At 38.9% G+C, this 144,179-nt stretch overlaps 1 non-coding gene across 1 annotated transcript; it reads right to left on the bottom strand.

The window, feature by feature from the left end:
• Positions 1–47,635: 47,635 nt before the first annotated feature.
• Positions 47,636–47,742, bottom strand: LOC121102659. The gene has a single exon (XR_005834776.1). It is a non-coding gene; the product is annotated as a U6 spliceosomal RNA (small nuclear RNA).
• Between the last annotated feature and the right edge of the window lie 96,437 nt (positions 47,743–144,179).

Here is a 144,179-nt window from a genome sequence, read left to right as displayed (position 1 = left end):
TCACTCAGGATGTGAGCAGGGCAGATGTATGGAAGAGCAAGTTACACAGCTTGATTGTTGAGCCTGAGAGGGGACAGGACGACAAAGGAAATGGCTGTCATAGGATGAGCAGTCTCCAATGTCATCGTTAGGGTTTGTACTCATTCAGCAGACATGTGGTTTTTAAACTTGGGAGGCTGAGTGTCAGGGCTCTGGACATCCTGTCTACACCTCAACTGCAGCGCCTTTGCTTTTTCTTTTCAGATGTGGCTTAGACAGTATTTTGAGATCCAAATCTCTGTTATTTTTCCTCTGTATTTCACTCTATTCAAATAGAAATTTGCTCTGTGCTCAATTACCTGTTTTGTTTTTCCATTCGTAGAGGCCAGGGGTTGGAATCATAAATTGCCCAGAAGTACCCAGCAGGTAATGCAAACAGGTAAGTGCATTGGGTGCAGGAAAATCAAGGAACAATGAGGTCTGTGGTAAATTGGAGAGCACTTACCTCCTTTAAAGGATTCAGATTCAAGCTTAAACAAACAAATACTGTGTAAGCCACACAAAGCCTATCTGGGGCTGTAGTTAACCCAAGTATTACCTGTTTATGACCTCAGGACTAAACTTTGGAAGAAATAGGTAAAGAAAGTGGCAAAAAATTAAAAGGTACAAAATTTGCAGGTATTCTAGAATGTGCTAAAGAAGCAAAGGAGAGATCACAGCTGTCACTTTCCATACCCTAAGGTGGGTGGGATTTGTCCACATGGGGGGGGGGCACCAAAAGGAGGGTTTAGAAGGTTCCTGAATTCCTCCTGTCTGGGCTGCCAAGGAAGTAATAAGACCTCAAGGCAATGGCTGTGCATGGACAGACATGATGTGGAAGCAGCAGAGAGCCTTTGCATTGAAAGGGGTCAGGTGGACAGGGACAGTGGAGCACTCAGAAGAAACTCCCTGGGACCCACACATGATTACAGACCAAAGAACCCCTCTATCCTCAAGTTGGCTCTGTGCTCAACCCTGGAAATATGGGGGAGGTGACAGTTTAGGCTAAAGTGGTTTTCTTGCTCCTAGAAAATTGAGGGACTAGGGCGCCAGGGTGGCTCAGTCAGTCAAGTGTCTGTCTTTGGCTCAGGTTATGATCTTGGGGTCCTGGGATCAAGCCCCAGTCAGGCTCCCTATTCAGTAAGGAGTGTGCTTCTCCCTCTCCCTATTTTCAGTTCTGTCAGTTTACCCCTACCAATTTATGAAGACTTGGGAATATTTGCCATCAGGCTATGCCAGTGGTTTCAACCAGGGATGATTTTGTCTCCCAGGGGACACCTGGCAATGTCTGGTTGTCACAGCTAGGGAATGCTACTGGCATCTTGGGCAGAGGCCATAGATGTGGCTAACCATTCTATGTGCTCAGATAGCCCTCCACCACAAAGAATTATCCAGCCTAAATGTCAGCTGTGCTGAGGTTGAGAAACTCCGGGCTTTGTGGAACAGTCTAAGAAAAACATTCCCATTACTGTATGAAACATATATCTTAAATCTGTGTAATGATGCATACTTTTCTAGAAAATGTTTGTTAGATTGGACAGTGAACTTTTTCAAGTCAACTGGTTTTTACCTCTGAATTTCTAGAACTCAGCGCATCATAGATGTTCGATAATTACTCAAGGAAAGATGAAACTATAGCTAGTATTTACTGAGCTCTTAGCATGTGTCTGGCACTTCTTTAATATCTGACTTCATAACAACTCAAAATTAGATACTATTTTTATCACTTCATTTTACAGATGAAAATAAGAAGATTGGAGAGAAAAGTCACTTTCTAGAAAGAAAAGGAGCCAGTACTGGGAACCTTACATAGCTGACTCTAATTTTTGTTTTATTTTCTATCACACAGCACCATATCTCTTTTAACATGGACCCAAATTGTGTTGGCCATAATCAAATTTCCAATTACCCAAATGCCAGAATAAATGCCTTTATAAGCTTCATAAACTACCCCCCCCCACTTTTTTTTGGTTTTGTTTATTGCCACTCTCTAAACTTGCTATTGCTATATGCACATTGAATTTATAAAGTACCATATTAGTCAGGAACATTCTATTTTTTTATAGCACAAACATTTCCAGATGCATTCCTGGGATTTATGCGTTAATATCACCAGTTGAATGGTGTGTTTCATATTTTCGGTAGATAAGAAATCCTTAAAGGGAGGCTTGATGATAACAGTGAGCAAAGATTGCCACTCCTCTCCCCATTTAAAAAAAATCCATTCTATTATTTGGGGGTGAAATGTAAACCAGCACATTTTCATTTCATTCCCTGCTTATATTGTTCTCTCAGTAACTTTTTTTAGGAGGGAAAAAAAAAGTTAACTGAGATGGGGAAAATTCAATAGCAACGTACAGTAGAGTCTGAAGAATGTATACTGTCACTTACCACCATTTGGCTGTCTGATGGTTGATTGCTTTCTGAAAGCTCTAAGAACAGGAGATCAATACGCTGCAAAAGTCTGTTTTAGCATTGTGGGAACTTTTACCACACTCGAGTGCTATCAGCAGGTGGCTAGAATAGACTAATCCTGCAAACAATTCATTAAAAAAAACCTTCCACATTTGCCACCACCTGGCCCCAATCTACCTTTCCCATCCTATCTTTTGTCCCCATCTACACTCCTACCTCATAATACCAAATATTATTGACTGAATATGCCCTAAATATTCACCCGCCGGGACGTTCAGATCTGTTGGTTTCGAGTGTCCTACTCTCTTAGGTGAAGACTAGTGGGTTGTTCAAAACCAAACTCAAACGTCATGTCACAGGTAAGGCTTCTCCTCAACCGCTTCTCTCTGACCAGTCCTCATTCATTCACTCACTCACTCACTCACTCACTCACTCACTCACTCACTCACCCACTTAACCAAGTTTTCCTGAGCTCTGTATCAGGTACTATTGAGAAAGTAGCAAATAATACAGAGATGGTTCCAGCCCTCATGGAGCTTACAGCTTAAGCAAATTCAGGAAAAATTAATTGCTGCCTTTCTTGGATTCCTACACTGTTGCTTTTCTGTCTACTTGTATTCTATTATGGCTTTGTTTATTATGGGCACACCTCTAAGCATCATGGGCAGTTTAACATCTTTTTCATCTTTTTGTTCCCGGGGTCACATTCAGTCCTTCCCACACATGAGACAATCAACTCGTGTGTAGGAGAGTCAGATTTTCTACGTGATACCTCAGAAAAACCCAGTAAGTGAATAAAAGACTCCCATGGCTTTAAGCAATTTCTTGATACCAATCTCTTCCTTCTCTCCAACTATTGTTCCAGATTTGTCGTAGAAAAATAAGGAAACAGAATTGTCCCTACAGGAACACATGGTTTCTTCTGGTTTTAACGCCCCAGGATTTAACCTCATTCATTCTGGATCTGTGCTATCCAATACATATGGCTGTTGAGCAACTGAAGTATGGCTAGTCTGAGTTGAGATATGCTGTCAATGAAATCCACTGGATATCTGAGAAATACTTTTGTGTTTATTACATATCAAATTGGTAATGTTTTAATCATATTGGTTTAAATAAACTATATTATTAAAATTAATTTTACTGGTTTCTTTTTACTTTTTTAAATGTGGCTATTGGAAAATTTTTAATTGCATATGTGGCTGGTAGTATACTTCTATTGCTATATATTTCTACCGGACATGCTGTTCTAGATTCTTGCTTTCCCAGTGTTCTGACCTGGAACAATTCCTTCTGAGGAACTCCCATATCCTCCTGGCATTTGAGGTGAAAGTCCTTCATGCTGGCATTTTTTATATCTAGTGTTTTACCCAGTACCTTGGTGTCCTAAAGTGTCATACTATCGATGCTGGCAAAACACAAGGATCTGGATTCTTGCCTTTGTTTTCCCCAAGACTGCTCCTGTCAGCTCTGCAAGGGCTTCCTTGTTGTCCTCTTGGAAATATCTGGACTTACATGATATCTGTCTCTTTCCCTGAAAGAAGCCTCAGCTTCTTCACCTAAACTTAATGGCAGAAGAGCTGCAGATGGGAGAGACCAGCTCCCTCCCAGGAAGGAAAATACAGCTTGATATTTGAATCAAGTATTTCCTCCATATTTATGTATTAATTAAATGAAAACTTAAAAACCCTGAACCATATTGGAGTCCATATCATGGGAAATGAAACTTGATTTTATTGTCCTTCTCATGGCCCAAAGGCATGGAAGGAAACCATGTTTTGTTACTGTCTCTTTCTCTTGCAATGCTACAGGATTTTTTGGAGACAGAATGTTTCAGTAAGCTTCACAAGGACACAGGCTTTCTTGAAAAATAAGGAAACATAATTGTCCATACACATCCACTCAGTGGGTAAATTTTAGTTTTGTGGACCCAGAGTGACTCAACCATTAAGCCCAGCCACTCATAACTTTCCCAGGATTTAAAATCTCAAGCCATGAGAATTCTACTTTTCTCCTGCAAAAGGATGGCATGAAGGGATCTCCTGTAGGATTACTTATTACACAAATGTCAGGGCTCTCAGGGGGTTCCAACTCAAGATGATGACATAGGAATTTCCTGAACTCACCTCCTCCCACAGATACACTGAGTCTACAGCTACAAAGGGTATAATTTCCTCTTCGGAACACCTAAATCTGGATGATTGATGAATATACATTGGGCTGAGAAGAAAACCACACTGAAGTGGGTAGGAGAAGCTGGGACACAATTTCACTGTTATAGATCTTCTGAGTACAGCAACCCACTACAAGGAGAAAACTCAAAACCTAGAGCACCTCCCCAAAGAGCAAAGGATTTGAATTCCACATGGTAACCTTACCTTTTAGGACCTGCGCTTGAGAGAAGACCCCCAAAACATCTAACTTTGGAAATGAATGGAAGTTGTGTCTTAAGACCTACAGGATTGTAGCAATCTGGGAGAGAGCTCCCAAAGGGTCATGTTCTTGGACTTACTCTCTCAAGGACCCAGCTCAGAGGTAGCAGATTGCACCCAGACTTGAAGTGAAGGAAGCTCACCTACTTATATTAAAGTCCCAGCTACAAGGGCAAACATCTAATTTAACACATACATTTAAGAGCCTTACTCAACACTCTCCAGGGGTGGAGACTAGCACTGTCCATCTTGGCACTCTCACTCTGCTTTGCTCCAGCTCACCAGTATCTCCAAAAATGAGAGTATATACTTGTTTGGTGCCCTAGTTTTTGCAACTGCTGCCCAAAGGACACTGCCAGATCACCTAACCAATGGAACTTATGCTTGTGGTCCTACAAGAATGTATATGTTTGCATACTTTTAAAAGTTGCTACTTGAGGGTCTGGCTACCAAATAGTCTGAATCTAGGTGCTAAGATCCTTCCTTGAGGGACACTAACAGATCTTGGCACATCCTCACCTACTGGAAGCTAGTAATAATATCATAGGCTGCTTGGACAAGCACAAAGAGTTGAGAGATGGCAACAGGTGGGGCAGGGTTAAATGACAAGGGTCTTCTCCTATGCAAGTCCACTCCTTCAAGACTGGGAGAGGTGATTGTTTTATCTACTGTATAGAGACCTACAAAGAGTCAAGCACAATGAAGGAATGGAGCATTTGTTCCAAATGAAAGAACAAGAAAAAATTTCAGAAAAAAAACCTTATTGGAATGGAGATGAGTAACTTATTTGATAAAGAATTCAAAATAATAGCCATAAAGATGCTCACTGAACTAGGGAGAAGAATGGGTGAACAGAGTAATAACTTCAACAAAGAGATGCAAAATACAAGAAAGTACCCAGTAAAAGTTACAGAGCTAAAGAATGCAATAAAGCAACTTAAAAATATACTAGAAGGGTTCAACAACAGACAGATGAAGCAGAAGAAGGAATCAGTTGACTTGAAAACAAAGCATTGGAACTCATCCAATCAGAGTAGCAAAAAGGAAAAAAGAATTTTGAAAAGGTGAAGATAGCTTAAGGGGCTTATGGGACAAGGTCAAACGGATTTATGTTCACATTATAGGGATCCCGGGGGGGGGGGGAGTCAGAAATCTTGTTTGAGGAAATAATAGGTGAAAACGTCCCTGATCTGGGGAAGGAAACAGACATCCAGATCCAGGAATCCCAGAGAGTTCCAAATAAGATGAAATTAAAGAGACCCGCACAAAGAGACATTATAATTTTTTTTTGAGAAGATAACTGCCAATTGTTATTTAATGTTGACTCTAAAATTTAGAGCATGATAAAGAGTTGGAGAATAAAAAGTAAGGAAAGATTATATATATATATGTGTGTATATATATATATATATCTCACATTATATTACAACAAAACAAATAAACAAAAAGAATAGCCTTCCTGTTCCATCCTATTCTAACAGTGAATTGGATGGTCAAAAGTTACAAACTTCGATTTATAAAATAAATAAGTCCTGAGGCTGTAATGTACAACACAGTGTCTACAATTAATAATACTGTATTGTATATTTGAAAATTGCTAAGAGAGTAGATGTTAAAAATTCTTATCACAAAGAAAAGAAAAAAACTTGTGATCATTTCACTATATATACATAGGACACATAATAATTAAAATGTCAAAAGTTAAAGGCAAGGAGAGAAAACTAAAAGAAGCAAGAGACAAACCACTTGTTCTGTACAAGGGAACCCTCCATTAGACTATCAGCAGATTTTACGGCAGAAACTTTATAAGCCAGGACAAAGTGGCATGATATATTCAAAGTGCTTAAAGGAAAACTCCAAACCAAGAATACCTAGCAAAGTTATTGTTCAAAATCGAAGGTGAGATAGTTTTCCAGACAAGCAAAAGCTAAAGGAATTCCTCACCACTAAATCAGTCTTACAAGAATGTTAGACGGTTTTCCTTAAGCAGAAAAGAGAGCCTACTAATTGGTAACAAGAAAATACATGAAGGAATAAATGTTACTGGAAAGGTACATATATAGTAAAGATAGTAAATTAATCTCTTATAAAATCAGAATGAAGATTAAAAGGCAAAAGTGGCACAGATAATTATGAATACAATAATTAGTTAATGGATATACAAGCAAAATGTGATATCCAAAATACAAAGCACAAAGCATGGGATGGGAAGTAAAAATGTTGAGCTTGACAATTGGGTCAAATGTTAAGTTACAAATTAAAATAAACTATTAGAGATATAAATTGTTACAGGTAAGGTTCATGGCAACCACAAAACAAAAACCTATAGCAAATACACAAACAAGAAAGAAAAAGTAATATCAAATCATCAAACCACAAAGTAATAAAGCAAGAGAAAATGAAAGGAACATAGCGAAAGAAAGAACCCGGACCGCTGTCTGACATTATACACAACTATTAACTCAAAATAGATTGAGGACTTACATGTAAGACCTGAAATTATAAAACTCCTAGAAGAAAGCAGAGGTAATCTCCTTGACTAAGGTCTTGGCAATTTTTTTTTGAATCTGACATCAGAAGCAGAAGCAACAAAAGCAAAAATACATAAGTGAAGCTCCACATTACTGAAAAGCTTCTGCACAGTGAAGGCAACCATCAACAAAATGAAAAGGCAACCTACTGCATGGAAGATAATATTTGCAAGTCTTATATCTTGTAAGGGGCTAATATCCAAAAACTATGAAGGACTTACATAACACAATAGCAAAAAACAAAAAATATGACAAAAAGTGGGCAGATCTGAACAGATATTTTCCCAAAGAAGACATCCGGCTGGCTAACAGACACATGAAAAGATGCTCAATGCCATTAATCATCAGAGAAATGCAAATCACAACCACAGTGAGATATCACTAGTCAAAATGGCTAGTATTAAAAAATAAGAAATAACAAGCGTAGGCCAGGATGCGGAGAAAAGGGAACCCTTGGGCACTGTTGGTGGGAATGTAAATTGGTGCAGCCACTGTGAAAAACACTATCGAGGTTCCTCAAAAAATTAAAAATAGAAATACCATGTGATCTAGCTCTTCCAACTTCTGGGTCTTTATCCAAATAAAATGCAAATATAACTTTAAAAGATTCATGCAACCCTGCGTTCATTGCAGAATTATTTAAATTGGCCAAGATATGGAAACAACCTAAGTGCCCATCAATGGATGAATGGATAAAGAAAATATTGTATATATAAACAGTGGAATATTGTTTAGCCATAAAAAAGAATGAAATCTTGCCATATGCAACAACATGAAACTTGAAGATATTTTGCTAAAAGAAATAAGCCAGACAAAGAGAAATGTATCATCTCTCTTAAATGTAGAATCGGAAAACAAAACGAAAACAGAGACTAAACTTGTAGAGAGCAGAGAACAGATTGGTAGTTGCCAGGGGAAGGGGGTGGGTGGTAGGAAAGATACATAAAGAGGGTACAGATATATTTTTAAATGTTTTTAAAAAGAAAAACAAACAAAACACAATCAATACGAAATATTTCCTTCCTTCACTACTCCACTCATCATGAGGTTGTACTGCACACAGACTGTCTTTATTAAAGCTTCTTGAATGAATCCTTTTGAAAATAGTGCTTAAAAAAAATCTTTTTTGTATTTCATATAATGTCAAATGATTGCGCATGGATGCTGGCCCTGCCCTTTTAATTCCTAATGCATAATACTATCAACAAGCTGGGTCCCCCCGCCTGCCCCTGCATTGTTGTTTATTCCATTTGCTTCCCTGGCAAATGTGACGGCTGTTATTTTCCTCAAATGAGTTTAAATTGTGAATTACATCAGTTCGTCACAGCCAAACCTCTTCTTGATTGCAGAATTCAAATGTCCCCCCTCTACATTAAAATGAAATTCATAAAATGCTGCCAACTGTTTTCCCAACTCTTCCAAAATGGAATATATCCAAAATGCTATGGAGCATTCTGATAGATTACACCACATTAAGAGACATAAACATTTAAAATCACTTACATCTTCTTTGCTGTTTGGGGGAAACTTTCACATTGAGTCATGGAGGTGGTGGGTGAGGATGAGCGTCTATCTGTTGATGGCTGTTTGTGTTCCTTTGAGGGTAAGGATGAGTTTTGCCAACTTTCAATAGTACACCACTGAGATTTCTGTTATTTGTGATCAGGTATTAGAAGCTGCTTTGCTTGTGAGTGAGGACAGAGGTGTTAGGGATGGCCATTTAAAAATATTAATGGTTTATTTTTTTAAAGCAGTTTCCTTCAGAGCAAAATTGAGAGGAAGACACTGAGATTTCCCATATACTCCTTGCCCCCACATATGTAAAGCCTTCCCCATGATCAACATCCCCACCAGAATGAAAGATCTGTTATATTTGTGAACCTGCATTGGCACATCGTAATCACCCAAAGTCCCTCCTTTATATCAGGGCGCATTCATGGTGTTGTACACTCTGTGGGTTTGGACAAATGTATAATGATATCTATGCATCCTTATGGTATCACACAGGGTAGTTTCACTGCCCTGAAAATCCTCTGTCCTCTGCCTATTCATCCTCCTACCACCCTCTCCCTTCCAGATGCTGATAACCACGAGTCGTTTTACTGTCTCAAAAATTTTGCTTTTTCCAGAATGTCATGTATTTGGCATTCTACAGTATGTAACTTTTTCAGATTGGGTTCTTTTACTTAGTCCCATGCATTTAAGTTTCCTCCGTGTTTTTCCCCCCGTAGTTTGATAGCTCAGGGTTTTGTTTTTGTTTTCATTTTGTTTTGTTTTTATCACACTGAATAATATTCCATTGTCTGGATGTTTCACAGTTTATTATCCATTCAGGTAGTGAAGGACATCTTGATTACTCCCCGTTTCAGCAACTATGAAAAAAAGGTGCTACAAACATCATGGTGTAGTTTTTGTACAGACATAAATTTTCAGCTCCTTTGGGTAAATATCAAGGAGCATGATTGCTAGATTGTATGGTGAGAGTTTGTTCACTTTGAGACTAACCCACCAAACTGTTTCCCAAAGGGGTGGTACCATTTTGCATTTCCGCTAACAATGTATAAGAGTTCCTGGGGCTCCACACCCTCATCAGCGTGTGGTGTTTTCAGTGTTCTGGATTTGGCCATTCTAATAGGTGTACAGTAGTACCTCACTGTTGTTTTAATTTGCGTTTCCCTGATGATATATAAAGTGAGAGAGTCATTTTTTTAAAGATTTTATTTATTCATTTGAATAAAGAGAGAGAGCACAGGCAGGCAGAGCAGCAGAGGGAGAGTGAGAAGCAGGATCCCCGCTGAGCAGGGAGCCCAATGCGGGGCTTGATCCCAGGGCCCTGGGATCATGACCTGAGCCAAAGGCAAACACTTGACTGACTGAGCCACCCAAGTGCCCGAGACAGTCATTTTAATAGCCATGTGATCTTGTGCTTTTTTTTTTTTTTAACTTCGGCATCCTTGTTTGTAAATTGCAAGTGACAATACATGTGCAGAAGAATGAAACTGGACCATTTTCTTATACCATACACAAAAATAAATTCAATATGGATGAAAGACCTAAACGTGAGACAGGAAACCATCAAAATCCTAGAGGAGAACACAGGCAGCAACCTCTTTGACATTGGCCGTAATAACTTCTTACTAGGCATGTCTCTGGAGGCCAGGAAAACAAAAGCAAAAATGAACTATTGGTAATTCATCACAATAAAATCTTCTGCACAGCGAAGGAAACAATCAACAAAACTAAAAGGCAACCTACAGAATGGGAGAAGATATTTGCAAATGATATATCTGATAAAGGGTTAGTATCCAAAATCTGTAAAGAACTTAACAAACTCAATACCGCCCCCCAAAAATGACCCAGTTAAGAAATGGATAGAAGACAAGAATAGACATTTTTCCAAAGAAGACATCAGGATGGCTAACAGACAAATGAAAAGATGCTCAACATCACTCATCATCAGGGAAATAAAAATCAAAACCACAATGAGATACCACCTCACACCTGTCAGAATGGCTAAAATGAACAACACAGGAAACAACAGATGTTGGCGAGGATGTGGAGAAAGGGGAACCCTCTTACACTGATGGTGGGAATGTAAGCTGGTGCAGCCACTCTGGAAAACAGTATGGAAGTTCCTCAAAAAGTTGAAAATAGAGCTACCCTACGACTCAGCGATTACACTACTATTTACCCAAAGGATACAAAAACACAGATTTGAAGGGGTACATGCACCCTAATGTTTATAGCAGCATTATCAACAATAGCCAAACTATGGAAAGAGCCCAAATGCCCATCGACTAATGAATGGATAAAGAAGAGGTGGTGTGTGTGTGTGTATGTGTGTATATATATAATGGAATATTATTCAGCCATAAAAACAATGAAATCTTGCCATTTGGAGCCAGAGAGGACATGGATGGAGCCAGAGAGTATTATGCTAAGTGAAATAAGTCAGTCAGAGGAAGACAAATACCCATATCATTCCACTCAAATGTGGAATTTAAGGAATAAAACAGATGAACATATAGGAAGGAAAAAAAAAGAGAGACGGAAGCAAACCATAAGAGACTCTTAGCCATAGAGAACAAACTGAGGGTTGATGAAAGGAGGTGGGTGGTGGGATGGGCAAAATGGGGGATGGGTATTAAGGAGGGCACATGTTATGATGACCACTGGGTGTTACATGTAAGTGATGGATTACTAAATTCTACTCCTGAAGTCAAAAATAAATAAATAAATAAACAAACAAATAAATAAATAAAATAAATTTAAAAACTGACAGTACATGGCTTGCTAGATTTAGGGGGCAACGATAAATAACGAATGTAAAGCATATCAATCAAACAGTCTCTCAACAATGAAACTATTGCGAGGATCCACAAAATGACAGTATCCAAGTGCCACACAAGCCAGGTCCCACGGCCTTTCGGATTTCATGAATTAAAAAAAATTTCAATTTTTTTTTTAAGATTTTATTTATTTATTTGACAGAGAGAGACAGCCAGCGAGAGAGGGAACACAAGCAGGGGGAGTGGGAGAGGAAGAAGCAGGCTCATAGCGGAGGAGCCTGATGTGGGACTCGATCCCAGAATGCTGGGATCACGCCCTGAGCCGAAGGCAGACGCTCAACGACTGTGCCACCCAGGCGCCCCTTCAATTTTTGTTTTGATGGAGCTGAAAGCAAGCTCACAAACTTTTATCTTGTTAAGTGAAGACAATGAAGAAGAACGCCAAGCCAACCATCAGTAACTCTCATCATTTCTTCTAGAAGAAATAAATTTTGCAACAATAAAAAAGGAAGGGCATAATCTAAGAAACACCACTATCCTTTAAATTAAATGAAGGCAGCTTTGTGAAAAAAGTCCTCACTTTTCATTTCACTTTCAATGGTAAACAAATTCATCCGAAGCAGGCACTGCTGGAGCTGATGAATCTTCAGGGAAGCCTGGAACCTCTTTCCGTGTTCATTGTCGTAAGCCATGTTTCTCTCCGGTGGCTGGGCTCCTCTTGTTTTCTGAATGATCGACCTGTCAGTCTTATTAGGGAAATATGATGACGGTGAGGCTTTTTCTTCCTCTACGGAGGTTGAGTTTAAATTCCCCTCTTAAGTGCATGCCTGTCAGGCTGTAGTGCTTTCTGATCTATTTTCAGTGGCTCTCCATCTGACCTGAAAACATGCACATGGTTGCTTGTTCACTGATGTTCCCATCTGTACAGATCTGCTTGTATTCTCAGATCCGCCACACTTTATTTTATCAACTTTTATTTTCTCTTCCCATTTTCAGAATATTGCATGTGAACTCCCTGAAAATATTATCATCTTTGGCTTTGTTTATGATTTTTTTTTTTTTTTTTTGGAAATGATGATGGCCACCGGTATTAATCTCTGCTCCATGTTTTGCAATGATTCTTTCCTTTATTTTTTGGGTGATAAGTGCTACAAAGTTGCACAATTGGTTTAACATATGTATCAACAGAAGAAGTGTGCGTCTGTAACCATGGAAAAACACATGGGATTGTCTCCTTAATAGTGGAATACTTGGAGGAAGACTGTCATATTGTTATAGGATTAGAATTCTGTACTAAAAGATAGGTTTTTTGATAATGTATAGACTAAGACCCTTAGTGTCAGGTAGGAAAATTAATATCTAAAGGGAGGAGAGATCTACCATTGGTCACATAGAGAGTAAGACCTTGGAAAAATGACTAAGAGCTATGTCGCAAAGGATATTATGTTAGTGATTGGGCCATTAAAAAATGTTTACTCTTCTGGAATTATTTAACTAGCATTGCACTTACAGGTTTGGGTTACGGCCCATCTACAATGTAAGTGTGATTGTCCTGAGACTTAAGGATTTACATGAAACTGGGATCAGTCATAGAACAGAGTCCAAAAGAGAAATAGCCCATCAAACATAAATGTTGAATTTGCACCCTGAAGCCAGTTTCTGGTTAAAGATTAAGCACGTACTGGCTCTTCGGTGCTTGGGGGAAGCAGTATCTGGTAATGACTAAAGGTCTGAACTTTGGTGCTAGAAGAAACAGAGCTTGAGCCTTGGTTCCAAAACTTATTATTTGCATGAATTTTAATAATTTGTTTCATCTGTTTAATCCTTAGTTTCTAATCTCTGAAATAATAATATTAACTTCAAGGTGTCACAACAGTTAATTCTGTGATAATAAACAAGTAGAATGTGAATATTTATTGGAGTAATGTTGTATCTAGGCTACATCTCTGAGAAATTTTTGCACAAACAGGATACTAACAGAGCTTTGTAAAATCAAAATTCGGTGATCAGATGACAATTACAGGGATAATTGTGTAAAAAGTGTGAACAGGATGAAATATAGAGTGGAACCATACAGGATGGTTTATGGCATCATATGTAATGGTATATGATATATGATGATATATAACAGGGTGTGGCAAACTATAATCCATGGGTCTGCTGCCTAGTTTTGTAAATAGGGTGTTTTTTAAAAAAGATTTTATTTATTTATTTGACAGAGAAAAAGAGGGAGAGAGAGAACAGAAGCAGGGGGAGCAGTAGGCAGAGGGAGAGGGAGAAGCAGGCTCTCTGCTGAGCAGAGAACTCAGCCTCGAACCCAGGCTTGAACCCAGGACCCTGGGATCATGACCTGAGGCGAAGGCAGATGCTTAACTGACTAAGCCACCCAGGTTCACTTTCTTATTTACTGGGAAGGCAGCAAGGCAACAAGCAGCCTTTATGTCCTTAGCATTCAGTGCAGTGCCCAGCTCAGTGTTCTGCACATACTAAGCAACCTACAAATTGTATAGTGTGTTTTTACTACCAATTTCCTTTAACTTTAGTAAAAATACAGAGAATAGGAAGGTGCCCAGAGTACCCTCTAACATGGGTTCTGTAAAGAACTAATTGCATTCCTAAAACCTGATTTGTGAAACCACTTTCCCAGCACTAACCTTGCTGGCTTAGCTCAGTGGTTCTCAAACTTGAGATGGCTGGATCCCACAACCCCCAGACTTCTGACTCAATAGATCCAGTGTGAGGGCTGAGAATTTGCTTTTCTACCAAGTCCCCAGGTGATGTCCATGCTGCATTTGAGGACTGCACATGTGGATTATGCACAGGCTGATTGGATTGCAATCTCTACAAGGCCCTGGATAGATGCCTTTTATTCATTGAAGTGTATTCGTCCTCTGTCACAGGGCCTCTGTCACTCGTCTTTACTCAGCACCCAATACATATTTGTCACATGGATGAATAAAAAGCTACTACCTGCTCTACAACCGTTAGGAACTCATGAATCCTGAGAAAGGACAGCCAACAGAGCCTGCTCGGAAGAGCTGAGATGTCAGCACAAGACAAATTTTACCTGGATTACATCTGGACACTCATCTGCTGTGTATCCCCAAGTCCTTCACAGATATATGAAAAAATCTATTGCAAATAAAAGTGGGCACTCACTTGCAATTTTCCTCTCCATGAATGCTGCTTTGTGAGCTAGACCAGGGGGTCAACAAACTTCTTCTGGAAGGACCAGACCATAAGTATTTCAGGCTTTGCAGGCAAAGAGGCAAAATTAAGACCATTATATAGGTACTTATACAACCATTTAAAGTGCAAAGAATCAAATGATTCTTAGTTTGAGGACCGTTGAAAGATGGGCAGCTGGCTGGATTTGGCCCCAGCGGCTATACTTTGTCAGTTCTTGAGTTAGACATAAAAGAAGATGGGAGGGAGATTGGGGTGGACAAAGGGTCTGAAGGGTAGGAAAAAGAAGTTAGAAAGGCAAAACCTAAATAGAAACCCATTTTATCCTTCTTAAGCCTGCTGTAACTGGCATCTGGTTGTTCGGTGTTGCAATAAACGTAACATTAGGTAGCCACTTTCTCGTTTAACTCAGTTGAGCTCATTATCTCAGTTACTGGTCTAAGTAATCTGATACAGCAAACAGCTCTGCTTCAAAGTATGTATGAAGAAAATGCACTCTCTACTTCGTTATCACAAATATAGCTGGTCCTTTACATCTCTTTGCAGTCTGCCATCACTGAGAAAGCTGCCTGGCGCATCCCAGAATCCATTACCCCTGGTGCATCATCCCACCTCGGAGCTTGCCTGTGCCTGGGTGCGTACGCTCACTACTGTTCACACATCCATGTTAGCCCTTCTCCCACCCACTCCCCTTCAGTGTCCTGAAAGCACGTAGTCGAGTCCAGCTAAAACACAGATGGCTGCCAGTCATTGTGAATCGTATCTAATGGGTGAGAAGCTTGGTTCCAAGGCTCTACCTTTGGTTGCATCAGTTTCTGCAAAGATTATTGGAAAACACAAAATCCTGCTTAGAACCCCTTGTGGTATGCTCTGAAGGACAGACTCTGTTACTTTGACTTTGTTGTTATTATTGACATCATTGCTGGTCGGTTTCCTGGGTAAGCAGACTCTGAGACAGAGATTAGTACGCGGGAAGTTTATTGGGTGCTGCTTGGGATCAATACCTGTTGAATAGTGAAAGAAACAGGATTGGCAAGAGAATAATTTCTAGAGGGGCTTAAGGGGTGAGCTGTCAGTAGCCAAACTTCTCAGCCACAGAAGGAATGAATACTTCAGTTTTATGTCTGGGAGGCACATCACAGTTTCCACCAAATATTTTTCCAATGTATTTTTTCCATAAAAATAAAATAAATGTTTATATATAGAAATATTAGATATTTCTTTTTTTTTCCTTTTTTCTTTTTTTTTTTTAAAGATTTTATTTATTCATTCGACAGAGATAGCCAGCGAGAGAGGGAACACAAGCAGGGGGAGTGAGAGAGGAAGAAGTAGGCTCATAGCGGAAGAGCCTGATGTGGGGCTCAATCCCATAACGCCGGGATCACGCCCTGAGCCGAAGGCAAATGCTTAACCGCTGTGCCACCCAGGCGCCCCAAAATATAAGATATTTCTATATCTCTCCCTAAGTGATAAGGGCATATTAAAAAAAAACATATACATAATACCATGATCATACTCAAGTTTATTAATAGTTCAGTTTCCAATTATCTGGTACATATCATATGACTATGTAACTATATAACACTATATATAACATTATATATAATATGTATCATATAACTGTATGTAACTATGTATGACATATCAGATAACTACATGAACTGTACATAATTGATTTATTTGCAATTTGTTTGATTTGGGGTTTAAGTAAGGTCCCTAAATTATAAACAATTGATAGCTCTTAAATCTCTTTTAATCTGTAATTTTTCCTTCATTTTTTTCTTGAAATTTATTCATTGAATAAATTTGGTAAACCTCTGTCCTACAGTTTCCCACAATAAACCTTCATTTAAGATAAGACTTCATGATTAGGAAAGTAATAAATGTACATTACAGATAATTTAGAAAATATAGAAAAGTATAAAGAAGAAAAAAAATTAACCTTCTTGAAAGCTCTGATAGATTAGCACTGCAAATATATGGATACATTTCTTTATAGCACTGTTTCTTAAAGTCTGTTCACTGGACACTGCTTCCACGCTGTGCCCCTCCAAAACAGGGTCATCTGCTCTATTAGTTTTCTACTGTTGCTGTAGCAAATTGCCACAAACTCAATGGTTTGAGACACCATCTATTTATTATCTCATAGCTCTTTCAAAAGTGCTTCTGATCATAAGTTCCATGGGTTGAGCTGGGTACTCTTCTTAGGGATTCACAAGATTGAAATTAAGGTGTTGGCTGGCTTAAAAAAAAAAAAGCTGATGTCTCTGAGGGGATGGAGTGGTGGGTGGGTGGGTGAGTGGTTGGGAAATCTCCTTCTAGACTCAGATTGTTGGGAGAAGAAAGTTCCATGTGGTTATAGGATGGAGGATCCTGTTTCCTTGTTGGCTCTCAGCTAAGGGGCATTCTCAGCTTTTAGGGGAAGGAGATAGAAGAGCTGTCTTGAAACACCTAATGGAGTGTACCACGAACGAAGTCTTACGCTGGTTTTGGAGAACACTGAAACAGCAATCCTTAAACTCTAGCTTTCATTAGCACCACCTGGGAAGATTCTCGGTGTAGATCTATCTGTAGGCTCTATCCACAGGAGATTCCAATTCAGTAGGGGGGGTAGGGATATGAAGTTGAATTTTAAACAAACTGCACAGCTGATTCTGATACATGAGTTTCAAGAAACTTATTCATACATTTATTTATACATTTATTCATCAGTGATTCATTGAACATCCACAATATACCAGGCACTGTAATAAGTATGGGGATACAGGAGTGAATAAAACAGACAAGCTTCCTGTCCTTAAGGGGCTTATATTCTAGAGAGGAAAGATAGACCCTGAATAAGTACATTAGGAAAACGTGTAGTGTGTCAGGTAGTGATGTAGAGAAAATAAAAAGCAGGAAGAGAGTGCCGGGGAGGGAGATGAAGCTGGTTTTCAAATAGGTGATGTTAAAGGAAACAGCTAAATGAAGGTAGAAGGAGAGCAAATCTTGTGGTTTTTCTGGGGGAGGTATGCTCCACTCAGGGGATCAGCAAGTGCAAAAGAACTTAGGGAAGTGTGTGCCAGGAAAGCTTAAGGAATAACAAGACGCCAGGATGACGTTGGAAGCTGAGCTGGGGGAGAAGAGCTGATGTTATCCGGTGAGTTGAGATATCCTGTTTATGCAACAGGACCATGAGGCAGGGCAGAGTCCTTTGGAAAAGCCATGGATACGTATACTCCAAGAAGAAAGATCTTTGGGTCACGTGGGGAGGTTATGTTCAAGTATATTGATATGTCCTTTACAGGGAGAGTTCAAATATCTGACTGGGGGTTGAATCAAGCCATTGGTTTTTGAACCTGACTGTTGAACCTTGAGGAGGTAGAAGTGGGTATCTGCTCCCTGCTTGTATCCTTGCCCTTGTCTCTGCTCTTTGTACCTTGTTTTTTTGTCTTTGATAAATTACCACGCTGTTTGCAGTTTTGATGAGATTGACAATTGGTCAGTCCTTCCCTGACCAAGAATTATGAATGTGACCCAGGTTAGGTGAGTCACACGCTTTCCCACTGGAAGTTAATCTCCAGTTGAGTGACACATGCATGGATGACAGTAGGACCCAATTCGTTCTAAGTCCTGTGGAGAAACCACCCTTGAGCTGTTGCTACCTATGCCCTTGGAACTGTACCAGTTCCTATGGGTTAAAAGGCCTATTTTCAGCTTTTCCTTTAATTCTGTAAGCCACATCATAATCTTCCAAAACATTTATTTTTCCTTAAGTAAGCTAGAGTCGGTTTTTGTTCCTTGTACCAAAAGAGATTAATGAAAATACTTATTCTATGTAGTTTATAAACACTCGACTAGGGGCACCTGGGTGGCTCAGTTGTTAAGCATCCCGTTCTTGATTCTGCTCAGGTCATGATCTCAGGGTCTTGAGATACAGCCCGGCATTGGGCTCCTTGCTGGGCATGGAGCCTGCTTAAGATCCTCTCTCTCCCCCTCCCTTCGCCCCTCCCCTCACTCTCCCTTTCTTAAAAATAAATAAATAAAAGCACTTGAAGAGATGATTGCTAAAGTATCCTCCCTCCCTATCCTCCACATCCTAGAAGACGGTTCTTTTGGGAAAAAAATCATGCCACAATTCCAGTTGAGCAGCCCTAAGATCCGTTCAATCAAAGTCTGGTGCTTTTCCCAAGTTCTTGCCCATACTGCCTCAAAGGATTTTGCTTCCTTGCTTTAGGGCTGGCAAAAAACAAACAAACAAACAAACAAAAACACACACACATGCAAAAACAAAACAAAAAGCAAAAAACCTAATGTTACTTCACTGCTTTGTGATCAAAGACAAAGGCAGGCAGAAGTGGGGAGGATGGCTCTACATTCCTCTTGGGGCTCTGGGATCTCTTAGGAATAGTAAGGATTTATTAAAACACCTTAGGGGGGCTCCTTCCGTGTGGCAGGCACTACAGATTAGGTAGTGAGGACGGTTGACAGATTTTCTGTGCTCACGGAGCTTGGAGTCTAATGGAGGGGATAGATATGAAACAATGATGCATTATAAGGATTTAAATTAATCTCATGAATAGGCAAAACGCAGAGGATTTTTAGGGCAGTGAAACTGCTCTTTTTGATACTATAATGGTGGATACATGCCACTATACATTCATCCAAACCTATAGAATATACAACACCTTGAGTGAATCTTAATATAAACTATGGACTTTCAATTATAATGTGTCAATGTACAAATAGGATATACAATGTATAAATGTGTCAGTCGTAACAAATATACCACTCTGGTGGAGGATATTCATCGGTGGGAGGGTAATAAGGGAAATATTTGTACCTTTTGCTCAATTCGTCTGTGACCCTAAAGGTGTTCTTAAAATTTTTTTCTAAACTTTTCTAAACTTAAAAAAAAATTATTCTCATGCCATACTTGGGAGTATAGCAATTAAAGGGGAGGAATGAAATACTTATCCTTAGTGTTTCCTGCAGGAGTTGCATTTTAGAATAAGCAAAGAACCCATATTCTAATGAAAATTTCATCTTTATAAAGAACTGTTAATAAAGCGGAAAGGAAAGAATCCAGAAATCACCATTCTATTCTCTTAAATAGTGATTAATGCAGGCCACACTCATTAGGGAGTGGAACTGTTCAAAGGAAAGTTTGTGGGGAACTTGACAATGAGGGGATCAGGCTGTTAGAGCCCTACCTCCCTACCTCCCTAAAATTTACCATCTCAGAATCCTTGAGGCTAGAAGGCTGAAATCCAGCACTGCAGCACTCCCTCCAGGGAGCCTAGGGAAGAATCCACTGCAGGCCTCTTCCAGCTTCTGGATGCTGCCCTGCGGTTCCTGGGCTAGTGGCCACATCACTTCAATCTCTGCTCCATTTGCACTAGAATCTGTGGGGCTCTCCCAGACTTCCTCTGCCTCTCTAAGTATACATATGCTTGCATTTGGAGTCCACCCAGGTATCCTAGGGTACGTTCTTCTTCAGATCCTTAAAGGAATCACATCTTTTTCCATATAAAGTAATATTCATAGGTTCTGGCATTTGGAGGTGGACATAACTTTGGGGGGGTCACCATTCATTCCACTGCATGTGTCTTCAGCGGGAATGCACTTTGAAGCACATGGCGTCACTTACAGTGTTTTCTTGCCATTAAAGTCATTTGAGCTTAATAAAGACTGTCAAGTTTATGATCATTTACAGGCATACTGGGAATAGAGAAATAATGTGAAAGGTCTCTCTAATGAGGCAAAACTGAAATGTGGAACAGTCTTAGGACAACAGATACGGGTTTTGTGTGTGTGTAAATCAATGGTATTTGAAAAGGGGAAGGAGGACTGTTCTAGAGTAAAAGAGATTTAAGGACATAACCTTAACTGATTAAGGACACAATTTGAGATGCTTGTTTGGACCCTAATAAGATCAAAGCAACTCTACAAAGACCTCTTTGGGTCCGTCGGGAGAATCTGATTTTGGACTGGTGTTAGATGATCTCAAGGCATTAGAATGAATTCGATTAGCTGTGGCAATGGCGTTCTAGTTGTGTCAGGCATGTCTTCCTTGGGTCCTGCCTCTGGCCTCCCCAGCTCCGTGTTCACTCGAGCTGTTGCTGTTGTACTCAGAGTTGTGCAGGTGAAAGAAACATGACAGCACCTCCCCTAAAGTGCACCACGGATCTCTCACTTTCTGCTCTGGGCTGCTCAGGGCTTCTCTGTTGCCTGCTGAAGGACATCTGTGGGGAAACGTTCCACCCATTTTTTTCTGGTTCTGAAGCATTCCATTGCACACCTGGGAGTGTAAGAATGTTAACACCCACCCCACGGGGCATCCCTGACCAAGGCATGGGAGCCAGTGGATAAATACTCCCCATTTCAGTCACTTAAGGCACAATTTGAATGAAGTCCCACAATTCCTCAGGGTTCTTAACAGAATCAAGCCCAGGTACATACTTGGATTGGCTTTGCCTCTTCCTTGGTTTCACTGTTCTCAGTTCCACATTGTTCCTTGGGATTGTTTCCCAAAATAACAACTTGCATGCAAGCCCTTGTTTTTGGCTCTCCTTTAGGGGTGAACCTAGGCTGAGACTGTGGTTATGACAGAAACTGACCATTTAAAAGGCATGCATATTGAAGTATGCATGAAGTATGAAGAGGTGAAATGTCATGATGCCCAGGTTTTATTTCAACAACATAAAAGCAGAAAGAGAAGGAAAGGGGTAGATGAAGCAAATGTGTCGAAATTATCAGATTGTTGAAAGTGAGTGTCGTGTCTATAGGAGAATATTCTTGTGTATTTTTAAATGTTAGAACAAAAAGTTAAAAAATCAACATTTTTCCAAGGGCCGTGAGGCAGAAGAATGGAGTCTTCCAAGAGCCTGTGCAGAGAGCTTGGCCTAGGCAGAGGATCAAAAAGACTTTTCTGATGAAGTGGCTTTTAAGCTGTGGCTTAAAGGACAAAATGGATTTTTCAGATCCTTTGCCTCAAGGCACTTAAGGTACCTGGGTGTACCTTCCCACAGTTCCAGAATGGCTTCTGGAATCTTGCTTAGCACATTGGATACCAAGTCTGCCACCCATGTACTTGTAGGGCTGCCTTCCTTTTTAGCTGTTACTGCTTCCAAATGGCCCATTTCCCCTGTGTTGAATCTCTCCTGTAGGTGGTAAATCACTTTGTGTGAAATATATTCATTCACCTGTGGCCACCCACTGCATCTGTAAGTGACTCTTTGAGACATGATTGTTTCTTTTCTTTGCTGCGAATGGTAGTGGGGAAATGGGAGGGCTATTTTAAAGTGGCCCAATGTGGAATGAAGTGCCTGGTAAACCGGAGTGAACAACTGCCTTCCTTGGCTATTTTTGTCATTAAAACGCTTAGATCTATTTGATGCCCACGAATCAAGCCAGGTCTTCTGTGCTGTCATTTTGTGCTTGTGAATGAAGCTGCAGGGAGAAACATTCCCCTGTTAGAGCACATCCATCCTCTTTGCTCAACAGACAAAGGAGGATTTCAGTGCTGTTTCTCTGAGTTAGGAGAATGCATTTTGCCTATAATTTCAATAAATAACAGGCCAAGTCATTCTTTTTAATTTGCTTTGCTTTATACTGCCTTATTTACAGTAGGTTCCTCCATCGATACTGACATTTAATCCCCAAGGAGTACTGATATGTATCAATACTATGTTGTGACAGTACCGTGCACACTGAACTGGCTTTACGTGTCTCAATTAGACCTCACCACAACCCTGTGATATTTTCTCTCTTCTTTCTCTTTTTCATTTACTTTTTTCCCCTCATTAATCCCTCCCTTCTGGTTGCCCCTTTCCTCCCATCCCTTTGCTTTCATCCTTTAACTTTAGAAATAAAACTGCTAGTTAGCTTACCAGCAAACCACCCCCCAAAAAAGGGGGGATTTATTTGGGAATAACAGAGAGTTGCAATCCAGGAGAAGGGAGCTAGAGCAAAAATCATAAGCAAGAAAAGGACACCATTTATAGAGGAAAGGATCCGGGAGGCTATTAAAACAAAAACTCCTTGAAATAAACTGGATGTTGTAAATATAGTGGCTTCTCATTGGCTGAGCTGTGACTGTCTCTCATTGGCTGGGCTGTTACCAGGGGCAGAGGAAAACCTTTCTTCCTCCTGCTGGGGTAGGCAAGTAGTACCTAAAGTAGTATCCTGAGCAAGGTCCATCTCTTCTGTTCCATCTGCAATTGGCAGGGAGCGGTAGGGCATCAGTGCACCCTCTTCCAGCCTCCCAGCTTTATTTTAGTGAGGTTTCCCTTTATTAATCCTCTCTCCTTCTTCCCCTCATTTCTCCCCTTCTCCTACCTTTCTTAATTGCAATAATTTTTTCTTTTTTTTGTAAATTAGCTTACAAATTTGGTAGTTCGAATTCAAATCCCAGTTCAAGTCCTGTCTGTGTGACCTGGGTAAGTTACATGAGCTCCAAGCCTAAATTTGCCCATTCATAAAATGGGCATAATAACTGTTCTTTTACAGTGAGGTAAGTGCTTATTTGTTTACTGGGTTCAGTCTCTGGCTGATGAAAAGTAATCAAAATTGTTTTCTATTGTTGTTATCACGGTTACATATTCCTCTTTTTCATTGTAGCATAAGTATGACCGATGTGATTGCTACATCCCTGGTGTTTATAATGGAGCTATTGAGAAAATGGAAACATGCAGCTAGTAAATGGCAGAGCCAGGGTTTAAATTTAGACCTGGTTGTTTATTTTTTTAAAAGATTGATTTATTTTTATTTGGGAGAGAGTGAGGGGAGAGGGGCTGAGGGAAAGGAGGAGAGAGAATCTCAAGTAGACTCCCTGCTGAGTGAGGACTCCAACCTGGGGCTTTATCTCACAGCCCTGAGATCATGACCTGAGCTGAAATCAAGACTTGGACACTTAACTGACTGAACCACCCAGATGCCCCTATACCTGATTGTTTTTAAGTGTCAAATGCCAAAATTAAATTTAGTAATGAGTTGATGTCTTTTATTCAAGGGGAAACAATCCATGAAATGGGGGAATACAGTGCCTCACAAGCAGTGGCACATTTTTCTGGAAGGGTTTAGGGCAAGAGTGAGTTTTACACAGCATTAGCAAAGGTGGTGTGGAAATTGGGCTTGGTTGACTAAGAGTTTGGGAATTCTCTTACAAGGCTAGCAAGTCCTGTTTTCTTGGGTAAGGTAAGTTAGCTAATGCTGAGTTGAAGGGTTGTGATTGGTGTGTGTTAGGTTTCCCTGACAGGGAAATATTTCTCCCAAGAGCAGGCTGACTTTGGTTTAGATTTGTGATGTGGGCTGGGCCACTGGGGTGGCTGCTATTTTGTGGGTCCCAATATACAAATTAACTTGATCACAAGGTAATAGCCTTCTTCATTACTTTGTTTAATGTTTTAGACCCAACTATCCATCAGGATTTCTTTTGAAAGTAATCTCAGAATTCCCAATAATCATATGTTGTCACATCTGTATCTATCTAAAGAGTGTCCCAATTTACGACATAGGTTATGTTCTTGCCCTCTGACAGTCTGATTACTATCAGCTATACTTTGATAATTGAATATAATTTAATACTTCTCTTAGCTACATGCCTCTTTTCTGGAAAGTCTGACTCAACATAATGTTTTTCCAAGACCTTGATTATTTAACACAAAGATGTGCTGGGAAAAGTCCATAATTTCACATGCTTTCTAGTTGCCTGAGTGGATAGGTGAGTTCTTCATGCCTTTGACAGGAAAAGTGAGTGAGACAAGTAAGAATTGCAGAATGCCCTGATAATTTCATTAATAATGGCAACTATTCAGCATGATTCTGCCCCACATCTCTCTTTGCTCAGTAACAGGTATTTCTACCTGCAGCATCTCTTCCTGATCTATGGGTTGTGAAGGTGTAAGGCGTATGGGTCCGTGAAACAATAGAAGAAAATAAGTTGGTCTCTGCCTCATTTCCTGGCACAGAGGTCCTCAAACCTTTGGAATTTCCTGGGTATAGGAGCTTCTTCTGTTCCAATGAGGCAACTCTTGGTGCATTCCTGGATATCCTCAGGATGGGGGCAGGTCACTAGAAAGACTAAGCCGTGATTGGAAGCTTGAAACTTTCAGCCCACCTCTCATCTTTGGGGAAGGGGAGAGTGCTGGAGTGAACGATTGGTTGGGTCTACACGATAAATCCCTCCATAAAAATCTCAATAGTACTGGGTTCAAACAGTGTCCAGATTGGTGAACATCACCATGGGGACAGGAGTTCCTATGTTCAGGACCCTTCCGGACCTCACCCTATGTATCTCTGCGTCTGGCTATTCATCTGTATCCTTTATCACATCCTTCATTGCATAATATACTGATAAAAGTAAGTAAATATTTCTGAGTTCTGTGAGCTGTTCTAGCAAATAACCAAACCCAGGAAGTGGGTCATGGGAACCTCTGATTTAGAGCTGGTTGGTCAGAAGTACAGGTGACATCCTGGGATTTATGATTGGCATCTGAGGTGGGGGGCAGGGGCAGTGTTGTGGGACTGAACCCTTTACCTGTAGAGTCTGAGCTGCGGTTAGTGTCAGAATTGTATTGAATTGAGTTGTAGGACACACCCAGCTGGAATCAGAAAGAATTGCTTGGTGTGAGGAAAACCTCCACACGTCTTTTGTCAGAAGTATAGTGAGAGTGAGTAGAAAAGAAGCACCCAGACTGTTTTCCTACACAGGGTCCTATGGCCACGTCCACACTGTGGTCACACTGCGCAAATAAAGATTCACATACACGAGTCACTACTTGCTTATACGTTATACGCCTTCATCTAATATAACACAGCAGTTAAGAATGGGGAGCTTAGCACTACCAAGACCCATTCTTTATCTTTTACTAGCTGTGTGACCTTTCAAGCCTGTGTTTATCATCTGTGAAATTAACAATGGTAATGACTTAATGGTGTGATTGTAAAGAATTAATAAGAAAATTCCCATGAAGTATTTTGTGCAGAGTTTGGTGTATAGGAAAAAGTTGTTATTATTCACTTATTTGTTAAATATTTTTTGAAAACCTAATATGTACTGGATCTAGCCCCAGTGGAAAGGCAAAGGCAAGCTCTGTTTAATTTACCCTCAAAGAGTTCACAGAAGATTATAAAAATATTTTTAGATAGCAAGGCAGAATTATGGTAAAATTGTGATTGCTCAAAATGCCCCATCCACGGAGTTGTAGTGATACATGTCAATTGTGTAGTTTGACAAGGCATTTAATTTGGTCTTCTGCATAACTGTAACTGGTTTCAGATCTGATAGTTTCTTTTTACATTCAAATTCTGATGCTTCCATTCATCCTGAAGGATTATCTTTCAAGCAACACTGTGCAAATTTTGTTAGAACATTATCAAATAACCTAATGCAATTAGAGCCAATTCATTGCTGATGTGATCAATTTCAAAACCTCTAGCCTTTGAATATAACACAGAATAATTTATGGTTACACTCCACTGGATTTCTCAAATTAGATTCCATGTTATTTTAGCTGAGTAGGAACTTATAGAGCCCCAAGGCTAGGAAAATGTAAGCAACTGAAAAAAGAGAAAGAATGTAGACTGACAGCTTTACCAAAAGGTGATCTAATGTGAAATTTCATGAAAACTGGACAGTCACAAAGTGTTATGATACCACACAATTTCAAATCGATACTGACCATAAACTGGGTTTGTTAATTACTACAATCTCATACTGCTGTGCAGAGATCAAACAGGGAAGAAAAAGAAAATGGTCATAAACCAAAGACTCAGAGGGGTGCATGCCAACTTTACTAAAAAATATTTGCTGGCTTCAGGGCAAAGCGGTGCATACCCCAGGATTAACAGCATCTTTACCTCATCAGCAATGGTGATAGAAGAAGCCACATGGTTTTTGTTTCTTTATTTGCACAAGAGAGAACATTGGAAAATTATTCTGTACCTTGGATTTAAACATCAAAACCAAAATGTCTTGGCCAAACTGCGTTGATGCCTCAGTTTCCTTTTAGTGAGCACATAAATTTAAATGAAATACTGCATAAGACATTGGGAAATCCATTCATCTGGTAAGTCAAGTAATTCATAGAAGGGACCCTTGAAGATGTGGCTTAGAGAGCAGAAGGTATATGATGCTGGAAATTTCCTGTTTGCAGGGACAAACAATAAGTACATCTTTCCTGAGTGCTGGTTTGGTTCGCCTTCTTCCTTCCTAACCTTATCCAGGTTACTCAAATCTTTCCCCCTATTTTAAATGAAACGATCCATCTTCATCTCTTTTCTAGCTAATCTGAGTAGTTTAGCACCAGCATGTATTTCCAGACTAATTTTGCAGCTATCCGCATTGTCCTCATTCTTCTCTCTGGGTCTCTAGGACTGCTTGCTTTCCCCTAATCTTATCTTACTGTGATCCCAACTGGCATTCTCTATTTATTTTCTTTTTTTGTTTGTTTGTTGTTTGTTTTGATATGTGATAAATTCCTACTCATCCTCTAAGTCCCATTTCTAATATTCCCTCCTCTCTGAGACCTTGGCTATATTCCAGTTACGTGTCCTGTTTACCTTATCTTATGGTTATTCATTGGGTTAGGTCTGCCCAAGCGGACTGTGGACTCCACAAGGGACAGGACCGTATCTCATTCATTTTTGTACCTTCCATAGGGGCATAATAGGTGCTAACAGCAGAACTGGTTGGATAGATGGATAAACAAACAAGTAAATGACATTTCCCATAATCCTCTAGAGCTATTTAAAAAGAAGCAGCAGACGAAGCAGAAGCAGAAGAGACAGCCACCAAAGAAGTTTTTCACTGGGCTGAAACTATCTAGTTTGCTTAGGAAAACTGATCAGATTCAACAGGTGATTACTCATCTCTTTATTCTAGTCCATCTCTGACTAATTCTGTACAGGATTAGCCCTGATGGCTGTGTGTGAGGCTGTAGTTCTCCACTGGCAATGGCATCTGAATATTGTTATTTCGAACACAGGCATTGCCGATGATGATTTTTGTGTCTACTGTCCATCTCCTATATATAGGTGGCAACTCTTGCACGTTCCGCAAGGATGCTGAAACATGTTAACCGAGAGTCCACTGGATGTTATCTAAGTATCTACACTCTCAGTAGAAGGGGATGGCCCTAAAGTCTAGTTACATAAGAGCCACTACCAAAAAAAAAAAAAAAAAAAAAAAAAAAAATCCAGGCAAAAATGCGGGCTGTTTGGTTGATTTAAAGAAAGTATTTTAGAGTGGATGTTTTTCCCAGCATACTGAGAATGCTCATTCCTATATTGTAATACACCATGATATATTTATTAGAAGTAGACCAGAAGGGAATGTTGGATATGAGCTCATTCTTTCATTCACTCACTCATTTCCTCAAAAAATATTTACATTTCTTCAGTACTTAATGTATAGTAGATATTCGGTGAATATGACTTGAAGCGAATTTATTCATGCATTCACTCTTGCATTAATATTTATGGGATAGTCCCCTCATGGCAGACACTGTTAAGTGTTCGGGATATATTGGTAGAACAATGCAGATAGTCTTTGCCCTCATGGTGCTTAAAATAATTGATCTATTTTATAGGTTCCCCTCTGAATGATAGTGGCCCCTGTTCTTAAACATTCTAGTGAATGAGGCGTTTAACGAGTAGTTTTCAATCCTCGCTGAGCTTTAGAGGTGCTTCTTTAAGACACGCAGGCCTAACCCAGGCCAATTAAATCAAAATCAGTGTGGGTGGGATCCAGGCATAGCTGCTCTTCAAAGCTTCCCAAATTGAGAATACTTAAGTGATTCCCCACCCTTTTGGGCTATCACTGTTATAGGGTAAGTTGTCTTCCTTCTCCCCGCAAATTCATGTGTTTGAGTCCTGACCCCTAGGACCTCAGAATGTGATCTTATTTGGAGAAAGGGTCTTTAAAGATGTAATCAAGTTAAAATGAGATCATTAGGATGGGCTCTCATTCAAGAACACCACTGTCCTTATATAAAGGAGCTATTTACAGACAGACACCCACATAGGGGAGCACCAAGTGAAGGGAAGGCAGAGATTGGGGGTAATGCTTTTATAAGACATAGAATGCCAAGGAAGGCCAGCAACCCACCAGAAGCTAGGGGAGAGGGATGAGAAGATCCTCCCTCACACCCTCAGAGGGAACCAACTCTGATGATGCCTTAACTTGGGCTTTCAGCCTCCAGAGCTATGACGTCATACATGTCTGTCGTTTAAGCCCCCCAGTCCGTGGTGCGTTGTGACAGCCGCCCTCACAAACAAGCACAGTCATCGTCTTGATAACCGCAGCGTTTTTTCAGAGTTAACTTAACATTTTACAGTTGCCTTTCCTCTCTTTTCCCTCCTGAAAATGGGCCCATCCAGCCTCTGAACCCGGGCGGGATACATGTGTTGTGTCTTCTCTTTCCACGCTGGGTAGGTTATCTTGCTTAAGAATCGAAGTGTTGAAATGTCAATGACCGGCCGCCCAGAGCCAGAGCCGCAGAGCCTGACTCCATGATGAATAATCAATGTGCAATGATTCCACTTGCCAAGCAAAGCGCGGCCGACAGGAGCTGCTTCTGGCCGATCGATAAAGTCCTCGAAGACACTTGTTTCAGGAGCTCTTTACATTCCGCATCATCATTTGATTTGCTCTGACAACTTTCAAGTCTTGCCTCTTTAAGTTATTGTTTCAGCAAATTCAATTTACAATTACTTTCAATATAAAAAGCTTAAGAGATTCAGTTTAATGCCTTATTAGCCGTAAAATCAACCGCTGTTTCAACTGCACGGTACGAGGAGCCTGGCGAAGTTCCTTTCCAAGTCTGTGACCATGACAGCCCCCAGTGGCACAGCGGTCCCGTCCTGCTTCCTAAGCGCCTAATCCCTGGACCCGAATTCGAATTACATTTCCCTCCAGTGTCAGCGATTCCTGGGGTGAAAACAAGCCGATTGGAAGATATTACTCGCAGTAGAGAACGTTTGCTCCTCAGGTGTGGTCTGCGCAACAGAAAGCTTCCAAAGCTCCTAATGACGCAGAGTTTATTTTTAAATCAAGGGACACAATGGCTGTTCCAACAGGCTGGCTTCACGGGAGGCGGGCGCGGGGAAGAGTTTATTGCTACGCCACTTAAATTATTTACAGCCATGTGTTTTTGTGTTTCTTGATCACAAAATGTTATAAGGGAAGTAAATCCCCCCTACTTGAAATATAACCGACCTTACCGTGGAACACGGGGGTCCACAAGCTCTTGCGGCACCTGCCTCGCGCACCTCGGTTTCCGACACCCACCCCTCGCTCATGGCCCTCCTGCCCCGCGAGCATGGCAGCCTGATCCCCCATTTACATTTACCCCTAGCATGTTGTTCCCTTACATTGTTTGCCTGGCTCCTTTTTTCTTAACAGTCGGCTTTCCAATTAAATGTCACCAAACCAGACAAGCCTTCTCTGTCCATCTTCTCCCACGTCTGTCCACCTCAATCCCTCTTCATCCCTTTATCCTGCTTGGCTTCTATCACAGGGAGCCCTCACCTCCCTGCATGGGAAATTATTATTTATTTCACTGTTTTTAATCTTCGGTCTTTCCCCTCTCTACCTTCAAACACTAGAACGTAAACTCCATGGGAAAGGGGACCATTTGATGTTCATCTCTGGCTTTCCACGGTGTGCACTCAGCAAATCGTTCTTGGAGGAGGAAATAGCTAAAGCCGTCCTTGGCTCATTGCTGCATAACAGACTATCCCCAATGAAGCAGCTGAAAGCAAAACTTAGGGATCCCCTGAAACAAAAAACCGGCAGTTGTGCCTGCTGGTTTGGGTGGGTTTGGCCGGGATGGGGCTTCTCTCTACATACTCTTTTACCTCGTATTCTGTCATTTCTTTAGGCATGATGGTCCAAGGTTTTAGAAAGATGAGAGCAGGACCTTCAAAGCCTCTTGAGGCCAAGGCTATGGAAGCACAAAGGGTGTGGAATACACACACACTCTCGCCAGATTCTCTTGGTTAGAGGAAGTTGCAAGGCCAGCCAAAATTCAAGCGAGTAGAGAGATAGGCTTGGCCTCCTGATAGGAGTGACGATGGAGCATGGGCAGAGGGAACGTCATTATAACATTATAACATTATAATGGCGTCATTATAACATTATAATGGCGTCATTATAACAATGAGCTGCCCCAAACCCCAAAAAATGCTTTTGTGTACACACTCCCCCTGACCTACATATGAGTACAAGTTTTGGGGATACAGAAAGCATGTTGTGTGCATTCTCACCTCAGTCGTTTGCATTTCCGCAGCCACTTACGGTACCGCACAAACCACAGACCCTCCGTAAATGCCTCACTGTTTTGATGTCACTGCTGTATCTAGGATAAGCTTCACTCTTACGCTCCCATCAGTGGGCATGCAGGGATTCTCCAAAGACCTCGGGTACATCATTTCAAGAACATGAGAGTGGATTCTGGGATAAATTACATGGATTTTAAATCGGATGTTAAATATTTTTTAATTGCTTTTGCAAGTGAAGAATTGATCTCAACAGGACAGAGCAAAAGCAGATCATTTTTATTGAACTCATAGTGACCTGATTAAAAGACAGAGTTGTTAGGAGAAAAATACGTTTACTTCCTATTTTACTACAGATTATTTTTTCTTTCTAAGATTTTTTGGGTTAATATAGTAAGTAAAGGAGATAGTGAATTTTATTTAGCAACGTGCAGAATGGCTTGAGGGCATTTAAAAAACACATTTCTTAGAATATTTCTTTCTTCAGGGGCGCCTGGGTGGCACAGCGGTTAAGCGTCTGCCTTTGGCTCAGGGCGTGATCCCGGCGTTATGGGATCGAGCCCCACATCAGGCTCCTATGCTATGGGCCTGCTTCTTCCTCTCCCACTCCCCCTGCTTGTGTTCCCTCTCTCGCTGGCTGTCTCTATCTCTGTCAAATAAATAAATAAATAAAATCTTTAAAAAAAAAAAAAAGAATATTTCTTTCTTCAGATGACTGCAAAGCTTGTTTTGATCAAGAAAATGTGTCACATTACATGATGATTTTTATGTTGACTGCGCAACAGTCCAGTGGCTAGGAAATTAACATCGATATTGACTTAGATCTTAATTTTCTGAAAGAAATGTTGAAATGTAAGTCACTGCTCAAATTCTTAAAACATAACAAAACACACAAGTTTACTTCAGAAAATTTCTATAATACAGAAGAGAAGAGAGAAGAAAGTAGTCACCCAATCTCCTGAAGTCTCGTCTTGACTGTTTAAGGTATAATAACCAATATTTAATTAAAATTTGAACTCTCCTTTTTGAATTCAGGAGATAAATAGATTTGGATACATTTTTGGACAATTCCTTCCCTATCCAAACGACAGCCACCAAATAGATTTTGGATAACACAGAATCCCTTGTTACCTGAATTTACTGTGAACTCCCAGTAACCGAGAACAGATTTCTATAGTTGATGTACTTATATACAGGTTATCTCTGCTCTAAAGAAATTGGTATCCTACTGGTCCCATGGTCTATATTGTTTACAAGTTACTTTTTTTCCACTGAAGAATATATTGGGAAAAGAAGATTCCAGTGGGGAGCATGATTTATCAACCTAAGTCCCCCCCCCCAATAAACACAAAACAATTAGGCAGGAAAACCAAAGCCTTGGAGAATTTTTGGCATAGAATCATGTCACATGATCTCTTTACAAACTTCATGTGCAGTCCATGGAGAGAAATGTGTGTAGACCAGCAAAAACCACGGTGTCATAAATATTCTGTTCTGAGCACTATTAGGGTGATGTTGGGGTTCAGGGAGTTCCTATGAAGACTTCACAGAGCAGCAAAAAATGTATTTAAAAACGTCATATCCCCTACTTAAGGGCGACCTTCAGACATAGGATTGTCATTCAATATTACCCACATTCTTTTTAGGCTTAGTTTACAAAACTAAAAAAAAAAAAAGTAACACAAGGTTTAGTAATTGTTAAGTAATCTCTCTCTTTTTTTAAAAGGCTTTTTTATTTATTGGGGGGGGAGTGCAAAGGGAGAGGGAGAGGGAGAAAATCTCAAGCAGACTCCCCACTGAGCGCAGAGCTGGACATGGGGCTGGGTACCACAACCCCTAGATCATGACCTGAGCTGAAACCAAGAGTCTGACGTCCAACTGACTAAGCCACCCCAATGCCACCCCTTGTGTTACTTCTTTATAATACAAGTGACACATGTCAATGTCAGAAAAATTTTAAATACTTGCTAGGAAAGGGATAAAGAGTACCCATACTTCCAATTTTTGGCAAAGATTGCTATTTAATATTTTGGTGTATATTCCAGATCTTTTGTATGCAACTATATTGTTTTTCCAAAGCAATATAGTGATTTATATACTATTTGTAATCTGACTTTGTCTTTTAACAATTCGAAAAAAAAATTCTCTACAGCTTTATTTTACATGGTTTTATAGTACTTTACATATGGACGTGCAGTAGTAAATTAACTGATCACCTGTTATTAGATATTCTGATGGTCTTCACTTTTTTACTTTCACAAAAATGCTGTGATGGACATCTGTGCATTTCTTTTGGCTAACTTGCCTAATTGCTTAATTAAAAGTAATTCATAGACATGAGATTTATAGAAGAAAAATATATGCGTTTTAATGTTTTCAATCAAATTACCAAGTTACCATTCAAACTGTCCCATTTTATACCTTACTTGAAATGTATGGTAACGCCCTATTTTCCACAAATACTGGACTTTTCTCAAGTAATGGTTTTATCCCATTGTTATTTTAATTTTCATTTATTTAGTTATTGATAAGGCTGAACATATTTGCAATTTTATATTTATTGTCTACTAATAGACCAAAGGAAGAGTTAATAGTAAATTAAAAGTAGAGAACTTAATTAAATTAGGACATAAAGCACTTATTGGCTGCCCCCCAAATGATTGATTTAGTATATTAATAGAGGAATTTTAAAATAAACTTTAGCTTAGCTATGTTGGAATAATGTGCAACTTTGAAAAGAATTCAGTTGTCTCCTATGTATTGAACAGAAAAAAATTTATAAGAGACATTATTAAGTGATAAAAAGCATGTTGCAGAATAATCCATACAGTAAAATTCCATTAATGTAAAAAAAATCATAAGGCAGAACTTAGGGTTTTTTTATAATTAAAATTTGTTTATTTAATAATTAAACATATAATTTAATTTTACATTTTATTTACTTGTTTAAATTAAAAATGTACAAAAGATTATCTGTGCTGAGACTCCCTCCTCCCTCTGTTTCAGCCCCTTGATTCCCCTCCCTGGAGGTTGTCAAATTTGTTTTTCCTTTTTAATCCTTTTGGATATGTTTTCCTGTGTTTAAAAGAATAAAAATGAATGCATACAATACACAACGTTCTGTACCTTGCTTTTTTCATTTGATAATGTATTTGAGACCCTGTGGTATTTAGATATAAAGAGTCCCTGTCATGGTCTCAAAGATTTCTATTACATGGATGAATCATTTGCTAGTCTCCTAGTAATAGATATTAAGTTTTTTCCTAATCTTTTGCTAGTACTAAAAATGCTGTAAATATATATATTTATATTCATATATATTATATATAATATATATTTATATATATGCATACACATATATGTACATATATATTTATGTTCATATATATTATATATAATATATAAAATAACATATACAATAAAATAGTATATAATATATCATATATATTTTTATATATTTATTTATTTATAAAATTTCAAAATGGATTGAAATGTCTGGAAGCTTTAAAACAAAAAGGACTACTGCCGTGGAGAGGGAGTGGGGAAAGGAGTGTGCTGGGGAGGATTTCACTGCTCATTTCATGCACTTTTCTGATGGCCTCATTTCTTTTCTCTGTTTTACTACTTTTAATTTTAAGATGTATTTAAAAACAATCGGTTTTAAAATGATGATTTAGACTCAGAATCATGATTTGGACAGACAAATTCTTTTTTACAAAAATTAACTCTTTTTTAAAAAAATTAACAATTTTTTTTTATTTTGTTAAGAAAGGGGGGCAGAGGGAGAGAGAGAATCTTTTTTTTTTTTTAAGATTTTATTTATTTGAGAGAGAGAGAGAGAGAGAATGAGCAGGGGTGGGGGAGGAGCAGAGGGAGAAGCAGACTCCCTACTGAACGGGGAGCCCAGTGAGGGGCACGATCCTAGGACCCTGAGATCATGATCTGGGCTGAAATCAAGAGTCAGATGTTCAACGAACTGAGCCACCCAGGCGCCCCTGCACAAATTCTTTTGGGAAGTTGCCGCTGGAAAGAAATTGCGGTGTAAAGTCCTTCATTTCCAAACCTCCTCTTAGGGGTGGTAGTTAGGCAGATACATATTAGCACACAGAGAAAAAAAAAAAGAAGTTCTTGTCCTTCGGATCCTCAGTTTTGGAAAGAAATAAGGCTTAAAACTTAATTATATTCTTTTGACTGTCAAATTCTCAGCTGGAAGCCAGGATGAGTAAAGGCTGGGGGGTCAGAATTTCTGTAGTTGTAGGGAATTACACACACGCAGACATTTAATTTCTATGTAACACAGTATCTAGAGGCACATTTGTAAATCAACAAGTGATTCCCCTTGAACATAAATACTTTTAAAATGATTTATCTTGTCATGTTGACATCCAGACTTTTTACTGGATCTTAATATTTCATATTGTAATGCTTGACCAGATTAAATATTGAACATTAGAAAGAGTACAAGCATTTATGAAAAATGACATAATTTATTTTGTGAAACCAATTCCAAATACATGAAAACATGGGGCTTGAATCAATTCATCAAGAATATCAATAAGCTGATAAAGCAGGGGCATTTTCATTTCAATCATAATCTTTAAGCCATATTCACAGAAAAATTACTTATTAAAGCAGCCATATGTGTGATTAATGGGTTGGTAGTGGTACTAATTACTCATTAGAATGCTAGGACTAAAATATCCTAGGACTTGAAAAAATATAGTGATTTTCATTAAAAGTGTTGGCTAGGTCCCAAAGTCTCAATGGGCTCCTGTTCTGAGCTGAAAGGACAGGGTTTTGATCTAAAATGAAAGAAAAGTTATCTTAGGAAGGTGTAAATTGACAATAACATAGTGAAATCCTTCTTTTGTGTGTGTTTATTTGAGATATGGGTCTCACTGTTATTTGAGATAAATAATAAGCTCACATTTGTTTACAGATATCTTCAAAGTTAAAACTTCGGAATGTGAATTATTTTTAACCTATTGAACGCTTGATCATCTACAGATAAATGTTTCTTCATTCCGCATTCGCTCTAATTGTCTGGGTGCTGTTTTACAATGGTGGCTATTTGGCTATTTAAGCAATAACCAAACTTTGAAATTCATAAATTCAATTGGGCATCAAATTAACAGTATCAATCATCATTAGAAGACAAATAGTGCATGTAAGAATGACTTTCTTACATATTAAAAATATTTTCTCCATCATTACAGCTGAACACTGCAGCTCAGAGTGAGGATAGATATTAGGTAGAGGAAAACTTGCTAAGTAAAGGTAAATGTTCTGAAACAAATTTAAAAAAATAAGATACAATCTGAAGGAAGCCAGATTATTTAATGTTTTGGATGCCATGATCATGTTAAAATTCTAAGTATTAGCTATAGTTTTCACACAAGTAACATCATTAATTTTCATGAGCTAACAAAGCACCCCACCTCACAAAACACTCTTATTTTAATTAAGCACCATAGTGAGAAGTGCTGTGAATCACAGAAGTGTTTGCTTTCGACAATGGATACAGAAAAGAGAGCTTGATTCTTTAATCTTCATAAAAAATTTTAAGAAAGATTCAAAATATATTAAAGAATAGCTTAAAAACATTGAAACACCAAGTTAACATTTTGAGATATGAGAGAATTTGATCTTGTGAGTAATGGATCCAGTGAAATTTTTGCCTGTGTTGAAAAAGGAGAATTTAGCAATTCTACCACTTCTCTATTCATAGGATAGTGGGGAAAGGCTGCAAAAGCTCCCACCCACCAATAAAGAATAAGAAATAACAGAATGAGAGCACCTGGGTGGCTTAGTGGGTTAAGCAACCGACTCTTGATTTCAGCTCGGGTCATGATCTCAGGGTCCTGGGATTGAGCCCCCCATAGGGGAGTCTGCTTGAGGATTCTTTCTCCCTTTCCCTCTGCCCTCCCCCCGCCCCCGGCCGTCTCTCTCTCTCTCTCTGAAATAAATAAGTAAATCTTAAAAAAACACAAAGAGATAACAGAATGATGTAAAGAAAGTGTGGACATTAATTTGGATCTTTTGCCATCTGTAAATCTAATTCAATGTATACTTTTAAATAAGAAGATTTAGTATAAATAGTAAATACTATACACATTTAATTGAATGTGTAACAATGCACAGTACCCTTTCTTCAGAAGGTTAATTATAATTTTATTTCCTTTATACTTCGGGGTGTTTGATTAAAATAATTTGTCATTCTATAGTGACAACTGGTTAGGATTTCACTGATAATGGAAAATGGCAATAATTATACTTGAGATCATCAACTCTTGACCTCTGAAAAGACCACAGGAAAATCTGTTGGTCATGCAAAGCTATTATCAAAATGATTGCCGTGAGAGAGAATAGCACCTTCGCAAAGTCTTTGTACTGTGTGAAACTGCGAAGTGGCAGGGAGGACATGCAGAGAGTTTTAGCATATGGGCCAGGGAATTTTAAGGTGAATCTTGGTTGTGCCAGGGCAAAATCTATGATGTAATAGCTTTGGATGAGTTGGCACAGTGAACTGAGGGTCTTGAAGCAGCCTTAATGAGGAAGATGTTAGTCTAAGTATCTTAGTTTTTACACTCTTATCTTCTAAGGGTAGGTGTTTCCTGGAACAAGCCTCTAATATTTGTGCTTAGTATTTTTTAATGTAGGGAAAGTATGTCCATCCCAGAATTGTTTAACATGGGGTCAGGGAAGAACATAGAGGCAGTATTGTTTAATCTGGGAATAAGGAATATATTGTGTGATAGGCAGCCTCTCAGATGGCCCCGATGCTTTCTGGCTATTACTATTCATGCCCATTTGTAATTCTCTCCCTTTGAGTGTGGTCTGGACTTAATGGCTTCCAATGAACAGAGTAGAAGAAAAATGATAGATTGTCGCCTCTGAGATTAGGTTACAAATGACTTCCATATTGCTACTCTTTCTCTCGCTCCTTCTTACAGCCCTTGCTCTGGGGGAAACAACCTGATGTGTTATGAGTAACCCCAAGGAGAAGTCCATGTGACAAGCAAGTGATGACTCCAGCCAACAGGTAAAAACAACAGGAGTCCTGCCAGCAGTGTGTATGAGCTTGGTCATGGATCCTTCCCCACTTAAGGTGTGAGATTACTACAGCCTGTGAGCGACCCTCACACAGAGGTGTCTGTGCCCGCATTCCTGACCTTCATAAGCCATAGATCATGAATATTTGCTAGTCTAGTTTACTATGTTCAGGGGGAATTTGTTATGCAGCAATGGATATCAACCAATACATGTTGGTTTCACCTTTCAGGATGCAGGCGTATACTTTCACCTGAAATTTCCACTTATTTCAGAATAAGCAGATTTATCAGCTCAAATGTTGGTTACCTTCACTAATTATATTCTAGAGCAATATTGAGACTTGAGAGAGATGCTTTATGTATTATGTTCATTATACGCTTTTCTTCATTCTGCTCTATAGCAACTGGCCATATCTGAAGTAGATAGTAACTACCCTATGGTGGGACAGTAGGGGGGGATTAATGCTTCCTTGATGAGCACACTGGGTTAGTGACTTGAAAAGAGTGTTGAAGTTTCTACTTCAGCTTGGTCTCTGGCACTTGGTGGGTCTCAAGACTACTTGAGAAAAGCAGGTGGATGCTCGGGACCTGCTTCAGATGCAGAGTTCACCAGCCTTGGCTTCAAAGCAGCATTGCAATGAGTCGTGACCCCTCCCACTGTCTGTGATTTTCTCGCACACCAACCACAGACTAGATGCTTGTAGGGAACAGTTTTCTCCTCTGCCCAGGGAAATTCAGGTCTTGGAAGGCGGACATCTTTTCAGAACTTTATCATTGTTTAAATTTAAAAGAAAAACCTGTCAAGGGTGTTTTTTTGAGAAATTTACAAAGGGACATATGATCACAAGCTGGGATAAGGAACACTGGAGTACAAACCCAGACAAAAATGTGTCCTAGGGTACTTCGGGAAGGGACAGTTGCCAATATTGTCCTGAAAGATTTCAAGTTATCAGGTTTCTCCTCGCCACTTTTAACAAACTAATAAATTGGACTATTCCTGGTGGGGGTGAGAGGCAGGCAAGAGCAGTCAGAATGCATTTGGGTTCTGCATGTTTCTTGGTTGACTTTGTTCTTAAATTTTTAGACAGAGCAGTAGCTGAATTCCATTTCTTCCAAATATTCAACTTATTTTGGGCCATACACATTAGCTTTGATTGTTTGCTTTTGGGTTTGTGGAATTTTTAAGCTCTTTTCATCTTTACTTTTCTTTACTCTGCCTACCAACATTTGTGCCCATCAATTACCCATCTGTCCCCCTGATTTTGCAATTTCTATGAACCTGTTGAACAAGGAAAAAGAGACATTGCGTGGCTGTCCATGGATAATATGCATGGAAGTAACTTTGCCATGCATTAGCCCATTGGTCCTCATAAGAGCTGAAGGACAATATAATCTTCCTGTCACTCCTTACTAGCTCTGTAGCCTTGCTTTTTCTACTTCCTGGGCCTTGTTTTCTTTTTCTGCAGAGTCTTCTGCCAACACAGGGAACTTAACTGATATATAATTGACACTGAGAACCTTTGCAAGAAAGCCATGGTTCATAGGCTGGAAACCCTGTTCATGTTTTCTAATTTGCTATATTCTTTTTTCACGAATGGGCCTCACATCTACTTAGGTGTGCTGTTACTAAGTCTCTTATAAAATTAACTTCAGAAAAGCTTCAGGCCCCCAAATGTCTGTATTCCCATATTGCTCTGGGGCTGAGGCATCAAAGCTTCAGTGTGAATCATTATATCAAAGGGAAAGGTGTTGAGCCTTCATTAGCTTACACTCTAGTGTTTAAGAGTCTCCTGAGTAGTCCAGAAATTCTAATCAGGTTTTGGGGCCAGATTCTGGATGAGGGTATTCACTGGGACAGGATGTATTTAGAGATTTGGATGTGGACAAGACAGAGCTTTGTGAAGGAAGGTCGGTAATGGTAGGCACCTGGGCATCAGAGTTTTAATTAAAAGGCCAGATCATAGTGCCCTGGTTCCCAAACCAGCTGCACATTGGAATTACCTGAAGATCTTTTTAAAAAGACTGAAGCTGGCTTCTACTCTAGACTTTTTTTTTTTTTTAAAGATTTTATTTATTTATTCGACAGAGAGAGAGACAGCCAGCGAGAGAGGGAACACAAGCAGGAGGCGTGGGAGAGGAAGAAGCAGGCTCCAAGCAGAGGAGCCTGATGTGGGGCTCGATCCCATAACGCCGGGATCACGCCCTGAGCCAAAGGCAGACGCTTAACCGCTGTGCCACCCAGGCGCCCCTCTACTCCAGACATTTTGACTCCACTGTGTGAAGTGTAACCTGGCATCAAGATTAAAAAAAAAAAAAAATCACTCACCCTCAATTCTAGTGTATAGCAAAATTTGAGAACCACCAGAGTAATGGTTAAAGGCATAAGCTTTATTTTGTTCAAATTCCCATTTAACTCTGAGACTTTGGGAAAGTTATTCGACCTCTCTTTGGTTTTCTTTCTTTTTCTCTTCCTTCCTTCCTTTTACTTTTGTAAATTAGAGATAATAGTAACACCTGGCACATACGGCTATTATTAACATTGAATATAAGCTTAGCACAGTGCCTAGCATGTAATAAGTACTCAGAAGATATTAGCTAGTATTACTACTACCAGAGTTTCAGTGTTAGAAGGAGGCTTGCTGGTGGTCGGAGGGGAGGCATACTTAGGAACCAAGACAGTGTGGGGTGGAGGGAAATGTGGCTTTCCTCCCTACCTGGCTTTTCCGTATCCCTGCTTCCAGGAATCAGGCAGTGGGAATGTTTGAGAAATCTGCTGTCTATCATTCCCCAGGGGTTCTGACTTGCAAGGGCTCATCAATCAACCCATTTGACTTATTACCAGGATGTGTAATTTTGAGGTTTGTGTCAAAGGAACAGCCTCGTTATGGTTGTTCTAATTACAGGAAAATCAGATAATGCATATTACACATATATTTTTATGGCAGGTCATTTAGAAAACAAGCTTAGTTTCTAGTAATTTAACAAAGGAAGAGGGGGTGGTCTAATGAGTACTGAAATTATTATTTTAAGTGCATGTTTAACTGAAAACTTATGGCTCCAAATATTTCAAATCTGTGCTGAAAACAGCTGAAAATATTCCCAGAACTTTCAGGATTTAATTTGCAGATAGATGTATATTTTAGATTTGCGTTGTCCTTTATTTCATTTTTAACCAGAGCTAAGCATTTTGTAGACACTCCTATCTTTGTCAGCAGATGGCTGCATTCACACTAATGAAGTGTCTTTTTAAATCAAACTTTTTATTTTGAGACAATTGTGATTATTTCAAAATGTAGGTAGATTCACAAGCAGTTGTAAGAAATATCATTTACCTTTTACCCAGTTTCTCCAATGGCAAAATATTGCAAAGGTATAGCACAATATCACAGCCAGGATATTGATATTGATACAATCAAAAACCATTTGCATGACTATAGATGTCTTCATGTCACCCTTCTATAGACTTACCAACCTCCCTCCAGCCTTACTCCCTCCCTAATGCCTGGCAAACACTAACTGCTCTCCATTTCTAGAATTATGTCATTTCTAGGATGTTATACGGATGGCATTATTTAGCACGTAACCTTTTGGAAATGACTTTTTCACTCAGTATAGCTTGGTATACTGGTGAGTTGGGAATTGTTCCCTTCTCTTCTATTTTCTGGAAGAGACTATATACAATCAGTGTTACTCCTTCTTCAAATGTTTGATAGAATTCTCCAGTGAAACAGTTTGGGCCTGGAGATTTCTTTTCTGGGAATTTTAAAAGTATGAATTCAATTTCCTCAATAGCCATAGGGCCATTCAAATGGCAGCTCGGGCTCTTTTTGAAGAATTGGTCCATTTCATACAAATTGTCAAATTTATGTGTGCAGAGTTGTTCGTAACGTTCCCTTATTTTGCTTTTGCTGTCTGCAGGGTCTGTAGTGCTGTCCCCTGTTGTGTTCCTGCTATTGGGAATTTGTGCCTCTTATTCTTTCTCAGTATTATCACGACAAAGTATTATCAGTATTATCATGATATGTGATTTTCAGATATATCCTTCCATTCTGTGGGTTGTCTTTTCATTTTCTTGATCATGTCTTCTGAAGCACAAAGCATGTCTTTTTTCACACAAAAAAATTTCAATTTGTTGAATTCCAAATTATGTTTTTTTGTCTGATTGTGTGTGCTTTAAGTGTTCTAAGAAACCACTGCATAATCTAAAGTCATGAAGATTTACACTTATGTTTTTTTCTAAGACTTTTATAGTTTCAGCTCTTACATTTACATCCTGATCCACTTGTATAGTTTCTTGTGAGTGGTGTGAGTTACTGTGCTCAATTTCATCTTTTGCGTGTAAATACCTTTCTTCTGATTAATGTTTCCAGGATATACATTTTTCCATAATCTTAATTTCAGTCTGTCTGCAGTGTTACATTTAAAGTGAGTTTCTTGTAGACAGTGTAATTTCTATCCTCTAATTGGTGTATTTAGACCATTTACATTTAATTAAATTATTGTTATGTTAGTGCTTAAACCTGTCATTTTATTTGTGTTTGCTGTTTGTTCTCTCTTTTTTTTGTTTTGTTTCTCTGTTTTCTTTTTTCTGCCTTTCTATTTGTACTTTTTCTAGAATTCAATTTTTTATTATCTATAGTGTTTTTGAGTATATCTTTTTGTACAGCTTTTTTAGCAGTTATTCTAAGTATTACATTACATATGCATGACTTATCACAGTCTATTGGAATCGTCATTTTGCTAGTTTGAGTGAAGTTTAGAAAATTTCCTTCCTTTATATTCTTTTATTTTCCCTCATGTGTAATATAATTGTCTTAAACATTTCCTGTTAGTATCTTTAAAACCACATCCAATGCATTATAATTTTGGTTTCAATCATCAAATATAGATTAGAGATTTGAGAAGGAGAAGGAAATTCTCACATTTATCCATATTTTTACATACCATGTTCTTTCTTCCTTCCTGATATTTCAGAGTTCCTTCTTTTATTATTTTCTTTCTGTTTAGAAAACTTCCTTTAGTCATTATTTTGGGGTAGTACTGCTAGAGACAAATTATCTTAGTTGTCCTTTATTAGAGAAATGTCTTGATTTCTCCTTAATTTATGAAGGATGATTTCTCTGGATAGAAGATTCTGGTTTGGCATTTCTTTCTTTCTTTCTTTTAGCCCTTGAAAAATGTGGGAATTCCTTTTGGTCTCCATTGTTGATGAGAAATTCATTATCATCCAAATTGTTTTCCACTAGGTGTCATTTCCCTCACTGCATTCAAGATATTTTCTTTGTATTTACTTTTAAAAGTTTGACCATGATGTGTCATCCTGGTGTTATGGACTGAATTGTGTCTCTCCCAAATTAATATTTTGAAACCCTAATGCCCAATGTAACTGCATTTGAATATGGGAACTTTATGGAGGTAAGTAAGGTTAAATGAGGTCATAAGGGTGGATTCCTATTTGGAATTCCTATTTTCTTATGAGAAAGAGATATCAGATCTCTCTCTCTGTGTGCGTGCACAAGGGAAAAGCCATGTGAGGACGGGGTGAGAAAATAGATAACAGGGGGAAAGGGAGGAAGAAAATCCTCACCAGACACTCATTTGCTGGGACTTTGATCTTAGACTTATGAGAAAGAGATATCGGATCTCTCTCTCTCTCTCTCTCTCCCTCTCTCCCCCCATCTCTTTCTCTCTCCATCTCTCTGTGCATGCACAAAGGAAAAGCCATGTGAGGACAGAGAAAAGCCAGGAGGAAAATCCTCACCAGACACTCATTTGCTGGGACTTTGATCTTAGACTTCCAGCATCCAAAACTATGAGAAAATTAATTTCTGTTGTTTAAGCCATCCAGTGTGCTATGTTCTCTTCTGTTATGGTAGCCTCAGCAGACTAATACAGTTAGTGTGGAATTTTTTTAATTTATCCTGTTTGGGACTCACTTAGGTTCTTGAGTCTGTAGGTTTATGTCTTTTGCCAAATCAGGAAGATTTCAGCCATTATTTTCTCAAATATTTTTTTAGTCCTGCATCCTTTTCCTATCCTTCTGGGACTCCAGTGACATGATCCAATGGCTAGATCTTTTGTTATAGTCCCATAGATTCCTGAGGCTCTTTTCATTTATTTTTTAAATCTGTTTCTTTCTGTTAAGGTTGGCTAATTTATATTGCTTTTTTTTCAAGTTCAATATTCTTTCATCTATCCTTTCCACTCTGATTTTCAGCCCATCCATGGAGCTTTTAAATTTTGGTTATTGTATTTTAGGTTTAAAATTCCATTTGTTGTTACTGTATTCAGGTTTAAAATTTCCATTTTGTTTTTCTTACGTCTTCTATTTCTTCAGAAAGACTTCATTCCTTTGCTGAGGCTTTTTATTTTTCCCTTTTCTTCTAAGTGTATTCTTACTTGCTCATCAAAGCATTTTTATGATGGCTGCTTTAAACATTTTTTCATGTGATTCTAACATCTATGTCAGCATTGTGTTGGCATTTATTGATGTTTTTTATTAAATTCAGGATATTCCTGGTTCTTAGTATGATGCGTGATTTTTTATTAAAACATGGACATTTGGGGTTTTATAAATATTTGGGTATTTCTGAATCTTATTTAAGCCTTCCGTTTTAGCTGGCTTTTCCTGACACTACTGGGCAAGGTGGGAGTTCCTGCTCCTCACTAGTCTAGTGTGGAACGGGGAGGCTGGTTACTGTTCTTTTGGGGATGAAATCTTGGCGACCTGCTCTGCTTTTTGTTACTGCTTTAGCGGAATGTTTGGGGTGCCTTGTTCAGCCTGGCAGGGGTGACATCTAGGTTTCCCCATCAGCCTTTGCTGTTACAGGTTGTGAAGGGGCCATGGTGTTTTTTTGTGGTGTGTGGCTGGAGTACAGCAGTTATTTTCTGAAAGGTTTCTGTCTTGCTAGGCTGCCCTTTTGCTGGCCTTTGGTTGGAGAGAGCAGAATTTAGTTGGAATTTCTTTTGTCTCTGACTATTAGAATTTCTGACTGCTGGTTTCTTCTGGCTAGAATATATAAAGCAAAGCAATACCCCCCACTCCAAAAAAAAAAAAAAAAAAAAAAAAACCAAAACAACAACAACAACAACAAAAACACACCGAACTTGAAAATACCCAAACCAGACAAACCCAGGAAATTTATCACAGTGTGTTTCTTGGGTCCGAAGGCCCCCAGCTCATCTGTCTTCTAGCTACCTTTCAGAATTTCCTTATGTTTCCTCTATATGTAATGCACAGGGTTTTTAGTTATACTTAGAAGGAGGAATCAGAAAAAGTATTTCTACTCCATCTTTCCTGTCATGGAAGTCCCTTGAACTCTGTCATTTTAATGGCTAATGATTTTTAATTCATTATAATGTGCATTTTGGGTTTTTTTAGAGTAGTCACAAGACAAACACAAATTTCCTTTTCACGTGTTCATCACCTAGTCAGGAAAGTTCCCTAGAACATGTACCAAGTAACCTTCGGCAATAAAGTTAGCATCGCAGTCTCCCAAAAAGAATTTGTTGGCAAATATATAATACATACAATTCAAGACTGGCCTTATACTACTGCATTTAAATCCGTGCATATCGTGCGGTTTTTATATCTTAAATAGCTTGTTAACGTACTACCAGCAATCCATTCCATTTGGAATTAAAACCTTTGTGTGGACATTAAGTAGCTATAGAAAAAGCAGAAATCAGCACTTTAAAATTGGTTTAGTTTATAACCAAATGTCAACTAATTACTCCAGTAAGTTGAAAATTCTTGCTTATATTAACCAGGGTTATGTTCATTTTCAGAGAAAAAAAATCCTGTGTCATAAAATCTCTCTCTTTCCCTCCCACCTTCTTGTTATAAAAAGTTAAGTGTTTCCTCGTCTGGGTTTTACTATAGGAGACACATAAATGACCAGATTTATTAAGCATAGACTTCTTGAGAGCATTCAGGAAAAGTGAAGGGTACAGCCTTCGGTCAGTGGACAACTCCTTATGGAGCTGCAAAGCCTGATCTGTTAGCCCCTGTCTGGGGGGGGGGGGCACTGCCAGAGGCCTCCACCAGGGAATTGTTTGGCTCTGTCTATTCTCTAGTCTTTCCTTTGACTGGGATTATGTCTAAGGCATGCCCAGATTTCCTGTCTTCTGCTTCTCTCTCCTCAGTTTGTCACACCTCAGGAAATCCCTTTCTTACCTATCCCCACGCCTTTGTTGAGCCCTGATCCACCCTCCTTTTCCCTTTGACCTCCAATGACTTCCAAAGTCCCCGAATCACAGTTACTTATTCACAAAAATGGGAGGAAAGACCTCAAGAGACTAAAGTGCTTTTGCTAAGACATACATATTAATAGTGAAACGGAGGATAAAAACTCCCATTCTCTGACAAAAAATATTTCTATCTTCATTACATTTCTATAATTCTCTCTTTCTCTTTTTGTAAAATTTCTATAATCTCCCTGGGGGCAGAGAAGGGAGGAATAAAATACCACTAACGATGGGTGATCAATGGTAAGAATTAACCCAACCCAATCAAGAAAAGGAAAGTCATACATAGATGAACAAAATATGACAAAGTAACTTGTGTCTTATAGTTCAAATTCCCTTGGAATTATCTAGAAGCCAATTCACCTGGTGTCAGAATCTGGAAAGAGGTTGGTTGGGTCTTCGTTGGTATTCCCATAGAAGTAGTCTAAAACATACACCACTAGTTGATATTTGCTGTAAAATAAACCAACTCTTTTGTCTGAAAGTGACAGGAAGCCAACAGAAAAATACCTGAAACAAAGGAAAAATCACTGGCTCATGTATTCAAGAAATAGGTTTGAGGCATGGGTGTTTAAAAGTTGTGGCCAGGAATTTATCTCTGTACATCCCTTGGCCCTGTCTTCCTGTGTTGGCTTAATTTCCAAGTAGGCTTGCCTTTTTCAATTTTTATTATTTATTTATTCTTATTTTTTATGAGCAGCACCAGCCTTGAATCTTAAAAGCTTAGACACTCTAGGGGAATGAAGGTCTTCCTTCCCAATAGTCCTGGTAAGAGTCATGCGGATTTTCTGACTGGAACTCCTAAGGTCCTGTGTTCATCTCTAGACCAATCAATCAATTGGGGACTGAAATGCTCAGACTTGCCTAAATTCCTGGTTACATTCCTTAACCCCAGAGATGAAGTCCGTTCTATTTAAACTACGTAAATGGAGAGAAGGGTTGGAGTATTTGCCCTAAAGGTATATTGACATGCTATCACCAACAAAAGCAAGGAATGCCATGAGGGTAGGTCAACATGTATCTGTTGCCCACCGAGGAGGTCATAATGTGACTAGAGAATGAGGCTGGGGAGAATTAATCCCACGAACACCAAAACTTTCCTTGTGATTCCTGGTTTAAGTATCTCTTCTGAGTTGGGGATAGGATCCTAAAGATTCAGATTTCTCCCCAAATCTGCTTTAGAATCCTCCTAAAATTTTCATCTATCACATCCCTTTTGTTTTAGGAATCTGTGTGTCATCCTTGCCCAGGGGCCATGCCAATCTTCTCTGCATCATTCTAATTTTGGTATATGTGCTGCTGAATTGAACACATGCACCCCTTTTGTTTTAAAACTATTTTTTTTTTCAAAGCATGAGCCTTCAAGACACATTTTTTTTTAAAAAAGAAATTATTATTCAGTTTTATTTCTTCCACTTTGTTTAGCCGTGTACATCAAAGCAATATCAACCCATTGTGAATATAGTTTATTCTAGCAAAGTTACTAGATAGGTAAGTTTGGGAGGCTAGGCTGGAAATGTAACCAATTCTCATAAGTATTTTTTTTAATGGAAAAATGAACTTCATGTTCCACCCAACTAATTTACAAATTAACCATTGGAATACAATCCATTTGCAAGCACATACTGCTAAGAAGTCTAACAGATGCATCAATGAATTTTAATTACATGGGATCATTTGATTAACTTAGTCTTCCCTCTCTATTCCAATAACCAGGTATCTTCCTGGAGCAAAGTTACAACAGATATGATCAGTTATATGAGTTGGGGCAATCGTATTTATTTGCATAGATGACCTAGATATAACCATGCCTAATATAGAACTCACTTCCATTCCTTGTGAGCATAGATGGAGATTAGGAAGGTACTCTCATGTTCAGCAAGTTTATTAGAAAATCTTGTTTCCAAACAGATAAAAATATTTTAATGACTCTTAAGATAGGCACAATCTTTGAGTTTATGGTTTTGGAGAAGCCCTTTAAAGAATGTAATTCTCAGAAGTTCCCAGGGGTTCAGAAAAGCAGCGTTTGTATTGGTCCCCCTTGTGTGCTACCTTTGGTTTCCAGACTTGCAAGACTGATGTTAATGTTAAAGTACATTTCAACCTTTTGGAGAGAATTCGTCGAGCCATCCATCTATTCATTCAATAAGTATACACAGATATAGGATTCCAAAAGATGGGGCCAGCCAGGCCATTGGGCCCCAACACTTAAGCTTAAAGGGAACTTGACTTTTGACATCTGATCAGCTACGCATACTCATGGGAGTAGCATGAGGTCTCGCACAAATGCTGAGCCCAGCTGAACTCTGAGGGATCCTGGAATAGCTAAGTAGAAGGTTGAAAGAGTGTCCTCAGTCTGAATCTATAACTTGCTTGATTCCAAGGGAAGATCTCAGGAAGTGGTATAGATATTTTGGTGGGAAAATATGGAAATAAATAAGGATGAGTCTCAGGAATCTGCAGTCTGATGGGGAGATTGATATGGAAAAATTCATTATCATATCAGACAGAAAAAAATAGTTGTTATGCTGAAAATGTAAGCTTAGGGCCAAGGAAGGATTCATGAGACCTTTGCCCTGCATTCTTGACCTTGTCTGTAAGCTGGACAGCCTATGGCTCCTGCCACCTCTGTGGTGGGTATCTTATTCTGTATGATTCTGAACAGGGAGTACCCCCTTGACCCAGAGACTCACAAAGTGGTTAATGGTACCTCTAGGCCAAAAAAAAAAAAAAAATGCCCAAGAGTTTTATTAAGTAGTTAGATCCAAACATTTTAAAATATATGACATGTTTATACTCTAACAACTTAGTAGCTATTTGAAAAAATACACATACACTGAACAACAAAAAAATGGTTTATTTCATTTTTAAATAACCAGTTATTTACTGATAGATGGGTGTGCCTGTTGGGTACCGGACCACTTCTGAAACCTTGGTGCTGAATAGAACACTGCCACCCTTATTTCCTGTTCCATGGCAAGTTTTGCCTGGCACTGGCTTTTTTTGTTGTTGTTAAAGATTTAATTTATTAATTTTTGAGAGAAAGAGAGTGCATGAGCAGGGAGGAGGGGCAGAGGGCAAAGCAGACTCCCCACTGAGCAGGAAACCAATGAGGAACTTGATCCCAGGACCCCAGGATCATGACCTGAGCCGAAGGCAGACGCCTAACTGACTGAGTCACCCAGGTGCCCCGGGCACTGCCTTTTTATCAGAGCAGCTGCTGAAAACTCAGCTTTGCAAAGGTAGGGTGTCATCAAAAGGAGCTGGAGTTTATGTTGAAGCCGTGAACTACCACAGCTACAAATTCAAGCAATGGTGACAGATCTTGAGTGTTTCTGTGTTTCTTTTACAAATACGAAATACTGTGTCGTGCTCTTGTGTTTGCTCTAGTGTCCTGTGCACAGTCTGAGAACTCAGACCTTAGCTTTCTCTTTCTCCTAGTGATGTCCATGCCCGCCAATCCCCAAGTCTTATGTTCGTGTTTGGACAAGGAGCTTTCTGCTAGATCAAAAATATGGACTCAGAGAGTTACCAGTAAACATCAGTTATGTTGAATTGAACTACACTATGGAGATGAACTATCCAATATGGAGAGGATAACAGAATACACTTATTACTTAAATTTAGAGTCAGTATAGCTTGATGTATTTGTATTTTTCATGATTCAGAAGCACTTCCAAGTCTTGAGGTCTTCACTATGATTATTCGTTAACATGGTCCTAATGAGTTCAGCGGGGCCCAGTTTATAGATTTATGTTCTCGGAAAACCAGTTTTAAATTAGCTGTACTATGCAATATATTATTTCTCTAATTCCAGTAACTTTAAATTGGAATGGAGCTGCAAATGACTTTGGAATAGCTATGTTTTCTGGCAGTGTTGAAAGAGAATGAGACATAGGTTGTGGGAACAAGAAATCCTTATGAAAATGGAGACCCAATAGATTTGCCAGTTTTTCTGTTGTTTTTGTTTTTTTCAGGATGGGATGCATATAAAGGGAGTAATGTTTCTGAAACAAAATGTAGTTCTTTTTCTCATTTAAGTAAATCTTGCCCTATGGTTCCCCACCTGTAAAATCCATAGCATTTGTTGGCTTAGGGGAAGGACAGCTACCATCCAGAACAAAGACATCATTTGGGCTCTGAACCTCAGAGAGAATATTCTGGAGTCCAAACCGCAATGGTTATCCAACTTTAGTAAGCATCAGAAGCAATTGAAGGATTGCCAAGAGACAGATTACTGGGCCTTATTACAGAAACCCATTCAGAGTTTCTGGTTCAGTGTATGTTGGGTGGGCCCCCAGAATTTACATTGCTGATAAACTCCCAGGTGATGTTGATGCTGCTGATTTTCAGACCACACTTTGAGAACCACTGCCCTTGAGTGACAATAGTTCTTGAAAGTCAAATGTACTGAGAAAGCTAGGGAATTTGTAAATCTCAGAGCTTTCATTTCTATATCAAAAGCAAAGCCTAGAGTTCTAAACCTGGAGTTTTATCACAAATAGATGTTAGTAGGAATCACCAGACAGGATGAGAAGTCCCTTCTGCTGATGCAGAAAAGTGGCAAAGGATTGAGAAAGGAGACAAAATGACAATAAAGAGACAGAATATTCTCACGCTCTTTCCCTAACACCACTTTACAGAGTCTAATTTAAATGGCATGAAAGAACAATCATTAGTTAATGTGGGGAAATTGAGTATTATCCAAAGATGGTGCCCATTTTCTTGCCTTGAGAGGTGTCAGACGTCTCATAAAAACTCTGCTAGGGTGTTTCAGCGTTCCATCTCATCACTATTTGATTTTTTCCTATGCATGAAAATATTCTAACTTCAGAACCCAAGGTACAGCCTCATGAACAGTTTTGCATACATGGGCAGTGAATTCACCGGAGACTTTAAATAAGATATCATTCTACTGCTGAGTGAATCAATGTTTTCCAAAGCATCAAATATCTTCCCACTACTTTTTTTTTTTTTTTGTGAACAGAAGGTGTAACAAGTCTTTTAATTGTTAACTTTTAATTGTTCCTTTTGTTTCCCACTGAGGACAAAAGCTATAGCCTTTTTGCAATGGGCACAACCCTGTAATGGCATTCTCTCCTGTTTGGATATGACAGATACCCTCTCAGGAACTAAACTCATTTCTGCCCGATGTACTTGAGACTTGGAGAAGTAAACCACAATTTATCTCCTCTAAATAGCACTCCCCATTTCAGAGCATGAGGCAGATAACCTCAGTGTGAACTTTGCCTATGGATGTTTATCTACAGCTTCCAAGTAATATGGATTTATTCTGGTAATATACAGACCATTTTGCAGATAATGTCGAGAGCAAACATTTTATTACTGATTTCTTGTAAATTACACATGGCTGTGTTTTAATGGATTTTCCTTCCAAGCCTCAGTCTCATAACATGAGTAGTTATACAGATTTTTATTATGATCTTGAATATTGACTTTTAATTATACACCGGTTAACAAAACAAATAAGGCTGTCATTTCCATCAAGGGAGTGCTAAGGATGGAGGGTCCCTTTTGACATCCCTCTTGCCTTCCCATCCTAGTACTACTTACTTTAACATCACCCACACCAGGCATAAAAATGTAAAAATCTCACATTACTTTAAGAAGACCCTGGAGCAGTTTTTAATTATGTTTATCGCAGAGGATACAAGGCTTACGGTAATGATAGCTGAAGGGCACACTAACAACCATATTCAAGGGTAAAAAAGGCTGTTCAAAGGGGTATATGAGACATTTCCATCTCTGTAGAAGACAGACTGGAAAAAAATACATTTAAATTGAAGCCAATAAAGGTAGACAATGGAATGATCTTCCCGACCACAGTGTTATCTGGGGAAACAAGTCATTAAAAAATCCAGAACACTCTTTCTGATACATTTTGGTTCTTAAGATGGTCTTATAAAGGATGCAGCATCTGAGAGCAATGGCCCAAGAGTCCTGCAAATCTGAAGTCAGCACCTAGAAATGCTGACCCCTCTAACACTGCTCCCGTTCCAAGACTCAGTGAGCTCATCCTTGGAGATAAGAAGAGGTGGTGAGGATCTTCTATCAGATGTGATATTTTTAGGTTCTGTTTCTAAGTATGAACAGGGTTAAAGGCTTTTGAATTTCTTTCCCGGCTATTCAGGCAAGAAAATAGGTCAAGAGCTCAGTAAGACCAAGGAGATCAGTGGTTTATTTCTGTATGGCAGTTAACATTCTCCTTAACCCTTTCTCCCAAGAATATTCTGAAATATCTCCTGTGACGAAATATTAGAGGCGAAGACAAAGTCAGGATATTGATGTCTAAATGAGTGTTGGTTGTTTAATAAATCTTGGTAGGAGATATGAATGAGAGATACATGAGATTTTGATAATGGCATAGTTGGGATCAAATCAGGTTAATGTATTTTATTGAGAAAATTTTATATAGAAAATCAGAGTAAGGAAGAACCTCAGAAATGAAATTTAATCCATTTTAAAAAAGTAACAGGGCAACTGAATAACTTGGTGTTTTTTGTTTGTTTGTTTGTTTGTTTTGGCCTTCTAAATAATAGTATCAGAATTGGGCAGTAAAACCAGTACAAAGGTGTTTCTATTACATTATACTCTTTTGGAATGCCAATTCTCTGCAACGTATCTTTTGGAAAAACCTAGAGGATTTTTGTTTGTTTTTCATTCCTGTACACAACAACAACAGCTAAAACCCTGAGCCAGTTATTTATCTCAATCTGGGAAAAATAGAAACTAACGTTTTACCTAGTATTAAAAATTCTTCCATTATTTCTGGGGCCACCCATGCCAACGTGGCAAGTGAAGTAATTACGATTGTGTTAATTGCTTAAAAATTTTTTCACTACAGAAAATAGTTTTGTCACTGTTGTAAAGTAACACTTTCACAGATGATAGCTAAAGAGAAAAGTTGTTGCTGGAAATACATATCAACTACTCCACGAGTCAGTGGGGTCCTTCAATTTTATCAGTTGACTGTTTCCTGATGGTTGAAATGGAATGAAATCTTCACCATATTGAGAAAGATTGGGAGTCCATAGTCCCTCTGAATGGAAAAGGCATATATTTTGGGAGCAAAGATAAAAGTGGGCCATTTTTCTCAGCGTGAAAGTTGTCTTAACGCTTTTGGAGAAAGAAGCAGCTGCCCCATAAACTTTCAGCCACTCTGGCCAATTATCATAAGTTCCTTCTCTCCTGACAATGGAATCCACTCTGCAGGAATAAAAGAACGCAAACAAACTGCAACCTGTGGAAGCCATGTTTATTTCAGAGTCTCAAGGAGCCATGTGTTGTTAAACAAAATATAAAATGTGCGATAAACTTCAGGTATAAAGGACTTTGTTGGCTATAAAGTTTTATTTTACTGCTGTCCTCCTATGGCTACACACGTTCAAGATCAGTAAAGTATTAAAATATTTGGGATGGCAGGACACGAAACCTAATTTCAGAAATACAGCAGTGAGAAAGAATGATGAGGGGCAGACACAGAGTGGCTAGACTGTCATCTGTATAAAGTCCATCATTTCAGTACGTACTCAATTAAAAAGGAAATAGAGGGTAGAGTGAGCCTCCTTAACTGACCATCTCCATTACTCTCCACACAGACACCAGCTGAAACCGAGAATGACAACTTTAAGTCAGAATCTTGTGACAATGAGTGGAACGTAGGCACTTCCATCTTAAACAGTGAGAACGCCGAAGAATTTTCCTGAGGCCCAAATTGTTTTCATAAGACTGTGGTAACTCAGAAAAATGCATACTGTTTTGAATTTCCCAAAATGTGCAGGCAGGCAAGGATTTTTATTTTTAAATAGAAAACCCCTTACATACTGTCTGAAGAAAGCCTTTGTTACTGAAATCAGTCTCTCTGTGGAAAATTATAGTTTTCAGGGGAGCTATCCCTTCTAATCAGACTCAAGGCTGGTTTGGACATTGCAAAATTGCATTATATTCCCTGAGGATAGGAATTACTAAATAAGGGAAGAAAAATCTTAAACCCAAAAGGATGATGGTGTTTTCCACTGAACCACTTGCAAAATAGGAAAATTAGAAAATTCTTTTGGATCTCTGTCAGACTTAAGAACGTAATTAGGATGGCGTTGACAAAAGCCACCGTCTTCATTGCTTTTGGAGTATCGCTGTGATAGTTGAACTTGATTTTTCAAATTCTAGCTTTCTGGTAGGCACGTTTGGTTTGTTGAGGTTTTTGTTGTTCCTGTGAATATGTATGTGTATGTCTGTGTGGGGGGGAAGTTCTAATTATGATATTCTCAGTTTCTAGCACAGTGCCTGGTACAGTACCTCTTCATGAATATATCGTAAGGGAAGACATTCTAGATGACTTACATTTGTGCCATATTTAACAAGTTATAGTTATTCATTATAGAAAAGATTAAAAGATAATAGAAAAATAGAAAAAAATTAAATTCACCCATAATCTTACCATCTAATTTGGATTAATTTATATTAATATTTTGGTATGATTCCAATTACCTAATTAGTATATGCATACATGTACACACACAAATACACTTAGAAACACAGGATCACACACACGTGCACACACACACACATATATATACATATACATATATGTATATATATATATCAGGCACTCAAATTGTATCAAACCAAATATTCAATTACGTATTCTCTTTTCAACTGAACTTTAATGAGTTGGGAGATATTTCATCGAATGTAAAATTGTTTATAGAGTTCACAGGGCCTGCTCACTAAACTCTCAAACTATGAACTTTGCAAACTGAGGTTGAAGAAGCTTCCCTATGTTTCTCTTACTGGCTAGTAATAACATTTATTGAGCACTTACGAAGAGCCAGAAAGTCTGCTAAGCCTTTGATTCATAGTACCCTGTTTTAATCTTCACAATAGCTTTTTGAAGTGAATGTTATTTAGATGATCTATCATTTATCTATGATTTATATCTATTTTTTGAGATAAAATTGGTATATAGCATTATATAAGTTTCAGATATACAACATTATAATTCAACATCTTTATTCATCACAAAATGATCACCTCAAAAGTCGGGTTACCATCTGTCACCCATTTCACCATCCCCCACCCTCTTTCCTTCTGGTATCCACCAGTCTGTTCTTTATGTCTATAAATTTGCTTTTGTTGTTTTGTTTGTTCATTTGTTTTGTTCAGATTCCATATATGAGTGAAGTCATACTGCTTGTGTTTTTCTCCTGACTTATTTCACTTAACATAATAGCCTCAATGCCCATCCATGTAGCCACAAATGACAAGGGTTCATTCTTTCTCTGGCTGCGTAGTATTCTATCGTGCTTCTATACCATGTCTGCTTTACCCATTCATTCATAGACAGGCATTTAGATTGTTCCATATCTTGGCTAATGTAAATAATACTGCTATGAATATAGGGGTGCATATATCTTTCCAAATCTATCCCAAAATAGGTATTCTATATCTATTCCAGACATAGAATAGCTGGATCAGTAGACCTATCAGATGATAGTTCTATTCTTAACTTTTCGATGAATCTCCATACTGTTTTCTATTGTGTCTACACCAATTTATATTCTTACCAGCAGTGTACATAAGTTCTCTTTCCTCCACATCCTTGCCAACACTTATTATTTCTTATCTTTTTGATGATAGCAATCTAGCCAGTATGACGTGATATCTCATTGTGGATTCGATTTGCATTTTCCTAAGTATTAGTGATGTTGAACATCTTTTCATGTGCCTGTTGGCCATTGGTATGCGTCTTCTTTGGGAACATATTTATTCAGATCCTCTGCCCATTTTTTAATTGGGTTGTTATATGAACTCTTTATAAATTTTGAGTATTAACCCCTTGTCAGATATGTAATTTGCTTAGATTCTTCTGTTTAAAACCCAGAGAGTATAAGTAATTTGCCCAAGTTCACCCAGCAGTAGGTGGCACAGCTGGGTTTCAAACCCAAGACTGTGAAATCCAGACCCTGAGCTCTGAACCCTGGAGCTTAGTACTGACTTGACTATTAGACTGTGTTACACATCTGGACACATGTTGAGCCCTTTCACTTTTGATCAGTTAGTCTTGTTGATCATCTTTCTGAAATATCCCATTTTCTGTTTTCCCATCAGTGTCTTAACTCATTGGTTTTCAATCAGGGACAGTTTGCCCTCCAGGAAGACATTTGGCAACACGTGGGGACTTTTTTGGTTGTTGTAGCCTGACAGGGGATACTACTGACATCTACTAAGTAGAGGCCAGGGATGCTGTTAAATATCCCAAAACACCCAGGCTCCCACAGCAAAGAATTATGTTAATAGTACCAAGTTAATAGTACCCAAGATGTTAATAGTACCAAGGTTGAGAAGCCCTGCCATAGCTCATTTCCACAGCCTCTCTTATCTAAACAGAAACAGCCTCCTAGCTAGTTTCTCTATCTTAAGTTTCATTCTCATCGGCCATGCTGGCATGGTTATCTCCTTAAACGCAGATAAGATCATGCCAGCTCTTGCTCTGTTTAGCTAGGTAGCTCTAGAGGACTGTTCCTGTTCAAATACAGATTCAAACTGTTCTAGATTGTATGACTTCAGGAAAGTGATTTAACCTCTCTGAATTTCAACTCCATTACCTGTAAAATAAGGGAATAATAGCTACTCCTAAATTTGACAGTGTTTTTGTGAGGATATCAACATGTCATGGCTGACACTAGGTAAGTCCTCAATAAATGTTATCCACGATTAAGAAAGAAACTGTTGAAGGGTCCACCCACTCATCCATCCACTCGTTGGTTGCAACACACAGTAGTTAAGACAACAAGCTCTGAAATCAGATTTCCTTAGTTCAGAACCAGGTTCCAAAACCAAATTCGTGTAACCTTGAAGCCTTAATTTCCTTGCCTCTAAAATAAGTATAATAACATTACACAATTGATGAAAGTATCGTGAGGACTGAATACGGGGAGCGCCTCTAACATGTTGCTTGCTGTGTATAAGACCTGAAGAAGTGTCTTATACACCGGCTGTATTGTTGAGTATCTGTTCTGTGATTGGTCTTCTTCACATTGTGCCTGCATCCTGAGCGGTACATGTGTCCTAATCTCTCATTAGATAAAGAGCTTGTTTGAAAAAAGTAGCTTAAAAAAAATTTCCTCTTCACACCAACACTGGAAATATAGGTGATAAAAATACCATTTCTGTCAACATCTGCCTGTGTTTCGTAAAGTTCTGCCGGTCAGTATTTCTCTCAGAAGATAGGACCTATGCATCTACTAATGTGGGAAATACGGTCAATCAAAAGGAGTCTGCTGTTCGCCTGCAGTGGAAGACTCCACCATTTCCAACCCACCTTCTAAGCGGCCTCTCTGGGCATAATATAATCAAAAGAAATCTCTTCAAGATTATGATAATGGCTCTCAGCTCTCTCCATTACCCTAGAGCTGAAGAGACGATAGTGACCTATTTCTGTTTCAGAAGGAACTCAGCGACTACTTAATTTTACATGTGAATTTTGAATGCTCTGTATTTTGTTCAAATCCAGATTACATTCTTCTCACTAAGCAAGTGATCCAATCTGATTAGTAGAATACATTCTCCTCTGTTGCCCAACATTGCCAAAGGCAAGGTATTACTTAGGGAACCAGCCCCTCCCCCCAACATATACACACTTAATGCAATATAAATAGATCTGTACAATCATTATTGAGCTAAAATAGCACTTAGAAATGTATTTTTTATTGTGAAAAATGGCCAAATAAGAGTTGTTGACTATTTGTAGCCCTGTAATGTAAGTCAGATAAATTGGTGCCCAGAAGTCTGACATTTCAAAAGCCTGAGAATATGTTGCATTTTTTCTGATATGCCATTTTTGTAATTCCCCCCACTATTTTCCTGTAGCAAGAAGCAATTCTTCTGTTCCCAGGCAGTTCAATTAGAGCATTGTAAAAGTTGTCAGAATGACTTCAACGTAAGAGCCCCTGAGCAATAGGTATAATTTTGGAGAAGAATAAGTTCTCTTCTTACCACCCCGCTGTGGGCACTGGTGTTAACTAATCTGGAAAAATAATGTACCATCTGAATCTTCTCAACTTAGTTAATCTACCCAGAGACTGAGAAACATTCTCTGTCACCTAGAGCAGACTCTCTGCTTGGGTCAGCTCAGCACCCTGGTGCCCTTTTTTAGCCAACAGCACCCTCATTGTGTTCTCAATGTATATGTATTAGGTGGCTCTACCTCTGGGTGGTTTAGAAGATGCCCACAAAGATACCCTGCTCAAGCATGGGCAGGCCTTAGAGGTTGACCTCTAGTGAATAGAATGCAGCAGAAATGACACTGTGTGACATTTGAGACCAGTTCAGGGGTCAGCAAATCTTTTCTATAAAGGGCTAGGTAGTAAATATTTTTGGCTTTTCAGGCCATACCCATATTGTCTCTGTCACAACTACAGAGGTCTGTCTCTGTAACATGGAGCACGAATGGGTTGGCTGTATTATGATGGAACATTATAAGATTAGGTGGAGGGCCAGATTTGATCCACAGGCTGTAATTTGCCAATCTGTGGGTCAGGCCATAAAAGATGATGTGGCTTCTGCTTAACTCTCTCTCTTATCAAATAAACTTTAAAAAAAAAAAGTTTTAGGTCCAGAGCAAAATTGAACAGAAGGTACATAGATTTCCCATATATCCCCTGTCCCCACACAACCAAAAACTTCCCCATTGTCAAAATCCCCCACCAGAGTGGGACATTTATTATAACTGATGAACCTATATTGACATGTCATTACCACTGAAAGTCCATAGCTTACATTGGAGTTCCCTTTTGGTGCTGTACATTCTGCGGATTTGGATAAATGTATAGTGACATGTATTCACTATTGTGTATCACAGAAAATAGTCTCACTGTCCTGAAAATCCTCTGTGCTTCACCTTTCCCTCCTTTCCTCCTCCCAAACTCTGGCAACCATTGATCTTTTTACCATCTCCATAGTTTTTTTTTTCCCTCCCAGAATGTAATTAAACATTATGTAGCATTTTCGTATTGGTTTCTTTCATTTAGTAATATATATTTAAGGTTACTCAATGTCTTTTTATGGCTTGATAGCTCATCTCTTTTTAGTGCCGTATAATATTCCATTGTATAGATATACCAAAGTTTATCCATTCACCTACTGAAGGATAAATTTGGGCAATTATGAACAAAGCTGTTATAAACACTGTGTGCAGGTATTTTTGTAGACATAGTTTTCAGTTCATTTAGGTAAACACCAACGAGCACAATTGTTGGATCATAAGATATGAGTATGTCTAGTTTTGGGAAAAGACTACTAAACTGTCTTTCAAAATGGCTGTGCCGTTTTGCATTCCCACCAGCAAAAAATGAGAGTTCTTATTGCTCCACATCTTTGGCAGCATGCGGAATTGTCAGTGTTCCGGATTTTGGCCACTCTAATACATGGGTAGTATATATCTCATTGTTACTTTAATTTGCATTTTCCTGATGACGTATGGCTTGGAACAACACATTTATGTTTCATATACTTTTCATATACTTATTTGCCACCTGTCTATCTTTTGTGGACACCTCACTCTTCAAGCCACCATTTCTAGCCATTCTGAAGCCAACGGCCAGGAAAGTTCATTAAAAAAAAATAGAGAGAGATAGAAGGAGACGCTCAAGGAGACTGAGTTGTCCCAGTCTTTCCTCACGGATATATGAGAAGGAAGTCTTCAAGATGAGTCCAGCTTAGCCAAAATCTATCTGACTGTAACCATATTGTAAGACCCACAGCGAGAGTTGAGAGATGATGAGATGGCCATATGACCCAGTTCCAGTCTTTCACTGTTTCGACTTCCTGCTCATATTGCTTTGTGCAGGGATGCTTGTGCGTCTCACTTTGATCCAATAAGACTCAATTTCTTGATCTTCACAGTGGGCAAGAGTGGAGGAGCAGTCTTTTTGCTTTTTTTCTAACTGAAGAGCATGTAAGCCTGGGGCTACTAGTGCACATTCTGACACCATAGAGGAAGAGCCTGTCTAAGACAATAACCAATGAAAAACCAGCAGGGGAGAGAGAGAGAGAAAACCACTAATGGCATAATTCAGGTACCTGTATGGAGCTATTCTTGAGGGTTTACCCTGGCTATTTCAGTTATAAGAGCCACTTGGAGATGGTGGTTGTCAGAGATGGGGAGTAGAGGGGGAGTGAAATGGGTGAAGGGGGCCAAAATGTACAAATTTCCAGTTATAGAATAAATAAGTTGTGGGAATGCAATATACAGCATGGCAAATTGTTAATTATATTGTATATTTCAAAATTGCTAAAAGAGTAGATCTCAAAAACTCTCATTGCAAGAAAAAAAATCTGTAACTCCTGTAGGGTAATGGATGTGGTGATCATTTCACAATATATACACATAACAAATTATTATGTTGTATGCCTGAAAATAATATAACTGTACATGTCAATTATACCTCAATAAAAAAGTGCCAATTGTTGTATTATATATATTCATAAATCTAAGTGTACAGATTGATGAATTTTTAAAGAAATGGACACGACCATGTACTGGAGCAAGGTCAGGAAACCAAACTTCACAGCTCTCCCAACCCTCTGACTCTTGCCTACTTTCAACTTGTCCCCAGAAATAATTACTATCTTGAATTTTGATAGCATATATAGTTTTTCCTTTTTTAGTGCTTTGTACAAATGTAATCAGATACTATATACTTTTTCATCTGACTTCTTTTATCCAACATTCTGCTTATGAGATTTCTCCATACTGTTGTGTATAGATGTAGATTATTCATTTGCATTGCTGTGTAATTTTCAATTGTGTGAATATTAACACAACTTATTTATCTAGTCTGTGATTGGTGGACATTTCCAGTTTTTTGTCTATCATGAATAGCGATGCCATGAATATCTTTGAACAGGACTTTTCAGTGAACATTTGCACACATTTATAATGCAAATGTACCTCTTAATGAAACCACTGGCTTATGGGAAATGCATATGGTAGGCTTTATTAGAAACTGCCAAATGGTTGTCCTAAATGGATGTTCTTCCAGCAATGTGTGAGAGTTCTGATTACTCCACTTTCTTGTCAACACTGAGCATTTTCCATCTTACTCATTTTTATTATTCTGTTGGGGTGGTGTAATATTGCATTGTGGTTTTAACTTACATTTCCTAGATGCCTCATGTAGTTAGGCACCTTTAATTTATGTTTATTGACCATCTCGATATCTTCTCTGATGAAGTGTTCGAGTCTTTTGCCCATTTTTCTATTTGTTATCTCTCTTTTTCTTATTGATTTATAAGAGCTCGTTATATATTCCAAATGTATATTCTTTTTGAGGAATTATAGATATGCTAGCACATTTTAAAATGTGTGTTTGAATTGAGACTTCATCACTTAAAACTGGCTTCTTAAAGAATGTGGCTTGGCTGAGACATTATTTGGACACCAGAGCAATAGTCCCTTCGCTGTTCCGTAAAAGGAAAGGACCAGACATGATGGCTTGGTTGAATGATAGTTAAGAATTCTTCAGACTTTCCTAGGTAGATTTTTATTATTAACTACAACTCAATCAGGCACAAGCATAGAGTGGCAGTCCACGTCCTTTTCTCTGCTAAAACGGGAGAGTCAGAGAGGAAGGGATATTTAAAATGGACTGCATGGATGAATTCCCTGCATTTTCTATCTTCTCCATTTGCCTTTTAAAGTAATTTGCACTAGAATGCACTGCATTATTGCTCTTTGCTCCCATGTCTGTCAGTGTCTCTGATGACTCTCAGGTTGGTTCTTAATGATCCTTCAGAAGCCCACATGAAGAAAACAATGCATTCCTGACAGAGCAGGCAATGGAACTTCTAGCCTATATGATTTTTCAGGGAGTTGCCTAATCTTGTCAGAAACTCTCAAATTCTTCCTTTCTTTCATGCTATTAACAGCAGGATGTAAATCAAACACAACGTATCTTTTCCACTCTCTTCTAAAATCTACCTTCATCTCCAGGTAACACATGTATATGTGGATTTTTAAGGCTTTCTCTCAGTCTTGTTATTAATTCACCCTTCATGTTCATGCTGGTAGAGGAGTCCATTATCAACTAAAAAAAAAAAAAAGGTAGCTAGAGGACTGGGAAGAAATAGAAATTGACAAACCAGTTAAAATGGCAAATCTAAAATAAACATTCATCGATAAATAAGATCACATCCATCACAGGATTATTAATATACTTGGCTTTTTAGAATTCAGATACACTGAAGGTCTAAGAGATTAGACAATGCACAGGAAATATTTTATTAACCACTTTTCAGACTTTCAAGTAGATTTTATACCAATCATAAAAACATTAGTCAGTGCCTACAAATAGTTAAACTTAAATTTTCTGCTTATAAAGGTAAATAGTGAGATAACAATGACTTTCAACACATCAAGCACAGGAACCTAGTTCAATTCTCTTTTTCAACATGTTGCCATTAAGTCTTAAGACCAGTTAGAGTGAGTTTTTGCATGGGATATGACTTGTATCTTAGAGGAAGGGAAGCACAAAGGATTAGAGATAAATACTCACTCTTCCTTACCCATACCCCCTAACAGCCAGGCCAGTAAAAAGTTACATCAGTCTTTTAGGGTTGATGCATTCTAAGGAAATCAACTTCGCTCATGTGGTTATATTGATACTGCCTGTAGTTTATCAGGCATGATGAGGTGCCTTGCCTTTACCTTGGTAAAGGAAAACAAGATGATCAGATCGTAAAACCCATCAACATTGATATCTGATCATGTCTAGACAGTTGATTGTTCTGCCTCTTAGGATCATAGTCAACTGCCTTGCATCAATAATTTGATATGGGGGCATTTTTGAGATGCTACACTTTCCTGTCATCCCTGGCTGTGCCAAACATCTACCTTTCTATATTCATTATGACCTGGTAACTCAGTGGGCTTAGTTACACTTGGTTTAATTAAAGTTTCTCAAGAAGGAGCCAAGAGGGCTCATCAGCTTAAAATACTATCTAATGGGCAAATTAGAAAAATGTTAATTAAATTTTAAGCATCTAAAATAGTCGCCTAATTTGGATTCATTGTAATAAAATTTGAAAGCAATTGCCACATCTAAATTTAGGTACTAGTTTTTAAAAATCTGGTATCATTCAAATTTATATTAAAAGATGGCATCATTAATACTTTTTGGAAGAATGGGAAGAAAGTGAAGTGACAAAGAGCAACAAAAGAGTCACAGGTTAATAATACTGACCAAAAGGATCGTTATACTGCCCCCTATACATTTATATAAACATTGCTTTACCTACAGACTAATCTTGTGGCATTAGATTGAGCAAACATTTCTATACCCATTATAGATAAAGGGACATTAGATGATTTGAATAAATTCTTTTTTTAATAACAGAGCTAGACTTAGAATTGAAGTCTCTAACTTCTCCATTTCAATAGACAATGAAAATACATCAAAGATTTTATTGATTTGTCAGAGAAAGAGAGAGAGAGAGAGAGTGCACAAACAGGGGGAGCGGCAGGCAGAGAGAGAAGTGGGCTCCTCACTGATCAAGGAACCCAATGTGGGACTCTATCCGAGGACCTTGGGATCACGACCTGAGCTGAAGGCCAACATTTAGCCAACTGAGCCACCCAGGCATCCCTGAGTAAGCAATGAAAATATATCAAAACAAAAACAAACCCTCTAGAAGATTAAAATAAAGTTTGAGAAACAAAATTATTATTATTTGTGTCATTTCTGGTCAATTGATAATAATATCATGTAGAGCTATAGCTTGTTTTGTTTTTATACCATGCACTGTGCTACTGACTCTCTGTGCAGTAGGAATTATTCCCACTTTTCAGGTAATTTGCCAAAAGTTACATCTGGTGTCCACCAGAGGAAATATTATCAATATCCTATGAATAAACACATAAACTAATAACAATAAAAACTCCTGTAGAACCTAGTGCCAAGATCTTGGTTTCTAATACTATTCTCCAAACAAACAAACAAACAAACAAACAAAAAATAAGCATTTTTTTTTTTTTTTGAAAATGGCTGATTCAAGGGTGGGCTTAAGAAATAAATAAGATAAGCCTGGAGCATTTTGAAGAGTCAGGAAGTAAGCGGGTGCCTTGGGGGAAAAAACAAACAACCCACAATGATAGGGGTATATCAAAGGGATACAGAAATCAATTAAAAGAGTTCCCAATAGCCAACAATGAATAATTTGAGCAAAAAAATAAAGTAATATCAGATTATAACCCAAAGTACAAAACAATGTCCATGAGTCTATACTGATATAAATTAATGATAGAATAAATAAATAAATTGGAGGGAATAGATAAATCTCCTCTGCAGAAGATTCTAAATATTTTACACACATACTTTGCTCTCAGGAAGGTAGATCATAACTCACCACTCCTTAAGTGTGAGCCATGCACAGTGATTTTCTTCTAAAGAGGACAGTGTGGAAAGAGGGAAAGTAACTCTACAGTGAGAAAACTGACAAGCACTACCTTAGCCAAGTGATCGAGCTTGATGTCATCAATAATAAGTCATGTCGCTGGCATGTACCTTGGTATAATGGGATGAGAATGGCTTTTTACCTCTGTGGTCTTTCTTCCAAAACTCATAGGCCCAGTCTCATCATGAGAAAAACATCAGACAAAACCCAGTGGGGGAACAGCCTACAAAATACATGATCCGTGCTCCTTGAAATACTCAAGGTTATTACAGATTTGGCTGAGAAATTGTCCCAACCAAAAGGAGCCTCAAGAGACACAATAATTTCATGGAATGTGACATCTGAGATGGAATCCTAGAACAGAAAAAGATACTAAGTAAAAATTAAGGAAATCTGAATGAAGTATGGTATTTAGTCAATAATTATTTAGTCAAAAATAACATATCAGTATTGGTTCATTAATTGTGACAAATGTGCCATACTTATATAAGATATTAGCAATAGAGGAAGGATATGAAATACATGGAAATGGTTGTACTATCTTTGTAACTTTGCTTTATATCTGAATCTATTCTATAAAAAAAAAGTTTATTTCAAAAGCCTGTAGATTTGGAATTTAAAAAAAAAGAGAGAAAAGTAAACCAGTCAGAAGAAAATCCACTTATTCACTAGTTAATTCATCTTTTGATTGGCTTGTTCATTTATTGAAATTTTTCATTATTCAACAAATATTCTTTCATGTATACTTTGTGGCAGTGTAGCCCTGGGTTATAAAGACTTTTCAGTTCTACAATGGGCATCTTCTCTCTCCAGTTACTGGCACTACTCTGGGAATAAATTTTATATCATGTTAAGTAGTAGCTGTACAGACTGATGCCATTTGGTAGAATTCATAAAAGAAAGGAGAGAAGTATTGGAGGTAGGTGGCTACTTGAAGATTACTGTGGTTGGAGAATTTCCTATAATTGAATTCTGATTAAAGATTAAATTGCATAGACTGGTCCATTGAAAAATGGCTTTAATTATTACTATTATTTTTTGACTACATGTCTTCCAATGCACTGTAATATTATTTAGAATTTACAATGACTACCTACTACTGGTTGACTATGCCAGCATCACTTTCTGATAGTGGCAAATAGTTAAACCACTTTAGGAAGCTCACCTCTTTTGGCCTGCAAAATACTTCAACAGAAGTTGATATCATTTCCTAAGTCCCATACTTCAAAAGAAATGATTGAATTATTCTCATGGTCGTTTTGCTTTCTGCCAAGACTATACTCTGGTCATCAAACTCATTTTACCACTGAGAAATATTGAACATAAAAATGAAGTTCCTGAAGCATTTGGATACCCATTTATTTTGTAGTGACCACTGTAATGTTGATGAAGGAAAACTGGAAATACATCCTCAACTTGATGATCTAATGGCTGTTCTCCAAGCCTGTGGAAAAACCAGGTAGCATAAATCTGTGTGTTTTGAAAATACCACATTGTGTTCTTGAGGACTTCAGCATGGAAATGATCTCCAGTGTAAAATCGGTATGAGATGTATGGAACTCTCTACAAGGAATATTGGATTATTGCACTCTGTAGCTTTGAAAGCCATCTTTCTTGGATGGCAGCAGAAAGCTTCAATATACTTGCATGAATTATAGATGATACCCAGTACTCTTGTTAAAGTAGCTACAGGATGCTTTTCTAAGAAAGACCCTTCAGCCTGTGGATGTTGTTATGCATCTGTCACACTAAAGATTTGCCTTTGGAAATACCTTATTATTCTAGACATTTTTCAATAAATTGAGAATAGTACTCACAAGATGATTTTCTTTTCTTTCTGTTTAGTATTTTTCTTTTAATTCTCAGAGAGGCAGAGACATGTATTTAACCTGGAAATGAAGTCATGGCTTTTAAACAATTAGCCCGGAAGAGGAATTGATTTCAAAGAAAGGCTGTCTATGAAGGGGTGGGAGACAAAACCCACATTGATTCTGGAGTACAGCTTCTTAACAGTTCAGACTTTTAGGTGCCTTAAAATGAACGTCTTTACTGTCAGTAGAGAAATGGGGTAACACAGAGATGAGAGGCTCCAAATCAACATGCTCCTTTTCAAAGACACACTGCTAGCTTAATTCACATTATTTTCCATAACTCTTTTTGGATATTCTGTCTTAATACTATATACATATCCAGCATGGACACTTATACCATGAACTTTTATCATTTTAGTTATTTTCTTTGGGGACAGACTAAACAAATAAATAGTCAATGGCTTTTAGGAAGTACCTATTATTTAAAAGCCAATGAAATAAAATTAGACTCCCTGAATATTTAAAGAGAAAACCATTTACTGGAAAAGTGGGATTTTATATTGTTAATCATATTCATTTTTACTGTAGCAAAGTTTTACTTTTTAATGCCTTAAAATGATTTTCCCATTAATTATAAGTTGATAGCATCTACAAGGAAGGGGACCAAATAAATGTGTATGATATTAGGTCATGTAGATTGATAATGATGGGTTTTTTTTGGGGGGGGGACAAGATAAACAGAAAGTACACTAGGTGTGCAATCTTATTAAATTATATTGTTTTGAAAGGATATTATACAGTGAAGTTACACATTGGAAGTATGCAGAGACAATGAGTGCAGAGGACCCTAGAGATTCTAGCTTCTTCTCTGGGGTTAACTAGTTGTGTGACTGAAGGTAAGTTACTTCGTTTCCTCAACTTCAGCATTCTCATTTGTAGTAAGTTTTTCATAGACTTGTGAATGATTGAATTTTAGAATAATGGAGTTAAAAGAAACATAAGTATAATTCCAGGGCATTCTCATTAAGTCTTACTAAATATCAAGAGCTATGTGAATTGGGATAAAAAAAAAGATTCCAAATAGAATAAAAAATGGGTGCTTTAAGAATGTATGCAGTCCTAGTTTCAGCTCTAATATGCCAAGTGCTTGACAGTCACTTGTCAACCACTCCCACCCTTACAACAACAAAAAGATGAACAAAATGAAAATCAATAACTTCTTAGAGTCATTAGAGTATTGAGTTTAAGGCAAATCATCATCTCAAAGTCTGGAGAGACAAAGGAATACAGAGAATCACATCCAAGATAAATTTACCTGGAGAAGAAGGCACTGGAGCAAAGAACTGGTAAGAATGAATTGCTGAAGGCTGAATGTGGACTAAATTGAAACCTTAGGAGGCCCAATCTTAAGGGAGTTCTCACACCCTTATGGATTTTATCTTGAGGAAGCTCACCAGATTTTCGTGTTGAGGATCCTAGGAAAAAACCCTCCTGTTTTACTCAGGTGGAAGGGGAAAAGGACTCTTTTTGAAATACCCCCAGGGCATTCTCCATAACAGAGGCTTAATCTTCAACTTTACAAGGACATTATTTGACGTGGGGGGGAGTGGGATTAGACCGCAAAGGTATGAACTAGAAATCAGTGAAAGAAAGAAAGCTGGAAAAATCCCAAAATATTTAGAACCTAAACCACAAAATGAAACAAGATGAAACCAGAGAGGGAGACAAACAGTAAGAGAATCTTAATCATAGGAAACAAACTGAGGGTTGCTGGAGGGGAGGGAGATGGGGGGATGGGGTAACTGGGTGATAGACATTGAGGAGCGCACGTGATGTGAGCACTGGGTATTATATAAGACTAATGAATCACTGACCTCTACCTCTGAAGCCAATAATACACTATATGTTAATTAATTGAATTTAAATTTAAAAATTAAAGTAAATAAATAAACAAAAACAAAACAAAACAGAAAAGAACCTAAACCACATACTTTTAAATAACACATAAGTCAAAGAAGAAGTTTCAAGAAAAATTTATGAATATTTTGAAGTAAATGGAACGGAATATACAACTTACCAAATTTGTGGGATACTGTGAAAGCAGTGCTTAGAGCAAAAATTACAGCATCAAATGCATATGTTAGAAAGGAAGAAATCAATCATTTAAACTTATACCTTAGGAAAGTAGAGAAAGAAGAGCAATTAAGCTTAAAATAAGCAGATAAAAGGACATAAGCAATCAATATAGTTAAAAACAGGAAGTAAGTAGGGAAAAATAAATGAAACAAAAATCTGGTCTTTGAAATGATCAATAAAATTGATAAACCCATAGCTAGGCTAACCAAGAAAAAAAGAGGGAAGACACAGATTGCTAATATCAGAAAGGAAAGATGGGTCATCCCTATCGATACCACGGACGTTAAAAGGATAATAAGGAAATATTGCAAACAAATCTACACTGACAAATTTGATAATTTAGATAAAACAAACTAATTCCTTGGAAGACATAACCATCAACACTCATGGAAAGAATAATAGATTATCTAAATCTGTATCTTTAAAGAAATTTATAAATAATTAGTAACCTTTCAAGAAAGAAAGCACCAGGCTCAAATGGCTTCCTAGGGGATTCTGCCAAACAATTGAGGAAGAAATGATACCAGTTCTCTATAATATCTTCCAAAAAAAACAAGCACAGAGTACAATTTCTAACTTATTCGATGAGGCAAGCCTATTGTAAGCATATCCTTGATATCCTAATACCAAGACCAGAGAAAGATGTTACAAGTAATGAAAATACAGCTGACTATACATTATGAACATAGATGCAAAAATTCTCAACAACATATTAGCAAATTAAATCCAACAATGTATAAAAATAATTATATATCATGATAAGTGGCATTTATTTCAGGTATGCAAGACTAGTCCATCATTCAAAATTCAAAATCAATTAATGTGATTCACCACATTAACCAACTAATGAAAAAACATAATTATATTAATTGATGTGGAAAAAGCATTTGACAAAATTCAACATCCATTTATGATAAAAACTTTTAGAAAACTAGGAATAGAAAGGAGCAAGAAAGGAGCATCCTCCACTTGATGTAGAACATATGAAAAAATACAACTATCATCAAACTTAATTGTGAGAAACTAGATGCTTTCCTTTTATTATCAGGAGCAATGCAAAAATGCTCCCCCCTGCCACTCTTATTCAACAGCCTGCTGGTAATCCTAGCTAGTGCAATAACACAAGAAAAGGAAATAAACGGTATAAAGATTGGGAAGAAAAAAATAACTTTGTCTTTGTAAAATAAATTTGCAGATAACATGTGAACATGTCTATTTAGAAAATTCCCAAGAGTCACCACCAAACCCCGCCCCCCTGGAACTAATAAGTGATTATAGCAAAGGTGTAGGATATAAGGTTAATATATGTAAGTCAATTACTATTGTATATACCACCAATGAACAATTGAAAATTGAAATTGAAAACATTATGAAATTAAAAAATTATTTATCAAAATTGAAAAATTGTGCATTATATATTTGCAGCACAAGTAAAAAGAAATAGTAGACAGAAATCTAAAAAAATATGAGGTCTATGCTATATATGGAAAACTATAAAACTCTAATACAAGAAATCAAAAAAGATCTAAATAAATGGAGAGATAGTTTATGTTCCTGGATAGGAAGACTCAATATTGCCAAGATATCAATTCTTCCAAAGTCGTTTGTAGATTCAAGTTAATCCCAATCAATTCCCAGCAAGCTATTTTGTGGATATTGGCAAACTTATTCTATAGTTTATATGGAAATGTAGAAGACCTAGAATAGCCAACACAATACTGAAACAAAAAAGAGCATAGTTTGGGGACTGACACTATCTGACTTCAGGTAGTATTAGAAAGCTATGGTAATAAAGACAGTGTGATATTGGTGAAAGAGTAGACAAATAGATCAATGGGACAGACGAGTCCAGACATAGACTCAAGCAAATATAGTTAACTGATCCTGTGTAATATGCAAAATTCACTTGAGAAAAAATAGTCTTTTTAATAAATGTTCATTGAAAAGTTGGGCAACTGTGTGTAGAAAAACAAATTTAGACACAGACCTTATACTTCTCATAAAAATTAACCCGAAATGGATCATAAGTCTAAATGTAATACTAAAAGTGTAAAAATTTTAGAAGATAATGTAGGAGAAAATCTAGCTGGCCATGGGTTTGGCAATGAGGTTTTAGATGTAACATCAAAATCATGATCTATGAAAGAAAAATTTGTTAGCTTGTATCTTATTCAATTTAAAAACTACTTCTCTGTAAAAGGCTATTTTTTAAGTTAATGAAAAGCCACAGATTGGGATAAGATATTTTTAAAACATATATTTTTAAAAACATGTATCCCAAATATAGAAAGAACTCTATGTAATAGGCAAAAGATCTGAACAGGCAGCTCACCAAATAAGATACACAAATGGGAAATAAGCATATGAAAAATGCTCAGCATCATATGATATTAGGGAATAGTAAACTAAAACAACAATGAGATCCCTCTCTTATATACATATTATAATGGTTAAACTCCAAAAGACTGGCAATACCAAATACTATTAAAACTTCAGACCAGTAAGAGCTTTCATGAATTACTAGTAAGAAGGTAAAATGATACAGCCACTTTGTAAGACAGTTTGTCAGTTTCCTACAAAGCAAAACACATAACTACCATATAATCTGTAATTGTGCTAATTGAGTTGAAACCTAGTTAAGTTGAAAACCTATGTATACACAAACACCAGCACACAAATGTTTATAGCAGGTTTATTCATAGCATCAGAAACTGAAAGCAAGCAAATGTGCTTCAGTAGATGAATGAGTAAACCATGTGAATGTACATTCATACAATGGAATATTATTTGCAATAAAAAAGAAATGAGTCATGGAAAGATATGAAGGAAACTTAAATGCATTTTTGGTACATGAAAAAAGTGTCTGAAAAAGCTATATACTGTATAATTCCAATTATGATGCCCCGAGATACAATAAAGCTATAGAGACAATTAAAATATCAGCGGTTGACTGGGTTTGGGGAGAAAGGAAGAACAAGTAAAGCATAGGGGATTTGGGGGACTATGAAATTATTCTGTAAGATATTGTAGTTTTGGATACATGATATTATGCATTTGTCAAAAGCTATAGAACTTTACAACATAAAGAGTGACTATAATATATACAAATTTAAAATATAATTTAGGAAGTCGGGATCCCAGGAACACTGCAGACTTGACAAGAAAATCTAAATATGTTACAAAGTGTGAGCTAAACTTACTGAGGTAGAGAGAGTAAAAGATGCTAGTCTAAGTAACTTTGGAAATGAATAGAATTTGGACAACTAAAGGCAAAGGAAATCACGCAAAGGGAACTGCACAAAAGCACTGTAGTCTAGTTGATACCGTTGTGTCATGGGATTCTGGCTAATAATTCAGATACTGCTATACATGTATACTGAAGATGAACAATCAAGTCAAAGATGGCAAATAATGGGAGCCAGATTTCTCACAGTTGGAGTGGGAATTTACAGATAACTAGGGGAGGAGCCTGGAATGATCAATGTGATAATGGATTAAAGTTAGAGACATCAGGAGGAACCTGTGTTTAACTTAACATAGATACAAATTATTGCATATGGAAATATTTATAGATACCTGTATATACATGGGTTCGTGTACATACATATATTTCTTTGCTCTGTAAACTGAGAGGGCCTAAAAGAAATGACACCTCCATAGCAATGAGCACACTTAGCAGCAGATCTTGGTTTCTAATGTCATTTTATCATAAAAGTAACAAGAGCTCCTTGGTGATTTGTCTGATTATAAGCCAGGAGGGGAAAATATTCCAGATGAGCCTGAAGCATCTTGTACCCCAGAAAGTAAGCAAGGGCTCAGAAAAATACATATCATATTGATGGCGGTATGTCAAAGAACAAAGGAGCTTACTACAAGAGCTCTCAATGGCCAATGCTGGAAAAATTTGAGCAAGAAAATAAATAAAATAGCATTAGATTATATCTGAAAGTATAAAATAAATATTCATGAGAATATACATAATATAAGTGATAGTTACATAAATTAATAAGTGGAGAGAGAATAGATAAATCTCTTATGCAGAAGAATTTCAAATAAATTATGTAGGTATTACACTTTAAGAAAGGGAGCCAAAACTCCCTATTCCTTGTGAGCTGTGCATAGTGACTTCCTTCCAAAATTACAGTATGGAAAGGTGGGAAAAAGGAGTAAATTTACAGTATAGAAACCTGACAAACACTGCTTCATCCAGGTTATCAAGGTCAATATCAGTAGCCATAAATCATGTGGCTCATATGTACACTTAGTATAATGTAATGGAAACAGCACTTTGTCTTTGTGCCCTCTCTCCCCAAAACTTGTAACCTCAGTGTAACTGTGAGTAAAATATCTGACAAACCCAATAGGGGAATATTCTGCAAAATACCTCACTCGTACTCTTCAAAACTATCAAGGTCATCAAAACAAAGGATGTCTGAGAAACTGTCCCAGCTAAGAGGAGCCCAAAGAGATAAGAGAACTAAGTATAATGCGGTAGCCTGAATGGGATCCTCAAACAGAAAAGGACATTAGGTAAAATTAAGGAAATCTGAATAAAATATGGGATTTAGTTAATAATGCATCAATATTAGTTTTATAATTATGACAAATGTACCATACCAATGTAAAATATGAATAGTAGGGTAATTGTGTACAGTGCTGGCTGGGGAGAATACGTGGGGATTTCCTGTACTGTCTGCTCAGTGTTTCTGTTAATCTTAAACTGTTTGAAAAATCTATTAGTAAAAAACCATTTATTATCATTGAGAAAATTTGATACATAATAATATTAACTTATGGTACAGCTTAGAAGAGTAATTTTCATTTTGGTTGTTATTTTATAAAGTTCTTAATTTAAGTAATGCTTTAAAGATGAACTGTTCTACCCAGCACGTTCGCAATGTGATTTGATTTACAAATATTTTACTTGCAAATATATAATTTTACAGTATCGTAGCTGTTGGGCAAATCGAGGTATTCCTGAATAGAAATGATTGATGTACACAGAATTTTCCAAGAGAATCCAGCTAAGTATTTCTTGTGTATGATTCTTTAGAGGACACAATTTATTCAAAATTTAGGGATCTCTTCCCCAAATTCTGTATTTGTAGGTTATCATAATCAGTGATGAGTACACGTACACTGAATTCTACGCAGCGTTATAATCAAGACATCTTGGATGAACTCTGTTATGAAATAAGTTATTTTTAAGTAGTGTTATAAGTTTAAATCTTGACATGCTAATGTACTAAAAATGAATTATACAAATTGCTTAATTTCCATAAATTTTCTTAGCTATAAAGTGGGTTATTAAGATACTAACCTCTTTTTTTTCCTGTATAAATTAAGACAATCAGTGTAAAGCTCTTAGCACTGAGCTTAGCATTTTTTAATATTAGCTGTTGATACTATTATTACCTTGTAGTGCATAAAACATGCAAGGGATTAAAAACAGCGTAGGAGATTTATCATACTTTACATTTGCAGAGACCCCTTGGGCTTTCTAAATGCCTGATGCATGGGAAAGCACTTTAAAAGCCTCTAATGTTCTTTGCAAATGTAAGAAATTAATATTTTCTTAGGCTTTTTGCAGCTCACATCAACTTCACAATGGTTCTGAAAGGTCTGCAGGAAAAATATTTGTCTTGATTTTACAAATGAGGCATCGACATTCACATGATTTGCCAGTTGGGTCCCTCGCCTCGATTCTGCCATCTTGGACAAGTCACTTAGCCTCTCTGAGCATGAGCTTCTTCAGTTATAAAATAGAGGTATTGCCATTTACATTTGGGATGGTTATTGAGTGAGCTAATGCACATTATGCAGTTAGCTTCATGCCTTATTTTCTAAGATTGCTGTAATAATAATAATTAATAATTGCATAAATATTACATAATATGTAAATAATATTATATATCATTTCAGCAATTTTAGAAATAGGGCACGAAGCTAAGTGCTTAATGTGCATTAGCTCACTCATATATTAATAATATTAATTATATACAATAATAATTATTATTGTGTTATATTTTTGTTGTCTGTTTTTCTGCAACCATGTTCAGTCTTTCAAGGGCAGGCAAGACTGGGTGGATAATAGAGACAGGATCACCATCTAATTTTCATCATTCAAGACTGAATTTGAGCAGAGAATTGTGGCTTCTAGATATCAGATTTCATTTTTATTTTTTAAATTTTTTAATTTAAATTCAATTAGCCAACATATAGTGCATCATTAGTTTCAGATATAGTGTTGAATAATTTATTAGTTGTGTAAAACACCCAGTGCTCACCACATCATGTGGCCCCAGATATTATTTATTTGCCTTAGCATTCTATTGAACACCTCCCATAGCCAACCTCTGGATGAGGTCCTGTGACCTATGGAAAGATGAATACAACCTAAATTTTGCCCTCAGTGAGATACCAGAACTGTAATAAATAACTTAAAGGTCATGTAGGGAGAGGATGTAACAAGGTTGTAGGAGCAGGCAGGATCACTTCATACCTGTACCAGGTGAGAGAGCACGCCGGAATAGGTGGCCCTCGAATGGGGCTTTGAACAAGGAATAGAGTTAGTGTGGCATGAAATTGTGATTTCAATTGTGTGACAGACCATATTTCATTCTTCCAATAATTATCAAAGAAATCATTATTTTAATAATAAAGATAAATGAGCTGTAGAGTCTGTCCTGCTACTACATGTGTTCCCACGACGTTAATTAGTTCAAATGCAGTTGTAAACAGGGAATGAGGTCAGTTTACACATGAAAGCGATGCTGGAGTCATAGGTGCTTTTTCGCAGGGAAGGGCAGCTGGAACAATGGGGACAGCTATAACCTTCAGCAGCAAAAGGAAAAGCCTTTAGTTCTGTGCTCTGCATATGGGAGACTTCAATTCCATTTTATTTTGTTTTCTTTATTTTCTTTTTTCTTTTCTCTTTCTTTTCTTTTTTTTTTGTTCAATTCCATTTTAAAGAAAATTAAAAAGAAGTGCCGACATCCAACGTCCTCCCCTTCAACCTTGCTGAGCTCGTTTTTTTTTTTTTTTTAAGATTTTATTTATTTATTTATTTGCCAGAGAGAGAGACAGCCAGCGAGAGAGGGAACACAAGCAGGGGGAGTGGAAGAGGAAGAAGCAGGCTTCCAGCAGAGGAGCCTGATATGGGGCTCGATCTCAGAACGCTGGGATCACGCCCTGAGCCGAAGGCAAACGCTTAACGACTAAGCCACCCAGGCGCCCCTGAGCTCTTGTCTTGTAACAGGTTGCACTTCCTTCTGCGTCCACCTTAGCAGCAGCCCTGCTTTCCATGGCCACTGACTCTGCCCACAAGCCAGCATCAGTCTCTCTGAGCTGCCTTCTTAAGTTGTTCACATTCTCCTCCAAGGTACCAGTTGTTGGTTTTTTTTTTTATTAATTTGGTTATGAAGTTGAATGGATTTGAATCACCCTTAACAGCTTTTTCCCCACATGTGCATTATTTTTAATTTCTATTTTATGGGAGACAGAAGTTTTGTTCAGAACTCATATATCATGTTCTACCTAGTACCACCCTTAGATCTTGGTTAAGAGGAAACCTCTGGGCCCCAGGCTTTAGATGCCCACCTCTGGCTTTCCACAGGGTGAGGGTTCATGTGGCTAGGGTGTTGGGTCTCCATGGAGCTTATGCACCCTTCGTCTAGAACAAGCCGTTGACATCTGGACCTAGGATTCCCTGCCCAGGTGGTCCTGCTTCTATTTACAGAGCCTGCATGAGCTTCTAACTGAATCTCTCTTGCCTGGGATGGACCGTGCTGCCTGTGGGGCAGACCTACACCTGCAGGGTATTTGAGGACAGTTAATTTGCAGGCAGTGCTGATGGGATGTGGCTGCACAGGCCCTCAGGGTGTGAAATGAAACTGTGTGGGTGAGAGAAGGGTGAGGAGACCAGGGCTTGGGGGCTGGAGGATGGCTGCCTGTATGCTACCTCTTTCAGCTTCAGAACACCAAGGACTCTGAAAATTCTAAAGTCAAACCCGACCTTCTGTATCTTTATGAGGATATATTTGTCAATGTAAGAAGAAAGAATGTATTAATTTAATATTTAGTGTGCTATGTGAGGTTTAAATATTTAGCTATATGATCTGTGGACCTCCACTTGTAATCTTACACTGGACCCTGTCAGGGTCGGGGGTGGGCCTTGTTAACAGCAAAAATACTCATGCTAGGAATTTGAGCACCAGAGACATGAATTTTCCATCTGGTTTGAATGAGCCTCCAACCTAGCTAGTAATTATAATGGATTTAAAGGAAATGGTAATGTACATTAGGATACTCACTTCCAGTGATTTTCATAGCATTGTCAGGGCATCTTATAAATGTTGCTGTTATTATGCTGCTGATCAATATCCCTCACCTCCTCCCCCACACCCCCCATTCTGGTGAAAATAGGGCTGCCATACCCTAACCATGAGTTAGCTACATGACTCACTCTGGGTCAGTCATTGTCTTTCCAGGACTTTCTTGACTGGAGGTGGCAGGATCACTCCTCCTTTCCCGTGGACATTGAGTTATAAGGCAGTGACTCCAGCTTTCTGGAGCTGTATGCACTCTCAGATGAATGGCCTGAGAAAATAAGGCCAGCAAGAAAAGGAGTCAAGGAGAGATCCTAGTTGCCATCTAGTGCCAGCCAGCCCAGTATCTGCCTTTTGCGCTTTATTCGTGCATTACCACATTGTTTAAATTAGTTTCAGATGGCCTTCTGTCACTTTAGCCAGATTTCTGACCAGCATGAGTACCTCCTGGCCGTAGAAGCTTAGATCATTGTGCTGGAAGTGGAAACCTCTCAGTGGTTCTCACTCATTGATCATGTCCAATAGTGGTTTGATACCACTGATCATTAGTGGGGAGGGGGTTTTGCCCCCAGGGAATGTTTGGCAAGTGTGGGGGCATTTTTCGTTGTCACAACTGGGGAGATGGGCATGAATGGAAAGAGAACAAGGATATTGCTATATATCTTAAAACGCACAGGCCAGCCCCATATGACAAAGAATTATCTGGCCTCAGATGTTAGTAGTGCCAAGGCTGAGAAACCCTATGATAAAGAAAATAAATTGGGAGAGAGATGGGAAAGCTGTGTTCTTTTTTTTTTTTTTTAAGATTTTATTTATTTATTTGACAGAGATAGAGACAGCCAGCGAGAGAGGGAACACAAGCAGGGGGAGTGGGAGAGGAAGAAGCAGGCTCATAGCAGAAGAGCCTGATGTGGGGCTTGATCCCATAATGCCGGGATCACACCCTGATCCAAAGGCAGATGCTTAACCGCTGTGCCACCCAGGCACCCCGGGAAAGCTGTGTTCTAATCACATTTCTGTCCTTAACCATTGTGCAACCTTGAGCTACTTACTTCATTATTTTGGGCAGACCTCCTTGCCTGCATTACTTGAAGAAGGTGAAATAAATTATTTTTAGGGTTCCCCCACCCCCAACACTTACTGTGTTTTATTATCTTTTACAAAAATGTGTTTGTTTTGCCTCCCTGGCCCCTTTTTCTATCAGTACAGTCTCCTCTATGAATTATCATTCCCTATAGCTGTTTTTACTGCCCTCATTCTTTCTTCAAACTCGATGCTATACAGACCCAATCTGCAATATATGGAGTTATCTCTAAGGACTCTACATAAAACAATATTCAAGAGCTTTACACTCAGAGTGACATTTAAGGATAGAAACAGTCAGATAAAAAGCTAAGTTTCAGATATGCTCTAAAATGAATTCTCTGAATCTGCATTTCTAAAGTCTAGTAGAAATGGTTGCTTCAGTCATTATGCATGGCAAGGTAAATCCCCAAAGCCAGGAGGATTTCATTGAAACCTTTCCTTGTTTCTGTGAGCTACAAAATATTTTCCCCTTCCTTGATGATGAACTTCCCCCTGAAATCTCTTTCATTTGTGACTTAAATATTCTTGGCGACGTCCTTTACCTTCCAAGTCAACTAACGGCAAGGACAAGGTGACAAAGTCTTCTACTGGGGAATGTGAGTGGGGTGCATGTACAAGGTTATATGGTCAATGACATCAGTGGAAAACCTTGAGCAGTTGTTGGCACTCAATTACATCTGGGAAAAAAAAGACATAATCATTCTAAGACTAAAATGCTTATAAAATAGATATCAAAGTGAGAACAGTACAGGGGGGGGTCATGAAATTCAGGGATGGAAATGGGTGGAGAAGTATTTATTCTAGAATACCTGCAGTGTGCTTTGTTCTCTGCCAATAATGGGGGAGGATTGAAAAACTAGAACACAGCTCTTACTCTTGAACTTCTATTTTACTTGAGAACACAAGCCATATATGGAGCAATTAGAACAAAAATGAAGCAGTGGGTGTTGTGGAGGAGTTTATGAATTTGGTGAAGGAGTTGTACATTGTAAGAAGGAACAGGCAGGATGGAGGGGGGCTGTGGTTTAGACCTGAAGAAAGAGAATTTTATCAAAATTATTTTAGCCAATATTTCCTGTTCTGGAAATGCTGTATTCATTCATTGCAGATTTTTAGTTAGTTTATTCAATAAATACAGAGTGTCTTCTATATTATAGGCAATATTCCTATTGCGCTGTGAATAAAATTCACACTTAATGGAGGAGACTGATAAACGAAATAAGATAAATAATTTGCAGATGGCATTAAGTTCTATTAAAAACATAAGTAGGGAAANGAACAAAGAATTTGTGGTAAGATGACATTTAAGCAAACGCCTAAGTGGTGTGGGAGTTAGTCACGTGGATATCTTAGGGAAGAGCATCCAAGATAGAGGAAAAGCCAGTGCAGAGACCCTGAGGCATGGATTTGACTGGCATACTTGAACGATAGCAAAGAGACCAGTAAGGCTGGAATTGATGGATGGAGGGAAGAGAAAGTAGAAGACACAAGGTCAGAGAGGGACAACGGGAGTCAGATCATACAGGACATGGAAAATGCTGTCAAGAATTTTGACTTCTTCCGTGATTGTGTTTCTTTGTGTTTGGAAGCTGTTGAGAGATTTTGAAGAGAGAGATGTAATATGACTTATGTCTTAAGAGGATCACTCTAGCTGCTGTGTTAAAAATAGATGGTAAAACAGGGAGGCTGTGGAAGCCATTTATGAGGCCATCAGCATATTCCAGGTGAGAGATGGTGGTAGCCGTAGAATTGATGAAAGAGTGGTCATGTTATCGAGATATTTTTGGAGGAAAAGGCAACAGAATTTACTGATAGATTGGGCATGAGATGTAAAAGAAAGAATAATCAAGGGAACTCCAAGATTTTGGTCATGTATGGATAAATTTCGGAAAGCCAAAGCATGAGGACAATGCCATACTTCTCCAAATGCGGGCTATAAATATCCATACTTTTCCAATTTAGATACCAGAGGTCACATACTAATTGTTTTCTGGTGTGCAGTTTGGACCATGCATAAGCCACTTCCTGCGTATGTACTCACAGATACTAACATCTTGTTGTGACCCACTTAGAGTTGGTTGGAATCTGGGTATTTTTGGTTCGCTTCATTTCATTTTTATGAGTACTCGGCCTTTTATGACAGCTTAGAAGTTGAGGTAGGTCTGTCCCACCCACCTTGTTTTAGTTAAGCTTTCTATTTTTAGATGACCTTAGATTTACATATGGTTTTAAGAAGCAATACAGAGAGATCTTATATACACTTCACTCAGTTTTTCCAAGTGGTAAAGTCTTGCCAAAATATGCAGTGTCACAACTAAGGTTTTAACCTGGATGCTGTCAAGCTACAAAACAATTCCAGCACCATGAAGATCCCTAATTTTGTGCCCTTTTAAACTACACCTATTTCTCTTCCCCTGCTCTCTCTCCTCTGCCTGGCATTCATAGCCTCTCTACTGTCTGCTGTTTATACCACACTTAGAACACTACAATCACCATAAGAAAACCCCCATGACATTAGAATGTGCTTAGAGAAGACCTATTTAGAATGGGAAGACCCACAGAAGCATGATATATGAGAAAAATGACTGAGAATATTTATCGTAAAGAAAATCAAACTCAGACTCCCCCAAATTGAGCCCTTTTTAAAATTTTGAAGGCTTACCATGTGCTTGGGGGTTTAGGGTTGTTCTGTTGGACCAAAGGATGTGGCTTCTTTAAAAGAGATTCCATTTTCAGTTTTAGGAAGGATTTTTCAGATTGAGGGACACTGGTACTGATTACCTCAGGAGGTGGCCAATCCTCTCTAGGTTCAAGTAAATAGAGGGTCAGCAATCACTAGCTAATAATTCAAGATATTTCTAGGGGTCTGAACTGTATAATTTCCTTTCAACACTGACATTGTGTAAAGTTTTCTTTTTCTTTTTTTTTTTTTTTTTAGTGGCTTCGTTTAATTTCTTTTTCTTTTTTTCACTTAGTTTTTTTCTAATTGAAAAAATATTTTGTGTGATATTATAGACTAAGATGCAGCTGTAAGAAATAACACAGAGAGATTCCACGCACTGATGGTAACAGTTTGCAAAATTATAGTATGGTATGCTAACTCAGATGTTGGCACCGATACAATTTAGTAACCTTATTTAGATTTCCCCAGCTTTATCTGTGTTCGTTTGTGTGTTCTATGCAATTTTGTCCTGGGTTTAGGTTCTTGTATCCACCGTCACAGTCACCATACTGAAGGTTCCAACACCACAAGGATCTCTTACGTTGCTCTCTTCTAACCACATCTGCTCCCTCTTGTTATCCTACCACTCCACTCTCTTCCACCACTTAAAAATTCTGTCATTTCAAGAATGTTACAAAAACGGAATCTCCCAAATGTATCCTTCTTTTATTCAACATAATTCCTTGAGAATCGTTTATACTGTTGCTTGTATCAATGGTTTGTCTCCTTTATTGCTGAGTTGTAGTCCACGGAGTGGACGTGCCACAGTTTGTTTAACCATGCACCTGCTGAGGGCCATCTGGACTGATTCCAGTTCTTAGCTATCACGAACAGAACGACTGTGAATGTTCATGTACAGATTTTTTTGATAAACATGAATTTTCATTTCCCTAGGAAACTTCTACAGGCTTACAGCTGCTGGGTCTATGGTAGTTGCATGTATAGTTTTTTAAAGGAACTGCTGAGCTCTTTTCCAGAGAAGCTGTACCATTTTACATTCCTGGTTTCTCTCTCTCTCTCTCTCTTAAATTGTGGTTTATCTTTTGTTCATGGAATTCTAATTGGGCTAAATGAACCTCAATGTGGGAAGGATTTTAGAAACCTTGCTGAGACATAAAAAAAGTAAAGTGTGTTCTGTACTAATTTGGAGAAAAGAAAATCCTGTTTAACTAAACCCCTTATATAATAAGGTCATAAAAGAGGCTACATAATAACACAGAGAGTATAGTTCTTTTGGATTTTCAAAAGGCTTTGTTAAAATTTCACGTGAGTCCAGCTCTGCTTAAAACCAAAGCCATGGGGATTAAAGGAGAGATATAAAGAATCATAGGTCTAATTGACTATGAGTAGAAGAGCCCACTTTATGCCTGGATTCTTGTGTACTTACAGCAGCTTATAGCATCCTCCACCTAGAGTTACTGGATGCCCTCGTTGAGGTGGTTAGCTTTACCGAACCTGCCCTGGTGTCCTAGAACAGCTAGTGTGAACAGAATGAGATGGACTGCAAAGGGAGAGGAGGATGTTGAGATAGAAAGTATCCCACCTTCATCACATCCCATCAGAGGGACTTTTAGGGATTAAAAATAGATTCGATCATTGTTTTCATCTTGGGAACAAGGAGCATATATTATTAATTATAATACTTAGAGAGTTGCAGCCACTATTTTTGAGTGCCTACTATATGCCAGAAGCTACGCTACATAAATTATATACATTATATGCAAAATTCAAATAAACCTGCAAAGGAGTTATTTTTTTTTCTAATTTATAAACGAGGGAGCTTAGGTCATCAGGAGTTAATCCCATGCATTTATTAGACTACTGGATGAAACTGATCCAAGAGATACTATTAATTTCCACGTTGCCATTACTCTAAGAGACCCTCAATTGCCATTTTTCACCTACTCTTAGTGACCTTTCTGTCATGGTGACTCATGATTGACTGTAGGAGGCAGGAGAAGAGTTGGGGAACGCGTGGTGGAGGTACAGTGGCATAGGGTACACAAAGATAATAATCAGTTATAATAATACTATTCCTATTATGCTATCATTTATTAAGGTTCTGCTGTATGTCCTTCCTTGTGATAGTACTAGCATTTCGTAAGTGCCACCATGAAATCAGTTAACATTGACTCTTAATTTATATAAAATAATGGTGTTGGCTAGAGCGTGCCAATGGTGCTTAATAAACATTTTTTTTTAAACCTGGCTTTCTGTTATCCCTCCTTTATAACAGGAAAGCAATATAATTTTGTGAGGTCCAGAGAAATAACCACCATAGCTTGTACTTAGAGCTTGACAATGCCCTTCTATAGAACAGCAAAGGTACTCAATAATTATATGTTAAATGAAAAAATAAATCCCAGAGTCACATGGCAGGGGCAATAAGAAAGAGACTTAAAATGGGGAAAAATGAAGATAAATTCTTGAGTTGAATTTATCAGGCACACATGAAATATGAGATGGCAGATAGTACTCCACTGTTTTCTTACCACATCTTGGGGAAGGCCTGTGTAATTCATCTGATGCTTCCTTCCTGTGACTTATGCTGTCATCCCAGAACCGCGGTAATGGAGGTTTACAGCACTCGGTATCGACATATAGTCTTTCTCCACTGTTTGTAATCCCTTTCTACTCTGCTGCTTTCCCAGCAGAGAGGGTTAATCCCCAAAAGGCACCCCATAGAGGAACGTTTCAAGTGACATCGTTCCAGATAAACAATGTCAGAAATGCAGTCAACCCAATGGGCAGTGCACAGTGAATTTCCACTCGCCGTTTGGCTGCTGGCCTCCAGGGAAGTATGGCATGCCTGGGACTGGGACTGCATAGACCCAAACTTTGCAAAATGAACTGTATTTGTTTTCATCAAAGAACCCTCCTTCTACTCTCTTCTAATCAGAAAAACATTTAGTGAGTACTTGCTTTGTGGTCAGATACATGTAACCCCTTTGTCTTCACGACACATTTAATTCCTCCCAGACTCTATTAGGGAGCAACTATTATTGTCTCCAGTTTTCATTTGGGGAAAACTGTGTCTAAAGGAGCAGAAGTAGTTTAAGATTGCATAACTAATAAGTGTCGAGGCCTTGTTTAAACCAAAGACTATCTGATACCAGCGACTGTACCCTTGTTACCACACAGCACGCTCTCCTGTATGGAAACTGTGCTTGACACCTGCTTACTTACTGGCAGATTTTATAGTCATTCCTAGTAGGCAGCCACCTAGGGAGTTGTGTTGTCCCTATAGAGAAAACGTCGAGAATGTAGTTTATAACTTGAACCAAATCTCTACGTGTCAGAGCGAGTGCCAGGAAAATAAGACACTGGTTTATTTCCCTGCTTTTTCCCGATCTTTTATTCTGGTCTTAAAACGGCTTGGTTGTAACTAATAAATGTTATTGGGTGAATAAATGTTCATCCAATATACCGTTTTTGACATAAATAATGTAATGTCCAAACAATGCAGGAGGTGCCTTAAATAAAACATGTGAATGCTGGGTCTTTCTTGTAATAATTTGAAAAATATCAATAATGTTGTCAGTTTAAGAACAGAACATGCTATCTGGCCTTTTCATCTTCCTGGCTACGTTAGAAAAGGAAAAATGTGCCCCTTCATCATATAGAAGAAGTGTACTCCCCACCCATTGTCTGAAGAGTTGCTTTAGGAGCAGTATATTTGATTTAATTAATTGATTTTTGTACTATATTTAATTTTAGAAATGAGAATATGAATATGTGTGTCTTGTTTCTAAAACCTTAAAAAAGGTGATGTGGTTTAGCCGGTAAGAATGTTGGCTTTAGAATCAGATTATTTGAATTTGAATCTCAACTTACAGATTTTGGACCACACACTTATCTCCTGTGAACCTCTGTTTTCTCATCTATAAAGTAGAGATAATTACACACACCTCAGAAAGTTGCTGTGAGGATTACATAAGATAATACAGGGGTATCAATTTACTAACCGACTTAAATTTCATGGAGGTACAAGCAGGAGAGAGCTTTATTCTTTTTTTTCCCCCAACTACACTTGTCAATTCCTTGCTACTTAAAGCCTACTGAGTTGGAGCTTATGACCTTAGGTAACACTCTGTGATAAGAATAATTTCATTTTGGTAATTGTCTGAGTTTGAGTTTCCCTCACAAAATGACCTTGACACAAGAATTTGGGTACAGTCAGTCTATCCGGAAGGTGGTTCCAGGTAGTACAAGTGAAAACATGAGGAAAGAGAGAAGAAAGAAAAGCCAAAAAACAAAAAGCTATGTTCTGATCAAGTGGCTCCCATGAGTAACTGGGCCTCAAAGTCTCTGAAGTACCTCCTGGAACATACTGAGAACATTCTCTTTAGAAGAAGGTTGGGGGGGGTGTATATGTCTCCCCTCCCCACTTTACTGGTGCAGTGAACATACCCTCTAGTTACTTTGACCATTGGATGGCTCAGAGCTGCTGCCATACCCCATCACTGCTTCCCCTGAGAACTGTCCTTGGTTAAGCCCACCTTCTCATTCCATTTGCCAATAGCCATTGACTAATTGATGTAGGGATAAGAGAAGGCCAGCCCTCCACCTCACTAGAGAACAATTCTGCTGGGTAGTTTATGCTACAGAGCTCTCCTCCATCCATGGATTACGCCAAGGTTAGACTTACCTGTCTTGACTAGCTTGACTCTTTTCCCATCCCTTTTCTCTTTCATTTCCTCCTTTATCGGTTTACCTTGAGACCTCTCCATCCCTGTATCTGAATCTTTGTCTTGATATCTGCTTCTAGGGAACTTGGTTTAAGACAGGCACATTCAGGGCAACTAATCAAAATGCTCAGTTCCCATTGGTTGAAGATTTGGTGACACTGCTTTTCTCTGGCTCACATACAGCCTGTTTCTGGTGGGTTCCCCTGCTCCGCTCATGGATCGATCTTGGACATGACCCTGTCAGAATGGTTTGAGCCAGGTCATCGAGTTACTTGGTGCATGGGACCCTTGCCATGCTGAGGGGGCTGTTCCCACTACTGCTCTCTCCTTTCCCTGTTGTGTGGTTGGATCCAGCCAGCTTCCCCTCCCATCTTCAGAAAACTTCAAACAGGAATTGAATATCAGCTTCTTGTTTCATATATGCCCCCAGATTTAGGGAGCATATGTAAAACTCCTTTAAAAATCTTGTCACTGATACCTGTACTGGGAGGTGGAGACAGGAATAGATGGGGAACACTAAGATTTTCTGTAGACCTGAAAGGAGTCTGCCAGGGAATGAGACATTAGTCTTCTCACCTCATAATTCATTTTCAATCTCTCCTTGGAAACCCTGGGATGGCTACCAGGCCAACAATCATTCTGATTTAACCAATCTCTCTTAACTCTTGTCTCTTGCTTGGGTAGGCTGGCTCGGTGATGGGGGTGAGTGTCAGAGAACCAGTTCAGTCACCTTTTTTTGAATAAAGTGCTACCTACTGCTTCTTGGGACTTTGACACTTAGTTGATTTCTGGAAGCCCCAGAAAACATTCTGTGTTATATTCTTTTATATACTTAAATTAATACTTAAACACTCACCAAATGGTAGCTGTTATTTCTATTATAAAATCAGTTTTTAGCATCTTTGAAAAGCCATCCTATCGTAGTGTTTATTTTAATGATGTGACTCAGCATGTTTGATAAAAAAAGACCATGAATCTAAGAATCAGGAGACTTGGGTCATTGTGCCCTCAGCTCTGTGACCTTTTCCAAATCATTTCACCTTCTAAGATTTTGAATTTACAACCACCAAATTAACCAAATAGGATAATAAAAGATGTTTTCCAGGGTTGTCATAAATCTGAAATGAAGAGAAACATGCAAAAACATATTTGAGACTGAAATAGTGAAATATCAGGTAATAATTAGTAAAACAACCCACTTTTAAGGGAACCCACCAAAAAGGCAGTTTTCTCTTCCCTTTGCATATGCCACTCTGACAAGCTGCTGTGGCTGAGACCTGACTCATTTCGGCAAACAGATGCCATGCTAAATGATGACAAAGTGATAAACATATGTAAATATTTCATATGGAATTGAAGTCAATATGGACAAATGCAAAAGATGTAGCTCCAAGACTGGGACAGCTGGGCTAAGCATAGTCACAGCAGAAAAAGATAGGGTTGTCAGAGTGGACCATAACTAAAAACAAGGCTTGTGTTGTTATTTAAAAACTTACCAGGAACTATTAATAGTCATGAACCATGAATAATTTTGTCATTTGTCTCAGACTCCATGATGTAGCTTACTTGGGCCAGTGTATAGTATAGAGTAAAATGGGCTGGTTTCTAATTCCTTCCCCTGGTGTCATTGGACTTACCATCACCTCTTCATGTTCTTTGTTGGTCAAGTTGACATGTTTATATATATACATATATATATATATATATGACACATATATATATACACATATATATATATGACATATATATATATGACAGAGAGTTACAAATGATGTGAAATTCTGTATGTGAAGGTGTTTTGAAAAGCATAGTTATGCTGTAGAGGTGTAAAGTAATAGTAAGCAAGTGATAAAACAGGATAGAAAAGCCTAGAAGAAAGTGAGAAATCAACATGAAAAAGAGAAAGTCAGAAGGTGTCTTAATTTATGACATCACCGTGCACCATGCAGAAGAACAAACATCTTTAAATTTCAGAGAGAGACAGAGAGGAAGACAGGGAGGGAGAGAGGGAGAGAAAGTTTGAATGGGCTCAATGAGACAAAAACAAAGATAGAGTCCCAGTGTTGGACTAGACGATCGGAGGGGACTGTGCTCGCTGCAGTTTTGAAAGCATGTTGTGTGGGGTATGGGCGTGTGTTCTGTGCAGAAACGTCATTTTTATGACATCTCACAAGTGTTTCCCTTCTAAAGAGCCCATGACCAGCACATGAAATCAGCTACTTAAACAAAAACCAGTAACGAGTCAAACCATTTCTGAAAAATGAAAAAGCTCTTTGTTGTGGAGAATTTCCAACATAGACAAAATAAACAGAACAGAATATTGAACCTTTTATATATCCATCACCCAGCTTCAATATTATCACCATTCTGAAAAGACTATTCCTTTAAGAAACATATGCTTTTTGGGGCGCCTGGGTGGCACAGCGGTTAAGCGTCTGCCTTCGGCTCAGGGCGTGATCCCGGCGTTATGGGATCGAGCCCCACATCAGGCTCCTCCGCTATGAGCCTGCTTCTTCCTCTCCCACTCCCCCTGCTTGTGTTCCCTCTCTCGCTGGCTGTCTCTATCTCTGTCGAATAAATAAATAGAATCTTTAAAAAAAAAAAAAAAAGAAACATATGCTTTTTAATTTTAAGAATTTTACCTGGAAATAATTTCAAATCAGATTAGTACAGGTAGAGTAATATAGGTAGTATAGTACAAATCGAATATTCTCAAGTAAGGTAAGAATAATGTACAGAATACCCAGAGACTTCTGATCCAGGTTCACCTATTGTTCCTATTTTATTTCTTTTCTTTTACCATTGGCACATGTGCTCTCTCTTGCTCTCTTTCTTTCCTTCTTTTCCTTCTTTTCTTTTTAAGATTTTATGGGGCGCCTGGCTGGCTCAGTCGTTGAGCGTCTGTCTTTGGCTCAGGGTGTAATCCCAGAGTCGTCCTGGGATCGAGCCCCACATCAGGCTCCTCTGCTGGGAGCCTGCTTCTTCCTCTCCCACTCCCCCAGCTTGTGTTCCCTCTCTCACTGGCTGTCTCTCTCTCTCTCAAATAAGATTTTATTTATTTATTTGAGAGAGAGAGAGAGAGAACACACACATGAGTGGGTCAGGGGCAGAGGAGGAAGGAGAGGGACCAGCAGACTGAACATGGAGGCTGATGTGGGGGCACAGGGCTCTATCTCAGACCCTGAGATCATGACCTGAGCCCAAATCAAGAGTCAGATGCTTAACCGACTGAGCCACTCAGGTACCCCTCTTTCTTCCCTTTTCTTTAACATATTTTTTTTCTTTTTCTCAGTCATTTGAGCATAATATATACCTGTCATGGACATATACCTAAAAATATTTCACCATGTATTTCCTAAAAGTAGAAATATCCTCTTACATAACCTTACATAACCTCTTACAATTTCATAAATTTATATTGATGCAATTTTATAATATTCCAAGCATATTAGTTAACCCAAAGATGTCTTATATCACATTTTTCCTTTTTCATGCAGGACCCAGTCTAGCGTCAAGTATTGCATTTCATTCTCATGTCTCTTTGCATCCTTTATTTTTATGAAAAAAAAAAATATTGGTGGGGGACCACCTTGCCCTAGGCAGGCAGGGTGGGTCTGCTGGGTGGGTGTCTTTATGATAATCACCTGTGACCAGCAAATAATAACCAGCCCCTGAAAAGGAAGTAAGCCATTGAAGGTGTTATCAATAGAGATGTTAAAAGGATTTAAGTTCGTTGGTTAGCTTTCTATAAAAGACCAACCCTACAGGCCCTCCTTGGCAACCCTGTTAGGACCCCTCTCACTCTTGAGAGCTTTTTCTGTATCTTCATTTAATGAACTTCTATTGCTTTACTCACTCAAAAAAAATTTTATTGATTGATTTAAGAGAGAGAGAAGGAGAGAGAGAAAGCCTGCAAGCATGAGTTGGGGAGGTGGGGCAGAGGGAGAAGCCGGCTCCCTGCTGAGCAGGGAGCCTGATGTGGGGCTCGATCCCAGGACCTGAGATCAAGACCTGAGCTAAATAAAGTCAGCCGCTCCACTGACTGAGCCACCCAGGTACAGTGGGTGTGCTTCCTCTAACATGGAACATTTCCACAGCCTTTCTTTGTTTCTTTGCAGTGTTCATCATGTAAAATCCTACGGTCTTATGGTTTTCAATATACAGGTCTCTCACCTCCTGGGTTCAAGTTATTACTACATAGTTAGTTCTTTTTGATGCAATTGTAAATGAGATTTTTTTCTTTGTCTCTTTTTTGATAGTTAATTATTATAGTATATAGAAACGCAACAGATTTTTATGTGTTGATTTTTTTATGCTGCAACTTTACTAAATTCATTTATTAGTTTTAACATTTTTTGATGGAATCTTGAGCGTTTTCTATATATAATATGTCATTTGCAAATATTGACAATTTTACTTCTTCGTTTCCATATGGATAGTTTTTATTTCTTTTTCTGACTTCATTGCTCTGGCTAGGACTTCTGATACTATGTTGAACAGAAGCAGTGAGAGTGGACATCCTTGTCTTGTTCTTGATCTTACAGGAAAGACTTTCAGATTTTCACCACTGAGTATGCTGTTAGATGTGGGCTTGCCATGTCTGGCCTTTATTATGCTGAAATACATTCCCTCTTTACCTGCTTTGTTGAGTTTTTATCATAAATGATCAAATGCTTTTTCTGCATGTATCTGAGATGATATGATTTTTTATTCTTCATTTTGTTAATGTGTCATATCACATTGACTGATTTGCAAATGTTCAATCATCCTTGCATCCCTGGAATGAATCCTACTTGAATAAGACTTTAATGAGAGAAACTGAAGAAGACATAAATAAATGGAAAGCTATTCCATGCTCATGGATTAGAAGAATCGGTATTATTAAAATGTCCATACTACCCAAAGCAATTTACAGATTCACTGTAATTCCTATAAAAATTCCAATGACATTTTTCAAAGAAATAGAACAAGTAATCCTAAAATTTGCATAAAATCACACACACACACACACACACACACACGCACGACACATAAAACCCAAATAAAGAACACTAAGAAAGAAGAACAAGAAAGAGGTACCAAGTTTCCTGATTCAATCTATACTACAAAGCTATGATAATTAAAACAGAATGGTATTGTCATAAAAACAGACACATAAATTACTGGAACAAAATAGAAAGTCCAGAACAAAACTATGCGTATATGGTCAATTAATTTATGACAAAGGAGTCAAGAATATGCAATGCAGGAAAGGACGGTCTCTTCAATAAATGGTGTTGGGAAAACTGGATAGCCATGTGAAAAAGAATAAATCTCAACCACTATCTTATACCATACATAAAAATTAACTCATTGGGGCACCTGGGTGGCTCAGTCGTTAAGCGTCTGCCTTCAGCTCAGGGTGTCATCCTGGTGTTATGGGATTGAGCCCCACATTAGGCTCCTCCGCTGGGAGCCTGCTTCTTCCTCTCCCACTCCCCCTGCTTGTGTTCCCTCTCTTGCTGGCTGTCTCTCTCTCTGTCAAATAAATAAATAAAATCTAAAAAAAATAAAATAAAAAAAAAATAAAAATTAACTCAGCATGAGTTAAAGATTTGAATGTAAGACCTGAAAACTTAAAACTCCTAGAAGAAAACATGGGCACTAAACCTCTTGACATAGGTCTTAGCAATGAGTTTTGGAATTTGACACCAAAAGCAAAAGCAAGAGCAAAAATAAACAAGTGGGACTACATCTTATTAAAAAGCTTCAGCACAACAGAGGAAACCATCATTAAAATAACAAGGCAACCTACTGAAAGAGAGAAAGTATTTGCAAGTCATATATCTGATAAGACATTAATATGCAAAGCATATAAAGAACTATACAACTCAATACAAAAACAAAACCAATTTGTCTAAAATGCATAGCAGATCTGAATAGATATTTTCCCAAAGAAGACATACAGATGGCCAACAGGTACATAAAAAGATGCTTAACATCATAATCATGAGGGAGATGCAAATCAAAACCACAATGAGATAACAGCTCACATCTGTTAGAATGGCTATTATCAAAAAAAAAAAAAAAAACAAAACAAAACCAAGAAATAACAAGTATTCACAAGTATGTGAAGAAATGGGAGCCTTGTGAACTGTTGGTGGGAATGTAAATTGGTGCAGCCATTGAGGGAAACAGTATGGAGGTTCCTCACAAAATTAAAAACAGAACTATCATGGGATCCAGCAATTCCACTTCTGATAATTTATCTGAAGAAAATGAAAACATTAACTCAAAGAAAATATATACACCTCCAAATTCACTGCATCATTATTTATGATAGCTAAGATATGGAAAAAACCAAGTGTCCATCAATGGATGAATGGATAAATTGTGGTATATACGCACACATATTATTTAGCCTCCCAAAAGAATAAAATCTTGTCATTTGCTACAACATGGTGGGGCCTTGAGGGCATTACGGTGAGTAAAATAAGTCAGACAGAGAAATACAAATACACTGTATGATCTCTCTTACATGTGGAATTTAGAAAGAAAAAAGAAAAAAGCTTATAGATGCAGAGAACAGATTGGTGGTTGTCAGAGCTGGGAGGTGGGGAGTGAGTGAAGGGGGGTTCAAAAGGTAAAAAGAAATGAAATCAAACAAACAAACAAAGCAAACAGCCTCCGCCCCCAAACTGCAGTCCTCTTCCATACCATGTGTTTTAGTAGAATGTTCCTCATTTGGACTTTGTCTAATGTTTCCTTATCGTTCGATTCAGGCTATGCATTCTTGTCCAGAGCACTGCATAGGTGATGGCATGTCTCAGGTGTCACAGTGGGAGGCAGGACCCCCATCTGTTTGTGTTTGGGAGTTTTAATTTTGATCACTTTGTCAAGGTGCTGTCTGATGTCTCCACTGTACAACCGATATTTTTACCCTTGCAACATAGAAACAGTCTATGGGAGATACTTTAAGAACGTGTATATATTCTGCTGCTTATCAAGTTATCCCTCTACATTTGAGTATCCATTCATAAACCCACTTCGTAAATTGCAAAAATGCTGCTTTTTCTAACCCAGGGCTTTTCCCCCATTTATTAGCAGCATGCGGCATTATGCTATAAGCAAGAACCTTCTCTGTTCACTCATTCATTCATTCATATCTATTATCAATGTGGAATAGTATATTCTTTTTCACAAAATGGTTTTTAATTGCTTACTGTATTTAATTATTTTGGTGCTGAAATCGTCTCATATTTGGCTAGTGGGAGCATCTTTAAGCTGGCTTCTGTGTTCTTAGACATGCTGCCATCAATTCTTTGAGCACTTACTTTTTCACACAATAAGATGCGCCAGGCTCTTCTTGTACCTATTCATCCAAGCCCCTGTATCAGTCACGGCTTTGAGTATCCTGGTTCCTTTCAGTGGGGAATCATTTAGCTGCCTAGCTCTAAGCACTAGGTGTGCTCATTGCTGCTGGGGTGTGGCATTTGGCCCTTTCAATGCACAGAGCTAGGAATTATATGCATGTACATACATATTTATATACCGATGTTTACATACATATATGCTTAAACATGTACACATATACATGCATATACATTCATACACATATCTTTGAAATCATGAATTCACGTCAAATCCCCAATTTCCAAACTACAGGGTTCTTTCTTGTCTTTCCCCATTTCATGTCTTTTTTTTTTAAGATTTTGTTTAATTTAGGGAGAGAGAGAGCATGCAAGCAGAAGGGCAGAGGGAGAGGTAGAGAGAGAGAGAGAATCTCACAAGCGGGCTCTGCACTGAGCACAGAGCCTTAAAGGAGCTCGATTCCATGACCCTGAGATCACGACCTGAGCCGAAACCAAGAGTTGGAAGCTCAACTGACTGAGCCACCCAGGTGCTCCCCACTTCATGTCTTTATGTACCTTCTTCCTCACTGGAACTCCTGGCTCCCAAATTTATTCATTTGCTCAATCTTGTAATACGTCCAAGATAGTTTCATAATTGCTTCACCCCTACCATTACAAAGAACAACCGTTGCTAAAAACTGCTCAGGATTAGTTTGCAATTCTTGCCCTCACCCCACTCCACTCTACCCCACTGGAAGCATATAGTCAGTTACTTGGATTAGTTTGTCCTTCCTTCCTTCTTTCCTTCTTTTCTCCCTCTCTTCCTTTCTCTCTTTCTATGTCACTTAAGAGTGGTTATGACAATCATTTGAAATACGATTGAATTTATGTGGTTCAGTTTGCTTTCGGTTTTAGTCTTCTTCCATCTTCCTTCCTTTTCTTCCTTCCTTCCTTCCTTCCTTCCTTCCACCCTCCTTCCTTTCTCTCTTTCTTTCTTTCGTCCGTTCGTTCTTTCTTTCATTTATATGTAGAAAATTAAAAGCTTCAGAAAGTCAAACTATACACAAAAAGGAATATTCAGAGTTATCCCTTCTTTCCATATCTCTTTCACTCCTTCTCCAGCCCCACATACGAATGTACTATGAACAAAAATATGCACACTAAACACATTGATATGGTTTCATATGCAGGAACCAGAAGAGATGGAATGGAGTTAAAGGTGGCTTAATTGATCAACTGATCAAGATGGGGCCATGCATGATAGCTTGGTGATGATGATGTTCATGAACTGAGGGACACGTCTGACTGCACTGCCAAGTACTTCAGGTTACAATTTTTTTCCCAAAGCCCCAAAGACATACAGCAGCACTGCCCAATGTATGCTCTGCAGAACGCTAGTCTCATGAGACATTCACTAGGGGAAAACATGTTCCTGGTGAAATTAAAAATGGGTAACATTAGACATCTGATTCCCTTGGAAGTCTTTCTGTCAAGAAACTGTTTCTATGAATTGGACTTTTTTTGTTTAACTTACAGAAACTGTAGAAAAGTGATTGCTGGGATCTGAGGGATGGGGGAATAGGAAGAGCTTAATAAAACTGAAAATGTTCAGATGAATAAGGTCTGAAGAACTAATAAAAACATTCTGACTGTAGTTGGTCACACTGTACTGTATAACTGAAGTTCGCTAAGAAAATAGAACTGTAACATTCTCCCATACACACACAAAATAAATATGTCAGGTGAGGGATGTGTTAATTAACTACATGGGGGGATCCTTTCACGATGTATGTGTATATCACATCATCACGCGGTATACTCATTCATCTTTCAGAAGCAGTCTTCAGGGGAGCTAATTTCGGGAAGTGTGGGTCCATTCTCATTTGTTCGTCCGTAAGCATTTACTGACCGTTACCTCGGTGCTAGGCGCTGTTTTTGGTGCTGTGGATGGGCAGCCAACAAAACAAATGAAGTACCCATCCTTGTGAAATGTATATTTCATGAGGGTTTAGGGGGGTGGTGAGGCAGACAGAAATACCACATCTGGCAGTGACAGCTAGTATCCACTAATGTATCTGCTCAGTAAAGATGAATAAAGCCTGCCAATTTCCTTTCTTCCTTTGGGAAGCCTTCAAAATGACTTCAAAATGCTCAACTCGAAGGAAAAAAAAAGTGGAAGGATACATGCCTCAACCAACCCAGATGCTAAGCATCAGGTCAAGAGGGAACATATCAAGGGGCTTCACCCAACTACTCCATCTGCATACATCTAAGTACAAGCCAAAAATTAAGGGTATAAAATTAAAAAAAAATCAAGGGAGAAATTCTTGAGTTTTTAATCATATTCCCATGTTGATAAAATATTTATGAGCTCCCCTTCAATTAATTAGAATAAACTATGTAACACTGCAGGAAACAAATTGAAAATTTAATAAAGTAAGTTCACTTCCAATTTCTTTTGAAGAAAGAAGCTAATTATATTTAGTTCTGTAATTATAACTTTAATTAAAATATAATGCAAAATATTCCATAAAGTGAAAACAGTGCTGAGTAATAAAATGGGGCCTTTAAGACAATTTGCTGTTTAGATGAAAATTTATAATTTAAAATGAAGACTTCAGTGTACCATTTTCCAAAAACTTCATGCTTTCAGTATAAATGTAATTTAACAACCTTCTTGTAAAGACTAATCAATGTTTATTTACTGATTTAAATCTATTTCCTTCTATTTCTTGTGTGCAAAAATCTTCTTTTCCTTTGTTTTGGTCATGTTCCTTGTTAAGAAGATACCGCTATTTCCCGCTTCCCTATCATAATTGGCAGCACATTCCTTTTGAGTTTGGGCATGGCTTGAAACTTTCAACGACTTGAAACTTAGAAGTGCAGATGCTCTTAGAAGGGTGCTCACCTATCAGTCCCCTTCACCTGGCTGGCACGGAGATGATCGGATTGCTGCAGGCGGACATCCAGGTAGAAGGAAATTTAGATCCTCTGAAATGAAATTAGGAAGGTGATGAAATAACTTTCTGGTGATGTTTTTAATAATTATTTGCTCTCAAACACCTCTCAGAGGAATACAGTCGACTAATAGGGGTGCCCAGACATCAGACTTAAATTGCAAAGTCTCCTGGAATTCGGGGCCATTTGCCATGATGTTTCATATCCGTTTCTAAAGGCCCATTAGACTGCCCTTTAATTTGAAAGCTATCTGCTTTTACCCAAATCACAGAGGTTTATGGAAGGGAAATGCCAAGCTTGAAAAGCTCATACCTTTTCAACTCAACATCTCTTTATACTTTTTAGCATTCAAGGATTCACGTGGTTTCATCCGAATCGATTTAAAATGACTAAAAAATATTTATTAAGTGCATACTGTATAAAGATAGTATAATTTCTGTGCAAAAATATCTCCCCGAGGAGTGTCAAAAGTCAGATTGCTATGTCACACTGTCCCCTGACCTCATATTTAGTTTCAGTATGATCGGCGTTGACCCCTGTGACTTTAATTCAGTTGGTTTGAGAAACATAGTGGGTGTTTAGAGTCTTCTAGAGTTGGGTAATATGGTTCTTAACTCTAAGACATTAGAACCCTAGTGGCTGACGTTGAGTGAATGAGGGAGTCCCGGCCACCAGTCGGTCTGTCTTTCCTTCCATGCAGAGCTTGCTTGCCCTGTAGGAGGGGAATTGAGAGCTGAAGTAAGGACGGACTGAGTAGGGAGAGGGGGGTCATCAGCAATTTGCATGTGGAGAATAAAATACCTTTTGCCTATGATTGGGGTCACAGGAACTTGCAGATGGTTCCCTTTACTACGAGATAATCAAGCAAAGATGTTGACTGGGGGCTGCTGGCCTGCAGGGCAATGATGCCTTCAGAGTTATTCTCTCTTGCTGTTCTGTGTTAGGGTCCACAACCTTGAGTACCCTTCCAATGACACTCGAGAACATTCCAGAACACTCTCTTGATCTTTCCAGAAAGGTCTGGTGGCTTTGGGCAGGAACTTTATATGTTTCTCTGTGTCTCACGTGGGGTCTGCACATACTGCGTGCTCTAATTTTTACTGCCTGTTTAATTGCAATCAATAAAACTATTCAAAACATTATTTGGGAAAGTTTGGCTTATTCTAATAAGTCAAACCACAGCAGGGACGTGTTTAGAGGAGTCCATCAGCTCTCCGGGCCCTTATCCCAGCTTACATCCCTGATATAATGGATGTAAACAGGTTGACGAGCATCTTTTCCTATCTTTTGCTATACGTGGGTTTCAGTGTTTGTAACCCAAACGGTATACTAAACACAACACTCTGCATCTTCTTTTCAGGTTTTGTAAAAGCATGCACTTGCCGGCAGAGCCTGTCTGCTGTTAGCACAGAAACCTAGTGAGGGTGTCCTACTGGAGGCAGCATCTATGCCATTACAGCTGCAGAACAGAGCGGTTGAAAAAGGGGGAGGATGAGAGCGTGCATTTTACCCCTTAGGGGATAGTTGACGGGCTGGAGGCATTTTTGGTTGTCATACCTGTAGGGGGTAGCTCTGGTGTCTAGGGGGTAGAGGGCAGGGATTGCTGTGAAACATTCTTCAGTGCACAGGACAGCGTCCTCTCCTCACAGGCAAAGAATTATCCCACCCAAAATGTCCATGGTGTCAGGATTGAAAAACTCTAGAATGGAGGAACTTTGAGGACGCTGAACCCAAAAGGGTAAAGGAGGGGTTTGTTCTCATGCTTGTGGGGAATCCTGCTGGGAAAGAATATAGAACCATACATCTTTTCTACACAGTGCGTTTCCCATTTATAATGTACTTTCCTGTTTCTAATGTGCTCTCTTATTATTATGGGTTATATGTTTATGACCCCCCCCCCCCAATTCATCTCTCAAAATCTTCACATCCAGTGTGATGGTATTAGGAGGTGAGGCCTTTGGGAGGTGATTGGGTCGTGAGGGTGGAGCCCTCAAGCCTGGGATTCATGCCCTGAGAAAAGGGACTTGGGAGAGCTCTTCTCTCCTGCCCTCTGCCCACCGTATGAAGACACAAGGAGAAGTCAGCGGTCTGCATCCCAGGAGAGCACCCTCATCAGAATCCGACCATTCTGGTAATTTCGATCTGGGACTTCCAGCCTCCAGGACCGTGGGAAATAAAATTCTGTTGTTTAAGCCACCAGATCCATGGCTGTTTGTTACGGCAGCCGGAATTGACAAGACATTTACCTCATCCCCGCTCTAGGGCTTACAAATCAAGTGCAAGTTCCCTCTTTAAACCTTTGCTTCTCCTGGGTTAAAGGGACCTAGTAACAGCATCAGCCTCACAGGACTACTGCACGAATTCAGGGAGATGGTGCACCCGAAGACGTAGCTCTTTGCTGGGCCAGGATGTGCTCAATATGCATACGTTGTTCCTATTGTTTAGGATTCAGGGTTTTACTGGGTAAACAGAAATCACTGCAGGTGTTCCGCTACAAAGAGACTGAATTCTGGGGATTAGAGATTTGTGCAATTTTTGGAAAGTGTGAGGGAGGAAAGGTCAGGAAAGCCATTTCTTTCTTCCTTTTTAAAAATTTTTAGAAAGATTTTATTTATTTGAGAGAGAGAGAACACAAAGGGGAGTGGAGGGCCAGAGGCAGAGAGGGAGGGAGAGGCAGACTCCCTGCTGAGCAGGGAGCCCAACGTGGGGCTCGATCCCAGGACCCTGGGATCATGACCTGAGTCGAAGGCAGATGCTTAACGAACTGAGCCACCCAGGGGCCCCTGGAAAGCCATTTCGAATCCCCTCAGCCTGCAGCCCTGAACTGTCTGGTGTGGGCGCTCCCTGCGAGCTGCTGGGATTCTGAAGAGCTCTGGGAAGCCCCATGGAGCCGCGCAGCCCCCATATTAGGGGCGAGAGCCCGGAGTCCTGCAGCGCTGACGCAGGTGAGGCATGGGAGTTTACTTGGAAGCTGCTGAGAACAGCACAGCTGTCACATCGCCTTTTCCTGGTAATCCACTGCTTTCCCTTCTGTCCCCCACATCTTCTACAATTGATTTTTCCTGGCAGAAGCCAACTGGAAGGTGTTCCATGAAAGGGATTTGGGGACTTGTTCTGGCTTCTTCTGTGCAATGCAGAGGACACCCCAGAAGGGATGGCAATGACATCAAAGTGACAACAGACAATTTGATGGACGTTTTTAGTGCTCTTATCCCTGCGGTTCTTCGAAGTAGGTGTTAGCCTCACTTTTTAGATGAGAAAATTGCCACTTGGGGAGGTGATGTGATTCTTCTCAAAGCCTAATTTGTGGCGACCTGAACTCCAAATTCAATCCTCCTTCCACGCTACCATCTCCTAGATGTAGTCCAAAATTTAGCTACCATTTTGGAGTCGTTAAAAAAAATTAAAGCCTTATTTTCTGAAATGTCTTTCTCTCATAGGTCTTAATATCTTTATTATTCATTTGTGTTAAAATGTGAAATCCTCTTTTAAAGTAACAATAAAGTAGTAGAGCAAAGTAGCCATAAAGACATTATTGATTATTTATACCTTTGACAAAAAATCTTCTTCCTCAAATTAGAGTATTACGTCAAAAAGACCCTATTGTCCCTGTGGCTAGTTTCCCTATAGAGGAATGGAATGGAAAGAGGGTGGATTTTAGATCTTGACCTGGGTTTTGTGATTTCTTTCTAAGTGATTTTGAACAAGCTACCAGACTCCCCGAGCTCTAGTATTCTCATAAACAGAATGGAGATGACATCCTATGTCTTAGAGGTGTGATACGAAGATTAACGAAATAGGGTAATGCCAAGAAAGCATAGACAAAGCTCCTTATTTCTTTCCACACTTGTTTGAAAAATATTTGAGGTGCATCATTCTGTTAGGTGCTAAACATCATGAGGATAGATGATGTCCCGGCTCCCATGGTATATATAATCTAGTGGGTTTAGACATTATACACAAATAAATTACATATTAATGAGATAGCACAGAACTTCACAATCACATAAAGAAACAGGGTGATAGGCCAGGGCGTAGGGGTGTGGAAGGGCATTATAGATAGTTAATCCACCTTGAGGAGGTGGGTATTTGATCTAAGACTTGAAGCATTAAATTAATTTTTTCTTCAAATTTGGGCTGAAAGACCTGACTTGTGCCGGGCACTGTTCTAGGCACTGGAGGTAAAGCGATGAACAAAACTGGCAGTCTCTGTCCTCCGTTCTAGTGAGGGGAGATAGGCAACAGACAAATCACATAAGTAATTATATAGTATCTCAGAGGATGCTCCATTCTATCAGATAAGTAAATAGATAAGTAGAGAACACGTCACTGCTAAGAAGACATTTGAGCAGACCCTGAAGGACTCCTAGATGAGCCACGAGAATATCTAGAAGAAGACCACTCGAGGCAGTTGGAAAAGCAAATGCAGAGGCTGTGAGGCAGGAGCATGCCCGTTGGTTTGAGGAAAGCTAGGAACCTAAGTGACTGGAGTAGAGGGAACAAGGGAGAGGGTGGTAGAAGAGAAGCTCCGAGAGGTAAGCAGGGGTTCAGACCACATATAGCTTTGTAGTTTATTGTAAAAACATTGCCTTTTGCTTTGAGTGAGATGGATGATTCTTCCTGTGGAAAACAGACTGTAGGGAACAAGTGTGAGAGAGTAAACATCCATTCGGATGCTAGAGCAATTCTCCAAGTGAGTCATGATGGTGGCTTGAGCCAGAATGGTAGTGGGGATGGTGGATGGTGGTGATAAGTAGTGGGATTCTAGATCAATTTTGAGGATTTGAGAGAAGAACCACCCATTTGGATGCTAGAGCAATTCTCCAAGTGAGTCATGATGGTGGCTTGAGCCAGAATGGTAGTGGAGATGGTGATAAGTAGTGGGATTCTAGATAAATTTTGAGGGTAAGGCCAACAGGAGGCATAGAGTGAAAGATTGAATATTGGATACAAAATGAAGGAAGAGTCAAGGTTGTCTCCAAGATTTGGGGCCAGAGCAGTTCAGAAGATGAAGTTGTCATGTATGGAAATGGGGAAGCAAGTTTCAGGGTGAGAATCAAAAGTTCTATTAAGGTCTTGTTAAGTTTCAGAAGCTTATTAGACATCGACATGTAAGTGGAAGTCGGAGGTTTATGGAAAAGTCAAAGATAGAGATCTCAGTTGGAGAGTTGAAAGTATGTAGATGGTATTGAAACCCACAAAACTAAGTGAGATCACTGAGGATTAGGTCCTAGGTCTAAGGTCTGGGGCACTGCAATTTACAAGTGGAGCAGAGAAAGGGGAGCCAACTGGAAGGATCATTAGTAAGGTAGGAGACTGTCAAGGGAAGGAACTGCTTCAAAAAGGAAGGTTGGTCAATTGTGTCAAATGCTGGGAATAATTCAGGTAAGGCAAAGACTGAAAATCCTTGGACTTAGCAAAGTGAGGTCATTGGTGATGTTGACATGAGCAGTTTTGGTATAGTGATATAAACGTAAACTGGATTGAGGTAGGATGAAGAAAGATTGTGAGAGGGGCGCCTGGGTGGCACAGCGGTTAAGCGTCTGCCTTCGGCTCAGGGCGTGATCCCGGCGTTATGGGATCGAGCCCCACATCGGGCTCCTTCGCTAGGAGCCTGCTTCTTCCTCTCCCACTCCCCCTGCTTGTGTTCCCTCTCTCGCTGGCTGTCTCTATCTCTGTCGAATAAATAAATAAAAATCTTAAAAAAAAAAAAAAGAAAGATTGTGAGAAAAGCAATTAAACTCTCTTTGAAGAGCAAAGAAATGGGAAATAACTTGGAGGTGGGGGGACAGTTGTGTGGTAAAAAGAGGGTACACTGTCGCTTTAGAGTCACCAGAAGTTCAAAGTGCAAAGGTGCTTCAGAATCTCCTGGAGACTTTGTTAAAATGAGATCTCTGGCCCCATCCCAATTTCAAAAGCGCATCAGAATCTCTTGAGGGGCAGGATGGTGAAAACAAGACATCTGGGTTGACCCTAGAGTTACTGACTCCTTAGATCAAAGGTGAGGCCCAAGAACTTGCCTTTCTATCATGATTTCAGATGATGCAGATGCTGCTGGTCCAGGGAAAGCATTTTGATTATCACTGCTCGTGAGTATCAATTCCTTTGCTGACTCATCCATTTAAAATATGACCAGATCCTTCTATGTCTTTCTGCCACTCTAACACTAAACGAATCTACTGTATTTATTGCTCACTATTTAAATTCCCCTCGGTATAGTCATCGTAGGAGAGGAGATGTCTCTTCCTTGCTCACCATGGTTCTCCCTGTGTTTGGCATACAGCTGAAACTAAAAAAAAAAAAAAAAAAATTTCTTGAAATAAATTAATAAATGAAAAAAATGAATGAATGGATGAAAATTTCCAGCAATGATAAGCATTGTTTTATACAAGTTTGGGAATGTGTAATGTCCCCTTGGAATTGTTTGTGAAGAAATAAGTTGTATTTTTCCAAATGGCAAGTGAAATATTAAGAGCTGGTTAAATTTCAACCCCCAAAACACCCTGAGGGACCTGAGCTGGTTATTTACATTTCAAAATTCATGGTAACAAGCCCAGAGATCCCTAATGTGGCTGTTATGTGGTGTTTCAAATATGACCACATAACTTTCAAAGAATATGCTGCTTGGAAAGCAATGGATCATTTTGTCATTAACTATTTACATGTAGGTAGCCAACCGTCGCCATTTGAGAAACCTCCATAGTGTAAGAGAAGACAGTGGAACCCTGTTTGGGCTCCAGTACACTAATTAGGCTGTAAGCCTACCCATCTGAAGCAGGCTTCCTCTAGTACATCTAGGTTTTGCCTGAGAGACATTTAAGGCCCATTCAGGAGAAGAATTTATCTGTCAATCCAAGTCTCTTTAAAACAAAAACAAAAACAACCAAAACAGGGCAGCCAGGTTCCCTGTTAAAGTTTTTTTGTGGAGTGTTAAATGAAAACATCTCTGCTTGATAGTCATCATTTCGCAATGACCATTTCATCACTCAGACAACATGAATAAAAGATATTACTTTTAGTCATTAGCAACTCGGTCAGGGAAAAGAGAAAAATTGGGCATTTAAGAACATTTTACTTTTCTGTCACTTCAGACTAAATGACATTCTTAAATGATGGCTAGTCAAACCTACAGAATCTATTAGTAACTTGAAAATAAGTGTGAAGGGATGCCAAAACCCAAAGGAATCTTAAACTTCCATTTATCAGGCTTGTCACATCATTGCTACTGGTAATAAAAGCATTTTTGTTTTATGTTGCAATGTCTACTGAGAATAATATTTTTTTGCACCAGAGTAAAAAGTGATATTGCAACATTCATCACATTTTTTGATATAAAATACCCTAAAAATGTTGAAAATTGACGTTCATTATTTTAAGGCTCATTTAAAAGCCTGGTACATTTATAGAAGTTGTCCTGGTTGCTTTTTATAAAGTTCCAGTATTCAAGAGTCATTCAATTTTCAGAAGCATTTCCTTACATGGATTTCATGGATTTTGTGGGTTTCTAGCCGTAAATGCTCAGATTTTAATGGTGGTGGTAGTATGTGACCAATTTATTGAAACATTTGTTTTCTTAAAATCACTCAGCTGCTGGTCCTGTTGCATTATTATAACCCAAAAAACGAAAGAACTGTCATTTTTCAAGTTCTGTAAGATTTGATCAAAGCCCAAACTTATGCTGTTTTCTATTCCTGCCTCCCCCCTCACCCCCCTCCCCGCCTCAGGGTGTCTAAAGCACTGATCCAATGAAAGAAAGCTCAATCTAAGAGGTGAAAGAGAAACCAAACTCTAGGCACAGTTGAAATGCTTTGCCACATTTATATGTACATCGATTTTTACATGACTGCATTCAGAAACAAAATACCATCTTCTGTGATCAATTCATTCAGGGTTCCCTTCTCAGATAAATTAAAAACAACGTGTATCTGAAACAGCAGCTCTCTCTTTTAGCTGGAGTTCTGAAGCATCGCTCAAGAAACAAACATGTATTTATACCTCCCTCATTTGATGGACAGTCAGGACAACAGTTAAATTCTCTGACACTGTTGGGAATTTGCGTGATAAAGCAGGTGCAATTTCTCAAAGAAATTCAAGTTTAAGAAAAACTGTCACATTGAAGAAGCAAAGATTCTAATTCTGCTACTTACTCATCTCCCAAATAGGAGCACAGGAACAGGGAGGTATGACATGACTTAATAACTTTGAGGGTGCTGTGGGGGGTATTCATGTACCTCTCTCCATGATTGTGGCCATAACTTGAGCGTGCAGTATTTCCCAGAGCATAGCACACATATCTTCTGGTGAAATGTATGTTGATTTAAAGAGGTCCATGAACCAATGCGTTTTATTTTATTGGTATTGGGGAACATGATAAAAAAAAAAAAAAAAGACATGACTACTGCTGATTGACCTGTGAGCCGGACCTGGACACTCAGGGTTCCTCATCCTGTTTCCTGTCCTTGGAATGTGGGTTCTGCTTCCTTCCTTGTCCCAGAAGCTGCTGGCAAGGACATAGCCTTGAGACAGTGATGTGATGTTGAAAACACCTGCACAACATACGTGACTGAGCCCAGTTAGGGACTCTTTATAAATTCTTAGGATTTGGAGGGTGGGTGTGGGGATCCATTCAACTTGCTGCTGCCCAAGACAAGCCTCATATGTAAGTTCTTTTTGCTCCTACTAAGATTGCCACTTACAAACCTGGAGTGGCCTGCCTCTGTCTTCAGTCTCTCTCTGCCCTCTGCATATGGGGGTAGATTGTAGATTACCCCAGGAAATCTTCCAAGAGAGTTGTGAACCTACAACAGGTTAAAGATTTATTTCTATGTGTATTAAAATATTGCTAAAACCTCTTTTATTTTGATTTCATAGATAATATTCTTAGGGCAAAGTTAAGAAAAAGCTGATTGAAAAGATAATTAGAGAAAATTTTGACGAAAATAATAGAATGGTGTATTCAGGGTAAGGGTAAAGAAATGTGAAGGACTGGGGAATGGGAAATACTTCTGAGGCATAATTGTTTTTCTTTCTCTTAGGATATCCATGTGATATATCCAACATTTATAAGTTATTTGGAGAAAAGAGTGAGAGGAGAGAAAGGGAGGGAGGGGGAGAAATACGCCTGCTGTTAGAAAGGTGTAGCTATTGGAAATTTATCAGGGAGTGAAAAAGAAGACACATTAAAAACTGTGAAAAAAGAGGAGCACTTGGGTGGCTAAGTTGGTTAAGTGTCCAACTCTTGATTTCAGATCAGGTTGTGATCCCAGGGTTATAGGATTGAGCCCCGTGTCAGGGTCTGTGTTCAGCGGGAGTCTGCTTGGGCTCTCTCTCTCTGCCCCTCCCCCCCACTGCATGCTTGCTCTCTCTGTCTCTCTCAAATAACAAATAAATAAATAAATCTTTTTAAAAAACTGAAAAATTGAAAACATATACAATATATGGAGAATAATATACCAAGCACCAGTGTATTATCCCCATCACCCAACTCAATGACAAACAACTCATGGCCCATCTTGTTTCATCTGTATCCTCTATCCTCTCAGATCATCTTGAATCATCCCAGAGTTCATATCATTCGGTCTATAAATAGTTTACATGTATCTTTAAAATATAGGGACTCATTTTAAAAACAAAGTAGGCTTCCAATCTCTAGTCCAGAACCTACAAGTTGCCACTCTTAGGACCTAAGAAGTAAAAAGCCAAATAAACTGAAAAATCAATTCTTCTATCTGTCAGAGAAGTGAGGTCACAGGTAAACCACTGCCCCAATATTGGAGAGGCAGACAAGCAGATACAGAGAATCATAATTACTGGAGCAGAAACCCACAAGCAAAACCCTCCTTGGGAACCAGTGCCAGGAAGGAAAACCTGAACTGTTCCTGATGAATTGCCAGAGGCTCAGTGTGGACGCTCTGAGAATTAAAAAGTCCAAATCCCCACATTTGTGTGATTTTGGAATTTGGAATTTTGTGAATTTTACTTCCTCCAGTAGCTCTATCAAGTTCTCACAGGTAAATATGTGAGAAAAAGTTCCACATGCTTCCAGCAAGGGGGAGGGGAAAGGCACCATTTTGAAACACACCAGAGCATTCTGTTCTTAACAAGACCTGCCCTCAAGAGAAACTATTTTACCAGAGCCTAACTAATCGAGGCAGAGGGAATTACCCAACCTCAACTAGCTCTAGTCTTCTAAGTAGGGAANGGGAAACACCTAACTCCAGGCCCCTGTAGCCGTCCTACCTCACCTAAGTAAGGAGAAATCCCTGAGAAGTATTTGTGAAGTTCACAGTCCAGAAGCACATGCTTGACAAAAGACTGAGACTTACTTGTAGGACCATAGAACATTTCTGTCCCCTTCCCTTATTACTCCATCACTAAAGGCCTTTTAACTGTAGTCTCTTTTACTCAATACATCCTGTACACTCTTCAATAAGAAATTACAAGGCATACTAAAAGGAAAAAAGACAATTGGAAGAGACAGAGCAAGCATTAGAACCACAGTCAGGTCTGACAGGAATGTTGGAATGATCATTCCAGGATTTTAAAACTACAATCAATATGCGAGGTGCCTTAGTGGAAAAAGTAGACAACGTGAAAGAATAGGTGGCTAATGTAAACAGATATATGGAAATTCTAAGAAAGAATCCAAAAGAAATACTAAATATCAAAAACACTGTAACCTTTGACACCTTTGATGAAGGACACCTTTGATGGTTTCCTTAGTAGTCTGGACATGGCCAAGGAAAGAATCTCTCAGCTGGAGGATATGACAATAGCTACTTTCAAAATTGAGAAGCAAAGAGAAAAAAAGAACAACAGAAAGAAAACAGAATATCCAAGAACTGTAGAAGAATTACAAAAGGTGTAACATACACGAAATGGAAATATCAGAAGAAGGAAGAGAGAAAAGAACAGAAGCGATATTTGAAACAGTGCTGAATGAGAATTTCCCTCCAGGTAATGTCACACACCAGACCACAAACCAGGAAACTCAGAGAACACCAGCCAGGATAAATGACAAAATATATATACACACACACACACACACACACACACACCCCAAAGTGTATCATATTCAACCTTCATAAAATGAAAGAGAAAGAAAATGTCTTAGAAAAACCAGAAAAAAAAATCTTGCCTACAGAAAGCAAAGATCAGAATTATATTCTGGGACAAGCCTATGGTTTTGGCATAGCTTGCTTGTCTTGGATTGCAATTCTCTGTTATTCCTGAATAAACCCATTTTTTAGTAAAACAAACAAACAAAAGAAGAATTACATTCTACTTCTCATAAACCATGCAAGCAAAAAGAGAGTGGGGTGAAATATTTAAAGTGTTACAAGGAAAAAAAAATAAAAACATCAACCTAGAATTCTGTATCTTGTAAAATTATCCTTCAAAAGTGAAAAAGAAATAATGACTTTGACAAAAAAATAAAAATTGAGGGAATTTGTTGCTAGTAGACCTGTCTGGCAAGCAATGTTAAAAATTCTTTAGATAGAAAAAAAATGATATACACAGAACTTGGAGCTGCATATTAGAAGGAAGAACGTCAGAGAATGAATAAGTGAAGGTAAAATAAAAACTTTTATTTTTATTATTCTCAATTGATCTAACAGATAAGAGTTTATTCAAAATAATAATAGCAAATGTATTCAAATATATATGCATATATGTTTGAACTATATAAATGAGCTATATACATAGCAGTTAATGTATATTGCAGACAAGTTTAGACAACCACTAAAAATATGTTTAAAAAAAGAAGTATAATTCATATGCTAAGATAGGAGAGAAAATGGAATCATATGAAATGCTCAAAGAAAGCTACAAGTGGCAGGAAAAGATAAAAAAATAGATAACAAAGAACAAATGCAACACATAGAAATCAGTAACAAATGTGGTAAATATTAATCCTACTATCTCAATGCTTGCTTTAAATGTCAATACACCAATTAAAAGACAGATATTACCAGCATGGATCAAAAAAATTAGACCTAACTTAAATACAGAGACACATATAAATTTAACGTAAAAGGGTGGAGAAAAGTATATCAGGCTAACACTAATTCAAAGAAGTAGGAGTAGCTATACCAATTTCAGATAGAGCAGACTTTAGAGCAAGGAAAGTTATGGAGTTTAAAGTGGGGCATTCCATAATGATAAAGAGGTCAACAATCCAAGAGAAGATAAGAACCCTTAATGTGTATGCACCTAAAAACAGAACATCAAAATACATGAAGCAGAAACTAAGAAAACTGCAAGGAGAAGTGGGTAAATCCACTAACAATGTTAGAGATGTTAGCATCCTTCTATCATCAATGGACACATCTAGCAGGCAGAAAACGGTTGGACTCAACAGCACAACACTACTGGATACAGCGGACACCTATAGACAACTCCGTCTAACAACAGCAGATTACACATTCTTCTTAAGCTGAAACATTCACTAAGATAGATCACATTCTGGGCCAGAAAACATGCCTTAACAGATTTTAAAAATAGGAACTATACAATGTCTGCATAATGGGATTAAAGTAGAAATCCGTAAAGTAGACTATCCAAGATAGCTGTGACGTCCCCAATGCCATGTGATAGGGAACACCACTACCAAAGGCGCACTTCATGAAAGAAATAATTAATAAGCTGGACTTCATTAAAATTAAAAACTTCTTCCCTGTGCAATATAATGCCAGGTGAACGAGAAGACAAGCCGCTGACTGGGAGAAAAATATTTGCAAAACATGCATCTGATAAAGGGCTGTAGTCTAAAATAGACCAAGAACTCTTAAAACTCAAGGATAAGAAAACAACCTGATTAAAAAATGGGGCACAGACGTTAACACACACCAAAGAAGATATACAGATGGCAAATAAACATATGAAAAGTGCTCCCTATCACACGGCATTGGGGAAATGCAAATTAGGACAACAATGAGATACTGTTACGCACTAATTAGAACAACACGGACAGCAACTAGTGCTGGCGAGGATGTGAGGAATCAGGAACCCTCACCCACTGCTGGTGGGAATGCAACGTGGTACAGCCACTGTGGAAGACAGCTTGGCAGTTTCTTACAAAGCTAAACATACTTTTACCATATAACCCAGCAAGTTGGTATTTCCTTGGTATTTCCCGAAGAAACTGAAAACTTATGCATGTAGCTATTTATAGCAGTTTTATTCGTAATTGTCAAAACTTAGAAGCAATCAAGATGTAATTCAGTAAGTGAATGGACAAGCTGGCAATCCAGACAGTGGAATATTATTGGGTGCTTAAAAAAATGAGCTATCAAGTCATGAAAAGATGTGAAGGAACCTTAAATTAATACTCCTAAGTCAAAAAAGCCAATCTGAAAAAGTTACATATTGTATGACGCCTACTATGTGACATTTTGGGAAACGTGAGATTATTTAGGACAGTAAAAAGATGACCAGAGGATGGATAAGAAGAGATGACCAGGCAGAGCACAAGGAATTTTTTAGGGCAGTGAAATAATTCTCTATGATTGTACGATGGTGGGTACATATCATTTACGTTTATCAAAATTCGGAGAATGTACAACATCAAGAGTGAACCGTAATGTCAATTATGGACTTTGGTGCTGATGTGTCAATGTAGGCTCATCAGTTATAACCCGTGTGCCTCTCTGGTGGGGGATGGGGCTAGCAGACGAAGTTGTTCGCGGCTGGGGGTGGGGGGACTGTAATTGAGAACTCTCTATACTTTCTGCTCAGTTTTGTTGTGAGTCTAAAACTGCTCTAAAAAGTGAATTTATTAATAACAAAAAGTGATAGTGTAAGTCTTACAGGAAACAAATGCAGGACTTTTATAGGCAATGAAACGCCCGTTCAACGTCTCTGATTGCCTTGCAAATTTATTTTTGATTTTTACAGTTGTTTGATTCGAATTCTAAATGAGTTGTGTACATTGCCATTAGTTGATTGGCTCTTTTAATTTATGGATTATCCCCTCCCTCTATTACTTTTTCCTTAGTATTTACTGGTTGAATTAATGTAAAGCTTCCTAGGTCTGGATAATGTGGATTGTATCCCCGTGGTATCATTTGACCAGTTTCTCTGTTCCTTTGTATTTCTGAGTGGGTGATGATATATCTAGAATTAGATTTCATTAGATTCAGTTTTGATTTGGGGGAAAAGAATATTTTAGGTGGTACCCTGTGTATCTCTCAGGAGCCCATAAGGAGCTGGTCTGGCCTTATTTTGTGGCATTAGAGACCATTGATGCTTATCAAAATCATTATTTCATTGAGTATTGTAAAATGATGATATTCTAATTCTACCAGTCCTTCTGCAATTATTAGCTGAAATACCTCTATAAAAGGAACTTTCCCAGGGTGCCTGGGTGACTCAGTTGGTTAAGCGACGGACTCTTGGTTTTGGCTCAGAGCGTGATCTGTCAGTTGTGGAATTAAGCCCTGCATTGGGCTCTATGATCAGTACGGAGTTTGCTTCAGATTTTCTCTCCCTCTCCCTCTCATTCACTCTCTCTCTCTCAAATAAATAAATAAAATCATTAAAAAAAAAAAAAAAAGAAAAGGCGTTCCCCCTCATCATTTATTAGTTACCTGGAAATAGGGTCCGCACAAGAAAGACAGAATGCATCTTTGACTGTTTGCCTCTCATTTGTTAGTTTTCAAAATAATGTGGCTGTTTCGGGGCACCTGGGTGGCACAGCGGTTAAGCGTCTGCCTTCGGCTCAGGGCGTGATCCCGGCGTTGTGGGATCGAGCCCCACATCAGGCTCCTCCGCTATGAGCCTGCTTCTTCCTCTCCCACTCCCCCTGCTTGTGTTCCCTCTCTCGCTGGCTGTCTCTATCTCTGTCAAATAAATAAATAAAATCTTCAAAAAAAAAATAATGTGGCTGTTTCTCTGGCGGTGACCAACAGTGTGACAGGTGTCATACTCAATCTCTTTATGGCAAAATAGTGTCATTGAATTGTTCCTTGAGTCAATTATCAGTTGTATTCTAGCAATGTATTTTATTTATTATTATTATTATTTATTTTAAAGAAAATAAAAGACAATTTTTAAGCTACTGCAGAGCCTTTAATATTGGGACTTACAACGTCTTTGGCAGCCTGGCGTGGAACATGAGTGAAGGGGTTCAGGTGAAGGCTGTGGCCAATGGGAGTTCAGTTCTCTCTGAGGGTGGCAGCTGCGCCCTGACTACCAATACACCCTATAGGAAGTTGTGTGGTAAGGGGAGCTGGATGGCCGGGCCTTCAAAAGAAGCTGGTGATCTGAATCTTCGAGTGATGTCTCCTGACCCTAAAGGTTGTTAAATAATGTAGAATTTAAAAACACCACCACAGAAGGTCAAAGAAAACACATCTGCAAATGTGTCTAGCATATGGCCCGCCAACACATTATTTATTCTCTAGGTAGTTTCATGCACTATTTTCATTTCTATTGCCTTCTATATTTTCCTTTTGGAAGTTGAAGGAACACGTGCTCTGCTCTTTATTCCCCAGTCTCACTCCAAAGTCTAGATTGTAGTCCTACCTTAGGAAAAGCTGATCTGGCCCGAATGATTCACTTTCCTGGTAGGACGCTGGGGCTCCGAGAGGGGAGATATTCTGTATAAAGTCGACTGACTTTGTGGATAATCCGAACCTTGAATCCAGATCTGATGTTGTCATAGTGCACCTTCCACTGGGTACCTCAGGCTTATTAGCAATAGTCCAGCACCATCCTCTCCTCTCCCCCCTAGAAGCATCTACTCTCCCAGGCCATGGTCTCCCATCACTGGTCCTACTGCTTGGAAGTAGCGAAGGAAGAAGGGAACTAACGCTGACCTAGAACCGGCAGCACTCTGGACCCTGTCCTACATGCATTCTTTTTGTTACCCTAATAATTAACCATCACACAAAATCCCCAAGATGTGAATACTATTGTCTTTTAGCACTGATGAAAAAAGAGGCTCAGAGATTTAAGTAACTTTCTCTGGGCTGTAAGAGTACTACAGAACAGATCCAGGTCTGTGTGACCTTCAAACCTGTGTTTATTTCATAACCTCACACTGCCTCCCACCTCCAAGCTCCCAATGACACCCAATGTCATTTGCTTAATTTCTGCAACACCATAACCCAAGCCAGATGGCTTCGGCGGTAGTGCTGCTTTCCTAGAGGACAGCCAAGGGCCACGAACAGCATGCTGTCCTGGAGGCTTCTCTCCCATCATTGCTACCAGTCTCTTTGCCCCTCTTCTAATCGCCTTCCCAGAACTCGTTTACTCGCCAGAAGAAATTCACTGCCTGAGTTAGGGTCCTGGCAAGAGACAGACAAACATTCAAATGCAGAATGACCCCCACGTAGTAGTGTATCATGAGGGGATCATTACATAGGTAAGGGCAGTGTGGAGAGAAACCGGAGGAGAGATAGAAGCACCCCGTGGCTAGCATCAGCGGGGAGCAGGTACCCCCAGCCAGTAGCAACATTGGCCTTGAAGAACCCAGCCCCTGCTGCCTCATAGTGTAGCAGGGAAGGAGCTGCAGAAAAAATGTGGTGAAGTCTCTCCCTTTCATCCATCCCACCATCCATCCATCCATCCCACCATCCATCCATCCATCCATCCATCCATCCATCCATCCACAAAATACAGAGAAAGGCAGAGAGTGGAACCGGAGGGGCAAACAAAGAATATCCAGATTATTTCCTCTGCTTTTCTACAGGCTGCTGCCACTGCGGTAGATAGGAACCGGGTTCTGAAGGGCACCTCTGTTGAAAAAGATCAGAATGCCTCCCTCTCAGTCCCAGCCTCACTTCTGTCTCCCTGGCTGGAGTCCCAGCCAGCTTGCATCCAGACACACCTTCAGCTCTGCACTGGCAGACGTGAGAGTCTCCACCATCTGGGTCAGGCAAGCAGGGTTTTCAAGTTCATCCTCTAGAATCTGGAGTAGAAAAGCTCTATTCTTTCCCCAGCACATCTGCACTGTTAACATCTGTCCATTGCTCCTCTTTCCAGAAACCTGACCTGTGTTTTCCCTCCACTCTCTTGTCTCTGGCCCTGCTCTTTTTCTCGAAACCCCAGGGATAATTCTCTCTTAAGCCCCTCTGCTTCCAGGCCTGGAGTGCCAGCAAATCAAGTTATTTTCATTTTATGAATATGCATATACAAAACCCAAGATATTTTCCTAAGAAATTGCAAATCTGATCTGCAGAGAATGTGTTGCTATTTCTGCCAGTGGATAGAAGCATTGCTAAATTACACCAAGGGTAAGCTAGTTATGTGCTCTCAGAAAGCATTTTGCCTTTTGGGGGGTGCAGAACTACTTTTTCAGGATGCTGTTGTGGCTTGGAAATTTGAAACCAGAAAAAGCTGGGTTTTAGCCCTCCTTCAAAATACTGAGAAAAGGTGATGTACAACTTTTGTCAGGGAGATGGGTCAGTTCAGTATTTTGCTTCAGAAATACCAGTTTCTTGCCTCGACCACATCAGAGCTAGCATTTCCTTCCTCATGTTAAGACCTCTCTGTTGCAGTCAGCAAAAACGTTACAATTGGAAACATTTTAAGTTTCTATGCTTTTTCCTTCTCCTCTTACACTTGCGGGACATACAATCCCAGGCATGCAAAAGTATCTAGTTTGTTTCCCCCAGCAACAGCAAGGTACAGACAGGAACGAAAGAAAAAGACCAAGAGCAAAGGGTAGGAGTCTTAGCCATGGAATCACTTCCCAGATTGAAAGCTTACGCCAGTCAGAATTTTCTGGCAGTTAACCAAGCTAGGCCAGTACAAAGTTACTTATGTGGCTGCTCTCATGCCTTCCATTCTTTTCCAAAGCAGAAGGACACCTGGACTTGCCACTTTTCTCTGCCCCTCCCGTTTCTGCGGCTGAAGTCATGAAGAGTCATGTGTTCTAGCCTCTGACACATAGATCTGGGTCTGTGTCTTGGTTCTGCCATTTGTTAGTGACATCCTTCACCTCGCAGAGTCTTAGATTCCCTACCTATAAAATCAGGAAAATAACAGTCCCCCTGGAGAAGCATTCTGTGATGATGAAATGAGGCAGTGCATTTAGCCCCATGCCTGAAATACAGTGAGTGTTCAATAAGGGTCACCTAGTACTGTGAACTGCCATTTAGTTCCCAAAGCGTGCCACCTACGGACATACCCTCCCTCCCCAGATGGACCTTGCTCAAAATCTGATAGACATTTCCACTGAATTTCTGTCTTTAGCATCCTCTGCCTTAATGTTTTGGTTTCATCTCCTTTACAGAATTCTCTAGGCCCTCCCTTCAATGAGCGCTATTCTAAAACGCTCTTCCTCTTCCTTCAAGCCTTCATACACTGAAGTGCTAGCACGTCTAATAGAGGGCCAGAGCCCCCTGGGTCCTCTCCATGCAAACTAGTAAAGCCTCCATCTGCTTTTACCTTTTCTCACTGTTGGTCTAAGACCCAGCCCAATGTCATTCTGTTACATGCGTTTAGGAAGTGTTCACTTCATTTTAACCTTAAAATGAAGGTTAAATTCTGTGCTTAAATTCTGTGCTCTTTCTTCTCTCATGTGCCGTCTCGCTGCTGCCTTGTCTTGAACCATATTCTGATCATTTTCCTATGTTGTCTAACACAGTCTGTGCAGAAGCAGAATATAAATCGTAATCTTCAAGGCTAAATGCGCTACTTATTTTTTATCGGAATTATTCGGCACCTGTACTAAGGAGTGTGGACTTTTTAATTTCTAGTTCGTTTATTGGTGAACGGAAAATATCCTTTAAAAACCGATCAAAATAAAAGGTTTTTAACTTTGAAAAGAACTTTAAAATTTAAATCTTTTCAAGTTTATAAAATTTGTGTGAGTTATAAAGAATAGAGGTTCAACGAATGCCTGTGTACCCACCACTCAGTTTATGGGGAAAAATATTACTTTTTCTCTGAAACCCCCTTAAGGGCCCACCCCTGAAAACATGGCTTCCTCTTCTCTTCAGAGGTAAGACTCTCCACCGAATTTATTTTACTCCAATGATTAAATGAATATGTCACAACTTCTGCTTGCATTTTACTGTTGATGGACATTGAGTTCTTGCCAGTGTTTTTAAAATTAGACTTTTGTTTTGAGATAATTGTAGTCTCACATGTAGTTAGTTACAAGAAAGAATACAGAGCTCCCATACAACTTTACCCAGTTTTCCCCCAAATGTGATAACTTGTAAAGCTCTAGTACGACGCCATGGCCAGGATATTTTTTTTTTTTTTTAAAGATTTTATTTATTTATTCGACAGAGATAGAGACAGCCAGCGAGAGAGGGAACACAAGCAGGAGGAGTGGGAGAGGAAGAAGCAGGCTCATAGCAGAAGAGCCTGATGTGGGGCTCGATCCCAGAACGCTGGGATCACGCCCTGAGCCAAAGGCAGACGCTTAACCGCTGTACCACCCAGGTACCCCCATGGCCAGGATATTAACACTGATGTACATTTCCATCAGCCCAAGGATAGCCACGCTGACGTTTCCCAAACACTACTGCCCAAACACTACCGCTGTCCTTAACCTGAGACTACCAATAATCTGTTCTCCATTTCTGGAATTTTCTCTTTTCAAAAATTTTTTTCTAAATGGAATCATACAGTATATAACCTTTTAGGATTGTTTTTTCCCATTCAGCCTAATTTTCTGGAAATACATCCAGCCAGTTGCACGTAACAATACTTCAGTTTCTTTTACTGCTGAGTCATAGCGTGGTATGAACAGACCATAGTTTGTTTAGCCACTTCCCTGTTCAGCAGCATCAGGTATTTCCAGTTTTTGGCTTTTACAAATAAAGCTGCTATGAACATTTGGGCCCAGGTTTGGATGGGACCCTAAATCTTCATTTCTCTATGGTAAGTGCCCAGGAGAGCAATTGCTGGGTCAGATAACAATTATATTTTTAGTTGTCCAAGAGAATGCAAAACAGTTTTTCCAGAGCGGCTGTGCCATTTCCATTCCTACCAGCAATGCTTGAGTGATTCACTTTCTTCTCATTCTCCCCGGTTTCTTGTGTCGTCATTTTGCTTTATTTTATCTGTTCTGATGAGTGGATGGTGGAACCACACCATGGCCTTGATTTGCATTTCCATTAGGGCTAATGATGCCAGACATCTTTTCATGTGCTTATTTATCATCATTATGTCTTCTTTGGTGCAATGTCTTTTCAGGTCTTTTGCCCCTGTTCCATTGGAATTGTTTGGTTTTTGAATGTGGAGTTTTAAGACTTCTTTAAGGATTCTTGGATACCTGATCTTTGGTGGCTATGTGGTTTGGGAATACTTTCTCTCAATCTCTAGTTTGTCTTTTTATCTTCTTAATAGGGTCCTTAGGTCCTGACCAGTTTGCCATCTGTTCACTGCCCATAGTTATATAGATCTGCCCCATGCCCTCCAGAGTTTTAGTTGCACTTGGTGGAAGAAATAGAAAGGACTCTTATCTACTCTTTCTTCCCAGAAGTGTAAGTGACACGGTTCTTTTTTTTTTTTTTTCTTACACCTAGGCTGTGCTGTCCAATGTATTTGCCACAGGTACATGTGGATATTTCAATTAACATGAATTAAAATAAAATAAAATGTTCATCTCTTTTGTCACAGTAGCCACATTTCAAGTGCTCAAATAGCCACATGTGGCAAGTGGCTACTATACCAGACAATCAGATGATAGAATATTTCCTTCGACATCAAAGTAACTACGAGGCAGCACTGGCCTAAAGGTTATGCCTCAGAGCAGAGTTGCTGAGTTGAAGAGTATAAGCTTCTTAGCATTTATTAGGTAATGCTAAAGGTGTTTTCCGAAGTATTGTATTGATTTGTGCTTCCATCAGCTGTGGATACGAATCCCTATTGTTCCACATTTGTGTTAACACTGGGTACTCTCCGGCTTCAAACATCTTGCTGTATTAATGAGAGTGAAAATGATAAGGTATCATTTTCACATTTACTAAGGAGAATGGATGTCTTTTTATGTACTTGTTTATTGTTATGAAAGAAGCTATTCAGATCTTTTGCCCATTTTTCTGTCGGGTTGTTCATTAGTTTTCTTATTAGTTTATGGGAATTTTAAAAATATGACGGATACGAATCTTTTGTCGAGCGGGAGGACTGAAAAGTGTCTACTCTGCTTTGTAGCTGTCATTTACTCTGTGATGTTTATTATTTAGTATAGGATAGGCTTAGCTGGGGTAACAAATACATCTTGGGTCTCAGTGGAGTAACCAAGTCTGGTGTTAGTAGTGAGGACCTCCATCTTGAAGCTGTCCCTTAGGAAACGTATGGCCTTCCAAGTTGCTGAGGTAAGGGAAGCACAGCTGGAGGGCTGTACAAATTGTTTTTAAGTGCTAAGCCTGGAAGTGGTTTATGTCACAACTATTCAAATTACATCTAATCATGAGGCCCTGGTGTAATGCAAGGGAGGCTGGGAAGCGTAGAGCAAGACAATGACATTTGGGAGTACTCATGGTTTCTGCTTCAGGGTGTTTCATATGAACAGATGATCTTCATTTTAAGGTAATGGAGCGTAAGTCTCTTTCTTCATGGTTTCTACTTCCGGAGTGTTTAAGAAAGCCTTCTGAGCATGTGCATGCTGGGGAGGGGGAGGCGGAGGGGCAGAGGCAGAGGGAGAGGGAGACAGAGAATCCCAAGCAGGCTCCACACCCAACTCAGAGCTCATCAAGGGGGGACCTCTGGGGAGTTCAATCTCATGACCCTGAGATCATGACCCCAGCCAAAATCAAGAGCTGGACACTTAATTGACTGAGCCACCGAGGCACCCCTGCCTTATTTTAAATATTAGATTTTTATAAAGATACCTGGTAAGGCAGAGATCTCCACTATGTGTTTCCTGTGATGGGCTGTTTTGACTATTCTTTTCTTTGCCCTACTATTTAAATTTCACAATTTTCTTGTCAAGTTTCAAAGTAAAACCTACTGGGAGTGAACGTGTGGATCGATTTGGGAAGAAGTGGTATCTTTACAATCTTGAGTTTTCCTGTCTATGAGCCATGGTACATCTCTACATCTATCTATTTAGCTCTCATTTAATATGTTTCAATAAAATTTCACAGCCTTTTGATGTTGGTAATGTCTTGTACATCTTTGGTTTGATTGATTTGTTGGTGTTATTGCAAATGCTATCTTTTTAAAAAATTACATATTTCAAGTGCTTTTCGTGTAAGGAAATTTAATTTCTTTTCTATATGTGTGCTCTTTTCTATTTTTAGATGTTTCCTCCTGGCTTCCATCCAGAAACAAGGTTTAAATGGCTAATTTTATTTTCTATCCTAAGAGGTACAGTTTTATGTCTAGTTTATTGCTGAGGGTGTGATTTTTAAGCTCAGGTATATGTGTAGACGCTCCTTTTAGGCCTCTGACTCTGAACGACTATTCTCAGGTCTTCATTCCCTGTGAGGCCTTCAAAAATGAAGCCCAAAGTTATCTGGGCTTAGAAGACGCCTTGGGGGTGAAAGTGAGCTGTTCTCTGCTTACCATGTTGAACTTCTGTTTTCCCTTAACTGTAGGTCTCTGGAGAATCCTTATCTTCTTGCTGATTTGTTAATGCAGTAAAAGAGAAGTTCGTATTTTTATTTATTTTCATTTAGTTTTAGTCAAGGGGGTTGGTTTATTTGATCTGGCCCACTGCCAGGCACTGAAGTTGAGGAAGATGTACTAATATGTAGATGATTTAAATCCCTTTAAAACACAATATTTATAATAAATCTGAAAAGGTAGCCCTTATAATTTTTTAAAGCCTTACTTTAAATGACTTAGTTCAACTGAATTACAAATCTCTGTAGCCAAATTATTGCTATTCAAGCTTCTTTAACTGATTACTATACCTCCAGCCCCATTTTTCTTTCTTCTTTGGTTGTTAAGTCAATACAGAGCTCTAAGGGTTGCGGTCAACAAAGTTACCTTATCCTTTTTGTTACATGGATTGACAATTTAAAAAACTTCACTCAGCCTCCAAACACCATGTACATTCTGAGACAGAGTTGATGCTATCCTTGATAGATCTTGCAAAGTCCAATTGTCTCTAGTACAAAGTCTCCTGCTTTCCCTGCCACTTAATCAACACGTGGCTATTGAGTTTCTACCACAAATCTGTTATGTGGTAATGGCAAGCTTGTTCTGATAACCACCAGGTGTTAAGCCAGATTTTCCCTAGGGTGAGAATCTGACTAAACCGATCTCCTGTGATTACCCTACTTCTGCCCTCCTTTCCACAGATTCCCTGTAAGCATTTCTCAGGGAGGGAGACTGAAGTGTGTACAAAAGTGTGTACCTAATTGCTTGAGATTTCTTTTCTGTGAATGGTCTAGCCAACACACAAAACACAGCGATAATAATTTAAGCCCTTAAGAAAGCTCTGGCAATTGAGTTAAGGAAAATTTAAAATGATCAATATATGTGGTGCTGTATCATTATAATTAATATTAAAATACTTAAAACAATATCCCAGTTTATTAACTTCTTTCTTGCTAAGTGAACATTAATGGCTCACAGGTATCATATGGATGTATGATCTCATCATTAGTGATCTGTTATTAATCTTGTTCTATGATTTCAAAAAAATCTGACAAATATTTCTCATGAAGTTCATATCTGCTCAGATCATTAAAACACTTCCCTTTTGAGTGGTTGATAAAGTTAATTGATATATATTTTCACATAATTGATCCCTGTTTGCTGTTGAGAAAGAAAATAGAGATGAGGAGATGGGGGGAAAAATCCATTATTTAATTACTCACAGTTAACCGCTATAGTACTTTCAAAAATGTTTTATTATAAAATAGTTTAAAATTTACAGAAAGGTTGTAAGAATCAGACAGAAAACGCCCATGTTCTCCTCACCTAGATTATATATACATAATAATACGTAGACTATACATAAAAATCCAATTATATGGAGATTATAATATATTTATTATTTATATTATCTATTTCTATATTATGCATTCATATATTTTATATAGGATATAGTTGTCTTTTATATATACACCTATATGTATATATATATTTATTATTATTTTTCCGAATCATTGGAGTGGAAGTTGCATCTGTCTTACCCCTTTACCTCTGAGTGTTCCAGGATATATTTCCTAAGAAAAAAGACTTTCCATTACATAGCCATAATTCAATGATAAACTTAGAAAGTTTAGCATTAATACAATACCCTCAATTAAAATGCAGACTGTTTTTAAATTTTATCAGTTTTTTTCAATAATGTTGCTTATAACAATTTCCCCTCATTCAGGATTCCATCAAGAATTAGTTATATAAGGACACCTGGGTGGCTTAGTCAGTTGAGCATGTGCCTTTGGCTCAGGTCATGATCCCAGGGTCTTGGGATTGAGCACCTGCATTGGGCTCCCTGCTCAACGGGGAGTCTGCTTATTCCTCTGCCCCTCCACCCACTGTGCTTGTTCTCTCTCTCTCCCTCTCTCTCTCTCTCTCACTTTCAAATAGATAAATAAAATCTTAAAAGATAAAAAGAATCATGTATATAATTTAGGAGTCATGTCTCTTTGGTCTTTTTAAATTTGAAACATTTCTTTAGCCTTTCTTTATCTTTCGACATTGAGGTTTTTGTGGAGAAGAGGCCAGTTGATTTCTAAAATGCATCTCAATTTGTCTGATATTTCTTAATTTTGAAAGGGCTTTGAAAGAGTTGTATAAACTCACTGTCAACCTTGCCTTCCCATTTTCTCTTGAGATCCTAATTCAGTCTGACTTTTATCCATACTTTAAGATTGCCTGTTTTTAGGTCATCGGTGATCTTCATGTCACAAAATTCAATGGACAATTCTCAGTTCTCCTCCTACCCAAACTCTTAGCAGAATTTGCTAGAATTCATCTCCTCCTCTTTGAGAGTACCATGCTTTCTTCACTAGGTTTCCTTCACACAGCTATTTCTTTTATCTCCTTCCTCAATGATCCTCTTTTCTGAGTAAGTTTTACTAGACTCTCCTAATCTTCCAGGACCCTAAATGATGGAATTCCACAGAGCTCAGGCCTCAGACCTCCTTGCCTTCTTCATTCATTTTTCAAAGTAGTCTCAACTACATAGAAAATGGATTGATATACCATTTATATGTCATCCCAAATCTATGATACCAGCCTAAGCTTCAGTCCCAAGCTCCACATCATGTATCCAACTGTCTACCCCCCATTTAGAGCTCTGATAGGCATCTCAAACTTAACATGTCCCTTATCAAAACTCTTGATTATTCTTCTAAAACCTGCCAATCTTTTTGTTCTGCTCAGAATGAAAACTGAAATTCCCAGTATGTAATGTGATTTCCCACTAATTCACTTACTTCATATCCTATGCCTCTCCTTTTACTTACTGTATCCCACCACGCCAAGTATACTTGTACCTCAAGACCTTTATACTTGCTATCCCCTGTGAATCCACTTTCCCCAGATAACTACATGGCTTATTGTCTCTCTGTTTTTGAGGAAATAATCCCTCATCAGACAGGTGTTTCCTAACCACTTTACGTAATGAAATGTTACCCGCACGAGCCCTATCACTCTTTATTCAGTTTTCCCATTTTATTTTTCTTGGTTGCACTTATTATTATCTTAAATATGGTTTTTTTTCTCTCTATTTTCTCTCTCACTGAAAAATTAACTCTGTGTGCATAGAGGCTGCTTTGTTTTACCCTCTATTGCAACTCTTAGAATAGTCTTTGGCTCATAGCAGGCATTCTGTAAATATTTGTGAGGTGAATGAGTTCATATCCTCTCAGATCTTCTCTACCTATAGAATGTCTACTTAAAAATTATTTGGATAACACCCTCTCCATGGTTCCGTCAATTGCTTTTTTAGTAGTATGTCCTGAATATCTTTCTATATCACCAAATATAGATCTAAATACTTTTTAATCATTTTTAAGAGTATCTCAATTTATGGAGGTGCCATGGCTGATTTGTTCAAACTCAACTGAGGGACAGTTGGGTTGTTTTCAGTTTTTTGCTATTTCAAACAGTGCTATAATGAATAACCTTATACTGAAGTCTTTTTGTAATCCAATTCGTCAAACAACTATTGAGTATCTGCTATGTACAATTCACTGGTCTGAACAATGGGATGGGAGAGCGGAGACAAATATGACATGGTTCTTGCATTCAGGGAACTCATGACCTACTCAGAGAGACAGAGGATGATAAATAAAGATGATGTGTTTTAGAGAATTATGAGGACTGTAAGGACTGTAAAGAGGTACAATATACCAGCAGAATTCAGGTATGGGAACTACCCGACATAAAGGATGATACAGAAAAGCTTTCTGGAAGGTCTATGTATTTAAACTGAGCTTTGATAAAGGTTTCATTCAACCGGCAGAGGGACAGGAGTGGAGAGAGAGAGCCACATATCAGAAGATGGTGGGAACTATTCTTGGACAAGTGAGCTCTCTGGTTTGTCTAGAATACAAGGGAGGTGAGTGATAAGGCCAGACAGGTAGGTGGAGGGAGGAGCACATACCAGATTAAAAAAAAAAAAATCATTTGACAAAGGACACAGGTATAGAAAATAACGTAGAAGTGGATCCATTTGACTTACCTATCAGAACTTTTCCTTTTTGAGAAAAAAGTTTCTCTTACCCAGTGGGAATGCAGGTTCACTTTTTCCAGATGTTCTGATATTTGAAGAGAAGCTGAAAGATCTTTTTAAAATATGAAACTTCCTGACTTTAACTGTTAGCCATCAACTCAGACTTTTTTTCAAAACTTCTTTTTGTGAACCACAGAAACAAAATAAAAATGATAATAATATGACTCTCAATCCACTTAACGGGCCATATCTGTTCTGTGACTCACCAGTTTGTAAATTCGCCTGAAGAGACTATGTCCTCTAATTTGGGGGACTTCCTTCTTTTTGGACCTTGAACCATAGCAAAAAGTTTCATTTTACATGGCAACCTACTATGAACACAAATAAACATATGGATAAAGCAAAACTCTTAGAAAACAATACTTGATCCCAGTCCTTAATCCCGTCTAGTTCAGTCTAATCTAACCTAGTCTAAAAATGTTTGTCTTGATTTACTAAGTTAATGGTCAGGACTTACACTGACAAACTGTATTAAAAACACTCTCCTGACTATGATGATTCTTTTGCCATCTAAACTTATGTTATTTTGTAATATGTCTTAAGAGTTGCCTCCTCAGGTGTTCAGGATTTAGAGAGCCAAATAGAATATGAATAGCTGTGGCCAGGACCTACTCTTTTTTCTCAGATCCGCAGTCTCAGCAAACCTAGCAGTTATTCAACAAGGGGATGTTGGGGCTGGGAACTCTGGGAGTTTCCACAAGTCACCTTTTATATTCTGTGTTCCAATGGCTTTGGATCTGAAACCCTATTCCCTGATTTAGCTGGAGAAGATGGTCAGTGGGTTTCCATGAAGAAACCATTTGTGACCAGCTCCCCCAGTTCTCCTCCAACAATGTGCCCATGAACCTCTCCTCAAATTTGAGATCCTCTTGATCTTGAGGCCAAATTAACTTGACTGACTACTCCTCCAGCTCCGATCCCAACTTCAGTCCAGGCCCTGACTGGTGGATTCATTGTGAAGAACAAGTCATAAAAAGCCCTACTGTTTCAAACCTTGTGTGATCAGAACCTATTCTGGTTACTAAGAAACGCAAATAATTGTCGTTACCTTGAAATTAAATGTAGCCTAGAACATTCAATATTTGTCAGGTCATGTTGCAAATGAGCTACTGTATTCATAATGGATGTGTCACCATCATAAATATGACAAAAGGACATTTTCAAAAAGATGATTATCCACACTGACGGGAGAGAAATACAAGCTCAAGAAATTAACATTCTCCCCACTGCCTTGTCTCTCTTTGCTTTGCATTATTTAGGGATCTCTAGTGACTTGACTGAAGTCCTCCCTGCCCCCCAAAACCCGCAGTGTGCTGAGCTTTTGGAATATACACCACCCTGATATCAAAGGAAGGACCCCTGTTGGAGGAGTTGACATTTCCCCTCTCATCTCTGGGTTAATGGAAAGACCTGTATTCAAAGGCACCTTTGTCTCAGCGGGAGCACCGTAAGACATCTTTGGTATTGATTTATATTGGTTGCAGGAACATGCTGGATCAAAGCCGAGGAGAGCAGGAGAAAGAAGCCAGATGCAGAGTAGATCCAAGGGAAGAACTGAAATATAGAACTTTTTACTTTGTTTAGCTAAACCGTGTAATAATAACTGGCCAACATTTATTATGTATTATTATATTCTTTATATTTGTAGTATATTATTTATTACAACACTTATTTATTATTATTATTATTTATTATTGAGTACTCACCATACACAAAACCAGCATCTCCAATCCTCCTGCTCATGTGACTCTCCTGGGGAGTTTGTGAAACTACTCTTGTGCTGGCCTCACCCCCAAGACTGATTTAATTGGTCATGAGTGGGGCCCAGGCAATGGCATTTTTTCACAGCTCCCAGGCGATTTTAATATGAAGACAGGGTCGAGATCCACTGTGTTAGCTACTACTTAAAAGCTTTTTATTCAATCCTCATAATAGGTCTATAAGGTTGCTATTATCATTATCCTCAATTTTCAGATGAGAGCATAAAAGTATAGAGAAGTTAAGCATTCTGCCCATGGTCAGACAGGCTAGTGAGGGATGGAATCCAAATGTGAAGCCAGGTAGTTGGATTCCAGAATGCAAAGCAAGTTTAATGCAAAGATCAAGGGAGCAAAGAATACTTCCTGTCAGCTATCGGGGGCAAAAGTAGCAGGATGACTACAAAGGGAGACAAGAAGTAGAGAAGTGAGATGTTTAAAGCATCAGCAGGGCTGGCTTCATGGGTGTACAACATAGGCATGGGCTCAGAAGGGTCCCAGGCTTGGTTTAATCCTCTGCTGTCGCTGTCTTGAAATTCTTAGTACGTTTTGAACAAGAAACCCCATATTTTCATTTTGCACTAGTCCCTACAAGCTATGTAGCCTGTCTTGGGTAGCAGACTCATGGAAATAGAATAGTGGGCATTTTCCCTAGTTTGAATCATGTGTGTGATGAGGTGGGTGATTGCTTGCTGGACTAATTTCAGTAAAGCAGAGACCGTCCCCCTCCCTTCTTTGAGAGCGCTTTTCCTAGAGCCGAAAGAGCCGCAGCGACAGCTCTGACAAGGAGCCGCACGATTCCGAGTTGCATGTGCTCAGATGCAAGAGGTTCTTCGGCACAAAGAACAAACAGCAATGCTGTCCGAGATAGGTTCTTCCATTTTGCTCAATCATCATTGATAACATTTCTGAGTGCTTTCTGTGTTCTAAGCACAGTTTTCCTTATCTACATGCATTGTTTCCTTTAATCATTGCCACTCCATGAGATGAATACTATTATCTTATCCCCTTTTTTTGGATGAAGGAAATGGGATACAGAAGTTAAATAACTTAGCCAAGGTCACAGAGCCACATAAGAAGAGGAACTAGAGTTGTAACCAGACTGAGCGCTTCCCCACTATTCTGTGTTGATACTTGGAATATAAGGGGTCAGTTCATTGTGTGTTCACCCGAGTTTCTGACCATTGCACTCTCCAGAGATGCTCCTTAACAATCTTCTCTCATAATTTCCTTACATGGAAGGGAGTGGGTAGTGTAGGAAACATTTTTTAAAAACTAGGAGTTAGGGGGCGCCTGAGCGGTTCAGTTGGTTAAGCGTCTGTCTTCGGCTCAGGTCATGATCTCAGGGTCCTGGGATCGAGTCCTGCATCAGGCTTCCTGCTAAGAGGAGAGCCTGCTTCTCCCTCTCCCTCTGCAGCTCCCCCTGCTTGTGTGCTCTCTCTCTGTCAAATAAATAAATAAGATCTTTAAAACAAAATCAAGACTTAGGAGGCCCACGTTTTTGTCCATTTCCATTCCTACAGAGTCTCCGTTTCCCGGCTTGTAAACAGAAGACATATGTGAGTTGGGTTGGAAATGGGAGTGAGGGGAGATAATAGCTACTTAAATTATCAATAGGATTGTCAGACAATGCTGTACAAACGTGATCTGTTGTGAAACGGATTCTCCCTACCCCATACAGTGTGGGCTATTTACTGAGTTCCTAAGTGTGACTTGTGATGGCTTGGTCAACTATCTCCCCTCCTGTTTGAATTCCACACTTCCTTTAATACTGAGAGCCAGATCCCATCTATTTCATTAGCTTCTTTTTCTGGAATTCTATAAAACTGAATCATAACGAGGCTGGTGATTCTAAGAGTAGCTAATCTTTATGGAGCACTTCTGATATGCTGGACACAGTGACAGCCCTTCTTTGCATCAGCTCATTTACTGTAACCTTTACAACAACACAATGAGATAGGTAGATTTGACAGGTGAGAAGACTAAAGCTAAAGGAGGAGTAATACCTTATTTAGTATCACCCAGATACCAATCCAAGAGCCAGGATCAAACCCTATTTTGCATGGCTCTCATGCCCAGGCTCTTAAACACTGCCGAGGTAAACCATTTAGTGAGTATTTCTATTATTATGTAAATATATTATGTGTACATATTTATGTTATGTACAAATATTAGATTTGACTTATATTATTATTGCATGTTGATATAGCTCCACTTATGTAGTACTTAATTTACATTGTTATTGTATATTGATTTAGAACATATGTCGTATGCTAGTTTCCAAGCTCCTAGAGGAAGCTATATTTTAGACTTAATGTTTTCTGCAGCATTTAATATCGTGTCTTTCATGGGTGTCTTTCACGTCAAAATTAACGTGGAAAATATACAACAATACTTGATCTCATGTCAATTTAAACATCTACAAAATATTTTGCATGAGACCATGATTTTTCTTAGTTTGACATAAGTTTTTTGTTGTCCATGCTTTTCGAATTTTATTTAGAAAAATAGGTTAGTTAGTTTTAGTCCCAAAAAAAGAGCCGTTTATATTGTTATGCATTTTTTTTCACATCCCAGGTATGTCTAAATGTTCTACCTGCCCTAAGCCATTTAATCTTCATAAGTGTAGTGAATGTATCACCTCTTTCTGCCTGATTTACCCTTAGGTATTTACATTTCCTCCTTATAGCACCAGTGTTTCAGTGAAAGAGGGCTTTTCTCCAGCTCCCAGGTGGAGTCTGATTTGTCTCCCATCTCTCCAATAGTAACTGGCGTAGGAACTCAGGCCTAAGATGACCAACCATTCCTGGACAAAAGAATTGCTTCAGGAGATAGCTAATGACTCAGTGCAAGCAAAGGGGATTGAAGGCGATGTTTGCTGGGGACATTCGAAAAAGAGAAGACCACTGAAAAAGATGGCCTCCCTTGGCTGTGTACGTTGTCTTGGCAGACCATGGCAGCCTTCGCCCTACCAGCTTAAGCATGAAGCCCGCAGAGAGATAAGAGAATTCAAGGAGGAACCGAGCCTGGTTCCTGATTAGTCTGCCCTATCTGTAGATGTTTTCAGATATGTGAGCCTCTAAATTCCCTGTATCACTTAAGCTGGGTTGAAATGAGTTTTCTGTTCCTTATCTCCAAAACCATCCTAACTCTTACATGAATATTGGTATGTTATGTATCAATATTAATATAAGAGGATACACCAAGAATCAAAATATGATAGTAATAAAAATACTCACTTATGACATTTGCAGAGTGCTTAATACTTAAAAGTGTGCCTATTATACATTTTCATCTCACTGAGTTTCTAGAAGCCTCATAAGTTAGGACACAGATATGATTGCAGTAGAGTTACACCTTACTTAGGAGAGAGGTTCTAAATATACAGGGAGAAAATTGTGCATAGTCAGAATTATCTTTGGGACACCCATCCTTCAGTAAGTACAACCCAGCCAACCACCTACCCCTTCCTGTTCAAGCATTCATTCTAACAGTCAGAATTTTTTATTGAGTGTCTTCAATGTGCCACAAATGGGCACAGAGTGATGAGAAGGTCTCTGATGTCCAGAAAGTTACTTTCCGGTGGGTGAAACAATTTTTAAATGATTAAGATAATAGTAGTTACAAGAAAATTGGGATTATAGTGCTTAATAAGGAGCAAGAGGTTTTTATGAAGATAGTCAGGAAAAGGTTTTCTGAGGAGCTGACTGAGTCCTGAAGGACTGAGAATGAGCTAATCTGTTGATAAGTAGTCAAGGGAGCATTCTAAGTAGAAAGAAGAGTAACAATGGCAAAGACCTCAGTTGAGAAGATGTTTGATGTGTTTGAGGAACAGAAGAACAGTTTACCTAGATAGTAGTGAGTAATGGGGAAAGGGTAGAAGGTGAATTCATCACAGAAGATGAATTCACAGAAGAAGGCAATTATTAGAGCATGAAAAAAGTTTTTTCTCGGGCATAGGGTAGGAATTCGGATTTTATACTAATAGAAATAGAAGAGAAACCATTAAAAAGCTTTGAGTAAGGTAGTGGCATTCTCTGATCTGAGGTTTAAAAAGAATCATTATGACAAGGGCTAAGAGAGGAAAACAAATGTGTCTGGGGGCTATCCAAGTTCAGAAAGTTATAGTGGTATGTGGTAGGGTGATGGTAATGAAGGAGAGAAGTGGTTTGAAATGAAATGTAGTCTGGAAAAAACCTAGAGAACTTGATGATGTTTGGGTTGGGAGTAGGTAAAGGAAAGGAAGGCATCAATTAAGTGTTTGTCTTAATTACCTGGGGGTAGAGGGATGCCATGTACATGAACAGGGCTACAGCACGAACATCGGGGTGAGAACTAAGAGCTCTTTAGGACCCATCAAGTTTGAGATGCATGGTTTACATGGTGTACAGTTGAGAAAGAGGACACAAAGAACATGAATGACCTGTCCAAAGTCATACAACAAATAAATGGAGAACATAAACTTGACCCCAGATCTGTCTGAAGATACAGGTGTAACTGTTAGCTTACACTATTTTAACAGTGACTGACAACTCATGAGTTGTCATTAGATTGTAAAACACCTCACAAATAGTAATGAATGCATGCTTACAAGCTTAACAATGGTAGCAAGAGCTTTTAATTGTTTGTAAGTATCTCTATTGACAAGCTTCACAGAGCCAAGATGGGAATGTCAATAGTGCTACAAGGCGAAGTTGGTTGATGGAATGAGTAGCAAATATTTCCTTCCTTGGCTACTTTTCCTATTTGTTGGTTATCATCACCACCAGTGGTTCAACTGTAGAAATTCCTTTTGTCATGTAACTACCGAAACTATATCCAGTAGTTGCATTATGTGACTAAATTCACTATAAGAGGATAGGAGCAGAAGGTGAAGTCAGACAATGATACAAACTACTTTCACCTGGCATTTGCATAGTACAACCTTACTATGCAGAATGCTAGTCTATGTTTTAATCTTATTGAGCCCTTAGATGAGCCTCCTGAGTTAGGTTATACACATATTGTTACAATTACTGTTATACAAGTACTTGTATACAATTACTATTACAGTGGAGTTGCATATTACTTGGTGGTTGGGTTTTAAAGTACATAAGCAGAAAATTGTGTCTAGTCAAAATTACCCTTGAGAATTCTTTCAAAAAGTCCAACACAGCTGGTTTCCCCCACATGTTAGAATCTGTTGCTATTTCTTCCATTTACACTTGGTGAAGTGGATGGCTTCTCTTTGGGGCTATGTCATACCACAAAGTAGAGACACACTCAGTACAGCAAGAAGCTCATTTCTTCCTTCCTTTTTTGTCTTCCTCCCTGTCTCTTTCCCTTCCTTCCTTACACAAATTTATGGCCTCCTACATGTCAGGTGTTAATGAAGACACTGGAAATACAGTGAGGAACCAGAGAGATAGGGTTTTGAACTCATGAGGCCTGTAGTGTAGCATGCATTGTGAGAAGCACACAGAATGCTGGAACAATAGTCCAGACCTTAGCCTTATATTAAAAAAAAAAAAAAAAAAAAGCCTCCTAATGTCTCCATTGCTTAATCTCTTGCTATTGAGATCCTTGACTCTTGGTCAATATTGGCCTGGGCATATCTGTTCAGCAGGAAGGACCCGCTTTCACCTTATTCAACTCTTACCTTTCCAACTTCCCTGGAGATTCTATTATATGCCTACAACCCGGGGAGGGGATTGTCTTTGTTACTGAGGATAAACCTACTTAAGTGAATGTTCCCCTGCAGAACCATTTATCTTCCCTTCCAATTTATACTGTAGACATGGCGCTCGTCCAAAGCACAGTGATTTATTAGGGTTTCTATTTAGGACTGTGTTTAAAGACACGATGCCCTACATTGTGGGATTGTTAAACTAAGAAATTCCCATATAATTAAATTGAAAGCAGAACAATTGGTGTGGGGGAAGAGAGTTGTCTAAAGTACATACAGTTTTTACTGTGAGACCGTGGGACCCTTTGTGTCATGTCAGGCTACCCTCTTCTATTACTGGATAAAAGTAGAAAATTTAAGCAATGTGACTTCATTTATCTGAATGTGCTGTGTTGTAGAGTGGCTTTAAATGTTTTCAAGTAGTTGCCTCTGTAATTTTGTAATGACTTGGTTTAATGTCATGGTCATTGAAATTTTTACATTTGCCTGAAGTAAGCTATGAAAGGAAACCAATGATTACTTGCAGACAAGGGCCTTTTACAAATTGGTTTTTTAAAAAAGAGAGACATGAAAAAATGAAGTCTCCTGTATCTAAGGCAGTATCTTTAGGTAGAAAGAGTACAAGATTGCTGTGCCCTTAATTTACGTGGAACCTCAGACATGCTGTCACATTTCTGGGCCTCGGTTTCTGTCAGGGTAAGTCACACCAGCAGGAATAACTAACAACCTTGAAATCTCAGTGGTTTAACACAACAAAAGTTTATTTCTCCCTCGCTTCAGTCTAAGGAATGTGTTTTGTGGGGGTGAGTTCTGGCCTCCCAGGTTGGTGGCTCTGCCATCTTTAGAAGATAGTTTCAAATTAATACTATTTAAAAGTTTGTTATTGGCTAACACCGTTGCCTCGTGAGGAAACCATCTTTGACACTAAACTTGTTCTTTGCTTTTAGGATTTTTTTCATCTTATCTTTCTTCTACTCTAGTTGGTGACTACAACTTTAACTTGAATAGTAAGAAATGAACCTTAACTCTTTGATACTAAATCATTAGCTTCCAAAAAAATGCTTAGGCTATAACCGACCACTAATTATGTAACATTTCATGCTCCTTAATTTCTTCAGTATTTAAAATGACAAATGTAGTAGCTCTTTAATTCAGTGATTCTGGAAGTATTCTTCACACAACCTCAGCCACAAAAACAAAGATGTCTGGTTGCTTCAGGAGAAAGTCATTTTTTCCTGAAAGTCTTTCCCCAATTACTTTAGAGAATTCCATTTTTTAAATTAATTATTATTATTATTATTATTTTTTTTTTTTTTTTTTTTTGAGAGAGAGAGAGAGAGAGAGACAGAGTAGGCGTCAAGGGCAGAAGGCAAGGGAGAGAGAGAATCTTAAGCAGGCTCCATGCCTGGCGCTGAGCCTGATAAGGGGTTTGATCTCACGGCTCTGAGATTATGACCTGAGCCAAAATCAAGAGTTGGATGCATAGCTGACTGAGTCACCCAGACACCCCTGGAATTACAATATTTTAAAAAATATCTAAATTCTTCTCTCTTTTCTTTTTCTTCTAAGAAAAAGAAACTAAAATACCAAGTTTTTTTTTTTTTTCCTTTTGGTTAAATGGAATATCTGTTAACGTCTCAAGCAACATATTTTGGATAATGCCACTGTAGGTAGTAGGGAGAAATAGAAGATTGTAAAATATGGCAAGGAAATGAAGAAAATAGTGTTTGGAATGGATTAATTTTATAAATGTAAGGGATAGGCTGATAAAGGAAGGGACCAGAGGGACGTTCAAATACACTTGGGGCCTTTAATTAAAAAACCAAAAATAACCAGTGAAATTTTAAAAAATTAAATGAAAATCAGAGGACTGTTGCATATGCTATTTACAAAGAAAAAAAATCTAAGGAAAAGAGTGAGAGAGAATGCAATGGTGGAAAGGGGAAACTAGGTACCTAGTCAACACTTGAACACCACGGGGTAGGGGCGCTGACCCCTTCTCTCCTTCGCTCAAATTCCCATATAGCTTTTGAGTCCCCCAAACCTTAACTCTTAATAGTCTTCTGTTGAGCAGAAGCCATACTGGTAACATCACAGGTTTTGTATGTTATATGTATTAAATAATGTATTCTTACAATAAAGGGAATAGAAAATGTTATTAAGAAAATCATAAGGAAGAGAAAATCATTTACAGTACTGTACTGTATTTATTGAAAAAAATATTCGTACAAGTGCACCCACGCAGTTCAAACCCGTGTTGTTCAAGGGTCAACTGTATTAAACTAGAGAGCAGAGTGGTTAAAGGCAACGTTGTTGAGTCAAACACCTTGGGATTTTTTTCCTGGCTCTGCCTTACAACCTGTAGGACATAGGGAAGGTCACTTTACCTCTGTGATGCTAAGCTTATTCACTTTAACACACAGGCGTAGTTATGGTGTCTACTGATAGATTAAAAAGCACACTGTAAGTACTTACAAAAGAAGTTTTATTTTCCTTTTTTATTATTATTATGTTATGTTAGTCACCATACACTACATCGTTAGTTTTTGATGTAGCGTTCCATGGTTCATTATTTGCATATAACACCCCGTGCTCATTACAACACATGCCCTCCTTAATACCCATAACCACACTAACCCATCCTCCTGCCCCCCTCGCCTCTGAAACCCTCAGATTGTTTCCCAGTGTCCATAGTCTCTCATGGTTTGTCTCCCCCTCCGATTCCCCCCACTTTAGTTTTCCCTTCCTTCCTGTAATGTCCTCCCCGCTATTCCTTATGTTCCACATATGAGTGAAACCATATGATAATTGTCTTTCTCTGCTTGACTTATTTCACTTAGGATAATCCCCTCCAGTTCCATCCATGTCGATGCAAATGGTGGGTATTCATCCTTTCTGATAGCTGAGTATTATTCCATTGTATATATGAACCACATCTTCTTTCTCCATTCATCTGTTGAAGGGCATCTCAGCTTCTTCCACAGTTTGACTATTGTGGACATTGCTGCTATGAACATTGGGGTGCATGTGGCCCTTTTTTTCACTACATCAGTATCTTTGTGGTAAATAACCAGTAGTGTAATTGCTGGGTCATAGGGTAGCTCTATTTTTAACTTTTTGAGGAACCTCCATACTGTTTTCCAAAGTGGCTATACCAACTTGCATTCCCACCAACAGTATAAGAGGGTTCCTCTTTCTCCACATCCTCTCCAACATTTGTTGTTTCTTGCCTTGTTAATTTTTGCCATTCTAACTCGTATAAGGTGGTATATCAATGTGGTTTTGATCTGAATTTCCCTGATGGCTTATGATGTTGAACATTTTTTCATGTGTCTGTTAGCTATTTGTATGTCTTCCTTGGAGAAGTGTCTGTTCATGTCTTCTTCCCACTTTTTGACTTGATTATTTGTTTTTTGGGTGTTGAGTTTGATAAGTTCTTTATAGATCTTGGATACCAGCCCTTTATCTGTAATGTCACTTGCAAATATCTTTTCCTATTCTGTGGGCTGCCTCTTAGTTTTGTTGACTGTTTCCTTTGCTGTGCAGAAGCTTTTTATCTTGATGAAGTCCCAAAAGTTCATTTTTGCTTTTGTTTTCCTTGCCTTTGAAGACGTGTCATGAAATAAGTTGGTGTGGCCAATGTCAAAGAGGTTATTGACTATATTCTCGTCTCGGATTTTGCTGGATTCCTATCTCACATTGAGGTCTTTCATCCATTTAGAGTTTATCTTTGTGTATGGTGTAAGAGAATGGTCCAGTTTCATTCTTCTGTATATAGCTGTCCAATTTTCCCAACACTGTTTATTGAAGAGACTGTCTTTTTCCATTGGATATTTTTTCCTGCTTTGTCAAAGATTAGTTGACCATAGAGTTGAGGGTCCATTTCTGGAGTCTCTATTGTGTTCCATTGGTCTCTGTGTCTGTTTTTGTGCCAGTACCATGCTGTCTTTGTGATCACAGCTTTGTAATATGGCATGAAGGAAGGCAAAGTGATGTCCCCAGCTCTGTTTTTCTTTTTCAACATTTCCTTGGTTAATCAGGGTCTTTTCCGCTTCCATACAAATTTTAGGATTGTTTGTTCCAGCTCTTTGAAAAATGCCAATGGTATTTTGATAGGGATGGCGTTGAAAGTATGGGTTGCTCTGGGCAGGATAGACATTTTAACAATGTTTATTCTTCCAATCCATGAGCATGGAATGGTTTTCTATCTTTTTGTGTCTTCTTCAATTTCTTTCACAAGTGTTCTGTAGTTTCTAGAGTACAGGTCCTTTACCTCTTTGGTTAGGTTCATTCCTAGGTATCTATGGTTTTTGGTGGTATTGTAAATTGAATCGATTCCCTAATTTCTCCTTCTACAGTTACATTGTTAGTGTATAGAAAAGCAACTGATTTCTGTGCATTGATTTTGTATCCTGCCCATTACTGAATTGGTGTATGAGTTCTAGTAATTTGGGGGTGGAGTCTTTTGTGTTTTCCACATAAAGTATCATGTATCTGCGAAGAGAGTTTGACTTCTTCTTTGCCAATTTGGATGCCTTTTATTTCTTTTTGTTGTCTGATTGCTGATACTAGGACTTCTAGTACTATATTGAACAACAGTGGCAAGTGTGGGCATCCTTGTCATGTTCCTGATCTTAAGGGAAAAGTTCTCAGCTTTTCCCCATCGAGAATTATATTCGCTGTGGGCTTTTCATAGATGGTTTTTACGAAATTGAGGAATGTTCCCACTATCACTGCACTCTGAAGAGTTTTAATCAGGAAAGGATGGTATATTTTGTCAAATGCTTTTTCTTCATTGAGAGGATCATAGGGTACTTGTCTTTTGTTAATGTGTTCTATCACTTTGATTGATTTGCAAATGTTGAGCCACCCTTGCATCCCATGAATAAATCCCACCTGGTCCTGATGGATAATCCTTTTAATGTACTGTTGGATCAAATTGGCTACGATCTTGTTGAGAGTTTTGGCATCCATATTCATCAGGGATATTGGTCTGTAATTTTCTTTTTGATGGGGTCTTTGCCTGGTTTTGGGATCAAGGTAATGCTGGCCTCATAGAACGAGTTTGGAAGTTTTCCTTCTGTTTCTATTTTTTGAAACAGCTTCAGGAGAATAGGTATTATTTCTTCTTTAAATGTTTGGTAGAATTCCCCTGGGAATCCGTCTGGCCCTGGGTTCTTGTTTTTTGGGAGGTTTTTGATCACTGCTTCAATTTCGTTACTGGTTATTGGTCTATTCAGATTGTCAATTTCTTCCTATTTCAGTCTTGGTAGTTTATACGTTTCCAGGAAAGCATCAATTTCTTCCAGGTTGCTTAATTTATTGGCATATAGTTGCTGATAATAATTTCTAACAATTGTTTCTATTTCCTTGGTGTTAGTCGTGATCTCTCCGCTTTCATTCATAATTTTATTAATTTGGGTCCTTTCTCTTTTCTTTTGGGTAAGTCTGGCCAGAGGCTTATCAATCTTGTTAATTCTTTCAGATAACCAGCTTCTAGTTTCATTGATCTGCTCTACTGTTTTTTCTGGTTTCTATTTCATTGATTTCTGCTCTCATCTTTATTATTTTCTTTCTTTTGCTTGGTTTAGGTTTTATTTGCTGTTCTTTCTCCAGTTCCTTTAGGTGTAAGGTGTGCATTCGGGATTTTTCTACTTCTTGAGAAAGGCTTGAATGGCTATGTATTTCCCCCTTAGGACCACCTTTGCAGTATCCCATAGGGTTTAGACCAATGTGTTTTTGTTCTCATTGGTGTCCATGAATTGTTTAAGTTCTTCCTTAATTTCCTTGTTGACCCAAACATTCTTTAGCAGGATGGTCTTTAACTTCCAACTGTTTGAATTCCTTCCAATTTTTTTCTTGTGATTGAGTTCCAGTTTCATAGCATTATGATCTGAAAATAAGCAGGGAATAATCTCAGTCTTTTGGTATTGGTTGAGACCTGATTTGTGACCCAGTATATGGTTTATTCTGGAGAAAGTTCTGTGTACATTCTAGAAGAATGAGTATTCTCTTGTTTTAGGGTGGAATGTTCTGTATATATCTATGAAATACATCTGGGCCAGTGTATCATTCAAAGCTCTTGTTTTGTTGTTGTTGTTGTTGTTTTTATTTTTTGTTTGTTTGTTTGTTTGGTTTGGTTTGGTTTTCTTTGTTGATCTTCTGCTTAGATGACCTGTCCATTGCTGAGAGTGGAGTATTGAGGTCTCCTACTATTAATGTATTATTATCAATATGATTCTTTATTTTGGTTAACAGTTGGTTTATGTAGTTGGGTGCTCCCATGTTGGGATCATAGATATTTACAATTGTTAGATCTTCTCGTTGGATCGACCCTTTAAGAATGATATAATGTCCCTCTGTAGCTTTTTCTACAGTCTTTAACTTAAAATCTAATTTGTCTGATATGAGAATTGCTACCCCAGCTTTCATTTGATGTCCGTTGGCAAGAAAAATGTTCTTCATCCCCTCACTTTCAGTTTGGATGTATCTTTAGGTTCAAAATGAGTCTCTTGTAGACAGCATATGAATGGGTCATGTCTTTTTATCCAATCTGCAACTCTGTGGTTTAAGCCATTCACATTGCGAGTGATTATTGAAAGATATGATTTTAGTGCCATCATGTTGCCTGTGAAGCCCTTGTTTCTATAGATTGTTTTCTTAGATCTAAGATTTGCTAGTTTTACTATTATTTGTCAAGGTGTTTCTGTTCTCTTTGATCTTGAGATGGGTCCTCTCTGCCTCTTGGGCATGAATGCTTGTTTCCATCTCCAGATTAGGGAAGTTCTCAGCTATGATTTGCTCAATGTATCTTCTAGCCTTCTCTCTCTCTCCACCCCCTTGGGGATCCCAATAATTCTGACATTGGAATGTTTCATGGTGTCATAAATCTCTTTCAGTCTGATTTCTTGGGCTTTAAGCTGTTTTTCTCAGGCCTCCTCAGTTTCCTTCTTTTCTCTCATCTTATCTTCTAGCTCACTAATTCGTTCTTCTGCCTCTACCCTGGCAGTCAGGGTATCCAGTTTAGACTGCATTTCATTCATAGCATTTTTAAGTTCGGCCTGATTAGATCTCATTTTTGCCCTTAGAGATTCTATATTGTCATGAATATTTTTCTCAAGCCTAGATATCGACTTCATAATTGTTACCCTGAAGTCTATTTCTGACATCTTGCTTATATCCATATCCATTAGGTCTTTGGCAGAGGCCATAGTCTCTGATTCTTTTCTTTGTTGAGGGTTCTTCCTCTTGGTCATTCTGTTGGGGGGTGGTTGAGGGAATGTACAGAGTCCACAGTATTAACCACTACCCAAGCATTGGGTAAGATGCACCTGTTTTATAGGGACCCTAAGGTTGTTGTCCTCTTGTTCTTCCAGCCTGCCTTCTGGGGGAGGGGCCTACCACGCTGTTACTCAGGCAACCTGGCTTGGGCAGAGTTGCCCTGCCCCCTGTTGGGGAGATGGGCTCAGTGAAAACTGGTTTTTTGGGCTCTGGTTCTCTGGCGGCTTTCCCTGGTGGCTTTCTGTGTCTCTTCTGAGAGTCAGAGCAGAAGTGACTGCATGCAAACCTTTGTCCCAGAACAGAGAAATCGCAGTCTGCTCTTCACAGAGCTCTCCAGGACTACACAGTCTCTGTTTCTGTCTGCACTGCTGAAACTGCAGCCTCTGGGGTTGTGCACCCCCAGCAACACTCCTAGCGGTGGAACCCAGGGCCAGGCACATCTCTGCTCTTTGTGCTTCTAAAACCATGAGCCCCTCCGCCCCCCATTCGCACACAGGTACACACCCGCAGCTCCTGGATCCTGTCTGGGGTCTGAACTAAAGTCACCCCCCCACCCCCACTCCGCTACTGGTCTGCCAGTCTGTGGACACTTTTACGCTCCAGTGTCATATCACCTTCCCAGTGCCAGCTTGTGAGGGTTCCCTCCCCCTTCTGTTTATCTTCTGATATCTGCCTGCAGAATCATGCCTCTGGCTTTCATACCTTGAGACCACGGGAGATTTTCTGCTTGTAGAGATCCAGATACATCTTCTTACATCTCAGGCTGATTTTGTGGGTGTTCAGAATGGTTTGGTAGATATCCAGGTAAATTCAGGGGACCGGTTGAAATAGGGTCCCCTGCTCCTTTACCATCTTCCCCAAGAGCCACCAAGATATTTTATTGTTCTTATTGAATTTGGATTGCTTTCAGAAATTTAAAATGAAAATGAACTTTTGTTATAAATAAGATGCTTAGCTATTTAAAAACTTAAAAAAATCATGGAACCCCATTCTTCAAACTATTTCAAGGGATTAATATATCGTGATTAATACATTGCTGCATTCGAAAGGAAAACCCACCTACTTGCTCCTGTTCCTTTTCCATCCTGAAATGTTATTCAAAGAAGCTGTGTAGAATGCCAAGAGATCTACAGGTTGTTTTTTTTAAAAAAAAAACACAACAAACCATTGGATAAAACCAAACACCGGTGGCAATTTTTGAAATAAACTGTGAGAAGCTTATGGTATAAGCCGAAGATATATTTCCTCATAGGCTGTATCTAAATCGAGACAAATGAATATATCCTAACCAATGTAAAGCATCTGGAACTCCAAAAAAGCTGAATTCCACTGCTAGAGGGGTGGAAAAGTCAATGATCAATATGCCTGACTGTCAATATTAGGACTTAATTGTTTCCATTATCCCTAATGAAAATTCAGTTCCATAATATTTGTTGTAACTCTGCAGGGCAGGTGTTGGGTCTTATTCACTGTCATTTCCCCAGGGCTTCACTCAACATGTGCCACTTAATGATTCTCAATAAATGTCAGAGGGACAGATGAATGATGGAGGACACGGATAAAGCAATGAATGTTTGCACAAAGGGGGCGGTACAGGTGGATGTGGATAAATAGCATGAAAAAGAAACACTTAAAGAGAAGAATAAATACAATTTGGCTACAAATGCATACCTTAAGTGAAGGAACAAAATTTGATTTGTAAGAAGCAAGACAGCTGAATGATATGATTCTCTTCCGGTTTAAGAAGCCAGAATTCTCTAAATCTTTAAGCTTGGTTCCAGACGGCATTAATGGTAGTGCATTTGCTGGAAATTTGGAATTCAGGAAGGAAGGCCCACTTGGGAGAATATAAAAATACGTGCTTTGGGGTCTATGGTATTTGAAGATTGAACATTGGAGCAGAGCTATCTACTAGAGAGCTGGAGATATGGGATCAACTAGAATAGATAAGGATTAAATGTGTGGTTCTCAAGTCCTTTTTCTCTAGGCAAAGATAGTTTTGTGGCAAGGAGTGATTGACTAGCTGAGCATTTTTGCTATGCCTGGACCATCAGTCATGATGTTATACACAAGGAGTGGAGAACACTGGTTAATTGGGTAAATTGATTACATGGAAATCAGTGAACAGAGATTCTAAAATAATGACAATGATAATAGTTCGCATTTACTGAGCCTTTATAATGTGTCAGGTACGTTAGTGTTTTCGTGTATTTTTATATTTAATTCTTCCTGCACTTCTGTGATATAGATCGGGAATTGGCAAACTTTTCCTGTAAGGGCCAGATCATAAATATTTTAGGCTTTGTGGGCCATATAATTCTTGTCCTAGTTAGGACTCTGTGATTGTAGCAGGAAAACAATCATTGACAATATGTAAATGAATGGGCATGGCTTCGTTCCAATACACCTTTATTACACAAACGGGCAATAGGCCAGATCTGCTAACCCTGGATGTAGATATCACTCCCATTTAATATCGTCTGATCTGCAGAGCCAAGATTCCAACGCAAGTCTTTGCCAGAGCCTGCTCTCTTAATCACTCCTTATATTGCTTGAAATCAAGTTTCAGAAAGGCACTCTCAGCAGAGGAATGGATTGGATAGGAAAAAATTAGTGGCAGAAGACAGGGAGACAAGATGGCAAAAGTCCAAATATGATCCACCAACCTCCAAGACCAGGGAGGTAAAGGTAGTAATGGATGGAAGAGAATGGGCGGAGGTCTACTGTTGGGATAGAATCCCTGGGATTTTGCAACTGATGGAATACAAGATGGTATGTTAGAATTGGGAATGTGTATATGAGGGTTGCAAAGCATTACATGAAACCAGCTCCTGATCTTGTGGTTGTATGTTGTAGCTAAAAAGAAGAGAAAACATCACTGCATCAAGATGAGCCAGCCTTGCTTTTGTGAATCAAAAAACTGCTTCTCCCCAGGCAGAAGAAAATACATGTAGTATGACCATCAGTTCAAATCTCCTGAGCAAACTCCCTGTTTTGCCAGCGTTTCAACACTGTGTCAATTACAGGGCCATCTTCCCTACATGAAGCAGCCCTGACCTTGCAGTTAATCAGGGACTCACTTGGGTAACCACTTGGCAGTTGCCCCGAGGAGCTCCCTGTAAACCTATGACAAACTGTGTCGCTTGCATAAATGCTCTCATAGCTAGAGATTGTTTGTGGGGCCTGAAAGTACTTTTTGCACATTTTCAGATTAGTGCTGAGGCTTTTGCTAGTCATGTTGCCTATCACTGAGAGATGCCAGAGTCTGCAAATGGCGAAATGCCCAAGCTTTTTGCTCTCAGTGGAAACAAATCTTTCCTTTTCCCAGTCTCCTGCCTTTGGTCCCTACGTTACACCATTAGCCAGGGTCCACCTTGAATCAGAGCTGTGTATACACACGTTGGCCTCCTTAACTAGATTGCAGGTAAGTTGAACACCAAAGGGAGAGACTCATTTGTTCTTCTAGGCTTTGGGTTAACACAAAGGGAGTCTGCTAGTTGAATCGAACATCAGACCAAAAAGGCCATAGAAATCTCATGAGGATACAGGTGGGAGCTGAAGTACAATGAGGGCTTATGAACAGATTTTTAGAACCACTGCTGTAAAGATAAAGACGATGTTCACATTTTTACAAAATATTTACACGCCAGAGGAATTATGGAGCGAGGTGTACTTTCTTCTGTGGATGAACGAAATAATTGAATAGGAGACGTTTGTTAATTTTTTAGTATATGTATCTAAAAAGACTTCACCTGCTTGGAGAGTACAGAAAATAGGGCTGCTACAAAGATAGAAATGACATGGTTAGTCTCAGTAGAAGCTGAAAATGTAAGGCAGGTTTCCAATCTGCCTTACAGCAAAAGCATGGGCTAATGACAGGCTTAGTGAATTAGGCACACCCACCCCAAACTTTGTGTGGTTTGGTAGTTTGGGATTTCCCAAGAGCACAACTTGAGACCTGGATTTTGGCTTATTTGTTTATTTGGGAAGTAAACCCAGAAACTCCAGTGAAGGAATGGGGTAAGTGAGGAAGAGCGTAGAGGAAAGGCCATTAAAAGGAGTGTTGATGAGCGGGTTACAGATATAAACAGCTGAGCCTCAGTATTCCTGACCAGCCTCTGAGGAATCTTCTAGAAAACAGGTTAGAAGGGCCTCAAAGAGAAGCTTGGCTGTTTGCTAGCTTCTATACATCATTGGTTGATGTTTTTCCCAGGGCATGGGCTAGTGAGCTCCTGGGGCTAGTGAGCCCCAGGTGGCAAAGTGAAAAAAAGATTCAAGATGAAAGGTAGTCAGCTTGCCAGGAACTGTGCACTGTAGTGGCGGGTCAGCTCAGAGCTGGGCTGGGGGGATATCAGGCAGGGCAGCATATCAATAGCAGCTTCTCCATGTTGGAAGCTGGATACAAAAGGAATACAACAGTAGGAGAACCGTCTGTGGTGGTAAAGCCCTGGTCGGAGCACTTAGGGTCTAGGGTCAGTGATGGTCTCTGGGGTAGAGTGCAAAGTCATCAGTGCTACACTCCAAGGTCATTCCACTTAATCCTCATAACTACTCCATCATACCAGCCGGGGAGGAAACAGAGCCTTAGGGAGGAAAGCATAACTGGTCTGAGGTCATACAACTACCATCGCAAGTAACGACGTTTTTGTGCCAAGAGAGCATAACAGGTAGTCAACATGGGGTTGCTGTTCTTCATATTTAGGGAGATTCAGAATATTGTAATAATAGCAACAACGATGACAGTTCTTTGACTTTGTAGAGCACATGTCCATGCGCTTTCTCAAACATCTTGTTTATCTTGCTTCATTCATGGGGAGGTATCTCTATTCTCTTTTTACAGGTGGGGAAGCTGAGGCTCCAACATACAATCATTTGCCCAGGAAGCCATGTAATTAAGTGCAGTCTGAGCGCAAGTTGAGTCTCTATCCAGCGTGCTTTCCCCGCCTCCCGGGAGGCAGCAGAAGATGAATGTGGCATGCAAACAGGGCAGTTCATGTTCCTTGTAGATATATACCTCCTCCTATTCAATTCCCAGGAATGTACCTTGAGGTTAAAGGATCTGTTTGCAGAAGTTTTGGAAAACCCCACCGTTGCAAAGGTAAACACGCAGCCTTAATGCATATTGCAGGCTCCCTAGTTGCAGGATGGAATTAGCAGACAGTTGATGTAACCACCTGCTGTCGTCTGAGGGGGAAGAAGGATTTAGAGGGCACGTGAGAATCTGGAGAAATGGTTCCATAGAAAGTTGAGAACCTTTGAAAAGAAGGCTCTGGTTGTTACAACTGGATGTGTATGAGTTTTCCCTCAGGGTTTAGAAGCGAACAAAATGAGATTTTACAAAATATTTACGTAGTGACAGTTTGCTGATCTATGCATTTGGAAGGGCTATTTCCTAATTTATGATACCTTGTTAGGCTCTGTAGCATCAAGGAATGCATTGGATTGCATTGGCTTTCTCTCATTTTGAGAAGATGAGTGGTAGAATTCTGAATGGCATTACAGATGAAATATTAGACATTTTGACTCTATGTAGTTGTCCCCGTGACCTATAGAAATGTGTAGTCTTGCCAAGGCAGGTCATATACAGCCTGAGGATGGGATGGCTCACAGTCCCAAAGGCATTGATGTGCATTCAGTTTTAAAGGCACACGAAGCCATCAGGTCAATCGGATCTTCCCCTTTGTGTATTTGACCATCTGGGGTTTTTTCTGACACTTTTATGAGAAGTAATTAAATGCCAGGCCTAGATTATTGGACTTAAAAAAAAAGTCAGAGTGATATAAAAAAAAAATGAAAAAACCCCCCAACTCTTCTTGGGGTTCTTCCTGTTACAAAAATCAAACCAAAAGGGGCAAGAACACAATGGTAAAAGTAAAAGAAAACTGTTATCAGAAACTGGTATCAAATTACGTATGCGTAATTGCTCACTTGGTGTTGATATGTTTTACAAAGCAGCAGAAAGAGATTGTCGTCTGGTTAAGGCTGCATCAGGATGAATTTTTACACAGTATACATACGCTGAGCACGGCTGGGCTATTCTTTGAGTTCGCTCTTTTGGTTATCTGTTGTTGCCTAATGAAATAACACCACACTTGGAGGCTTCTACAAAAACGATTTGATTCTCGTGCTCCCAAATCACAGTTCGGCCGCTCCACTCGGGCTGGAGGCTCTCCTCTCAAGACGGCCTCATTCCCATAGCTGGTGGGTTGGTGAGGGCTGCCGGCAGTGCCCTCCTGGAGCTCCTGGCTGGGGTCTTGGTTCTCATCCACATGTGCCTCTCGACGGGACCAGGTTGGACTTGTCACAGCATGGCTGTTTCGGGATGGTCAGATCTTTCCCAATAGCAGGCTTCCCCCACAGTACGAAAGCAGAAGACGTAGACTTTCTTTAACCTTAAGCACAGGGGCCCCGGGGTGGCTCAGTCGGTGAAGCACCTGCCTTCAGCTCAGGTCATGGTCCTGGGGTCCTGGGATCGAGCTCTGCGTCAGGCTCCCTGCTCAGCGTGAAGTCTGCTTCTCCTTCTCCCTCTGCCCCTCTCCCCTGTTCATGCTCTTTCTCTCGCTTGCTCTCTCTCTCAAGTAAATTAAAAAATTCTTAAAAAAAAAAAAACAAACTTAAGCACAAAAGAGGCACATCATCATTCCTGTTGCATTTTGCTGGTCACCGAATTCAAGGGCAGGGGCAAGAAATGGGCATGAATCCCTGTAATGTCCTTCATTAGGGGCCAGTAAACTACGTGAGCTCTGTGTATTATAATTGAGGACCAGTTTTTGAACTTCCCTTTGGGAATCTGATTTGTGTGCAAAGATGTGAGATCGATGCCCTGCCATGGTGATCAGGGATAGGGTGTGCGCCCATCCTTGCAGGTGCAGAAGGATGCAATTTGGGGAGAAGTGTAAGATTAGACATTTAGG

This window comes from Ursus maritimus, unplaced genomic scaffold (genome assembly GCF_017311325.1).
Source record: "Ursus maritimus isolate PB19 unplaced genomic scaffold, ASM1731132v1 scaffold_14, whole genome shotgun sequence".
In the NCBI taxonomy this organism is placed as follows: Eukaryota; Metazoa; Chordata; class Mammalia; order Carnivora; family Ursidae; genus Ursus; species Ursus maritimus.
This window is presented reverse-complemented; position numbering and strand designations above follow the sequence as displayed.